The following is a 122,409-nucleotide window of genomic DNA, read 5'->3' on the forward strand; positions in this document are numbered from 1 at the left end:
TCATGAACCGTTTTACCGTGAGGCTATAATCCATCGTCTCGGAGCGCATGCTATGCCCTCCGACACCATGGACTAGAGATTTTCCCTTTCCTTGATTTTCACCTTTTTTTCAAATCCTCCGAAATCATAAAAAATGATGGACTATAGTGGACTATAATGGACAAAGTAAAAAGTTCCAGCATGTGTCTCCACAGTAAGCTGAATAATAAAAAGTGTGAATGTAGTTTCTAGGTGAAAGTGATTTTTTGACGTGCCAAAATCTGCCATTGAGCCCCATGTTAAAAGTCTCAAATTTGAAAGCACTATATTTCTAAAACTATGACACCTTTCAAAGATTCCTTTTCAGGCAAACATGTCCACCGTAAGATGAACCTAAGTAGGCTAGAATGGGGTTGGTAGGTTTAAGTATGTAGGACTAGTAGCATGCCAAAGTTTGTGCTATTGCCATAGAGAATGCATTGGGCGTTTAAGTTAAATAACTCAGAAACAGATGAAAAGATGAAAAACACATGCTGGAACTTTTTTACTTTGAAATGTTTTATAGTTTCTGAGTTATTTAACTTAAACGCCCAATGCATTCTCTATGGCAATAGCACAAACTTTGGCATGCTAGTAGTCCTACATACAAAATGATGAAAAACGAGGATAAATAATATTCAATGGGCTATAACCCATGTTTTTTTTTTTTTCCATTTTTTTCAAAACCTCAAAAATGATGAAAAACGGTGTGCTATAGTATGCCGTACGGTATGGGCTATAGCCCATGTTCAAAAATGATTAAAAACAAGGTTAATTTCTTTTTTTCAAAATTTCAAAAAAACGATGGGCTATAACCCATGTTTAGTTTTTTTTTTTCATTTTTTTCAAAACCTCAAAAATGATGAAAAACGGCGTGCTATAGTATGCCGTACGGTATGGGCTATAGCCCATGTTCAAAAATGATGAAAAACGAGGTTAAAAAAAATTCAAATTTTCAAAAAACGATGGGCTATAACCCATGTTTAGTTTTTTTTTCATTTTTTTAAAAACCTCAAAAATGATGAAAAACGGCGTGCTATAGTATGCCGTACGGTATGGGCTATAGCCCATGTTCAAAAATGATTAAAAACGAGGTAATTTCTTTTTTTCAAAATTTCTAAAAACGATGGGCTATAACCCATGTTTTTTTTTTTTTTTTTTTTTTTTCAAAACCTCAAAAATGATGAAAAACGGCGTGCTATAGTATGCCGTACGGTATGGGCTATAGCCCATGTTCAAAAATGATGAAAAACAAGGTTAAAAAAAAGAAAAGAAATCAAAAAACGATGGGCTATAACCCATGTTTTTTTTTTTTTTTTTTTTTTCAAAACCTCAAAAATGATGAAAAACGGCATGCTATAGTATGGCGTACGGTATGGGCTATAGCCCATGTTCAAAAATGATGAAAAACGAGGTTAATTTTTTTTATCAAAATTTCAAAAAACGATGGGCTATAGCCCATGTTTTGTTTGTTTTTTCATTTTTTTCAAAACCTCAAAAATGATGAAAAACGGCGTGCTATAGTATGCCGTACGGTATGGGCTATAGCCCATGTTAAAAAATTATGAAAAACGAGGTTAAAAAAAAAATCAAAATTTCAAAAAACGATGGGCTATAACCCATGTTTTTTTTTTTTTTCATTTTTTTCAAAACCTCAAAAATGATGAAAAACGGTGTGCTATAGTATGCCGTACGGTATGGGCTATAGCCCATGTTCAAAAATGATTAAAAACGAGGTAATTCTTTTTTTCAAATTTTCAAAAAACGATGGGCTATAACCCTTTTTTTTTTTTTTTTTTTTTTTTTTCAAAACCTCAAAAATGATGAAAAACGGCGTGCTATAGTATGCCGTACGGTATGGGCTATAGCCAATGTTCAAAAATGATTAAAAACAAGGTAATTATTTTTTTCAAATTTTCAAAAAACGATGGGCTATAACCCATGTTTTTTTTTTGGTTTTTTTTTCTCCCAAAACCTCAAAAATGATGAAAAACGGCGTGCTATAGTATGCCGTACAGTATGGGCTATAGCCCATGTTCAAAAATGATGAAAAACGAGGTTAATTTTTTTTTCAAATTTTCAAAAAACGATGGGCTATAACCCATGTTTTTTTTTTTTTTTTCATTTTTTTCAAAACCTCAAAAATGATGAAAAACGGCGTGCTATAGTATGCCGTACGGTATGGGCTATAGCCCATGTTCAAAAATGATTAAAAACGAGGTTAAAAAAAAAATCTAAATTTCAAAAAACGATGGGCTATAACCCATGTTTTTTTTTTTTTCATTTTTTTCAAAACCTCAAAAATGATGAAAAACGGTGTGCTATAGTATGCCGTACGGTATGGGCTATAGCCCATGTTCAAAAATGATTAAAAACGAGGTAATTTTTTTTTTCAAATTTTCAAAAAACGATGGGCTATAACCCATGTTTTTTTTTTTTTTTCATTTTTTTCAAAACCTCAAAAATGATGAAAAACGGCGTGCTATAGTATGCCGTACGGTATGGGCTATAGCCCATGTTCAAAAATGATTAAAAACGAGGTAATTTTTTTTTCCAAAATTTCAAAAAACGATGGGCTATAACCCATGTTTTTTTTGTTGTTTTTTTTTTCAAAACCTCAAAAATGATGAAAAACGGCGTGCTATAGTATGCCGTACGGTATGGGCTATAGCCCATGTTCAAAAATGATTAAAAACAAGGTAATTCTTTTTTTCAAAATTTCAAAAAACGATGGGCTATAACCCATGTTTTTTTTTTTTGTTTTTTTTTTTTCAAAACCTCAAAAATGTGGAAAAACGGCGTGCTATAGTATGCCGTACGGTATGGGCTATAGCCCATGTTCAAAAATGATTAAAAACTAGGTAATTTTTTTTTCAAAATTTCAAAAAACGATGGGCTATAACCCATGTTCTTTTTTTTTTTTTTTTTTTTCAAAACCTCAAAAATGATGAAAAACGGCGTGCTATAGTATGCCGTACGGTATGGGCTATAGCCCATGTTCAAAAATGATTAAAAACAAGGTAATTTTTATTTTCAAAATTTCAAAAAACGATGGGCTATAACCCATGTTTTTTTTTTTTTTTTTTTTTTTTCAAAACCTCAAAAATGATGAAAAACGGCGTGCTATAGTATGCCGTACAGTATGGGCTATAGCCCATGTTCAAAAATGATTAAAAACAAGGTAATTATTTTTTTCAAATTTTCAAAAAACGATGGGCTATAACCCATGTTTTTTTTGTTTTTTTTAATTTTCAAAACCTCAAAAATGATGAAAAACGGCGTGCTATAGTATGCCGTACAGTATGGGCTATAGCCCATGTTCAAAAATGATGAAAAACGAGGTTAATTTTTTTTTCAAATTTTCAAAAAACGATGGGCTATAACCCATGTTTTTTTTTTTTTTTTTTTTTCAAAACCTCAAAAATGATGAAAAACTGCGTGCTATAGTATGCCGTACGGTATGGGCTATAGCCCATGTTCAAAAATGATTAAAAACAAGGTAATTCTTTTTTTCAAAATTTCAAAAAACGATGGGCTATAACCCATGTTTTTTTTTTTTTTTTTTTTTTTCAAAACCTCAAAAATGATGAAAAACGGCGTGCTATAGTATGCCGTACAGTATGGGCTATAGCCCATGTTCAAAAATGATGAAAAACGAGGTTAATTTTTTTTTCAAATTTTCAAAAAACGATGGGCTATAACCCATGTTTTTTTTCTTTTTTCATTTTTTTCAAAACCTCAAAAATGATGAAAAGCGGCGTGCTATAGTATGCCGTACGGTATGGGCTATAGCCCATGTTCAAAAATGATTAAAAACAAGGTATTTTTTTTTTCAAAATTTCAAAAAACGATGGGCTATAACCCATGTTTTTTTTTTTTTTTTTTTCAAAACCTCAAAAATGATGAAAAACGACGTGCTATAGTATGCCGTACAGTATGGGCTATAGCCCATGTTCAAAAATGATTAAAAACAAGGTAATTCTTTTTTTCAAAATTTCAAAAAACGATGGGCTATAACCCATGTTTTTTTTTTTTTTTTTTTTTTTCAAAACCTCAAAAATGATGAAAAACGGCGTGCTATAGTATGCCGTACAGTATGGGCTATAGCCCATGTTCAAAAATGATGAAAAACGAGGTAAATTTCTTTTTCAAATTTTCAAAAAACGATGGGCTATAACCCATGTTTTTTTTTTTTTTTCATTTTTTTCAAAACCTCAAAAATGATGAAAAGCGGCGTGCTATAGTATGCCGTACGGTATGGGCTATAGCCCATGTTCAAAAATGATTAAAAACGAGGTAAATATTTTTTTTCAAATTTTAAAAAAACGATGGGCTATAACCCATGTTTTTTATTTCTTTTCATTTTTTTCAAAACCTCAAAAATGTGGAAAAACGGCGTGCTATAGTATGCCGTACGGTATGGGCTATAGCCCATGTTCAAAAATGATTAAAAACAAGGTAATTCTTTTTTTCAAATTTTCAAAAAACGATGGGCTATAACCCATGTTTTTTTTTTTTTTTTTTTTTTTCAAAACCTCAAAAATGTAGAAAAACGGCGTGCTATAGTATGCCGTACAGTATGGGCTATAGCCCATGTTCAAAAATGATGAAAAACGAGGTTAATTCTTTTTTCAAATTTTCAAAAAACGATGGGCTATAACCCATGTTTTTTTTTTGTTTTTGTTTTTTTCAAAACCTCAAAAATGATGAAAAGCGGCGTGCTATAGTATGCCGTACGGTATGGGCTATAGCCCATGTTCAAAAATGATTAAAAACGAGGTAAATATTTTTTTTCAAATTTAAAAAAAACGATGGGCTATAACCCATGTTTTTTATTTCTTTTCATTTTTTTCAAAACCTCAAAAATGTGGAAAAACGGCGTGCTATAGTATGCCGTACGGTATGGGCTATAGCCCATGTTCAAAAATGATTAAAAACAAGGTAATTCTTTTTTTCAAATTTTCAAAAAACGATGGGCTATAACCCATGTTTTTTTTTTTTTTTTTTTTTTTCAAAACCTCAAAAATGATGAAAAACGGCGTGCTATAGTATGCCGTACAGTATGGGCTATAGCCCATGTTCAAAAATGATGAAAAACGAGGTTAATTCTTTTTTCAAATTTTCAAAAAACGATGGGCTATAACCCATGTTTTTTTTTTTTTTTTTTTTTTTTCAAAACCTCAAAAATGATGAAAAGCGGCGTGCTATAGTATGCCGTACGGTATGGGCTATAGCCCATGTTCAAAAATGATTAAAAACAAGGTAATACCTTTTTTCAAAATTTCAAAAAACGATGGGCTATAACCCATGTTTTTTTTTTTTTTTTTTTTTTTCAAAACCTCAAAAATGATGAAAAACGGCGTGCTATAGTATGCCGTACAGTATGGGCTATAGCCCATGTTCAAAAATGATGAAAAACGAGGTTATTTTTTTTTTTCAAATTTTCAAAAAACGATGGGCTATAACCCATGTTTTTTTTTTTTTTTTTTTTTTTCAAAACCTCAAAAATGATGAAAAACGGCGTGCTATAGTATGCCGTACGGTATGGGCTATAGCCCATGTTCAAAAATGATTAAAAACAAGGTAATTCTTTTTTTCAAAATTTCAAAAAACGATGGGCTATAACCCATGTTTTTTTTTTTTTTTTTTTTTTTCAAAACCTCAAAAATGATGAAAAACGGCGTGCTATAGTATGCCGTACAGTATGGGCTATAGCCCATGTTCAAAAATGATGAAAAACGAGGTTAATTTTTTTTTCAAATTTTCAAAAAACGATGGGCTATAACCCATGTTTTTTTTCTTTTTTCATTTTTTTCAAAACCTCAAAAATGATGAAAAGCGGCGTGCTATAGTATGCCGTACGGTATGGGCTATAGCCCATGTTCAAAAATGATTAAAAACAAGGTATTTTTTTTTTCAAAATTTCAAAAAACGATGGGCTATAACCCATGTTTTTTTTTTTTCTTTTTTTCAAAACCTCAAAAATGATGAAAAACGACGTGCTATAGTATGCCGTACAGTATGGGCTATAGCCCATGTTCAAAAATGATTAAAAACAAGGTAATTCTTTTTTTCAAAATTTCAAAAAACGATGGGCTATAACCCATGTTTTTTTTTGTTTTTTTTTTTTTCAAAACCTCAAAAATGATGAAAAACGGCGTGCTATAGTATGCCGTACAGTATGGGCTATAGCCCATGTTCAAAAATGATGAAAAACGAGGTAAATTTCTTTTTCAAATTTTCAAAAAACGATGGGCTATAACCCATGTTTTTTTTTTTTTTTCATTTTTTTCAAAACCTCAAAAATGATGAAAAGCGGCGTGCTATAGTATGCCGTACGGTATGGGCTATAGCCCATGTTCAAAAATGATTAAAAACGAGGTAAATATTTTTTTTCAAATTTAAAAAAAACGATGGGCTATAACCCATGTTTTTTATTTCTTTTCATTTTTTTCAAAACCTCAAAAATGTGGAAAAACGGCGTGCTATAGTATGCCGTACGGTATGGGCTATAGCCCATGTTCAAAAATGATTAAAAACAAGGTAATTCTTTTTTTCAAATTTTCAAAAAACGATGGGCTATAACCCATGTTTTTTTTTTTTTTTTTTTTTTTCAAAACCTCAAAAATGATGAAAAACGGCGTGCTATAGTATGCCGTACAGTATGGGCTATAGCCCATGTTCAAAAATGATGAAAAACGAGGTTAATTCTTTTTTCAAATTTTCAAAAAACGATGGGCTATAACCCATGTTTTTTTTTTTTTTTTTTTTTTTTTCAAAACCTCAAAAATGATGAAAAGCGGCGTGCTATAGTATGCCGTACGGTATGGGCTATAGCCCATGTTCAAAAATGATTAAAAACAAGGTAATACCTTTTTTCAAAATTTCAAAAAACGATGGGCTATAACCCATGTTTTTTTTTTTTTTTTTTTTTTTCAAAACCTCAAAAATGATGAAAAACTGCGTGCTATAGTATGCCGTACAGTATGGGCTATAGCCCATGTTCAAAAATGATGAAAAACGAGGTTAATTCTTTTTTCAAATTTTCAAAAAACGATGGGCTATAACCCATGTTTTTTTTTTTTTTTTTTTTTTTTCAAAACCTCAAAAATGATGAAAAGCGGCGTGCTATAGTATGCCGTACGGTATGGGCTATAGCCCATGTTCAAAAATGATTAAAAACAAGGTAATACCTTTTTTCAAAATTTCAAAAAACGATGGGCTATAACCCATGTTTTTTTTTTTTTTTTTTTTTTTCAAAACCTCAAAAATGATGAAAAACGGCGTGCTATAGTATGCCGTACAGTATGGGCTATAGCCCATGTTCAAAAATGATGAAAAACGAGGTTATTTTTTTTTTTCAAATTTTCAAAAAACGATGGGCTATAACCCATGTTTTTTTTTTTTTTTTTTTTTTTCAAAACCTCAAAAATGATGAAAAACGGCGTGCTATAGTATGCCGTACGGTATGGGCTATAGCCCATGTTCAAAAATGATTAAAAACAAGGTAATTCTTTTTTTCAAAATTTCAAAAAACGATGGGCTATAACCCATGTTTTTTTTTTTTTTTTTTTTTTTCAAAACCTCAAAAATGATGAAAAACGGCGTGCTATAGTATGCCGTACAGTATGGGCTATAGCCCATGTTCAAAAATGATGAAAAACGAGGTTAATTTTTTTTTCAAATTTTCAAAAAACGATGGGCTATAACCCATGTTTTTTTTCTTTTTTCATTTTTTTCAAAACCTCAAAAATGATGAAAAGCGGCGTGCTATAGTATGCCGTACGGTATGGGCTATAGCCCATGTTCAAAAATGATTAAAAACAAGGTATTTTTTTTTTCAAAATTTCAAAAAACGATGGGCTATAACCCATGTTTTTTTTTTTTCTTTTTTTCAAAACCTCAAAAATGATGAAAAACGACGTGCTATAGTATGCCGTACAGTATGGGCTATAGCCCATGTTCAAAAATGATTAAAAACAAGGTAATTCTTTTTTTCAAAATTTCAAAAAACGATGGGCTATAACCCATGTTTTTTTTTTTTTTTTTTTTTTTCAAAACCTCAAAAATGATGAAAAACGGCGTGCTATAGTATGCCGTACAGTATGGGCTATAGCCCATGTTCAAAAATGATGAAAAACGAGGTAAATTTCTTTTTCAAATTTTCAAAAAACGATGGGCTATAACCCATGTTTTTTTTTTTTTTTCATTTTTTTCAAAACCTCAAAAATGATGAAAAGCGGCGTGCTATAGTATGCCGTACGGTATGGGCTATAGCCCATGTTCAAAAATGATTAAAAACGAGGTAAATATTTTTTTTCAAATTTAAAAAAAACGATGGGCTATAACCCATGTTTTTTATTTCTTTTCATTTTTTTCAAAACCTCAAAAATGTGGAAAAACGGCGTGCTATAGTATGCCGTACGGTATGGGCTATAGCCCATGTTCAAAAATGATTAAAAACAAGGTAATTCTTTTTTTCAAATTTTCAAAAAACGATGGGCTATAACCCATGTTTTTTTTTTTTTTTTTTTTTTTCAAAACCTCAAAAATGATGAAAAACGGCGTGCTATAGTATGCCGTACAGTATGGGCTATAGCCCATGTTCAAAAATGATGAAAAACGAGGTTAATTCTTTTTTCAAATTTTCAAAAAACGATGGGCTATAACCCATGTTTTTTTTTTTTTTTTTTTTTTTTCAAAACCTCAAAAATGATGAAAAGCGGCGTGCTATAGTATGCCGTACGGTATGGGCTATAGCCCATGTTCAAAAATGATTAAAAACAAGGTAATACCTTTTTTCAAAATTTCAAAAAACGATGGGCTATAACCCATGTTTTTTTTTTTTTTTTTTTTTTTCAAAACCTCAAAAATGATGAAAAACGGCGTGCTATAGTATGCCGTACAGTATGGGCTATAGCCCATGTTCAAAAATGATGAAAAACGAGGTTATTTTTTTTTTTCAAATTTTAAAAAAACCATGGGCTATAACCCATGTTTTTTTTTTTTTTTTCATTTTTCTTCAAAACCTCAAAAATGTGGAAAAACGGCGTGCTATAGTATGCCGTACGGTATGGGCTATAGCCCATGTTCAAAAATGATTAAAAACAAGGTAATTCTTTTTTTCAAAATTTCAAAAAACGATGGGCTATACCCCATGTTTTTTTTTTTTTTTTTTTTTTTCAAAACCTCAAAAATGATGAAAAACGGCGTGCTATAGTATGCCGTACGGTATGGGCTATAGCCCATGTTCAAAAATGATTAAAAACAAGGTAATTTTTATTTTCAAAATTTCAAAAAACGATGGGCTATAACCCATGTTTTTTTTTTTTTTTTTTTTTTTTCAAAACCTCAAAAATGATGAAAAACGGCGTGCTATAGTATGCCGTACAGTATGGGCTATAGCCCATGTTCAAAAATGATTAAAAACAAGGTAATTCTTTTTTTCAAATTTTCAAAAAACGATGGGCTATAACCCATGTTTTTTTTGTTTTTTTTAATTTTCAAAACCTCAAAAATGATGAAAAACGGCGTGCTATAGTATGCCGTACAGTATGGGCTATAGCCCATGTTCAAAAATGATGAAAAACGAGGTTAATTTTTTTTTCAAATTTTCAAAAAACGATGGGCTATAACCCATGTTTTTTTTTTTTTTTCAAAACCTCAAAAATTATGAAAAACTGCGTGCTATAGTATGCCGTACGGTATGGGCTATAGCCCATGTTCAAAAATGATTAAAAACAAGGTAATTTTTTTTTCCAAAATTTCAAAAAACGATGGGCTATAACCCATGTTTTTTTTTTTTTGTTTTTTTTTCCAAAACCTCAAAAATGATGAAAAACGGCGTGCTATAGTATGCCGTACAGTATGGGCTATAGCCCATGTTCAAAAATGATGAAAAACAAGGTAATTCTTTTTTTCAAAATTTCAAAAAACGATGGGCTATAACCCATGTTTTTTTTTTTTTTTTTTTTTTCAAAACCTCAAAAATGATGAAAAACGGCGTGCTATAGTATGCCGTACAGTATGGGCTATAGCCCATGTTCAAAAATGATGAAAAACGAGGTTAATTTTTTTTTCAAAATTTCAAAAAACGATGGGCTATAACCCATGTTTTTTGTTTTTTTTTCATTTTTTTCAAAACCTCAAAAATGATGAAAAGCGGCGTGCTATAGTATGCCGTACGGTATGGGCTATAGCCCATGTTCAAAAATGATTAAAAACGAGGTAATTTTTTTTCTTCTAAATTTCAAAAAACGATGGGCTATAACCCATGTTTTTTTTTTTTTTTTTTTTTTTTTTAAACCTCAAAAATGATGAAAAACGGCGTGCTATAGTATGCCGTACGGTATGGGCTATAGCCCATGTTCAAAAATGATTAAAAACGAGGTAATTTTTTTTCTCCAAAATTTCAAAAAACGATGGGCTATAACCCATGTTTTTTTTTTTTTTTTTTTTTTTCAAAACCTCAAAAATGATGAAAAACGGCGTGCTATAGTATGCCGTACGGTATGGGCTATAGCCCATGTTCAAAAATGATTAAAAACAAGGTAATTCTTTTTTTCAAAATTTCAAAAAACGATGGGCTATAACCCATGTTTTTTTTTTTTTTTTTTTTTTTCAAAACCTCAAAAATGATGAAAAACGGCGTGCTATAGTATGCCGTACAGTATGGGCTATAGCCCATGTTCAAAAATGATGAAAAACGAGGTTAATTCTTTTTTCAAATTTTCAAAAAACGATGGGCTATAACCCATGTTTTTTTTTTGTTTTTGTTTTTTTCAAAACCTCAAAAATGATGAAAAGCGGCGTGCTATAGTATGCCGTACGGTATGGGCTATAGCCCATGTTCAAAAATGATTAAAAACGAGGTAAATATTTTTTTTCAAATTTTAAAAAAACGATGGGCTATAACCCATGTTTTTTATTTCTTTTCATTTTTTTCAAAACCTCAAAAATGTGGAAAAACGGCGTGCTATAGTATGCCGTACGGTATGGGCTATAGCCCATGTTCAAAAATGATTAAAAACAAGGTAATTCTTTTTTTCAAATTTTCAAAAAACGATGGGCTATAACCCATGTTTTTTTTTTTTTTTTCAAAAGCTCAAAAATGATGAAAAACGGCGTGCTATAGTATGCCGTACAGTATGGGCTATAGCCCATGTTCAAAAATGATGAAAAACGAGGTTATTTTTTTTTTTCAAATTTTCAAAAAACGATGGGCTATAACCCATGTTTTTTTTTTTTTTTCATTTTTTTCAAAACCTCAAAAATGATGAAAAGCGGCGTGCTATAGTATGCCGTACGGTATGGGCTATAGCCCATGTTCAAAAATGATTAAAAACGAGGTAAATATTTTTTTTCAAATTTAAAAAAAACCATGGGCTATAACCCATGTTTTTTTTTTTTTTTTCATTTTTTTCAAAACCTCAAAAATGTGGAAAAACGGCGTGCTATAGTATGCCGTACGGTATGGGCTATAGCCCATGTTCAAAAATGATTAAAAACAAGGTAATTCTTTTTTTCAAATTTTCAAAAAACGATGGGCTATAACCCATGTTTTTTTTTGTTTTTTTTTTTTTCAAAACCTCAAAAATGTAGAAAAACGGCGTGCTATAGTATGCCGTACAGTATGGGCTATAGCCCATGTTCAAAAATGATGAAAAACGAGGTTAATTCTTTTTTCAAATTTTCAAAAAACGATGGGCTATAACCCATGTTTTTTTTTTGTTTTTGTTTTTTTCAAAACCTCAAAAATGATGAAAAGCGGCGTGCTATAGTATGCCGTACGGTATGGGCTATAGCCCATGTTCAAAAATGATTAAAAACGAGGTAAATATTTTTTTTCAAATTTTAAAAAAACGATGGGCTATAACCCATGTTTTTTATTTCTTTTCATTTTTTTCAAAACCTCAAAAATGTGGAAAAACGGCGTGCTATAGTATGCCGTACGGTATGGGCTATAGCCCATGTTCAAAAATGATTAAAAACAAGGTAATTCTTTTTTTCAAATTTTCAAAAAACGATGGGCTATAACCCATGTTTTTTTTTTTTTTTTTTTTTTTCAAAACCTCAAAAATGATGAAAAACGGCGTGCTATAGTATGCCGTACAGTATGGGCTATAGCCCATGTTCAAAAATGATGAAAAACGAGGTTAATTCTTTTTTCAAATTTTCAAAAAACGATGGGCTATAACCCATGTTTTTTTTTTTTTTTTTTTTTTTCAAAACCTCAAAAATGATGAAAAGCGGCGTGCTATAGTATGCCGTACGGTATGGGCTATAGCCCATGTTCAAAAATGATTAAAAACAAGGTAATACCTTTTTTCAAAAATTCAAAAAACGATGGGCTATAACCCATGTTTTTTTTTTGTTTTTTTTTTTTCAAAAGCTCAAAAATGATGAAAAACGGCGTGCTATAGTATGCCGTACAGTATGGGCTATAGCCCATGTTCAAAAATGATGAAAAACGAGGTTATTTTTTTTTTTCAAATTTTCAAAAAACGATGGGCTATAACCCATGTTTTTTTTTTTTTTTCATTTTTTTCAAAACCTCAAAAATGATGAAAAGCGGCGTGCTATAGTATGCCGTACGGTATGGGCTATAGCCCATGTTCAAAAATGATTAAAAACGAGGTAATTATTTTTTTCAAAATTTCAAAAAACGATGGGCTATAACCCATGTTTTTTTTTTTCTTTTTTTTTTCAAAACCTCAAAAATGATGAAAAACGGCGTGCTATAGTATGCCGTACAGTATGGGCTATAGCCCATGTTCAAAAATGATGAAAAACGAGGTTATTTTTTTTTTTCAAATTTTCAAAAAACGATGGGCTATAACCCATGTTTTTTTTTTTTTTTTTTTTTTTTTAAACCTCAAAAATGATGAAAAGCGGCGTGCTATAGTATGCCGTACGGTATGGGCTATAGCCCATGTTAAAAAATGATTAAAAACGAGGTAAATATTTTTTTTCAAATTTTAAAAAAACCATGGGCTATAACCCATGTTTTGTTTTTTTTTTCATTTTTTTCAAAACCTCAAAAATGTGGAAAAACGGCGTGCTATAGTATGCCGTACGGTATGGGCTATAGCCCATGTTCAAAAATGATTAAAAACAAGGTAATTCTTTTTTTCAAAATTTCAAAAAACGATGGGCTATAACCCATGTTTTTTTTTTTTTTTTTTTTCAAAACCTCAAAAATGATGAAAAACGGCGTGCTATAGTATGCCGTACAGTATGGGCTATAGCCCATGTTCAAAAATGATGAAAAACGAGGTTAATTTTTTTTTCAAATTTTCAAAAAACGATGGGCTATAACCCATGTTTTTTTTTTTTTTTCATTTTTTTCAAAACCTCAAAAATGATGAAAAGCGGCGTGCTATAGTATGCCGTACGGTATGGGCTATAGCCCATGTTCAAAAATGATTAAAAACAAGGTAATTTTTTTTTTCAAAATTTCAAAAAACGATGGGCTATAACCCATGTTTTTTTTTTTTTTTTTTTTTTTTCAAAACCTCAAAAATGATGAAAAACGGCGTGCTATAGTATGCCGTACAGTATGGACTATAGCCCATGTTCAAAAATGATGAAAAACAAGGTAATTATTTTTTTCAAAATTTAAAAAAACGATGGGCTATAACCCATGTTTTTTTTTGTTTTGTTTTTTTTTCAAAACCTCAAAAATGTGGAAAAACGGCGTGCTATAGTATGCCGTACAGTATGGGCTATAGCCCATGTTCAAAAATGATTAAAAACAAGGTAATTCTTTTTTTCAAAATTTCAAAAAACGATGGGCTATAACCCATGTTTTTTTTTTTTTTCATTTTTTTCAAAACCTCAAAAATGATGAAAAACGGCGTGCTATAGTATGCCGTACGGTATGGGCTATAGCCCATGTTCAAAAATGATTAAAAACAAGGTATTTTTTTTTTCAAAATTTCAAAAAACGATGGGCTATAACCCATGTTTTTTTGTTTTTGTTTTTTTTTCAAAACCTCAAAAATGATGAAAAACGGCGTGCTATAGTATGCCGTACAGTATGGGCTATAGCCCATGTTCAAGAATGATGAAAAACAAGGTAATTCTTTTTTTCAAAATTTCAAAAAACGATGGGCTATAACCCATGTTTTTTTTTTTGTTTTTTTTTTCAAAACCTCAAAAATGATGAAAAACGGCGTGCTATAGTATGCCGTACAGTATGGGCTATAGCCCATGTTCAAAAATGATGAAAAACGAGGTTAATTTTTTTTTCAAAATTTCAAAAAACGATGGGCTATAACCCATGTTTTTTGTTTTTTTTTCATTTTTTTCAAAACCTCAAAAATGATGAAAAGCGGCGTGCTATAGTATGCCGTACGGTATGGGCTATAGCCCATGTTCAAAAATGATTAAAAACTAGGTAATTTTTTTTTTCAAAATTTCAAAAAACGATGGGCTATAACCCATGTTTTTTTTTTTTTTTTTTTTTTTCAAAACCTCAAAAATGATGAAAAACGGCGTGCTATAGTATGCCGTACGGTATGGGCTATAGCCCATGTTCAAAAATGATTAAAAACAAGGTATTTTTTTTTTCCCAAATTTCAAAAAACGATGGGCTATAACCCATGTTTTTTTTTTTTTTTAATTTTTTTCAAAACCTCAAAAATGTGGAAAAACGGCGTGCTATAGTATGCCGTACGGTATGGGCTATAGCCCATGTTCAAAAATGATTAAAAACGAGGTAATTTTTTTTCTTCAAATTTTCAAAAAACGATGGGCTATAACCCATGTTTTTTTTTTTGTTTTTTTTTTTCAAAACCTCAAAAATGATGAAAAACGGCGTGCTATAGTATGCCGTACGGTATGGGCTATAGCCCATGTTCAAAAATGATTAAAAACAAGGTATTTTTTTTTTTCCAAATTTCAAAAAACGATGGGCTATAACCCATGTTTGTTTTTTTTTCTTTTTTTTTCAAAACCTCAAAAATGATGAAAAACGGCGTGCTATAGTATGCCGTACAGTATGGGCTATAGCCCATGTTCAAAAATGATTAAAAACAAGGTAATTATTTTTTTCAAAATTTCAAAAAACGATGGGCTATAACCCATGTTTTTTTTTTTTTTTTTTTTTTTCAAAACCTCAAAAATGATGAAAAACGGCGTGCTATAGTATGCCGTACAGTATGGGCTATAGCCCATGTTCAAAAATGATGAAAAACGAGGTTATTTTTTTTTTTCAAATTTTCAAAAAACGATGGGCTATAACCCATGTTTTTTTTTTTTTTTTTTTTTTTTTTAAACCTCAAAAATGATGAAAAGCGGCGTGCTATAGTATGCCGTACGGTATGGGCTATAGCCCATGTTCAAAAATGATTAAAAACGAGGTAAATATTTTTTTTCAAATTTTAAAAAAACCATGGGCTATAACCCATGTTTTTTTTTTTTTTTCATTTTTTTCAAAACCTCAAAAATGTGGAAAAACGGCGTGCTATAGTATGCCGTACGGTATGGGCTATAGCCCATGTTCAAAAATGATTAAAAACAAGGTAATTCTTTTTTTCAAAATTTCAAAAAACGATGGGCTATAACCCATGTTTTTTTTTTTTTTTTTTTTTTTCAAAACCTCAAAAATGATGAAAAACGGCGTGCTATAGTATGCCGTACAGTATGGGCTATAGCCCATGTTCAAAAATGATGAAAAACGAGGTTAATTTTTTTTTCAAATTTTCAAAAAACGATGGGCTATAACCCATGTTTTTTTTTTTTTTTCATTTTTTTCAAAACCTCAAAAATGATGAAAAGCGGCGTGCTATAGTATGCCGTACGGTATGGGCTATAGCCCATGTTCAAAAATGATTAAAAACAAGGTAATTTTGTTTTTCAAAATTTCAAAAAACGATGGGCTATAACCCATGTTTTTTTTTTTTTTTTTTTTTTTTCAAAACCTCAAAAATGATGAAAAACGGCGTGCTATAGTATGCCGTACAGTATGGGCTATAGCCCATGTTCAAAAATGATGAAAAACAAGGTAATTATTTTTTTCAAAATTTAAAAAAACGATGGGCTATAACCCATGTTTTTTTTTTTTTTTTTTTTTTTTTAAAACCTCAAAAATGTGGAAAAACGGCGTGCTATAGTATGCCGTACAGTATGGGCTATAGCCCATGTTCAAAAATGATTAAAAACAAGGTAATTCTTTTTTTCAAAATTTCAAAAAACGATGGGCTATAACCCATGTTTTTTTTTTTTTTCATTTTTTTCAAAACCTCAAAAATGATGAAAAACGGCGTGCTATAGTATGCCGTACGGTATGGGCTATAGCCCATGTTCAAAAATGATTAAAAACAAGGTATTTTTTTTTTTCAAAATTTCAAAAAACGATGGGCTATAACCCATGTTTTTTTGTTTTTGTTTTTTTTTCAAAACCTCAAAAATGATGAAAAACGGCGTGCTATAGTATGCCGTACAGTATGGGCTATAGCCCATGTTCAAAAATGATGAAAAACAAGGTAATTCTTTTTTTCAAAATTTCAAAAAACGATGGGCTATAACCCATGTTTTTTTTTTTGTTTTTTTTTTCAAAACCTCAAAAATGATGAAAAACGGCGTGCTATAGTATGCCGTACAGTATGGGCTATAGCCCATGTTCAAAAATGATGAAAAACGAGGTTAATTTTTTTTTCAAAATTTCAAAAAACGATGGGCTATAACCCATGTTTTTTGTTTTTTTTTCATTTTTTTCAAAACCTCAAAAATGATGAAAAGCGGCGTGCTATAGTATGCCGTACGGTATGGGCTATAGCCCATGTTCAAAAATGATTAAAAACTAGGTAATTTTTTTTTTCAAAATTTCAAAAAACGATGGGCTATAACCCATGTTTTTTTTTTTTTTTTTTTTTTCAAAACCTCAAAAATGATGAAAAACGGCGTGCTATAGTATGCCGTACGGTATGGGCTATAGTCCATGTTCAAAAATGATTAAAAACAAGGTATTTTTTTTTTCCAAATTTCAAAAAACGATGGGCTATAACCCATGTTTTTTTTTTTTTTCATTTTTTTCAAAACCTCAAAAATGATGAAAAACGGCGTGCTATAGTATGCCGTACGGTATGGGCTATAGCCCATGTTCAAAAATGATTAAAAACAAGGTATTTTTTTTTTCAAAATTTCAAAAAACGATGGGCTATAACCCATGTTTTTTTTTTTTTTTTTTTTTTTCAAAACCTCAAAAATGATGAAAAACGGCGTGCTATAGTATGCCGTACAGTATGGGCTATAGCCCATGTTGAAAAATGATGAAAAACAAGGTAATTCTTTTTTTCAAAATTTCAAAAAACGATGGGCTATAACCCATGTTTTTTTTTTTGTTTTTTTTTTCAAAACCTCAAAAATGATGAAAAACGGCGTGCTATAGTATGCCGTACAGTATGGGCTATAGCCCATGTTCAAAAATGATGAAAAACGAGGTTAATTTTTTTTTCAAAATTTCAAAAAACGATGGGCTATAACCCATGTTTTTTGTTTTTTTTTCATTTTTTTCAAAACCTCAAAAATGATGAAAAGCGGCGTGCTATAGTATGCCGTACGGTATGGGCTATAGCCCATGTTCAAAAATGATAAAAAACTAGGTAATTTTTTTTTTCAAAATTTCAAAAAACGATGGGCTATAACCCATGTTTTTTTTTGTTTTGTTTTTTTTTCAAAACCTCAAAAATGTGGAAAAACGGCGTGCTATAGTATGCCGTACAGTATGGGCTATAGCCCATGTTCAAAAATGATTAAAAACAAGGTAATTCTTTTTTTCAAAATTTCAAAAAACGATGGGCTATAACCCATGTTTTTTTTTTTTTTCATTTTTTTCAAAACCTCAAAAATGATGAAAAACGGCGTGCTATAGTATGCCGTACGGTATGGGCTATAGCCCATGTTCAAAAATGATTAAAAACAAGGTATTTTTTTTTTCAAAATTTCAAAAAACGATGGGCTATAACCCATGTTTTTTTGTTTTTGTTTTTTTTTCAAAACCTCAAAAATGATGAAAAACGGCGTGCTATAGTATGCCGTACAGTATGGGCTATAGCCCATGTTCAAGAATGATGAAAAACAAGGTAATTCTTTTTTTCAAAATTTCAAAAAACGATGGGCTATAACCCATGTTTTTTTTTTTGTTTTTTTTTTCAAAACCTCAAAAATGATGAAAAACGGCGTGCTATAGTATGCCGTACAGTATGGGCTATAGCCCATGTTCAAAAATGATGAAAAACGAGGTTAATTTTTTTTTCAAAATTTCAAAAAACGATGGGCTATAACCCATGTTTTTTGTTTTTTTTTCATTTTTTTCAAAACCTCAAAAATGATGAAAAGCGGCGTGCTATAGTATGCCGTACGGTATGGGCTATAGCCCATGTTCAAAAATGATTAAAAACTAGGTAATTTTTTTTTTCAAAATTTCAAAAAACGATGGGCTATAACCCATGTTTTTTTTTTTTTTTTTTTTTTTCAAAACCTCAAAAATGATGAAAAACGGCGTGCTATAGTATGCCGTACGGTATGGGCTATAGCCCATGTTCAAAAATGATTAAAAACAAGGTATTTTTTTTTTCCAAATTTCAAAAAACGATGGGCTATAACCCATGTTTTTTTTTTTTTTTAATTTTTTTCAAAACCTCAAAAATGTGGAAAAACGGCGTGCTATAGTATGCCGTACGGTATGGGCTATAGCCCATGTTCAAAAATGATTAAAAACGAGGTAATTTTTTTTCTTCAAATTTTCAAAAAACGATGGGCTATAACCCATGTTTTTTTTGTTTGTTTTTTTTTTCAAAACCTCAAAAATGATGAAAAACGGCGTGCTATAGTATGCCGTACGGTATGGGCTATAGCCCATGTTCAAAAATGATTAAAAACAAGGTATTTTTTTTTTCCAAATTTCAAAAAACGATGGGCTATAACCCATGTTTGTTTTTTTTTCTTTTTTTTTCAAAACCTCAAAAATGATGAAAAACGGCGTGCTATAGTATGCCGTACAGTATGGGCTATAGCCCATGTTCAAAAATGATTAAAAACAAGGTAATTATTTTTTTCAAAATTTCAAAAAACGATGGGCTATAACCCATGTTTTTTTTTTTTTTTTTTTTTTTCAAAACCTCAAAAATGATGAAAAACGGCGTGCTATAGTATGCCGTACAGTATGGGCTATAGCCCATGTTCAAAAATGATGAAAAACGAGGTTATTTTTTTTTTTCAAATTTTCAAAAAACGATGGGCTATAACCCATGTTTTTTTTTTTTTTTTTTTTTTTTTAAAACCTCAAAAATGATGAAAAGCGGCGTGCTATAGTATGCCGTACGGTATGGGCTATAGCCCATGTTCAAAAATGATTAAAAACGAGGTAAATATTTTTTTTCAAATTTTAAAAAAACCATGGGCTATAACCCATGTTTTGTTTTTTTTTTCATTTTTTTCAAAACCTCAAAAATGTGGAAAAACGGCGTGCTATAGTATGCCGTACGGTATGGGCTATAGCCCATGTTCAAAAATGATTAAAAACAAGGTAATTCTTTTTTTCAAAATTTCAAAAAACGATGGGCTATAACCCATGTTTTTTTTTTTTTTTTTTTTTTTCAAAACCTCAAAAATGATGAAAAACGGCGTGCTATAGTATGCCATACAGTATGGGCTATAGCCCATGTTCAAAAATGATGAAAAACGAGGTTAATTTTTTTTTCAAATTTTCAAAAAACGATGGGCTATAACCCATGTTTTTTTTTTTTTTTCATTTTTTTCAAAACCTCAAAAATGATGAAAAGCGGCGTGCTATAGTATGCCGTACGGTATGGGCTATAGCCCATGTTCAAAAATGATTAAAAACAAGGTAATTTTTTTTTTCAAAATTTCAAAAAACGATGGGCTATAACCCATGTTTTTTTTTTTTTCTTTTTTTTTTTCAAAACCTCAAAAATGATGAAAAACGGCGTGCTATAGTATGCCGTACAGTATGGGCTATAGCCCATGTTCAAAAATGATGAAAAACAAGGTAATTATTTTTTTCAAAATTTAAAAAAACGATGGGCTATAACCCATGTTTTTTTTTGTTTTTTGTTTTTTTCAAAACCTCAAAAATGTGGAAAAACGGCGTGCTATAGTATGCCGTACAGTATGGGCTATAGCCCATGTTCAAAAATGATTAAAAACAAGGTAATTCTTTTTTTCAAAATTTCAAAAAACGATGGGCTATAACCCATGTTTTTTTTTTTTTTCATTTTTTTCAAAACCTCAAAAATGATGAAAAACGGCGTGCTATAGTATGCCGTACGGTATGGGCTATAGCCCATGTTCAAAAATGATTAAAAACAAGGTATTTTTTTTTTCAAAATTTCAAAAAACGATGGGCTATAACCCATGTTTTTTTGTTTTTGTTTTTTTTTCAAAACCTCAAAAATGATGAAAAACGGCGTGCTATAGTATGCCGTACAGTATGGGCTATAGCCCATGTTCAAAAATGATGAAAAACAAGGTAATTCTTTTTTTCAAAATTTCAAAAAACGATGGGCTATAACCCATGTTTTTTTTTTTGTTTTTTTTTTCAAAACCTCAAAAATGATGAAAAACGGCGTGCTATAGTATGCCGTACAGTATGGGCTATAGCCCATGTTCAAAAATGATGAAAAACGAGGTTAATTTTTTTTTCAAAATTTCAAAAAACGATGGGCTATAACCCATGTTTTTTGTTTTTTTTTCATTTTTTTCAAAACCTCAAAAATGATGAAAAGCGGCGTGCTATAGTATGCCGTACGGTATGGGCTATAGCCCATGTTCAAAAATGATTAAAAACTAGGTAATTTTTTTTTTTCAAAATTTCAAAAAACGATGGGCTATAACCCATGTTTTTTTTTTTTTTTTTTTTTTTCAAAACCTCAAAAATGATGAAAAACGGCGTGCTATAGTATGCCGTACGGTATGGGCTATAGCCCATGTTCAAAAATGATTAAAAACAAGGTATTTTTTTTTTCCAAATTTCAAAAAACGATGGGCTATAACCCATGTTTTTTTTTTTTTTCATTTTTTTCAAAACCTCAAAAATGATGAAAAACGGCGTGCTATAGTATGCCGTACGGTATGGGCTATAGCCCATGTTCAAAAATGATTAAAAACAAGGTATTTTTTTTTTCAAAATTTCAAAAAACGATGGGCTATAACCCATGTTTTTTTTTTTTTTTTTTTTTTTCAAAACCTCAAAAATGATGAAAAACGGCGTGCTATAGTATGCCGTACAGTATGGGCTATAGCCCATGTTGAAAAATGATGAAAAACAAGGTAATTCTTTTTTTCAAAATTTCAAAAAACGATGGGCTATAACCCATGTTTTTTTTTTTGTTTTTTTTTTCAAAACCTCAAAAATGATGAAAAACGGCGTGCTATAGTATGCCGTACAGTATGGGCTATAGCCCATGTTCAAAAATGATGAAAAACGAGGTTAATTTTTTTTTCAAAATTTCAAAAAACGATGGGCTATAACCCATGTTTTTTGTTTTTTTTTCATTTTTTTCAAAACCTCAAAAATGATGAAAAGCGGCGTGCTATAGTATGCCGTACGGTATGGGCTATAGCCCATGTTCAAAAATGATTAAAAACTAGGTAATTCTTTTTTTCAAAATTTCAAAAAACGATGGGCTATAACCCATGTTTTTTTTTTTTTTTTTTTTTTTCAAAACCTCAAAAATGATGAAAAACGGCGTGCTATAGTATGCCGTACGGTATGGGCTATAGCCCATGTTCAAAAATGATTAAAAACAAGGTATTTTTTTTTTTCCAAATTTCAAAAAACGATGGGCTATAACCCATGTTTGTTTTTTTTTGTTTTTTTTTCAAAACCTCAAAAATGATGAAAAACGGCGTGCTATAGTATGCCGTACAGTATGGGCTATAGCCCATGTTCAAAAATGATTAAAAACAAGGTAATTATTTTTTTCAAAATTTCAAAAAACGATGGGCTATAACCCATGTTTTTTTTTTTTTTTTTTTTTTTCAAAACCTCAAAAATGATGAAAAACGGCGTGCTATAGTATGCCGTACAGTATGGGCTATAGCCCATGTTCAAAAATGATGAAAAACGAGGTTATTTTTTTTTTTCAAATTTTCAAAAAACGATGGGCTATAATCCATGTTTTTTTTTTTTTTTTTTTTTTTTCAAAACCTCAAAAATGATGAAAAGCGGCGTTCTATAGTATGCCGTACGGTATGGGCTATAGCCCATGTTCAAAAATGATTAAAAACGAGGTAAATATTTTTTTTCAAATTTAAAAAAAACCATGGGCTATAACCCATGTTTTTTTTTTTTTTTCATTTTTTTCAAAACCTCAAAAATGTGGAAAAACGGCGTGCTATAGTATGCCGTACGGTATGGGCTATAGCCCATGTTCAAAAATGATTAAAAACAAGGTAATTCTTTTTTTCAAAATTTCAAAAAACGATGGGCTATAACCCATGTTTTTTTTTTTTTTTTTTTTTTTTCAAAACCTCAAAAATGATGAAAAACGGCGTGCTATAGTATGCCGTACAGTATGGGCTATAGCCCATGTTCAAAAATGATGAAAAACGAGGTTAATTTTTTTTTCAAATTTTCAAAAAACGATGGGCTATAACCCATGTTTTTTTTTTTTTTTCATTTTTTTCAAATCTCAAAAATGATGAAAAGCGGCGTGCTATAGTATGCCGTACGGTATGGGCTATAGCCCATGTTCAAAAATGATTAAAAACAAGGTAATTTTTTTTTTCAAAATTTCAAAAAACGATGGGCTATAACCCATGTTTTTTTTTTTTTTTTTTTTTTTTCAAAACCTCAAAAATGATGAAAAACGGCGTGCTATAGTATGCCGTACAGTATGGGCTATAGCCCATGTTCAAAAATGATGAAAAACAAGGTAATTATTTTTTTCAAAATTTCAAAAAACGATGGGCTATAACCCATGTTTTTTTTTGTTTTGTTTTTTTTTCAAAACCTCAAAAATGTGGAAAAACGGCGTGCTATAGTATGCCGTACAGTATGGGCTATAGCCCATGTTCAAAAATGATTAAAAACAAGGTAATTCTTTTTTTCAAAATTTCAAAAAACGATGGGCTATAACCCATGTTTTTTTTTTTTTTCATTTTTTTCAAAACCTCAAAAATGATGAAAAACGGCGTGCTATAGTATGCCGTACGGTATGGGCTATAGCCCATGTTCAAAAATGATTAAAAACAAGGTATTTTTTTTTTCAAAATTTCAAAAAACGATGGGCTATAACCCATGTTTTTTTTTTTTTTTTTTTTTTTTTAAAACCTCAAAAATGATGAAAAACGGCGTGCTATAGTATGCCGTACAGTATGGGCTATAGCCCATGTTCAAAAATGATGAAAAACAAGGTAATTCTTTTTTTCAAAATTTCAAAAAACGATGGGCTATAACCCATGTTTTTTTTTTTGTTTTTTTTTTTTTTAAACCTCAAAAATGATGAAAAACGGCGTGCTATAGTATGCCGTACGGTATGGGCTATAGCCCATGTTCAAAAATGATTAAAAACGAGGTAATTTTTTTTCTCCAAAATTTCAAAAAACGATGGGCTATAACCCATGTTTTTTTTTTTTTTTTTTTTTTTTAAACCTCAAAAATGATGAAAAACGGCGTGCTATAGTATGCCGTACGGTATGGGCTATAGCCCATGTTCAAAAATGATTAAAAACAAGGTAATTCTTTTTTTCAAAATTTCAAAAAACGATGGGCTATAACCCATGTTTGTTTTTTTGTTTTTTTTTTTCAAAACCTCAAAAATGATGAAAAACGGCGTGCTATAGTATGCCGTACAGTATGGGCTATAGCCCATGTTCAAAAATGATGAAAAACGAGGTTAATTTTTTTTTCAAATTTTCAAAAAACGATGGGCTATAACCCATGTTTTTTTTCTTTTTTCATTTTTTTCAAAACCTCAAAAATGATGAAAAGCGGCGTGCTATAGTATGCCGTACGGTATGGGCTATAGCCCATGTTCAAAAATGATTAAAAACGAGGTAAATATTTTTTTTCAAATTTAAAAAAAACCATGGGCTATAACCCATGTTTTTTTTTTTTTTTCATTTTTTTCAAAACCTCAAAAATGTGGAAAAACGGCGTGCTATAGTATGCCGTACGGTATGGGCTATAGCCCATGTTCAAAAATGATTAAAAACAAGGTAATTCTTTTTTTCAAAATTTCAAAAAACGATGGGCTATAACCCATGTTTTTTTTTTTTTTTTTCTTTTTTCAAAACCTCAAAAATGATGAAAAACGGCGTGCTATAGTATGCCGTACAGTATGGGCTATAGCCCATGTTCAAAAATGATGAAAAACGAGGTTAATTTTTTTTTCAAATTTTCAAAAAACGATGGGCTATAACCCATGTTTTTTTTTTTTTTTCATTTTTTTCAAAACCTCAAAAATGATGAAAAGCGGCGTGCTATAGTATGCCGTACGGTATGGGCTATAGCCCATGTTCAAAAATGATTAAAAACAAGGTAATTTTTTTTTTCAAAATTTCAAAAAACGATGGGCTATAACCCATGTTTTTTTTTTTTTTTTTTTTTTTTCAAAACCTCAAAAATGATGAAAAACGGCGTGCTATAGTATGCCGTACAGTATGGGCTATAGCCCATGTTCAAAAATGATGAAAAACAAGGTAATTATTTTTTTCAAAATTTAAAAAAACGATGGGCTATAACCCATGTTTTTTTTTGTTTTGTTTTTTTTTCAAAACCTCAAAAATGTGGAAAAACGGCGTGCTATAGTATGCCGTACAGTATGGGCTATAGCCCATGTTCAAAAATGATTAAAAACAAGGTAATTCTTTTTTTCAAAATTTCAAAAAACGATGGGCTATAACCCATGTTTTTTTTTTTTTCATTTTTTTCAAAACCTCAAAAATGATGAAAAACGGCGTGCTATAGTATGCCGTACGGTATGGGCTATAGCCCATGTTCAAAAATGATTAAAAACAAGGTATTTTTTTTTTCAAAATTTCAAAAAACGATGGGCTATAACCCATGTTTTTTTGTTTTTGTTTTTTTTTCAAAACCTCAAAAATGATGAAAAACGGCGTGCTATAGTATGCCGTACAGTATGGGCTATAGCCCATGTTCAAAAATGATGAAAAACAAGGTAATTCTTTTTTTCAAAATTTCAAAAAACGATGGGCTATAACCCATGTTTTTTTTTTTTTTTTTTTTTTCAAAACCTCAAAAATGATGAAAAACGGCGTGCTATAGTATGCCGTACAGTATGGGCTATAGCCCATGTTCAAAAATGATGAAAAACGAGGTTAATTTTTTTTTCAAAATTTCAAAAAACGATGGGCTATAACCCATGTTTTTTGTTTTTTTTTCATTTTTTTCAAAACCTCAAAAATGATGAAAAGCGGCGTGCTATAGTATGCCGTACGGTATGGGCTATAGCCCATGTTCAAAAATGATTAAAAACTAGGTAATTTTTTTTTTCAAAATTTCAAAAAACGATGGGCTATAACCCATGTTTTTTTTTTTTTTTTTTTTTTTCAAAACCTCAAAAATGATGAAAAACGGCGTGCTATAGTATGCCGTACGGTATGGGCTATAGCCCATGTTCAAAAATGATTAAAAACAAGGTATTTTTTTTTTTCCAAATTTCAAAAAACGATGGGCTATAACCCATGTTTTTTTTTTTTTTTAATTTTTTTCAAAACCTCAAAAATGTGGAAAAACGGCGTGCTATAGTATGCCGTACGGTATGGGCTATAGCCCATGTTCAAAAATGATTAAAAACGAGGTAATTTTTTTTTTCAAATTTTCAAAAAACGATGGGCTATAACCCATGTTTTTTTTTTTTTTTTTTTTTTTCAAAACCTCAAAAATGATGAAAAACGGCGTGCTATAGTATGCCGTACGGTATGGGCTATAGCCCATGTTCAAAAATGATTAAAAACAAGGTATTTTTTTTTTTCCAAATTTCAAAAAACGATGGGCTATAACCCATGTTTGTTTTTTTTTCTTTTTTTTTCAAAACCTCAAAAATGATGAAAAACGGCGTGCTATAGTATGCCGTACAGTATGGGCTATAGCCCATGTTCAAAAATGATTAAAAACAAGGTAATTATTTTTTTCAAAATTTCAAAAAACGATGGGCTGTAACCCATGTTTTTTTTTTTTTTTTTTTTTTTCAAAACCTCAAAAATGATGAAAAACGGCGTGCTATAGTATGCCGTACAGTATGGGCTATAGCCCATGTTCAAAAATGATGAAAAACGAGGTTATTTTTTTTTTTCAAATTTTCAAAAAACGATGGGCTATAACCCATGTTTTTTTTTTTTTTTTTTTTTTTTTAAAACCTCAAAAATGATGAAAAGCGGCGTGCTATAGTATGCCGTACGGTATGGGCTATAGCCCATGTTCAAAAATGATTAAAAACGAGGTAAATATTTTTTTTCAAATTTTAAAAAAACCATGGGCTATAACCCATGTTTTTTTTTTTTTTTCATTTTTTTCAAAACCTCAAAAATGTGGAAAAACGGCGTGCTATAGTATGCCGTACGGTATGGGCTATAGCCCATGTTCAAAAATGATTAAAAACAAGGTAATTCTTTTTTTCAAAATTTCAAAAAACGATGGGCTATAACCCATGTTTTTTTTTTTTTTTTTTTTTTTCAAAACCTCAAAAATGATGAAAAACGGCGTGCTATAGTATGCCGTACAGTATGGGCTATAGCCCATGTTCAAAAATGATGAAAAACGAGGTTAATTTTTTTTTCAAATTTTCAAAAAACGATGGGCTATAACCCATGTTTTTTTTTTTTTTTCATTTTTTTCAAAACCTCAAAAATGATGAAAAGCGGCGTGCTATAGTATGCCGTACGGTATGGGCTATAGCCCATGTTCAAAAATGATTAAAAACAAGGTAATTTTTTTTTTCAAAATTTCAAAAAACGATGGGCTATAACCCATGTTTTTTTTTTTTTTTTTTTTTTTCAAAACCTCAAAAATGATGAAAAACGGCGTGCTATAGTATGCCGTACAGTATGGGCTATAGCCCATGTTCAAAAATGATGAAAAACAAGGTAATTATTTTTTTCAAAATTTAAAAAAACGATGGGCTATAACCCATGTTTTTTTTTGTTTTGTTTTTTTTTCAAAACCTCAAAAATGTGGAAAAACGGCGTGCTATAGTATGCCGTACAGTATGGGCTATAGCCCATGTTCAAAAATGATTAAAAACAAGGTAATTCTTTTTTTCAAAATTTCAAAAAACGATGGGCTATAACCCATGTTTTTTTTTTTTTTCATTTTTTTCAAAACCTCAAAAATGATGAAAAACGGCGTGCTATAGTATGCCGTACGGTATGGGCTATAGCCCATGTTCAAAAATGATTAAAAACAAGGTATTTTTTTTTTCAAAATTTCAAAAAACGATGGGCTATAACCCATGTTTTTTTGTTTTTGTTTTTTTTTCAAAACCTCAAAAATGATGAAAAACGGCGTGCTATAGTATGCCGTACAGTATGGGCTATAGCCCATGTTCAAAAATGATGAAAAACAAGGTAATTCTTTTTTTCAAAATTTCAAAAAACGATGGGCTATAACCCATGTTTTTTTTTTTTTTTTTTTTTTCAAAACCTCAAAAATGATGAAAAACGGCGTGCTATAGTATGCCGTACAGTATGGGCTATAGCCCATGTTCAAAAATGATGAAAAACGAGGTTAATTTTTTTTTCAAAATTTCAAAAAACGATGGGCTATAACCCATGTTTTTTGTTTTTTTTTCATTTTTTTCAAAACCTCAAAAATGATGAAAAGCGGCGTGCTATAGTATGCCGTACGGTATGGGCTATAGCCCATGTTCAAAAATGATTAAAAACTAGGTAATTTTTTTTTTCAAAATTTCAAAAAACGATGGGCTATAACCCATGTTTTTTTTTTTTTTTTTTTTTTTCAAAACCTCAAAAATGATGAAAAACGGCGTGCTATAGTATGCCGTACGGTATGGGCTATAGCCCATGTTCAAAAATGATTAAAAACAAGGTATTTTTTTTTTTCCAAATTTCAAAAAACGATGGGCTATAACCCATGTTTTTTTTTTTTTTTAATTTTTTTCAAAACCTCAAAAATGTGGAAAAACGGCGTGCTATAGTATGCCGTACGGTATGGGCTATAGCCCATGTTCAAAAATGATTAAAAACGAGGTAATTTTTTTTTTCAAATTTTCAAAAAACGATGGGCTATAACCCATGTTTTTTTTTTTTTTTTTTTTTTTCAAAACCTCAAAAATGATGAAAAACGGCGTGCTATAGTATGCCGTACGGTATGGGCTATAGCCCATGTTCAAAAATGATTAAAAACAAGGTATTTTTTTTTTTCCAAATTTCAAAAAACGATGGGCTATAACCCATGTTTGTTTTTTTTTCTTTTTTTTTCAAAACCTCAAAAATGATGAAAAACGGCGTGCTATAGTATGCCGTACAGTATGGGCTATAGCCCATGTTCAAAAATGATTAAAAACAAGGTAATTATTTTTTTCAAAATTTCAAAAAACGATGGGCTATAACCCATGTTTTTTTTTTTTTTTTTTTTTTTCAAAACCTCAAAAATGATGAAAAACGGCGTGCTATAGTATGCCGTACAGTATGGGCTATAGCCCATGTTCAAAAATGATGAAAAACGAGGTTATTTTTTTTTTTCAAATTTTCAAAAAACGATGGGCTATAACCCATGTTTTTTTTTTTTTTTTTTTTTTTTTAAAACCTCAAAAATGATGAAAAGCGGCGTGCTATAGTATGCCGTACGGTATGGGCTATAGCCCATGTTCAAAAATGATTAAAAACGAGGTAAATATTTTTTTTCAAATTTTAAAAAAACCATGGGCTATAACCCATGTTTTTTTTTTTTTTTCATTTTTTTCAAAACCTCAAAAATGTGGAAAAACGGCGTGCTATAGTATGCCGTACGGTATGGGCTATAGCCCATGTTCAAAAATGATTAAAAACAAGGTAATTCTTTTTTTCAAAATTTCAAAAAACGATGGGCTATAACCCATGTTTTTTTTTTTTTTTTTTTTTTTCAAAACCTCAAAAATGATGAAAAACGGCGTGCTATAGTATGCCGTACAGTATGGGCTATAGCCCATGTTCAAAAATGATGAAAAACGAGGTTAATTTTTTTTTCAAATTTTCAAAAAACGATGGGCTATAACCCATGTTTTTTTTTTTTTTTCATTTTTTTCAAAACCTCAAAAATGATGAAAAGCGGCGTGCTATAGTATGCCGTACGGTATGGGCTATAGCCCATGTTCAAAAATGATTAAAAACAAGGTAATTTTTTTTTTCAAAATTTCAAAAAACGATGGGCTATAACCCATGTTTTTTTTTTTTTTTTTTTTTTTTCAAAACCTCAAAAATGATGAAAAACGGCGTGCTATAGTATGCCGTACAGTATGGGCTATAGCCCATGTTCAAAAATGATGAAAAACAAGGTAATTATTTTTTTCAAAATTTAAAAAAACGATGGGCTATAACCCATGTTTTTTTTTGTTTTGTTTTTTTTTCAAAACCTCAAAAATGTGGAAAAACGGCGTGCTATAGTATGCCGTACAGTATGGGCTATAGCCCATGTTCAAAAATGATTAAAAACAAGGTAATTCTTTTTTTCAAAATTTCAAAAAACGATGGGCTATAACCCATGTTTTTTTTTTTTTTCATTTTTTTCAAAACCTCAAAAATGATGAAAAACGGCGTGCTATAGTATGCCGTACGGTATGGGCTATAGCCCATGTTCAAAAATGATTAAAAACAAGGTATTTTTTTTTTCAAAATTTCAAAAAACGATGGGCTATAACCCATGTTTTTTTGTTTTTGTTTTTTTTTCAAAACCTCAAAAATGATGAAAAACGGCGTGCTATAGTATGCCGTACAGTATGGGCTATAGCCCATGTTCAAAAATGATGAAAAACAAGGTAATTCTTTTTTTCAAAATTTCAAAAAACGATGGGCTATAACCCATGTTTTTTTTTTTGTTTTTTTTTTCAAAACCTCAAAAATGATGAAAAACGGCGTGCTATAGTATGCCGTACAGTATGGGCTATAGCCCATGTTCAAAAATGATGAAAAACGAGGTTAATTTTTTTTTCAAAATTTCAAAAAACGATGGGCTATAACCCATGTTTTTTGTTTTTTTTTCATTTTTTTCAAAACCTCAAAAATGATGAAAAGCGGCGTGCTATAGTATGCCGTACGGTATGGGCTATAGCCCATGTTCAAAAATGATTAAAAACTAGGTAATTTTTTTTTTCAAAATTTCAAAAAACGATGGGCTATAACCCATGTTTTTTTTTTTTTTTTTTTTTTTCAAAACCTCAAAAATGATGAAAAACGGCGTGCTATAGTATGCCGTACGGTATGGGCTATAGCCCATGTTCAAAAATGATTAAAAACAAGGTATTTTTTTTTTTCCAAATTTCAAAAAACGATGGGCTATAACCCATGTTTTTTTTTTTTTTCATTTTTTTCAAAACCTCAAAAATGATGAAAAACGGCGTGCTATAGTATGCCGTACGGTATGGGCTATAGCCCATGTTCAAAAATGATTAAAAACAAGGTATTTTTTTTTTCAAAATTTCAAAAAACGATGGGCTATAACCCATGTTTTTTTTTTTTTTTTTTTTTTTCAAAACCTCAAAAATGATGAAAAACGGCGTGCTATAGTATGCCGTACAGTATGGGCTATAGCCCATGTTGAAAAATGATGAAAAACAAGGTAATTCTTTTTTTCAAAATTTCAAAAAACGATGGGCTATAACCCATGTTTTTTTTTTTTTTTTTTTTTCAAAACCTCAAAAATGATGAAAAACGGCGTGCTATAGTATGCCGTACAGTATGGGCTATAGCCCATGTTCAAAAATGATGAAAAACGAGGTTAATTTTTTTTTCAAAATTTCAAAAAACGATGGGCTATAACCCATGTTTTTTGTTTTTTTTTCATTTTTTTCAAAACCTCAAAAATGATGAAAAGCGGCGTGCTATAGTATGCCGTACGGTATGGGCTATAGCCCATGTTCAAAAATGATTAAAAACTAGGTAATTTTTTTTTTCAAAATTTCAAAAAACGATGGGCTATAACCCATGTTTTTTTTTTTTTTTTTTTTTTTCAAAACCTCAAAAATGATGAAAAACGGCGTGCTATAGTATGCCGTACGGTATGGGCTATAGCCCATGTTCAAAAATGATTAAAAACAAGGTATTTTTTTTTTTCCAAATTTCAAAAAACGATGGGCTATAACCCATGTTTGTTTTTTTTTGTTTTTTTTTCAAAACCTCAAAAATGATGAAAAACGGCGTGCTATAGTATGCCGTACAGTATGGGCTATAGCCCATGTTCAAAAATGATTAAAAACAAGGTAATTATTTTTTTCAAAATTTCAAAAAACGATGGGCTATAACCCATGTTTTTTTTTTTTTTTTTTTTTTTCAAAACCTCAAAAATGATGAAAAACGGCGTGCTATAGTATGCCGTACAGTATGGGCTATAGCCCATGTTCAAAAATGATGAAAAACGAGGTTATTTTTTTTTTTCAAATTTTCAAAAAACGATGGGCTATAATCCATGTTTTTTTTTTTTTGTTTTTTTTTTCAAAACCTCAAAAATGATGAAAAGCGGCGTGCTATAGTATGCCGTACGGTATGGGCTATAGCCCATGTTCAAAAATGATTAAAAACGAGGTAAATATTTTTTTTCAAATTTTAAAAAAACCATGGGCTATAACCCATGTTTTTTTTTTTTTTTCATTTTTTTCAAAACCTCAAAAATGTGGAAAAACGGCGTGCTATAGTATGCCGTACGGTATGGGCTATAGCCCATGTTCAAAAATGATTAAAAACAAGGTAATTCTTTTTTTCAAAATTTCAAAAAACGATGGGCTATAACCCATGTTTTTTTTTTTTTTTTTTTTTTTTCAAAACCTTAAAAATGATGAAAAACGGCGTGCTATAGTATGCCGTACAGTATGGGCTATAGCCCATGTTCAAAAATGATGAAAAACGAGGTTAATTTTTTTTTCAAATTTTCAAAAAACGATGGGCTATAACCCATGTTTTTTTTTTTTTTTCATTTTTTTCAAAACCTCAAAAATGATGAAAAGCGGCGTGCTATAGTATGCCGTACGGTATGGGCTATAGCCCATGTTCAAAAATGATTAAAAACAAGGTAATTTTTTTTTTCAAAATTTCAAAAAACGATGGGCTATAACCCATGTTTTTTTTTTTTTTTTTTTTTTTTCAAAACCTCAAAAATGATGAAAAACGGCGTGCTATAGTATGCCGTACAGTATGGGCTATAGCCCATGTTCAAAAATGATGAAAAACAAGGTAATTATTTTTTTCAAAATTTCAAAAAACGATGGGCTATAACCCATGTTTTTTTTTGTTTTGTTTTTTTTTCAAAACCTCAAAAATGTGGAAAAACGGCGTGCTATAGTATGCCGTACAGTATGGGCTATAGCCCATGTTCAAAAATGATTAAAAACAAGGTAATTCTTTTTTTCAAAATTTCAAAAAACGATGGGCTATAACCCATGTTTTTTTTTTTTTTCATTTTTTTCAAAACCTCAAAAATGATGAAAAACGGCGTGCTATAGTATGCCGTACGGTATGGGCTATAGCCCATGTTCAAAAATGATTAAAAACAAGGTATTTTTTTTTTCAAAATTTCAAAAAACGATGGGCTATAACCCATGTTTTTTTTTTTTTTTTTTTTTTTCAAAACCTCAAAAATGATGAAAAACGGCGTGCTATAGTATGCCGTACAGTATGGGCTATAGCCCATGTTCAAAAATGATGAAAAACAAGGTAATTCTTTTTTTCAAAATTTCAAAAAACGATGGGTTATAACCCATGTTTTTTTTTTTGTTTTTTTTTTCAAAACCTCAAAAATGATGAAAAACGGCGTGCTATAGTATGCCGTACAGTATGGGCTATAGCCCATGTTCAAAAATGATGAAAAACGAGGTTAATTCTTTTTTCAAAATTTCAAAAAACGATGGGCTATAACCCATGTTTTTTGTTTTTTTTTCATTTTTTTCAAAACCTCAAAAATGATGAAAAGCGGCGTGCTATAGTATGCCGTACGGTATGGGCTATAGCCCATGTTCAAAAATGATTAAAAACGAGGTAATTTTTTTTTTCAAAATTTCAAAAAACGATGGGCTATAACCCATGTTTTTTTTTTTTTTTTTTTTTTTTTTTAACCTCAAAAATGATGAAAAACGGCGTGCTATAGTATGCCGTACGGTATGGGCTATAGCCCATGTTCAAAAATGATTAAAAACGAGGTAATTTTTTTTCTCCAAAATTTCAAAAAACGATGGGCTATAACCCATGTTTTTTTTTTTTTTTTTTTTTTTTAAACCTCAAAAATGATGAAAAACGGCGTGCTATAGTATGCCGTACGGTATGGGCTATAGCCCATGTTCAAAAATGATTAAAAACAAGGTAATTCTTTTTTTCAAAATTTCAAAAAACGATGGGCTATAACCCATGTTTTTTTTTTTTTTTTTTTTTTCAAAACCTCAAAAATGATGAAAAACTGCGTGCTATAGTATGCCGTACAGTATGGGCTATAGCCCATGTTCAAAAATGATGAAAAACGAGGTTAATTTTTTTTTCAAATTTTCAAAAAACGATGGGCTATAACCCATGTTTTTTTTCTTTTTTCATTTTTTTCAAAACCTCAAAAATGATGAAAAGCGGCGTGCTAAAGTATGCCGTACGGTATGGGCTATAGCCCATGTTCAAAAATGATTAAAAACAAGGTATTTTTTTTTTCAAAATTTCAAAAAACGATGGGCTATAACCCATGTTTTTTTTTTTTTTTTTTTCAAAACCTCAAAAATGATGAAAAACGACGTGCTATAGTATGCCGTACAGTATGGGCTATAGCCCATGTTCAAAAATGATTAAAAACAAGGTAATTCTTTTTTTCAAAATTTCAAAAAACGATGGGCTATAACCCATGTTTTTTTTTTGTTTTTGTTTTTTCAAAACCTCAAAAATGATGAAAAACGGCGTGCTATAGTATGCCGTACAGTATGGGCTATAGCCCATGTTCAAAAATGATGAAAAACGAGGTTAATTCTTTTTTCAAATTTTCAAAAAACGATGGGCTATAACCCATGTTTTTTTTTTTTTTTTTTTTTTTTCAAAACCTCAAAAATGATGAAAAGCGGCGTGCTATAGTATGCCGTACGGTATGGGCTATAGCCCATGTTCAAAAATGATTAAAAACGAGGTAAATATTTTTTTTCAAATTTTAAAAAAACGATGGGCTATAACCCATGTTTTTTATTTCTTTTCATTTTTTTCAAAACCTCAAAAATGTGGAAAAACGGCGTGCTATAGTATGCCGTACGGTATGGGCTATAGCCCATGTTCAAAAATGATTAAAAACAAGGTAATTCTTTTTTTCAAATTTTCAAAAAACGATGGGCTATAACCCATGTTTTTTTTTTTTTTTTTTTTTTTCAAAACCTCAAAAATGATGAAAAACGGCGTGCTATAGTATGCCGTACAGTATGGGCTATAGCCCATGTTCAAAAATGATGAAAAACGAGGTTAATTCTTTTTTCAAATTTTCAAAAAACGATGGGCTATAACCCATGTTTTTTTTTTTTTTTTTTTTTTTTCAAAACCTCAAAAATGATGAAAAGCGGCGTGCTATAGTATGCCGTACGGTATGGGCTATAGCCCATGTTCAAAAATGATTAAAAACAAGGTAATACCTTTTTTCAAAATTTCAAAAAACGATGGGCTATAACCCATGTTTTTTTTTTTTTTTTTTTTTCAAAACCTCAAAAATGATGAAAAACGGCGTGCTATAGTATGCCGTACAGTATGGGCTATAGCCCATGTTCAAAAATGATGAAAAACGAGGTTATTTTTTTTTTTCAAATTTTCAAAAAACGATGGGCTATAACCCATGTTTTTTTTTTTTTTTCATTTTTTTCAAAACCTCAAAAATGATGAAAAGCGGCGTGCTATAGTATGCCGTACGGTATGGGCTATAGCCCATGTTCAAAAATGATTAAAAACGAGGTAAATATTTTTTTTCAAATTTAAAAAAAACCATGGGCTATAACCCATGTTTTTTTTTTTTTTTTCATTTTTTTCAAAACCTCAAAAATGTGGAAAAACGGCGTGCTATAGTATGCCGTACGGTATGGGCTATAGCCCATGTTCAAAAATGATTAAAAACAAGGTAATTCTTTTTTTCAAAATTAAAAAAACGATGGGCTATAACCCATGTTTTTTTTTTTGTTTTTGTTTTTTCAAAACCTCAAAAATGATGAAAAACGGCGTGCTATAGTATGCCGTACAGTATGGGCTATAGCCCATGTTCAAAAATGATGAAAAACGAGGTTAATTCTTTTTTCAAATTTTCAAAAAACGATGGGCTATAACCCATGTTTTTTTTTTTTTTTCATTTTTTTCAAAACCTCAAAAATGATGAAAAGCGGCGTGCTATAGTATGCCGTACGGTATGGGCTATAGCCCATGTTCAAAAATGATTAAAAACAAGGTAATTCTTTTTTTCAAAATTTCAAAAAACGATGGGCTATAACCCATGTTTTTTTTTTTTTTTTTTTTTTTCAAAACCTCAAAAATGATGAAAAACGGCGTGCTATAGTATGCCGTACAGTATGGGCTATAGCCCATGTTCAAAAATGATGAAAAACGAGGTTAATTCTTTTTTCAAATTTTCAAAAAACGATGGGCTATAACCCATGTTTTTTTTTTTTTTTAATTTTTTCAAAACCTCAAAAATGTGGAAAAACGGCGTGCTATAGTATGCCGTACGGTATGGGCTATAGCCCATGTTCAAAAATGATTAAAAACGAGGTAATTTTTTTTCAAATTTTCAAAAAACGATGGGCTATAACCCATGTTTTTTTGTTTTTTTTTTTTTTTTTTAAACCTCAAAAATGATGAAAAGCGGCGTGCTATAGTATGCCGTACGGTATGGGCTATAGCCCATGTTCAAAAATGATAAAAACAAGGTAATACCTTTTTTCAAAATTTCAAAAAACGATGGCTATAACCCATGTTTTTTTTTTTTTTTTTTTTTTCAAAACCTCAAAAATGATGAAAAACGGCGTGCTATAGTATGCCGTACAGTATGGGCTATAGCCCATGTTCAAAAATGATGAAAAAACGAGGTAATTTTTTTTTTTCAAATTTTCAAAAAACGATGGGCTATAACCCATGTTTTTTTTTTTTTTTCATTTTTTTCAAAACCTCAAAAATGATGAAAAGCGGCGTGCTATAGTATGCCGTACGGTATGGGCTATAGCCCATGTTCAAAAATGATTAAAAACGAGGTAAATATTTTTTTTCAAATTTAAAAAAAAACCATGGGCTATAAACCCATGTTTTTTTTTTTTTTTTCATTTTTTTCAAAACCTCAAAAATGTGGAAAAACGGCGTGCTATAGTATGCCGTACGGTATGGGCTATAGCCCATGTTCAAAAATGATTAAAAACAAGGTAATTCTTTTTTTCAAAATTTCAAAAAACGATGGGCTATAACCCATGTTTTTTTTTTTTTTTTTTTTTTTCAAACCTCAAAAATGATGAAAAACGGCGTGTTATAGTATGCCGTACAGTATGGGCTATAGCCCATGTTCAAAAATGATGAAAAACGAGGTTAATTCTTTTTTCAAATTTTCAAAAAACGATGGGCTATAACCCATGTTTTTTTTTTTTTTTCATTTTTTTCAAAACCTCAAAAATGATGAAAAGCGGCGTGCTATAGTATGCCGTACGGTATGGGCTATAGCCCATGTTCAAAAATGATTAAAAACAAGGTAATTCTTTTTTTCAAAATTTCAAAAAACGATGGGCTATAACCCATGTTTTTTTTTTTTTTTTTTTTTTCAAAACCTCAAAAATGATGAAAAACGGCGTGCTATAGTATGCCGTACAGTATGGGCTATAGCCCATGTTCAAAAATGATGAAAAACGAGGTTAATTCTTTTTTCAAATTTTCAAACAACGATGGGCTATAACCCATGTTTTTTTTTTTTTTTAATTTTTTTCAAAACCTCAAAAATGTGGAAAAACGGCGTGCTATAGTATGCCGTACGGTATGGGCTATAGCCCATGTTCAAAAATGATTAAAAACGAGGTAATTTTTTTTTTCAAAATTTCAAAAAACGATGGGCTATAACCCATGTTTTTTTTTTTTTTTTTTTTTTTCAAAACCTCAAAAATGATGAAAAACGGCGTGCTATAGTATGCCGTACGGTATGGGCTATAGCCCATGTTCAAAAATGATTAAAAACAAGGTATTTTTTTTTTTCCAAATTTCAAAAAACGATGGGCTATAACCCATGTTTTTTTTTTTTCTTTTTTTTTCAAAACCTCAAAAATGATGAAAAACGGCGTGCTATAGTATGCCGTACAGTATGGGCTATAGCCCATGTTCAAAAATGATTAAAAACAAGGTAATTATTTTTTTCAAAATTTCAAAAAACGATGGGGTATAACCCATGTTTTTTTTTTTTTTTTTTTTTTCAAAACCTCAAAAATGATGAAAAACGGCGTGCTATAGTATGCCGTACAGTATGGGCTATAGCCCATGTTCAAAAATGATGAAAAACGAGGTTATTTTTTTTTTTCAAATTTTCAAAAAACGATGGGCTATAACCCATGTTTTTTTTTTTTTTTTTTTTTTTTCAAAACCTCAAAAATGATGAAAAGCGGCGTGCTATAGTATGCCGTACGGTATGGGCTATAGCCCATGTTCAAAAATGATTAAAAACGAGGTAAATATTTTTTTTCAAATTTTAAAAAAAACCATGGGCTATAACCCATGTTTTTTTTTTTTTTTCATTTTTTTCAAAACCTCAAAAATGTGGAAAAACGGCGTGCTATAGTATGCCGTACGGTATGGGCTATAGCCCATGTTCAAAAATGATTAAAAACAAGGTAATTCTTTTTTTCAAAATTTCAAAAAACGATGGGCTATAACCCATGTTTTTTTTTTCTTTTTTTTTTTTCAAAACCTCAAAAATGATGAAAAACGGCGTGCTATAGTATGCCGTACAGTATGGGCTATAGCCCATGTTCAAAAATGATGAAAAACGAGGTTAATTCTTTTTTCAAATTTTCAAAAAACGATGGGCTATAACCCATGTTTTTTTTTTTTTTTCATTTTTTTCAAAACCTCAAAAATGATGAAAAGCGGCGTGCTATAGTATGCCGTACGGTATGGGCTATAGCCCATGTTCAAAAATGATTAAAAACAAGGTAATTCTTTTTTTCAAAATTTCAAAAAACGATGGGCTATAACCCATGTTTTTTTTTTTTTTTTTTTTTTTCAAAACCTCAAAAATGATGAAAAACGGCGTGCTATAGTATGCCGTACAGTATGGGCTATAGCCCATGTTCAAAAATGATGAAAAACGAGGTTAATTCTTTTTTCAAATTTTCAAAAAACGATGGGCTATAACCCATGTTTTTTTTTTTTTTTTTTTTTTTTCAAAACCTCAAAAATGATGAAAAGCGGCGTGCTATAGTATGCCGTACGGTATGGGCTATAGCCCATGTTCAAAAATGATTAAAAACGAGGTAAATATTTTTTTTTCAAATTTAAAAAAAACGATGGGCTATAACCCATGTTTTTTATTTCTTTTCATTTTTTTCAAAACCTCAAAAATGTGGAAAAACGGCGTGCTATAGTATGCCGTACGGTATGGGCTATAGCCCATGTTCAAAAATGATTAAAAACAAGGTAATTCTTTTTTTCAAAATTTCAAAAAACGATGGGCTATAACCCATGTTTTTTTTTTCTTTTTTTTTTTCAAAACCTCAAAAATGATGAAAAACGGCGTGCTATAGTATGCCGTACAGTATGGGCTATAGCCCATGTTCAAAAATGATGAAAAACGAGGTTAATTCTTTTTTCAAATTTTCAAAAAACGATGGGCTATAACCCATGTTTTTTTTTTTTTTTCATTTTTTTCAAAACCTCAAAAATGATGAAAAGCGGCGTGCTATAGTATGCCGTACGGTATGGGCTATAGCCCATGTTCAAAAATGATTAAAAACAAGGTAATTCTTTTTTTCAAAATTTCAAAAAACGATGGGCTATAACCCATGTTTTTTTTTTGTTTTTTTTTTTTCAAAACCTCAAAAATGATGAAAAACGGCGTGCTATAGTATGCCGTACAGTATGGGCTATAGCCCATGTTCAAAAATGATGAAAAACGAGGTTAATTCTTTTTTCAAATTTTCAAAAAACGATGGGCTATAACCCATGTTTTTTTTTTTTTTTTTTTTTTTCAAAACCTCAAAAATGATGAAAAGCGGCGTGCTATAGTATGCCGTACGGTATGGGCTATAGCCCATGTTCAAAAATGATTAAAAACGAGGTAAATATTTTTTTTCAAATTTAAAAAAAACGATGGGCTATAACCCATGTTTTTTATTTCTTTTCATTTTTTTCAAAACCTCAAAAATGTGGAAAAACGGCGTGCTATAGTATGCCGTACGGTATGGGCTATAGCCCATGTTCAAAAATGATTAAAAACAAGGTAATTCTTTTTTTCAAAATTTCAAAAAACGATGGGCTATAACCCATGTTTTTTTGTTTTTTTTTTTTTTTCAAAACCTCAAAAATGATGAAAAACGGCGTGCTATAGTATGCCGTACAGTATGGGCTATAGCCCATGTTCAAAAATGATGAAAAACGAGGTTAATTCTTTTTTCAAATTTTCAAAAAACGATGGGCTATAACCCACGTTTTTTTTTTTTTTTTTTTTTTTTTTTCAAAACCTCAAAAATGATGAAAAGCGGCGTGCTATAGTATGCCGTACGGTATGGGCTATAGCCCATGTTCAAAAATGATTAAAAACGAGGTAAATATTTTTTTTCAAATTTTAAAAAAACGATGGGCTATAACCCATGTTTTTTATTTCTTTTCATTTTTTTCAAAACCTCAAAAATGTGGAAAAACGGCGTGCTATAGTATGCCGTACGGTATGGGCTATAGCCCATGTTCAAAAATGATTAAAAACAAGGTAATTCTTTTTTTCAAATTTTCAAAAAACGATGGGCTATAACCCATGTTTTTTTTTTTTTTTTTTTTTTTCAAAACCTCAAAAATGATGAAAAACGGCGTGCTATAGTATGCCGTACAGTATGGGCTATAGCCCATGTTCAAAAATGATGAAAAACGAGGTTAATTCTTTTTTCAAATTTTCAAAAAACGATGGGCTATAACCCATGTTTTTTTTTTGTTTGTTTTTTTTTCAAAACCTCAAAAATGATGAAAAGCGGCGTGCTATAGTATGCCGTACGGTATGGGCTATAGCCCATGTTCAAAAATGATTAAAAACGAGGTAAATATTTTTTTTCAAATTTTAAAAAAACGATGGGCTATAACCCATGTTTTTTATTTCTTTTCATTTTTTTCAAAACCTCAAAAATGTGGAAAAACGGCGTGCTATAGTATGCCGTACGGTATGGGCTATAGCCCATGTTCAAAAATGATTAAAAACAAGGTAATTCTTTTTTTCAAATTTTCAAAAAACGATGGGCTATAACCCATGTTTTTTTGTTTTTTTTTTTTTTTTTTAACCTCAAAAATGATGAAAAACGGCGTGCTATAGTATGCCGTACAGTATGGGCTATAGCCCATGTTCAAAAATGATGAAAAACGAGGTTAATTCTTTTTTCAAATTTTCAAAAAACGATGGGCTATAACCCATGTTTTTTTTTTGTTTTTTTTTTTTTCAAAACCTCAAAAATGATGAAAAGCGGCGTGCTATAGTATGCCGTACGGTATGGGCTATAGCCCATGTTCAAAAATGATTAAAAACAAGGTAATACCTTTTTTCAAAATTTCAAAAAACGATGGGCTATAACCCATGTTTTTTTTTTTTTTTTTTTTTTTCAAAACCTCAAAAATGATGAAAAACGGCGTGCTATAGTATGCCGTACAGTATGGGCTATAGCCCATGTTCAAAAATGATGAAAAACGAGGTTATTTTTTTTTTTCAAATTTTCAAAAAACGATGGGCTATAACCCATGTTTTTTTTTTTTTTTCATTTTTTTCAAAACCTCAAAAATTATGAAAAGCGGCGTGCTATAGTATGCCGTACGGTATGGGCTATAGCCCATGTTCAAAAATGATTAAAAACAAGGTAATTCTTTTTTTCAAAATTTCAAAAAACGATGGGCTATAACCCATGTTTTTTATTTCTTTTCATTTTTTTCAAAACCTCAAAAATGTGGAAAAACGGCGTGCTATAGTATGCCGTACGGTATGGGCTATAGCCCATGTTCAAAAATGATTAAAAACAAGGTAATTCTTTTTTTCAAATTTTCAAAAAACGATGGGCTATAACCCATGTTTTTTTTTTTTTTTTTTTTTTTCAAAACCTCAAAAATGATGAAAAACGGCGTGCTATAGTATGCCGTACAGTATGGGCTATAGCCCATGTTCAAAAATGATGAAAAACGAGGTTAATTCTTTTTTCAAATTTTCAAAAAACGATGGGCTATAACCCATGTTTTTTTTTTTTTTTTTTTTTTTTCAAAACCTCAAAAATGATGAAAAGCGGCGTGCTATAGTATGCCGTACGGTATGGGCTATAGCCCATGTTCAAAAATGATTAAAAACGAGGTAAATATTTTTTTTCAAATTTAAAAAAAACGATGGGCTATAACCCATGTTTTTTATTTCTTTTCATTTTTTTCAAAACCTCAAAAATGTGGAAAAACGGCGTGCTATAGTATGCCGTACGGTATGGGCTATAGCCCATGTTCAAAAATGATTAAAAACAAGGTAATTCTTTTTTTCAAATTTTCAAAAAACGATGGGCTATAACCCATGTTTTTTTTTTTTTTTTTTTTTTTTTAAACCTCAAAAATGATGAAAAACGGCGTGCTATAGTATGCCGTACAGTATGGGCTATAGCCCATGTTCAAAAATGATGAAAAACGAGGTTAATTCTTTTTTCAAATTTTCAAAAAACGATGGGCTATAACCCATGTTTTTTTTTTGTTTGTTTTTTTTTCAAAACCTCAAAAATGATGAAAAGCGGCGTGCTATAGTATGCCGTACGGTATGGGCTATAGCCCATGTTCAAAAATGATTAAAAACAAGGTAATACCTTTTTTCAAAATTTCAAAAAACGATGGGCTATAACCCATGTTTTTTTTTTTTTTTTTTTTTTTCAAAACCTCAAAAATGATGAAAAACGGCGTGCTATAGTATGCCGTACAGTATGGGCTATAGCCCATGTTCAAAAATGATGAAAAACGAGGTTATTTTTTTTTTTCAAATTTTCAAAAAACGATGGGCTATAACCCATGTTTTTTTTTTTTTTTCATTTTTTTCAAAACCTCAAAAATGATGAAAAGCGGCGTGCTATAGTATGCCGTACGGTATGGGCTATAGCCCATGTTCAAAAATGATTAAAAACGAGGTAAATATTTTTTTTCAAATTTAAAAAAAACCATGGGCTATAACCCATGTTTTTTTTTTTTTTTTCATTTTTTTCAAAACCTCAAAAATGTGGAAAAACGGCGTGCTATAGTATGCCGTACGGTATGGGCTATAGCCCATGTTCAAAAATGATTAAAAACAAGGTAATTCTTTTTTTCAAAATTTCAAAAAACGATGGGCTATAACCCATGTTTTTTTTTTTTTTTTTTTTTTTCAAAACCTCAAAAATGATGAAAAACGGCGTGCTATAGTATGCCGTACAGTATGGGCTATAGCCCATGTTCAAAAATGATGAAAAACGAGGTTAATTCTTTTTTCAAATTTTCAAAAAACGATGGGCTATAACCCATGTTTTTTTTTTTTTTTCATTTTTTTCAAAACCTCAAAAATGATGAAAAGCGGCGTGCTATAGTATGCCGTACGGTATGGGCTATAGCCCATGTTCAAAAATGATTAAAAACAAGGTAATTCTTTTTTTCAAAATTTCAAAAAACGATGGGCTATAACCCATGTTTTTTTTTTTTTTTTTTTTTTTCAAAACCTCAAAAATGATGAAAAACGGCGTGCTATAGTATGCCGTACAGTATGGGCTATAGCCCATGTTCAAAAATGATGAAAAACGAGGTTAATTCTTTTTTCAAATTTTCAAAAAACGATGGGCTATAACCCATGTTTTTTTTTTTTTTTAATTTTTTTCAAAACCTCAAAAATGTGGAAAAACGGCGTGCTATAGTATGCCGTACGGTATGGGCTATAGCCCATGTTCAAAAATGATTAAAAACGAGGTAATTTTTTTTTTCAAAATTTCAAAAAACGATGGGCTATAACCCATGTTTTTTTTTTTTTTTTTTTTTTTCAAAACCTCAAAAATGATGAAAAACGGCGTGCTATAGTATGCCGTACGGTATGGGCTATAGCCCATGTTCAAAAATGATTAAAAACGAGGTAATTTTTTTTTTCAAAATTTCAAAAAACGATGGGCTATAACCCATGTTTTTTTTTGTTTTTTTTTTGTCAAAACCTCAAAAATGATGAAAAACGGCGTGCTATAGTATGCCGTACGGTATGGGCTATAGCCCATGTTCAAAAATGATTAAAAACAAGGTAATTTTTTTTTTCAAAATTTTCAAAAAACGATGGGCTATAACCCATGTTTTTTTTTTTTTTTTTTTTTTTCAAAACCTCAAAAATGATGAAAAACGGCGTGCTATAGTATGCCGTACGGTATGGGCTATAGCCCATGTTCAAAAATGATTAAAAACGAGGTAATTTTTTTTTTCAAAATTTCAAAAAACGATGGGCTATAACCCATGTTTTTTTTTGTTTTTTTTTTGTCAAAACCTCAAAAATGATGAAAAACGGCGTGCTATAGTATGCCGTACGGTATGGGCTATAGCCCATGTTCAAAAATGATTAAAAACAAGGTAATTTTTTTTTTCAAAATTTCAAAAAACGATGGGCTATAACCCATGTTTTTTTTTTTTTTTCTTTTTTTTCAAAACCTCAAAAATGATGAAAAACGGCGTGCTATAGTATGCCGTACAGTATGGGCTATAGCCCATGTTCAAAAATGATTAAAAACAAGGTAATTCTTTTTTTCAAAATTTCAAAAAACGATGGGCTATATAACCCATGTTTTTTTTTTTTTCATTTTTTTCAAAACCTCAAAAATGATGAAAAACTGTGTGCTATAGTATGCCGTACGGTATGGGCTATAGCCCATGTTCAAAAATGATTAAAAACGAGGTAATTTTTTTTTCAAATTTTCAAAAAACGATGGGCTATAACCCATGTTTTTTTTTTTTTTTCATTTTTTTCAAAACCTAAAAAATGATGAAAAACGGCGTGCTATAGTATGCCGTACGGTATGGGCTATAGCCCATGTTCAAAAATGATTAAAAACGAGGTAATTTTTTTTTTCAAAATTTCAAAAAACGATGGGCTATAACCCATGTTTTTTTTTTTTTTTTTTTTTTCAAAACCTCAAAAATGATGAAAAACGGCGTGCTATAGTATGCCGTACAGTATGGGCTATAGCCCATGTTCAAAAATGATGAAAAACGAGGTTAATTCTTTTTTCAAATTTTCAAAAAACGATGGGCTATAACCCATGTTTTTTTTTTTTTTTCATTTTTTTCAAAACCTCAAAAATGATGAAAAGCGGCGTGCTATAGTATGCCGTACGGTATGGGCTATAGCCCATGTTCAAAAATGATTAAAAACAAGGTAATTCTTTTTTTCAAAATTTCAAAAAACGATGGGCTATAACCCATGTTTTTTTTTTTGTTTTTTTTTTTCAAAACCTCAAAAATGATGAAAAACGGCGTGCTATAGTATGCCGTACAGTATGGGCTATAGCCCATGTTCAAAAATGATGAAAAACGAGGTTAATTCTTTTTTCAAATTTTCAAAAAACGATGGGCTATAACCCATGTTTTTTTTTTTTTTTTTTTTTTTTCAAAACCTCAAAAATGTGGAAAAACGGCGTGCTATAGTATGCCGTACGGTATGGGCTATAGCCCATGTTCAAAAATGATTAAAAACGAGGTAATTTTTTTTTTCAAAATTTCAAAAAACGATGGGCTATAACCCATGTTTTTTTTTTTTTTTTTTTTTTTCAAAACCTCAAAAATGATGAAAAACGGCGTGCTATAGTATGCCGTACGGTATGGGCTATAGCCCATGTTCAAAAATGATTAAAAACGAGGTAATTTTTTTTTTCAAAATTTCAAAAAACGATGGGCTATAACCCATGTTTTTTTTTGTTTTTTTTTTGTCAAAACCTCAAAAATGATGAAAAACGGCGTGCTATAGTATGCCGTACGGTATGGGCTATAGCCCATGTTCAAAAATGATTAAAAACAAGGTAATTTTTTTTTTTCAAAATTTCAAAAAACGATGGGCTATAACCCATGTTTTTTTTTTTTTTTCTTTTTTTTCAAAACCTCAAAAATGATGAAAAACGGCGTGCTATAGTATGCCGTACAGTATGGGCTATAGCCCATGTTCAAAAATGATTAAAAACAAGGTAATTCTTTTTTTCAAAATTTCAAAAAACGATGGGCTATATAACCCATGTTTTTTTTTTTTTCATTTTTTTCAAAACCTCAAAAATGATGAAAAACTGTGTGCTATAGTATGCCGTACGGTATGGGCTATAGCCCATGTTCAAAAATGATTAAAAACGAGGTAATTTTTTTTTCAAATTTTCAAAAAACGATGGGCTATAACCCATGTTTTTTTTTTTTTTTCATTTTTTTCAAAACCTAAAAAATGATGAAAAACGGCGTGCTATAGTATGCCGTACGGTATGGGCTATAGCCCATGTTCAAAAATGATTAAAAACGAGGTAATTTTTTTTTCCAAAATTTCAAAAAACGATGGGCTATAACCCATGTTTTTTTTTTTTGTTTTTTTTTCAAAACCTCAAAAATGATGAAAAGCGGCGTGCTATAGTATGCCGTACGGTATGGGCTATAGCCCATGTTCAAAAATGATTAAAAACGAGGTAAATATTTTTTTTCAAATTTTCAAAAAACGATGGGCTATAACCCATGTTTTTTTTTTTTCTTCATTTTTTTCAAAACCTAAAAAATGATGAAAAACGGCGTGCTATAGTATGCCGTTGGGTATGGGCTATAGCCCATGTTCAAAAATGATTAAAAACAAGGTAATTCTTTTTTTCAAATTTTCAAAAAACGATGGGCTATAACCCATGTTTTGTTTTTTTTTTCATTTTTTTCAAAACCTCAAAAATGATGAAAAGCGGCGTGCTATAGTATGCCGTACGGTATGGGCTATAGCCCATGTTCAAAAATGATTAAAAACGAGGTAAATATTTTTTTTCAAATTTAAAAAAAACGATGGGCTATAACCCATGTTTTTTTTTTTTTTTTTTTTTTCAAAACCTCAAAAATGATGAAAAACTGTGTGCTATAGTATGCCGTACGGTATGGGCTATAGCCCATGTTCAAAAATGATTAAAAACGAGGTAATTTTTTTTTCAAATTTTCAAAAAACGATGGGCTATAACCCATGTTTTTTTTTTTTTTTCATTTTTTTCAAAACCTAAAAAATGATGAAAAACGGCGTGCTATAGTATGCCGTACGGTATGGGCTATAGCCCATGTTCAAAAATGATTAAAAACGAGGTAATTTTTTTTTCCAAAATTTCAAAAAACGATGGGCTATAACCCATGTTTTTTTTTTTTGTTTTTTTTTCAAAACCTCAAAAATGATGAAAAGCGGCGTGCTATAGTATGCCGTACGGTATGGGCTATAGCCCATGTTCAAAAATGATTAAAAACGAGGTAAATATTTTTTTTCAAATTTTCAAAAAACGATGGGCTATAACCCATGTTTTTTTTTTTTCTTCATTTTTTTCAAAACCTAAAAAATGATGAAAAACGGCGTGCTATAGTATGCCGTTGGGTATGGGCTATAGCCCATGTTCAAAAATGATTAAAAACAAGGTAATTCTTTTTTTCAAATTTTCAAAAAACGATGGGCTATAACCCATGTTTTGTTTTTTTTTTCATTTTTTTCAAAACCTCAAAAATGATGAAAAGCGGCGTGCTATAGTATGCCGTACGGTATGGGCTATAGCCCATGTTCAAAAATGATTAAAAACGAGGTAAATATTTTTTTTCAAATTTAAAAAAAACGATGGGCTATAACCCATGTTTTTTTTTTTTTTTTTTTTTTCAAAACCTCAAAAATGTGGAAAAACGGCGTGCTATAGTATGCCGTACGGTATGGGCTATAGCCCATGTTCAAAAATGATTAAAAACGAGGTATTTTTTTTTTTCAAAATTTCAAAAAACGATGGGCTATAACCCATGTTTTTTTTTTTTTTTTTTTTGTCAAAACCTCAAAAATGATGAAAAACGGCGTGCTATAGTATGCCGTACGGTATGGGCTATAGCCCATGTTCAAAAATGATTAAAAACAAGGTAATTATTTTTTTCAAAATTTCAAAAAACGATGGGCTATATAACCCATGTTTTTTTTTTTTTCATTTTTTTCAAAACCTCAAAAATGATGAAAAACTGTGTGCTATAGTATGCCGTACGGTATGGGCTATAGCCCATGTTCAAAAATGATTAAAAACAAGGTAATTCTTTTTTTCAAATTTTCAAAAAACGATGGGCTATAACCCATGTTTTTTTTTTTTTTTTCATTTTTTTCAAAACCTCAAAAATGATGAAAAGCGGCGTGCTATAGTATGCCGTACGGTATGGGCTATAGCCCATGTTCAAAAATGATTAAAAACGAGGTAAATATTTTTTTTCAAATTTAAAAAAAACGATGGGCTATAACCCATGTTTTTTTTTTTTTTTCATTTTTTTCAAAACCTCAAAAATGTGGAAAAACGGCGTGCTATAGTATGCCGTACGGTATGGGCTATAGCCCATGTTCAAAAATGATTAAAAACGAGGTATTTTTTTTTTCAAAATTTCAAAAAACGATGGGCTATATAACCCATGTTTTTTTTTTTTTCATTTTTTTCAAAACCTCAAAAATGATGAAAAACTGTGTGCTATAGTATGCCGTACGGTATGGGCTATAGCCCATGTTCAAAAATGATTAAAAACGAGGTAATTTTTTTTTCAAATTTTCAAAAAACGATGGGCTATAACCCATGTTTTTTTTTTTGTTTTTTTTTTTTCAAAACCTAAAAAATGATGAAAAACGGCGTGCTATAGTATGCCGTACGGTATGGGCTATAGCCCATGTTCAAAAATGATTAAAAACAAGGTAATTTTTTTTTTCAAAATTTCAAAAAACGATGGGCTATAACCCATGTTTTTTTTTTTTTTTTTTTGTTTTTTAAACCTCAAAAATGATGAAAAACGGCGTGCTATAGTATGCCGTACAGTATGGGCTATAGCCCATGTTCAAAAATGATGAAAAACGAGGTTAATTTTTTTTTTCAAATTTTCAAAAAACGATGGGCTATAACCCATGTTTTGTTTTTTTTTCCATTTTTTTCAAAACCTCAAAAATGATGAAAAGCGGCGTGCTATAGTATGCCGTACGGTATGGGCTATAGCCCATGTTAAAAAATGATTAAAAACGAGGTAATTTTTTTTTTCAAAATTTCAAAAATGATGAAAAACGGCGTGCTATAGTATGCCGTACGGTATGGGCTATAGCCCATGTTCAAAAATGATTAAAAACGAGGTAATTTTTTTTTCCAAAATTTCAAAAAACGATGGGCTATAACCCATGTTTTTTTTTTCATTTTTTTTTTCAAAACCTCAAAAATGATGAAAAACGGCGTGCTATAGTATGCCGTACGGTATGGGCTATAGCCCATGTTCAAAAATGATTCAAAACAAGGTAATTCTTTTTTTCAAATTTTCAAAAAACGATGGGCTATAACCCATGTTTTTTTTTTTTTTTCATTTTTTTCAAAACCTAAAAAATGATGAAAAGCGGCGTGCTATAGTATGCCGTACGGTATGGGCTATAGCCCATGTTCAAAAATGATTAAAAACGAGGTAAATATTTTTTTTCAAATTAAAAAAAAACGATGGGCTATAACCCATGTATTTTTTTTTTTTTTTTCATTTTTTTCAAAACCTCAAAAATGTGGAAAAACGGCGTGCTATAGTATGCCGTACGGTATGGGCTATAGCCCATGTTCAAAAATGATTAAAAACGAGGTAATTTTTTTTTCCAAAATTTCAAAAAACGATGGGCTATAACCCATGTTTTTTTTAGTTTTTTTGTTTTTTTAAAACCTCAAAAATGATGAAAAACGGCGTGCTATAGTATGCCGTACAGTATGGGCTATAGCCCATGTTCAAAAATGATGAAAAACGAGGTAATTTTTTTTTTCAAATTTTCAAAAAACGATGGGCTATAACCCATGTTTTGTTTTTTTTTCCATTTTTTTCAAAACCTCAAAAATGATGAAAAGCGGCGTGCTATAGTATGCCGTACGGTATGGGCTATAGCCCATGTTAAAAAATGATTAAAAACGAGGTAATTTTTTTTTTCAAAATTTCAAAAATGATGAAAAACGGCGTGCTATAGTATGCCGTACGGTATGGGCTATAGCCCATGTTCAAAAATGATTAAAAACGAGGTAATTTTTTTTTCCAAAATTTCAAAAAACGATGGGCTATAACCCATGTTTTTTTTTTCATTTTTTTTTTCAAAACCTCAAAAATGATGAAAAACGGCGTGCTATAGTATGCCGTACGGTATGGGCTATAGCCCATGTTCAAAAATGATTAAAAACAAGGTAATTCTTTTTTTCAAATTTTCAAAAAACGATGGGCTATAACCCATGTTTTTTTTTTTTTTTCATTTTTTTCAAAACCTAAAAAATGATGAAAAGCGGCGTGCTATAGTATGCCGTACGGTATGGGCTATAGCCCATGTTCAAAAATGATTAAAAACGAGGTAAATATTTTTTTTCAAATTAAAAAAAAACGATGGGCTATAACCCATGTATTTTTTTTTTTTTTCATTTTTTTCAAAACCTCAAAAATGTGGAAAAACGGCGTGCTATAGTATGCCGTACGGTATGGGCTATAGCCCATGTTCAAAAATGATTAAAAACGAGGTAATTTTTTTTTCAAATTTTCAAAAAACGATGGGCTATAACCCATGTTTTGTTTTTTTTTCCATTTTTTTCAAAACCTCAAAAATGATGAAAAGCGGCGTGCTATAGTATGCCGTACGGTATGGGCTATAGCCCATGTTAAAAAATGATTAAAAACGAGGTAATTTTTTTTTTTAAATTTCAAAAAACGATGGGCTATAACCCATGTTTTTTTTTTTTTTTTTTTTTTCAAAACCTCAAAAATGATGAAAAACGGCGTGCTATAGTATGCCGTACGGTATGGGCTATAGCCCATGTTCAAAAATGATGAAAAACGCGGTTAAAAAAAAATTCAAAATTTCAAAAAACGATGGGCTATAACCCATGTTTTGTTTTTTTTCCATTTTTTTCAAAACCTCAAAAATGATGAAAAGCGGCGTGCTATAGTATGCCGTACGGTATGGGCTATAGCCCATGTTAAAAAATGATTAAAAACGAGGTAATTTTTTTTTTCAAAATTTCAAAAAGAAATGGGCTATAACCCATGTTCTTTTTTTTTTTTTTTTTTTTCAAAACCTCAAAAATGATGAAAAACGGCGTGCTATAGTATGCCGTACGGTATGGGCTATAGCCCATGTTCAAAAATGATTAAAAACAAGGTAAAATTTTTTTTCAAAATTTAAAAAAACGATGGGCTATAACCCATGTTTTTCTTTTTTTTTTTTTTTTTTCAAAACCTCAAAAATGATGAAAAACGGCGTGCTATAGTATGCCGTACAGTATGGGCTATAGCCCATGTTCAAAAATGATGAAAAACAAGGTAATTCTTTTTTTCAAAATTTCAAAAAACGATGGGCTATAACCCATGTTTTTTTTTGTTTTTTTTTTTCAAAACCTCAAAAATGATGAAAAACGGCGTGCTATAGTATGCCGTACGGTATGGGCTATAGCCCATGTTCAAAAATGATTAAAAACAAGGTAATTTTTTTTTTCAAAATTTCAAAAAACGATAGGATATAACCCATGTTTTTTTTTTTTTTTTTTTTTTTTTTAAACCTCAAAAATGATGAAAAACGGCGTGCTATAGTATGCCGTACAGTATGGGCTATAGCCCATGTTCAAAAATGATGAAAAACAAGGTAATTCTTTTTTTCAAAATTTCAAAAAACGATGGGCTATAACCCATGTTTTTTTTTTTTTTTTTTTTTTCAAAACCTCAAAAATGATGAAAAACGGCGTGCTATAGTATGCCGTACAGTATGGGCTATAGCCCATGTTAAAAAATGATGAAAAACGAGGATAATTTTTTTTTCAAATTTTCAAAAAACGATGGGCTATAACCCATGTTTTTTTTTGTTTTTTTTTTTTTCAAAACCTCAAAAATGATGAAAAACGGCGTGCTATAGTATGCTGTACGGTATGGGCTATAGCCCATGTTCAAAAATGATGAAAAACGCGGTTAAAAAAAATTCAAAATTTCAAAAAACGATGGGCTATAACCCATGTTTTGTTTTTTTTCCATTTTTTTCAAAACCTCAAAAATGATGAAAAGCGGCGTGCTATAGTATGCCGTACGGTATGGGCTATAGCCCATGTTAAAAAATGATTGAAAACGAGGTAATTTTTTTTTTCAAAATTTCAAAAAAAAATGGGCTATAACCCATGTTTTATTTTTATTTATTTTTTTCAAAACCTCAAAAATGATGAAAAACGGCGTGCTATAGTATGCCGTACGGTATGGGCTATAGCCCATGTTCAAAAATGATTAAAAACAAGGTAATTTTCTTTCAAATTTTCAAAAAACGATGGGCTATAACCCATGTTTTTTTTTTTTCTTTTTTTTTTTCAAAACCTCAAAAATGATGAAAAACGGCGTGCTATAGTATGCCGTACAGTATGGGCTATAGCCCATGTTCAAAAATTATGAAAAACAAGGTAATTCTTCTTTTCAAAATTTCAAAAAACGATGGGCTATAACCCATGTTTTTTTTTGTTTTTTTTTTTCAAAACCTCAAAAATGATGAAAAACGGCGTGCTATAGTATGCCGTACAGTATGGGCTATAGCCCATGTTCAAAAATGATGAAAAACAAGGTAATTCTTTTTTTCAAAATTTCAAAAAACGATGGGCTATAACCCATGTATTTTTTTTCAAAACCTCAAAAATGATGAAAAACGGCGTGCTATAGTATGCCGTACAGTATGGGCTATAGCCCATGTTCAAAAATGATTAAAAACGAGGTAAAAAAAAAATCAAATTTTCAAAAAACGATGGGCTATAACCCATGTTTTTCTTTTTTCATTTTTTTCAAAACCTCAAAAATGATGAAAAACGGCGTGCTATAGTATGCCGTACGGTATGGGCTATAGCCCATGTTCAAAAATGATTAAAAACAAGGTTAATTTTTTTTCAAATTTTCAAAAACGATGGGCTATAACCCATGTTTTGTTTTTTTTTTCATTTTTTTCAAAACCTCAAAAATGATGAAAAACGGCGTGCGATAGTATGCCGTACGGTATGGGCTATAGCCCATGTTCAAAAATGATTAAAAACGAGGTTAATTTTTTTTTCAAAATTTCAAAAAACGATGGGCTATAACCCATGTTTTTTTTTTTTTTCAATTTTTTCCAAAACCTCAAAAATGATGAAAAACGGCGTGCTATAGTATGCCGTACGGTATGGGCTATAGCCCATGTTCAAAAATGATTAAAAACGAGGTAATGTTTTTTTTCAAAATTTCAAAAATGATGAAAAACGGCGTGCTATAGTATGCCGTACGGTATGGGCTATAGACCATGTTCAAAAATGATTAAAAACGAGGTAATTTTTTTTTCCAAAATTTCAAAAAACGATGGGCTATAACCCATGTTTTTTTTTTCATTTTTTTTTTCAAAACCTCAAAAATGATGAAAAACGGCGTGCTATAGTATGCCGTACGGTATGGGCTATAGCCCATGTTCAAAAATGATTAAAAACAAGGTAATTCTTTTTTTCAAATTTTCAAAAAACGATGGGCTATAACCCATGTTTTTTTTTTTTTTTTCATTTTTTTCAAAACCTAAAAAATGATGAAAAGCGGCGTGCTATAGTATGCCGTACGGTATGGGCTATAGCCCATGTTCAAAAATGATTAAAAACGAGGTAAATATTTTTTTTCAAATTAAAAAAAAACGATGGGCTATAACCCATGTATTTTTTTTTTTTTTTCATTTTTTTCAAAACCTCAAAAATGTGGAAAAACGGCGTGCTATAGTATGCCGTACGGTATGGGCTATAGCCCATGTTCAAAAATGATTAAAAACGAGGTAATTTTTTTTTCCAAAATTTCAAAAAACGATGGGCTATAACCCATGTTTTTTTTAGTTTTTTTGTTTTTTTAAAACCTCAAAAATGATGAAAAACGGCGTGCTATAGTATGCCGTACAGTATGGGCTATAGCCCATGTTCAAAAATGATGAAAAACGAGGTAAATTTTTTTTTCAAATTTTCAAAAAACGATGGGCTATAACCCATGTTTTGTTTTTTTTTCCATTTTTTTCAAAACCTCAAAAATGATGAAAAGCGGCGTGCTATAGTATGCCGTACGGTATGGGCTATAGCCCATGTTAAAAAATGATTAAAAACGAGGTAATTTTTTTTTTCAAAATTTCAAAAATGATGAAAAACGGCGTGCTATAGTATGCCGTACGGTATGGGCTATAGCCCATGTTCAAAAATGATTAAAAACGAGGTAATTTTTTTTTCCAAAATTTCAAAAAACGATGGGCTATAACCCATGTTTTTTTTTTCATTTTTTTTTTCAAAACCTCAAAAATGATGAAAAACGGCGTGCTATAGTATGCCGTACGGTATGGGCTATAGCCCATGTTCAAAAATGATTAAAAACAAGGTAATTCTTTTTTTCAAATTTTCAAAAAACGATGGGCTATAACCCATGTTTTTTTTTTTTTTTCATTTTTTTCAAAACCTAAAAAATGATGAAAAGCGGCGTGCTATAGTATGCCGTACGGTATGGGCTATAGCCCATGTTCAAAAATGATTAAAAACGAGGTAAATATTTTTTTTCAAATTAAAAAAAAACGATGGGCTATAACCCATGTATTTTTTTTTTTTTTCATTTTTTTCAAAACCTCAAAAATGTGGAAAAACGGCGTGCTATAGTATGCCGTACGGTATGGGCTATAGCCCATGTTCAAAAATGATTAAAAACGAGGTAATTTTTTTTTCAAATTTTCAAAAAACGATGGGCTATAACCCATGTTTTTTTTTTTTTTTTTTTTTTCAAAACCTCAAAAATGATGAAAAACGGCGTGCTATAGTATGCCGTACGGTATGGGCTATAGCCCATGTTCAAAAATGATGAAAAACGCGGTTAAAAAAAAATTCAAATTTTCAAAAAACGATGGGCTATAACCCATGTTTTGGTTTTTTTCCATTTTTTTCAAAACCTCAAAAATGATGAAAAGCGGCGTGCTATAGTATGCCGTACGGTATGGGCTATAGCCCATGTTAAAAAATGATTAAAAACGAGGTAATTTTTTTTTTCAAAATTTCAAAAAGAAATGGGCTATAACCCATGTTCTTTTTTTTTTTTTTTTTTTTCAAAACCTCAAAAATGATGAAAAACGGCGTGCTATAGTATGCCGTACGGTATGGGCTATAGCCCATGTTCAAAAATGATTAAAAACAAGGTAAAAATTTTTTTCAAAATTTAAAAAAACGATGGGCTATAACCCATGTTTTTCTTTTTTTTTTTTTTTTTTCAAAACCTCAAAAATGATGAAAAACGGCGTGCTATAGTATGCCGTACAGTATGGGCTATAGCCCATGTTCAAAAATGATGAAAAACAAGGTAATTCTTTTTTTCAAAATTTCAAAAAACGATGGGCTATAACCCATGTTTTTTTTTGTTTTTTTTTTTCAAAACCTCAAAAATGATGAAAAACGGCGTGCTATAGTATGCCGTACGGTATGGGCTATAGCCCATGTTCAAAAATGATTAAAAACAAGGTAATTTTTTTTTTCAAAATTTCAAAAAACGATAGGATATAACCCATGTTTTTTTTTTTTTTTTTTTTTTTTTAAACCTCAAAAATGATGAAAAACGGCGTGCTATAGTATGCCGTACAGTATGGGCTATAGCCCATGTTCAAAAATGATGAAAAACAAGGTAATTCTTTTTTTCAAAATTTCAAAAAACGATGGGCTATAACCCATGTTTTTTTTTTTTTTTTTTTTTTCAAAACCTCAAAAATGATGAAAAACGGCGTGCTATAGTATGCCGTACAGTATGGGCTATAGCCCATGTTAAAAAATGATGAAAAACGAGGATAATTTTTTTTTCAAATTTTCAAAAAACGATGGGCTATAACCCATGTTTTTTTTTTTTTTTTTTTTTTTTTTCAAAACCTCAAAAATGATGAAAAACGGCGTGCTATAGTATGCTGTACGGTATGGGCTATAGCCCATGTTCAAAAATGATGAAAAACGCGGTTAAAAGAAATTCAAAATTTCAAAAAACGATGGGCTATAACCCATGTTTTGTTTTTTTTCCATTTTTTTCAAAACCTCAAAAATGATGAAAAGCGGCGTGCTATAGTATGCCGTACGGTATGGGCTATAGCCCATGTTAAAAAATGATTGAAAACGAGGTAATTTTTTTTTTCAAAATTTCAAAAAAAAATGGGCTATAACCCATGTTTTATTTTTATTTATTTTTTTCAAAACCTCAAAAATGATGAAAAACGGCGTGCTATAGTATGCCGTACGGTATGGGCTATAGCCCATGTTCAAAAATGATTAAAAACAAGGTAATTTTCTTTCAAATTTTCAAAAAACGATGGGCTATAACCCATGTTTTTTTTTTTTCTTTTTTTTTTTCAAAACCTCAAAAATGATGAAAAACGGCGTGCTATAGTATGCCGTACAGTATGGGCTATAGCCCATGTTCAAAAATTATGAAAAACAAGGTAATTCTTCTTTTCAAAATTTCAAAAAACGATGGGCTATAACCCATGTTTTTTTTTGTTTTTTTTTTTCAAAACCTCAAAAATGATGAAAAACGGCGTGCTATAGTATGCCGTACAGTATGGGCTATAGCCCATGTTCAAAAATGATGAAAAACAAGGTAATTCTTTTTTTCAAAATTTCAAAAAACGATGGGCTATAACCCATGTATTTTTTTTCAAAACCTCAAAAATGATGAAAAACGGCGTGCTATAGTATGCCGTACAGTATGGGCTATAGCCCATGTTCAAAAATGATTAAAAACGAGGTAAAAAAAAAATCAAATTTTCAAAAAACGATGGGCTATAACCCATGTTTTTCTTTTTTCATTTTTTTCAAAACCTCAAAAATGATGAAAAACGGCGTGCTATAGTATGCCGTACGGTATGGGCTATAGCCCATGTTCAAAAATGATTAAAAACAAGGTTAATTTTTTTTCAAATTTTCAAAAACGATGGGCTATAACCCATGTTTTGTTTTTTTTTTCATTTTTTTCAAAACCTCAAAAATGATGAAAAACGGCGTGCGATAGTATGCCGTACGGTATGGGCTATAGCCCATGTTCAAAAATGATTAAAAACGAGGTTAATTTTTTTTTCAAAATTTCAAAAAACGATGGGCTATAACCCATGTTTTGTTTTTTTTTCAATTTTTTCCAAAACCTCAAAAATGATGAAAAACGGCGTGCTATAGTATGCCGTACGGTATGGGCTATAGCCCATGTTCAAAAATGATGAAAAACAAGGTTAAAAAAAAAATCAAATTTTCAAAAAACGATGGGCTATAACCCATGTTTTTTTTTTTTTCTTCATTTTTTTCAAAACCTCAAAAATGATGAAAAACGGCGTGCTATAGTATGCCGTTGGGTATGGGCTATAGCCCATGTTCAAAAATGATTAAAAACGAGGTATTTTTTTTTTTCAATTTTTCAAAAAACGATGGGCTATAACCAGGGCTGCACACAACTTTTTTGGTCTAGTACTCAGAGGAGCACCTGGAGAAGTTACTTGGTGCTCCTAAAATGCGGCGACCCGTCTCGCCGTCTCGCCGGATGGATAAAAGAGGGATGCATGAATAACTTATAGCAAAACGATATTTATTGGATAAGTGGGGACTGGGGAGTCAATGGAGAGTATTGCAACTCTAGATTCATCCCATTATTTAAAAAAATCCAGAGTTGCAAATTGCAGCTATAGGTCCATGTCTATTCCAGCCCGGCTATATGCATATTCTAATACAAACTTCTTAATACTTCCTTTGATTGATTGAAATATGTATTAACAGTTTGCAGAATTACAGTACATTTCAAGCACAAACTCATATTATCCTAAGGATAATATGAGCATCAAAGCAATATTTAGATACTTTAAAAAATTTTTAATTTAAATAGCCGATCTACTAGCTCACAACTTGAGCTTGCTGATCAACTATTTGTTTAACATACGACATGTCGTACGGCGAAGCATACGTCAGGCTTCCCTTTTAGCCGAGGCGAGACACCGTCAACACAGTCAGACAGTCAGACACGCATGGCTCCTCGGTGCAAAATAAATAATGTACAATACCCGACTTTACAATAAAAGCTGGGTGACTGAAATTCTTTGTCCCTGTATAAAAGGTGCAGTTTTTATCGGGCCAGATTGGGATGCTCACGACATATTTTGCACCACATCTCGCTGCGCTCAGCATTAGTTTGGAGCCAGCCGACATCATCTAACCACTTTTCCGCAAACACACGTTTTCTGTGCGGTTCAGGTGGTGGTTCCGTTTGGCGTCTCTTTGGAGGTGGTGGTGCTGGAACACCAAAATAGTTACTTAATGGCGCTTGCTTCTTGGACATTTTGACGAGAGTTTGGCTGTAATACTGTAAGAATAATGTGTCAGATAACTTTTTCTCAGAGTCCGTAGTAAACTCCTGTCCTCCTCCCAGTAGCAAGCAGGAAGCAGCACGCATGGATTTGGAATCCTCCCTCGTTTGAGTAAGGACGCGCTGTGATTGGCCAGTAGCCACTTTGAGTGGCAGTCGGTGGGAAATGCTCTCGCCACAGAATTTAGTGGGTATTCTGGCCATAATAATCATTCTGGGTGGCCCCAGCTGTTGGTACGCAGAAGCGCTTCCCGGCGCTTGATTGACAGCGCATTTTTTATTTTGACGACGCATGCGCACTGGCGCACCACTTATGTGCAGCCCTGGCTATAACCCATGTTTTTTTTTTGTTTTTGTTTTTTTCAAAACCTCAAAAATGATGAAAAACGGCGTGCTATAGTATGCCGTATGGTATGGGCTATAGCCCATGTTCAAAAATGATTAAAAACGAGGTAATTTTTTTTTTTCAAAATTTCAAAAAACGATGGGCTATAACCCATGTTTTGTTTTTGTTTTAATTTTAAAACCTCAAAAATTATGAAAAACGGCGTGCTATAGTATGCCGTACGGTATGGGCTATAGCCCATGTTCAAAAATGATGAAAAACGAGGTTAAAAAAAAAAATCAAAATTTCAAAAAATGATGGGCTATAACCCATGTTTTTTTTGTTTTTGTTTTTTTTCAAAACCTCAAAAATGATGAAAAACTGCGTGCTATAGTATACCGTACGGTATGGGCTATAGCCCATGTTCAAAAATGATGAAAAACAAGGTAAATTTTTTTTTTCAAAATTTCAAAAAACGATGGGCTATAACCCATGTTTTGTTTTTGTTTTAATTTCAAAACCTCAAAAATGATGAAAAACGGCGTGCTATAGTATGCCGTACGGTATGGGCTATAGCCCATGTTCAAAAATGATTAAAAACGAGGTTAAAAAGAAATTCAAATTTTCAAAAAACGATGGGCTATAACCCATGTTTTTTTTTCTTCTTTTTTTTCAAAACCTCAAAAATGATGAAAAACGGCGTGCTATAGTATGCCGTACGGTATGGGCTATAGCCCATGTTCAAAAATGATTAAAAACGAGGTAAATCTTTTTTTTCAAAAATTCAAAAAACGATGGGCTATAACCCATGTTTTTTTTTTTCTCATTTTTTTCAAAACCTCAAAAATGATGAAAAACGGCGTGCTATAGTATGCCGTACGGTATGGGCTATAGCCCATGTTCAAAAATGATTAAAAACGAGGTTAATTCTTTTTTTCAAAATTTCAAAAAACGATGGGCTATAACCCATGTTTTTTTTTGTTTTTTTTTTTCAAAACCTCTAAAATGATGAAAAACGGCGTGCTATAGTATGCCGTACGGTATGGGCTATAGCCCATGTTCAAAAATGATTAAAAACGAGGTAATTTTTTTTTTCAAAATTTCAAAAAACGATGGGCTATAACCCATGTTTTGTTTTTTTTCATTTTTTTCAAAACCTCAAAAATTATGAAAAACGGCGTGCTATAGTATGCCGTACGGTATGGGCTATAGCCCATGTTCAAAAATGATGAAAAACGAGGTTAAAAAAAAAAAATCTAAATTAAAAAAAATGATGGGCTATAACCCATGTTTTTTTTTTTTTTTTTTCAAAACCTCAAAAATGATGAAAAACGGCGTGCTATAGTATGCCGTACGGTATGGGCTATAGCCCATGTTCAAAAATGATGAAAAACGAGGTTAATTCTTTTTTTCAAAATTTCAAAAAACGATGGGCTATAACCCATGTTTTTTTTTTTTTTTTTTTTTCAAAACCTCAAAAATGATGAAAAACGGCGTGCTATAGTATGCCGTACGGTATGGGCTATAGCCCATGGTCCAAAATGATGACGTTCTCTACCGCAACATACTTAAAAGTATAACGGTGTATGAGAATGGGTGTTGCGGAGGATGAGAAACTGTTTCTCATCCTCCGCAACACCCATGATGATGTTTTGCTAACAACATAGAAGCCTACATTCTTACACCTAGCAACCCCATTCTAGCCTACTTAGGTTCATCTTACGGTGGACATGTTTGCCTGAAAAGGAATATTTGAAATGTTTCATAGTTTTAGAAATATAGTGCTTTTAAATTTACAATGGGGCTCAATGGCAGACATTGGCACGTCAAAAATCACTTTCACCTAGAAACTCCATTCACACTTTTTATAATTCAGAAATGATGAAAAACGGCGTGCTATAGTATACCGTACGGTATGGGCTATAGCCCATGTTCAAAAATGATTAAAAACGAGGTTAAAAAAAAATCTAATTTTCAATAAACGATGGGCTATAACCCATGTGATTAAAAACGAGGATAAATAAAATTCAAAAAACGATGGGCTATAACCCATGTTTTTTGAATTTTTCATTTTTTTCAAATCCTCAAAAATGATGAAAAACGGCGTGCTATAGTATGCCTATGGTATGGGCTATAGCCCATGTTCAAAAATGATGAAAAACAAGGTTAAAAAAAAATCTAAATTTAGTAAAATTTAGAAAGTAATTTTTTACGTGCCAATGTCTGCCATTGAGCCCCATTGTAAATTTGAAAGCACTATATTTCTAAAACTATGAAACATTTCAAAGATTCCTTTTCAGGCAAACATGTCCACCGTAAGATTAACCTAAGTATAGGCTAGAATGGGGTTGGTAGTAGCCTGCCAAAGTTTGTGCTATTGCCATAGAGAATGTATCGAGCGTTTAAGTTAAATAACTCAGAAACTATAAATCCTCAACAATGATGAAAAATCGCGCAGAATATAAAAATTAACCATGTAAATACATTTACAGGTCCATTCGTTGAAATCAATCAATATAAATAAAAATGAACCATGTAAATACAACAAATTGAGCAGAGAACTGCAGGGAGTTGAACCCCGTTCCGGTAAACCAGAAGTACGACACCAGTGCCTTCGTTTTTGTGTTGTTGTCATTTACAGGTCCATTCGTTGAAACGTAAAATTTACATTTCAACAGTAAAGTAATATATAAAGAAGATAAACATAGGACAAAACTAACATTTTCAAATTATCGGTATTTGCTATGATTTTTTTTTAACTTTCTCTTGCCGACCTCTCACATTTCATTCGATGATTAACAAAAAAAACAGTGTTGGACCTGTAAGGGTCCATTTAGTTACACGTGCGCGTGTATGTGTGTGTGCGTGTGTGCACGCCTCGATAACCAGTGTTGGACCTGCCCATTTTGTTTCATCTGTACACTCAGATGAAAGTTACACTCTCAGAGTTACATTTTGGTCAGCATGTGCGTGCACGGCGTCTGTATACTGACTGCAATGAAAGCCAGAGACAAAAAATGCTCTGAACTTCTTAAATGCAAGTCCAAGCTAGCCAAGTGCTTCGACAGTGATCTCCAAACCCAACTGGGCATCCTAAAAACCCAACGTAACAAGCTAAGAAACAGTGTAACTGCCATGACCAAATCAGCCAAAAGAAACTTTATCAATGATAAAGCCGAGAAAAAACAAAAAACAATCCTCGGGAGCTCTGGAAGCTACTAAACAACCAACTAGGCTGTGGTCAGAAACTAAAAACTAGGTTTACAAACATAAACATCAAATCGAATGACACCCTCATCACTGACAAGCTTGATGTAGCCAACTACTTAAACATCTTCTTTACAAACTGCAACAACGCTGGTTAACAAACTGCCCTCCCACTCTGGGCGTTTTGGTGTAGAGCACATCAAAGCCTTCTACAAAAACCTAGGTGTTTGTAAATATGATTTTAAAATGGCAATGGTAACAACTGAGGAGGTACTTAAAAAACTGAGTGCCCTCCAACCTCACAAGGTCACTGGCCATGACAATATTCCCTCCAAAGTTCTCAGAGCTCCAATCATCACCCACATAGTAAACCTCTCCATCAAACAGGGACAGGTCCCCCAAGATTTTAAACTGGCCAAAGTAACCCCCCTGCAAGAAAGGGAGTAAATTAGAACCCGGCAACTACCGCCCTATTTCTATTCTAAGTGGCGTTCCACAAGGAAGCATACTAGGGCCTTTACTGTTCCTAATATATGTAAACGAGATGACATCAGCTTGTGACTGCAACTTGTTCCTGTTCGCAGATGGCTCAGCACTGCTGGTCTCGGACAGGAACAAGCTGCAGGTTGAAAAGACCCTCAGCTCTGAACTCGGTAGAATCTGCACCTGGCTCACTGATAACAAACTATCCTTACACCTGGGAAAAACTGAATCCATTCTCTTCGAGTCTTCGGATCAAATAGTAATCTCAGCAAGGCAATCAAAGAACAATCTCCTCACTGGTCAACAAAAACACCTTGAAGACCTCGTACAAGGTTTCTTTGACTATGCATGCACCTCTTGGTACCACAGCACCTCAAATTAAAACAAGGCTCCAGACCTCCCAAAACAAACTGGTCAGACTTGGCTTCAACCCCCGAACCCACCTCACCACTGCCCACTCTGACAGGCTGTAATGGCTTAAGGTCGACGACAGAGTACAGCATCTTGCAATGGGTCCGCAAGATTCGATACACCACAAAGATATCCATGTACCTGTCTAAATACTTCCTTAATGTTAACGAATTGTAAACAAGTGTAATGCTTTATTGGGTCGTCCACTCACAGTTAACAGTCTTTTGTATTGAGTTGTGCTTGAAATGTACTGTAATTCTGTAAACTGTTAATTAATATTTCAAACAATCAATCAATCAATTTAAAACCTTGTTTGTGCCGAATCTGGATTGGACATGGTTTGTTGAACTTTGTTTGTTGAACTCCCCCCAATGCATTTTCCCATAGACATTTCAAAAAGTATCTATTTAAAGACCTTTTAAGCGTCGTACAAAGCCAACTCGAGTCGTGACAAACAAACACAATATTTTGGACCAAACAAATAATTACAAAGAAGAAAAACAACAAAAAAAGTACTTACTAATTCTTTGTTTGGCCCAAAACATTGTGTTTATTGTCATGATTTGTCACGACAAGAGTTGGCTTTGTCCGCGGCGTAAACGTCTTTAAATAAATACTTTCTGAAAAGTCTATGAGGAAAATGAACGGGGATTTATTTTCCGGGTCTCTCGGGGGGGCGGGACTGCGACGCTCCCCGATCAACTTATTTAAATAGCCAACCCGGAAGAGGAAGCCCTGACTGACCAACCTTGAGAAGAAAACACATTACATGTGCTTGCGGTGTATTTTCCTTTCTTTAAATTCTTTAAATTAAAACAAATCAGAAATCAGTTACAGACAGTTGATCACGTCGACCAAGTTGGTGACGACCAGAGACGTGCTATGACATCATCTTGTAACCGGCATGTGAAATGAATGACTGGATTAAAACGGTGCTCATTTAACAGCCAAGCGATGAGGACTCCAGGTCTTTGCATCATCATCAAGCAACTCAAGATTTTACAGAGATTGCAGACGTGTGCATTCTTTTCACCGATGAGATGCATTAGCAGTGACACACGCCCGACGAGAAGAAATGGAAGCAGCCATTATTACTACATCACCACTCCTATCTTTTATGTCAACGCGTCCCCTCATATAGGACATCTGTATTCAGCTGTGACGGCTGACTGCTTACATAGGTATAAACTACTGAAGGGCTTCGACTCCAAGTTTGCCACAGGTAAATATTTGTTTATTTTATTTTGTTCATGCAAATGGTATGTTTGCCACATTGGAATAATCTTGATCTTTGCACTCCTTAAGTATTACTTTGACGTTTCGTGCCTTGTGCATCTAAAGTTGGTGACCATTAGACCTTGGATCAAATCATATGTAGCCTATATTTTATCGATTTTTATATAGATATGAGAATATAAAAATTGATCAAATACATCTATGATAGATTGATAGTCTTAATCCAAGGCTAGTGACTAATAATCTATTAGATTATTAATATATTCTTTAAAATAATATTCTACTCTACTCTACGCTGTTTGGAAATGTTTCAGGTACAGATGAACACGGCCTGAAAATCCAGCAAGCAGCTGATGCTGCAGGGGAAGACCCCCTGAGCTTCTGCACAGATGTCTCAGAGAGATTCAAACACCTGTTCAGGTGTTGTGACATCCAGTACACAGACTACATACGGACTACAGAGCAGAGGCACCGGCGTGCCGTGGAGCACTTTTGGTCGCTGCTGAAGAGCAAAGGATTAATCTACAAGGGGAGCTATGAAGGCTGGTACTCCACGCAGGATGAGAGCTTCCTCACGACGCTGCAGGTTGGAGACACTTTGGACTCGTCAGGAGAAAAGATCAAGATATCCCTGGAGAGCGGACACAAGGTAAATACCGTAATGTCAGATTCCAGGAATGGTTGTGATATTATTTTGAGACTAATGAATGTGATGCAGGCGTAGATAATGAGCCAGACTTCACACGAGACTTGTGGCATGTGCCATTCATTATTTCTCGCTAAGATTATATCGCCCAGCCCCAGTGTTAACAAAACTTAGACCTATATACCATCCAATCAGACTTCTACTTTGTTACAGGTGGAGTGGATGCAGGAGGAGAACTATATGTTTCGTCTGTCTGATTTCCGCTCCCAGCTGCTAAACTGGCTGAATGGGAACCCCCGTGCCGTGCAACCTGAACGCTTCCACCGCACAGTCGTCCAGTGGCTACAGGAGGACCTTCCTGACCTGTCGGTGTCCCGCCAGAGAGACCGTCTACAGTGGGGTATCCCGGTCCCGGGCGACCCGGATCACACCATCTATGTGTGGCTGGATGCTTTGGTCAATTACCTCACAGTAGCTGGTTTTCCAGACCAATATGAACAGTGGTGGAACGCTGCCCACCATGTTGTAGGAAAGGACATCCTAAAATTCCATGCCATTTACTGGCCAGCATTCCTTCTTGGTGCTGGTCTGCCGCTGCCACAAACTATATATGTGCACTCCCATTGGACAGTAGGGGGCAAGAAGATGTCTAAAAGTGTGGGGAATGTTGTAGACCCCCTTGAAAGGTCACAGAGATTCACAACTGATGGAATCAGGTATTTTCTTCTTCGTCAGGGTGTCCCAGACTCGGACTGTGACTATTACGATGACAAAGTGGTCAAGCTGCTCAATGCAGAGCTCGCGGACTCTCTGGGTGGTCTTCTGAACCGCTGCACGTCTCCCTTTCTCAACCCAGCTCAGCTTTACCCCCCCTTCTGCTCTGATGCGTTCCCCAGTCAACAGTACACCGGAGCCACATGCAGGGCTGTGGCAGAGGACTACAACATGCTTGATGCTGTGAAGGCTCTCCCAGCTGTCGTGGAGCAGTACTATGAAAGCATGCACGTGTACAAAGCTCTGGAGGCAATCAGTAGCTGCGTGAGGCTGACCCATGGCTTCATTCAGCGCCACACACCATGGAGGTTGGACAGAGACAAGAGCGAAGACCAGCGTTGGTTGGACACCGTCATCCACGTAACCTACGAGTGCTTGCGGATGTACGGTGTTCTCCTGCAGCCCACAGTGCCCAAGACTGCCAACAAGCTGCTGTCCAGACTAGGCGTAGGAACGGAAGAGAGGAGCTGGGCGACTCTGAACTTTCTGCCAAAATATCGCAGTATGGACTGTCCCTTTGAAGGGAGACCATTAGGTCCTGACACAGGAGTGTTGTTTAGGCGATTGGAGAGACCACACAAAGAAAAAGAGAAATCTAAGAAAAGCTAATAAGGCTGCAAAACCATTTTAAAGTGTTATGACTAATTTGACTATACTATTTAGAGTATGGGGTTTACATTCAGCCAGTTTAGCAGCTGGGAGAGGAAATCAGACAGACAAAACATAGTTCTCCTCCTGCATCCACTCCACCTAAGAAAGTAGAAGTCTAGGTATAAATCATGATACTGGTGTATATATCATAACATGATATCACAACCATTGTGTTAAATCATAAATTCTGATGTAGGCTATTACTACTTTTTAGATCTGAGGCCGATTCTAAGAATGGCTTCTAAATCCTGACCTAAGTTTTCTGGGGAAAAAAAATATCAAAGAAAATAAATCATGTTACCATGATAGCTTTATGAATCATGTTTCTGTTCCATTGTTATCATTGTCATGTCAGTGTGAACTTCAGTTGGATAGAAGGTTGAAACCCTGTGCTCTGTGTAGCAGCCATTTCAGATAGTGCTGTATGTTTTGTAAGCCCTGAAACATCTAGTATTTCCCTCTGGAAGCAATTCGTTTTGGTTAGTTCATCCTTGCACCTGCAGACCAGTCTCAGCTGGTCTGCCTCAAGAAATTATTTCATGCTGTATAATTATGTAATGTAATCTGCCATGTATGAAGCTTGAGGGTTTTTAGTTTGTTATTCATTTGAACATTGTTTATGTAAAATAAAAGTAAAGTGTCCTGTAAGTCCATATGGGCTGGGCTTTCTTCCTTAAACAATATTGTGTCCTTGGAAGCACAGACAAACTGAATACGTAAACATATGCAAATCCAACAATAACCACATTATAAAAACACTTAAATTATATATATCTCTTTCCTTCCCAAAAGGACTTTCAAACTAGGAAGGGTATGGCCTGGTCAGCCTGCAATGACATCAGGCTGACCAGACAGATCTGGTCATCCCAGTTTAGTAAGATGTTAAAAGTAAAAATATTTAGGACGACCGTTGAGCCGATTCTACTCTATGGCTCCGAGACATGGACACTTTCAAAGAGAATCGATTGGATGGCACTTACACCTGCCTTCTAATGAGGGCGCAAAATCTGTCTTGGCCACGCATCGACTAATCTAATATACGGCAACCTTCCCCGTGTTTCTTCACTGGTCCAATCCAGAAGAGCGCAGTTTGCCGGCCACTGCTACAGAGCTGACAATGAGGTTATATCTTCCCTTCTCTGGAGTCCTGCCATTACTGTCATGGAGCAGTTGGCTTTCTTAGTTCAAATGCCCTCTGGTGTTTAATCAGATACAGTGAGTAACTTCTTATAAAATGTAACATTTAAATATTAAATCCAAATGAGGGAACAAAAAAATACAGACTGGAGTCAGAGTATCACATACAAGTGATAGAAGCAAATATCCCACTAATCCTAGGCTTCGAGTTTTGAATGCATTTATCCTCAGTGAGAATTTCAACCTGTCATTTTAACAATATATAAATGCAGCCGACATAAAAACTGACATGATTTTTTTTAATGAGAAATACACGAAACTGAAAAAATTGTACAAATTGAAATAAAATAAAAAATTGCATTCTTATAATTTCTGTTACTTTTTTACATAAACTTTTCAATTCATTTCACATCCACTGATCCGTATATTTCACAGCTCAATCCCTCCTTGGATTCTCCATAATTATGCAACAAAGTTGAGATTTCATTTTAAACATGTTGCCTCTGTGGTCAAGATGGGTGGTTTCTCCCATCTGGTTGCCCACAATGCGTCTTCAACAGTCTTCCCCTTCTAGGAGCCTACACCTCTACAAACAGGGCCTGCGTGGCATTGGACACAACCATTTGCCAATCTACAGACTGGGGAACACTGCCACACATTGAGGGACTCTAGTGTCTCTGCACACTACTATGAACAAGCACTATCCGAAATACGAATTGGTGTTCTGTCCAGGCTGTGTATCTGGAGAAAGAGAGGAGGGGAGATGGGGGGCGTCGGGGGAAGTAACAAGTTCAATTCACCTTGAAACAATGATGGCAGAATACACAAATACACTTCTAAATTAATTGAAAATTAAAAAGGGTTTGTGGTCTTACTTGAAAGTTGCTGTTGCAGCTGCCGGACCAAAGCAGCAGTCTGCTGCTGCTGTTGAGTCTGTTGCATGCCCTGGCGAGGGAACTGAAACAATGAATGACACACACATACAATATTAGCCATTATTATAGTCATTTAAAAGTGAACTAGTGGGTGCCAAAGCTTTACAAGACAATCCAATAACGACATGGCCTCCCTGTGTGGCCTTTATTATCAATGTTAAGTTACTTTGTGCAGTTTATGAACAAAGCCACAGTGCAGTCAGTCAGAGTTCAGTGACAAAGCCACAATATACATGTGTGTATACATGTCCTCGTGTGGTGACAGTCTACGCCCAACATAGCCTAATCGGAAGTTTAATCTTCTCTCCTACTTCTGTTCAAGCTTCGTAGCCAAAGCTGGTTCCATGGTACTTTTGGTTTTGAGGGGCCACTTGGCTTATGGCCATACAACAGTTTCTTTTTTCTCTCTCCACCATTTCTCATGTACTGTACATACAGTTTTTGCCTTGAGCTGTGCTACATTAGAGCTGCAACAGTTAATTGAACTTATTGATTATAAAAAATAACATTATTTTCATTCTATTTTATGGTGAAGGTTACAGGAGTGCATACATTGTGTGATAAAACATTTAAGCTTATCATATCAACACAATCATTGCTTGGTTAACATCACTGGCTTCTAGAGAAGCAACATGTTTAGTTGCTTGTGTACTGTATATACACACACAATAGACAGGCATAAAATACATCCTAAGTTGTTTGTACTAGTCCTTACCAGTTATGGTATATATATATACCATATATATGAACACCAAATTATGTACTGTGTGGGTAGATTTAATAGATCATATTATTGATGTAGCCTATATATTTTGAGGTATACAGAGTCTGGTCTCAGAGGCACTTGCCCATCGGGCAAGTAGTACAGGTCATGTTGTACTTGCCCTCAGGTCATGGTCACTTCATTTCTAAAGTTCTTATCAGGATGGGACGTACCATGGGTTGCTGTGGAGGCAGTGGCTGCATGCCCAGGGCCTGGTTCTGAGCCTGGGCTGGAGGCTGGGCCGACGCTACCTGCTGCTGCTGCTGCTGAACCTGTTGTTGCTGTGGGACCTGCTGCTGCTGTTGCTGTTGCTGCTGTTGCTGCTGCTGTTGTTGTTGTTGCTGCTGCTGCTGCTGCTGCTGCTGTTGCTGCTGCTGCTGTTGTTGGACTTGCTGGGCCTGCTGTTGTTGCTTGAAAAACAAATGGAAAATAAATAAATTGTGAATAAATATATATATAGCCACACAATTGGCACACAACTCTGTGCACCGTTAGCCAAAGAGATGACACACAATGTGGAGATGGCATCCAAACAGTTTGATGCCACTTTCAAATGACACCGTTTCGCACAGAATAGGAGCCCACTGATGATGTTAATGCTATTTCGCTCTGTTGTGTTGTTTATTAGCAATTTAAGAAATAAAATCAACGCGAACAGCAGTGATTTGGTCGGCGTAGGCATACCTACCGGATCTTCTTTCTACACAAATTAGTCAAAACAAGACAAAAGTTAATTAAAAATAAAACCGCATGAGTTTTCCTGATGTCATAATCTGTCATAATCGGCTTTTGTTGCATTGGTTTATGTGCTAAAAGAGTGGCTTTGAGAGCCGTTTCCCCATTACAATGAGCGACCTTTTTATTTTTATTTTTTATTTCTTAAATTGCTAATAAACAACACAACGGAGCGAAATAACTCATGGAATGGTGTGCCCATAATGGTAAGAAAACCACCCAAACCTCTTAAAAACACTAATTGACCTCAATAAAGGTTGACGCAATTAACCCATTGCCCAAATAGCTACTTTCCCCTTAAGACTGGCTGCCGCGGCAGGGTTACGTTTATCTCTGAAGCCGGGAATGCATGCACATCTGCTTGTAGTTTTTACGGTATTCAATTTAATTCTGTGAATTTTCTCAGAAAGACTTCAGGTTGTAGGGTGTCTTTCATAAAAATGCCATAGGTTTTAGAAGACCTTTTCGAAATTGGCCTCAGATCTAAATGGGTTAATACATCCAACTAGGCACGACTATTGATTTTACAGATGATTGATGTCCTTGTTTGTGTCAGAAGGCTTGTCTTCAGTTGCACGGCTTATGTAAATTGTCAAATCACCATTATGCTGGCCAACGTACACAACCGTGTGAAGTGGGGTGCTCTTATCATCGTGTGTGTGTGTGTGTGTGTGTGTGTGGTGTTGCCTGAGAGTTGTGCAGAAGAGTTAAAGTGCCAGTTCCAGTGCTACCATTTTGTAGCATGACTTTGTGGCCGACAACTATCAACAATAATTCATGGGGATAAACTGCCTCCTAGGTGAACTGTGCATAGTTGAATAGGAATAGAAGAGGGTTAAGTGGTTAAATAATAACAAGTAAGACGCGCAAACGTGGGAAGCGAACGCAGCTCGTAAATGGCAATAACAACAATTAGAATAAATTACATACTTTTTTAAGGTTTTCTTTTTAAAGTTCTCTTTTTTGTGTTTTTTTAAGATTTTATTTTTAAGTTAAGTTTTTTGAAGTTACCGTAATTTCCGGACTATAAGCCGCGGCTTTTTACCCATGATTTGAACCCTGTGGCTTATACAACGGTGCGGCTAATCTATGGATTTTTACAGCTAACGCAGAGCCATCTCAGGCTCTGAGCTAACGTAGCTGCGGCTTATAGTCCGGTGCGGCTTGTATATGGGATTTTCCCTAAATGTGGCTGGTGCGGCTTATATTCAGGTGCGGCTTATAGTCCGGAAATTACGGGTAAGTGTTTTTAAAGTTTTTTTTTAAGTTACGTTTTTTGAAGTTAAGTGTTTTTAAAGTTTTTTTTTAAAAGTTAAGCTTTTTCATTTTAAGTTAAGTTTTTTTTAAGTTAAGTTGTGTGTGAGTGCGTGCGCGTGTGTGTGTTTTGTGTGATACAGCTGTGCCCTCTGGTGGCGGGCAGGTGGTGTCACAGCGGGACAGACACACACATTTGCAATAATGCTGTAGCCTACTCTGAGTGCTTGTTGTCTGAGGTACTGCTGCTGCTGCTGTTGCTGCTGCTGCTGCTGCTGTTGTGCTTGTTGCTGCTGTTCTGCCAGTAGCTGGTTGGGCCTCATGCCTGGGTGCACCCCCTGGCCCCCCATGTGACTCAGACCATGCATGATAGGGTTCTGCTGGATAGGCTGGTGGGCAAACCTGGTGATCCAGGAATAGAGGAAGGGGGGACAGGGTGGGGACGGACACAGAAGATGACAGACAGCAATGGAATGAATTATATATCATTGCAGAAACCTCCTATATCCACATTAACCTTTCTGTACATGAATCTGCCCTACTTCATCATACTACAGTCAAGTGTCGCACAAAAGCAGCAGATCCACAAGCTTGAATTGTGGCGCAAAGATTTGCCTTGTGCAATTGTTGTTTACAAAGCCTAAAATGCAAACAGGTAAGGCAAAATAATAATAATCATATGTTCAATGTCAAAAACACAATTAAATCATTAATCGCAACGTATAATAATTAATAGTAAACTTTTAATCGCGACAGACCAAATTGAGACGCTATCAGGATTGGTTTTCAAAGCTTTGTTAGCGGCAACACTGCTCTTGCACATTACGAGCCAAACAAAATGCACGAGGAATGGGTTGCTTTGCAGTGCTGCTGACCTCTGTGTGTTCTGCATGCTGTGTACGTATCCTGGAGCCTGCTGGTGGACATAGCCACTGGGCCTCTGCTGCATCTGCCTCAGAGGGTCCACCACGGCCGGGCTGGCTCCCGGATGGGATCCCTGGAAGTTCTGGTTCCCATAGGACGAAGGGACTATACCGCCTCCTTGGGAGGGGTGCTGCTGCATGCCCATGTGGGAGGCATATGTGGTATAGCCCTGAGATATGTTCTGAAGGAATTGAGAGAGAGAGAGAGAGATGATGAGATACAAATGTAGAAGCAGATCATACATGGGAAAATGTATGGCACTTTGAAAGGTTGATTTGAATTCAAACAAGAACTTGGCGCTTGCCTGAGATGGCTGCATGGGAGTATATGGCTGGTTGGGTGTCATCTGCCTCATCTGCTGTCCCATCATGCTCTGGTTCTGTAAAACAGAAACATCACAAGTCAGTATTACATGTTCGATTGATTCACTGCCCTCCCTAGGAATGGGAAAGACATTTTAAAATGAAGCACTGCCGTCCTTGCCTGCAAACACAGGGGTTCCCGAAACTGTCCATGCCAAGAACCAGACCCCAAACAGCCATAGACTCAGGCCCCCATTGCAAAATAAGTATAAGCAAAAAAAAACTATTCTATAAGCTCAAACAAGGTTGTGAGCTTGTAGAACAGCTATTTTTGCTACTATGTTTTGAAAGATATTGACAATGACATGGATGTCAGTTTGAAAGTGGTTAAACCGACTCAATAATTGTATGAATTTAACATTTATTTAAATATTTTATTATGCATGTTATCGTCTCCTTCATTTGTGTCTCCTTTCTAATTGGTCCCCCAGGCTGCCCAGTAGTGGCCCTCAGTTTGGAAAACAGTGTGCTAAGAATCACAAGCCAGGATGTCACCTCAAAACAGGTGAGGTGCTCATGCAGATTTCAGACTAGCTAGCACTCCATATGGTCAAGTCTACTCGGTGCAGACTGACTCACCAGTCTGACCTGTAGCTGCTGGCGCAATATCTGGCCCTGTGGTATGCTAGGCTGGGGCTTGTAGCCCATTTGGTACTGCTTGTCCAGTCCCATCATGCCAGGCATGCCAGGCATCATGGCTGGGTAGGTGGGCCGCGTGGGCATCATCTTGTTCATCTGTGGGTTCCGGTTGGGTCTGTAAGGAGCTTCTAACCCGGGACCTCCTGATGAAGGAGAAGAGTGTAAATAAAATGTTTTTATCAAATTTAAACAAAGGAGATGATGATACAATGTTGCATCTTTAGGACAATTGTGTGATATTGTTCGTGATGATGTGTATATCCTATGAAAGCTGACCTGGAGGCAGTGGCTGGTTCTGTGCGTACATGCCGATTGGCTGTTGGCCGTAGGGCACCCTCCCGTATGCGTGGTTCTGCTGCCCCATCATCAGGTCAGGCGGCATTCCTGGTCCACCATAGCCCACTCCACTTGGCGTACGGTTTACGTAGTCCTAATTATAAACAGAGACACAGAGTCATTTAACGATTGATTCATTGTTCAAGGCAGGAGCTCGAGTCCTATTAAGAAGGCCACTCCTGGTCAATTACAAAGCATAACTTGTGGATACCATGAACTGACCTCGGTCTTGCTGGCAGACTGGGCTTTCTTCTTCTTGTTGGACTTCTTCTTGCTGGAGTCTGTGGGCCCCGCGGTCACGTTCTTCTCCGGCTTCACCGCCTCCACCATCTTCTTCTCGGGCTCCTGGGAGACAGGCGTCGGGGGCTCCTCCTCCTCCGGTGGGAGGGGCAGGGGCTCCAGGTAGTAGCTGCGAGGCTTGGGCTTCAGGTGGGTGTGGTACAGCAGGAAGCGTTGCTGCTCCTCGAACTTGGTGACTTTGCGGTCTACGCGCACCGTCCCGAACCAACCCCAGGAGAGAGGGGCAGAGTGCTTCAGACCCTCAAACACGTCCCAGGGAGAGATCTTCTGCTTGGTGGACACTTGGAGGCCCTGACAGGAGACAAAGAGAGACAGAGTGTTTATTAACCGAACGGTATTGTGAACTGGAGCATCAAGGTGGTGCAGGGGTAAAGTTCCTCCGGACCACTGGGGAGCATTCCACTGCTCCTTGGTGTCTCCGGCTCAGCTGGGCGCTTCGATTAACCCAATTAAAACCAGGAAATCTGTCTAATTTTTAGATTTGAGCTAAAAAAGCATAATGTTATACATTTATACTCCAAAATAGCAGATATAAACTCTTAGTGCGTCACTTTGTGCCGCACCACAAGCTTGTAGATCTGTTATTTATTAAAAATCGTAAGAATGTGTGCAAATCAAAGCAAAGGTGTTTAACTCAAATCTTTGCTTCTTGGGGGTCCATGGAAGAAAATATTTTGAGATGGAGGTCGGCGGCCAAATGCATATCATTTTGAGTGTCCTTGACGTGAAAAGGTTTGAGCACCTTGACATAGCTAGTGCTACATAAGTTTTCAAAACTGTTAGAAAACATTTGTAGAATCGGCCTTAGGTCTTAATGGGTTAACACAATGTGTGTGTGTATAAGCTCTCACCTCCTTCTCAAAGCCAGCTATCTTGTTGCCCTTGGTGTCTATGAGTGAGCCCTGGGGTTCGCAGGTGATGACATCACGTGTCTGTTTGGGCAGTGGCAGTAGCTGTCGAACCTTCTCCAAGCTCTCAGACTGTCGGTCGCCCAGCTCTTTCTGTGAAGCGCAAAATGACCCAAAAAATGACCCATAAATGGAGATCCCTGATGTCATGTCAATATATGTCCATATATTGAAATGCAAATATATGGGCCCTAGTTACTTGCGCAAGCAGAGCGTGCAAGTACTAGTTTCGCCCAGGACGATATTCGATGCGTATGCACCGTCCCAGCAAATGACGTAATGACTTGTGCCTGATACGGCAGTGGTGCCAGATTACATGCATGTATACCGTACATAGGAGCATTACCTTTATTCCTCCCGACACTAAAACATATGGTCATTACGTCACCATCAAAAACCAATTACACTCTGGCATTAGGTCCTTTAATCCACATATTTATTACGTCATCATTGAGAGCTAGTTATACCAGTTATACCCTGACGTCATATGCTGGGACGGTGCATACGCATCAAAAGTGGCGCAAAGTAACCACAGTATACCGCTAATCAACTTACAAATTACATATACACAGAGGCATTTAGTATTAATATCACTATAGTCCAAGATTAAGTACATTTAAAGCAATTGACAACTTAAAATAAATAATTAAATAATTATACTGTATACGTGATATTTTATTTCAGTTTATATACGGTACCTTTGTTCTTCATTGGATATCGATGATTTATTTTTCTTTGAGAAACTAAAAAGTGTACTTGTACCATACTTCATAATACTACTTTTTTACATGCATAAAGTAGGTAGGTAGCAAATAGCTAAACCTAATAATTCAACATTTCAAACGTTCCTTCACAGAGAAGCTGAGATTTGACAGTTTGTAGCGGTCGACAGTACTTGTGTGGTTAACAATTAAACTTGGGTGGAATATTAATGAAAATATAAACTGAATGTTAGAAGTGCACAGGGGTAGCTTCAAAGCTTACAATTAGGAGTTCCTACTGTAATATATGTTGTAACAGACAAGACATTGTTGAGTTCTTACCCTAAGCTTCTTGACCAGGTTCATGTAGGCCTTTTTATTCTCCTCCATGCTGCCCTGAGAGATGCTGGACATGTCAGCAGCCAGTGTGCCATTAATCAACACACTCAGCATGTCCAGTACTGTGGTAAAGAGCTCACTGACAGACACACACAACCAGAAAAGGGCAAATTAGCATTAAACAAAAGTCAAGGACCACCATGCCACGTGATGAACAGACAATCTAGAGCTTGACACTATTACTCTAGTCTACGGATCCAATCTGTTGAGAAGACAATCCAACCAAATCAGAACGCTATTTATATAATCTAGAAACAAGACAGCCAATCCAAGAACCAGAAGCAAACACATCCGATTTGCACCCACAGTTATATGCTAGATTAAAATGACACAGACCACAGATTAAAACAAACTCATTTTGGTATCAAATTGAACACATTGATGGATTCCAAAATGTCAATTGGGCCAAGTGAGAAAATTTAACTTTTCTTGATGACATTTGTGGCGACTGTCAGCGAATGGTTACATTACAGATTTGGCTTTTAATGTACTCATCTTCTATCCTACTGTATATTAACAGGGCAAAATAAAACCCAGAAAAAAATCAATTTCTCTTGTTTTAACCCTCTTATTGCTAGATTTAATAACATCTTATTGTGCATTGGGCCAGATCTGGCAACTTTTTGAATGACAATAGAATAATGTGCGATATGACCACAATGTCACGAAATATCTCATTTTAAAGCTGCACGTCTCTAGTTTACACTGAACCGCTGTTCCTAGCATGTTCCATCGTTTACTTATAAGCATTTTAGTACACCTTGGTTTGACTTATCACTGAAACCAAGGTCTACTGAAAAGCTTATAAGTAAACGATGGAACAAGCTATAATCATAATTATTTTTTCATTGTAAAGTAGTGACTTGGAGCTATAAAATGAGACATTTCGTGACATTGTGGTCATATCTCACATTTTTCGATTGCCATTCAAAAAGTCGCCAAATCTGGCCAATGCCCCATTTCTTAATTCGTCATTTTAATGCAATAAGAGGGATCAGCGATCTAAATAAAATACATCACGTTTTACTTTCACTTTCAAACTAATACTCAGAATTGCCACCAGATGGCGGGAACGTACCATTATTCTGATTTTGGCAAAAGTGTCAAATCTGGCTAAATCACTTCCTGTCAAACGGAGGTAAACAAAGGAGGCTAGTATGACCCCTAGCACATAGCTTGGCTGTCCGGATTGCTAAGCTAACATTAGCTTTTTCATAACTTAGTCAAATTAAGCTTAAAAACGGCCAGGAACATCCCAAAATATCACATTTTTTGCCGCGGATCACATAGAGACGGCGCGCGTGCACGATAGTGCACGATCGCGCGGGTTTCGGCCGGTTTTTGGTAGATTACATAACAAACAAAAAAAAAGTCAAAAAATTCCATTATTTTGTTATAATAAGACGTACTGACAGGGCAGTACATCTACTACGCAGATAACGTCATTGGCCACGAGGGATTTGTTGATTTAACACGCAGATAACGTCATTGGCCACTAGGGGGTTAAGAACAAATGACACGTACTTATTGGACTGCATGTCCACTGTGCCGCTGCTGATGATGTCAAGGAGCAGAACGGCCCATTCAGTGGTCTGCTGGGTGCTGCGCTGCACAGTGTCAAACATCCCACCCACCTGGATAACACACAATGTATATGTGAGAAGAGAACGCCATGCAATGTAACACAGGCCTCCCACCATGAAGCGGGAGAACGCCATGCAATGTAACACAGGCCTCCCACCATGAAGAGGGAGAACGCCATGCAATGTAACACAGGCCTCCCACCATGAAGAGGGAGAACGCCATGCAATGTAACACAGGCCTCCCACCATGAAGAGGGAGAACGCCATGCAATGTAACACAGGCCTCCCACCATGAAGAGGGAGAACGCCATGCAATGTAACACAGGCCTCCCACCATGAAGAGGGAGAACGCCATGCAATGCAACACAGGCCTCCCACCATGAAGAGGGAGAACGCCATGCAATGTAACACAGGCCAGACAATAACAGGGGGATGGTGCTGCCCTCTTGTGGTCGACACATTATCCAGTCATCCAACTGGAGGCTCCTTACCAGTGTTGCCAGATTTTGTGAGAGAAATAATAACCGGGTATATGAAAACAAGCCCAAAAGAAGCGACTACAGGCCACATGAGCACTTTAAACCTATATGTTTATAGTCTATATACCGCATGCTTTGACTATTTAAAAATAGCCGATCTACAGCTAAGCTTGTAGATCTGCCATTTTCATAAATATCATGTAAAATGGGAGAAAAGTGAAAAATAACCAATCTGGTACACGGGTCCCTCACCCCTGGCACAAAATACTTTTAGATGGGGCCATGGACAAATACATGAGGGTCCTTCATGCCGTCATGGACGATAATTCATTCGAGTCACAAATGTCAAAGAAAAAACAAGACCCAAAGTCGCTTATAATAAGCAGACTGTCGTTACCAGATTGAGTCTCAGCTTGAGAGCCTCGTGCATCATCTGCTTGGCCTTGCAGTCGTCCTGGTACTGGTCCTCGCGCCAGTTGGTGACAATCTGCTGCACTTGGCTGTAGAGCGAAGTGAGGAGGCCCTCCCTCTGCTCGTCCTGGCCCTTCAGACACGTCAGCACCAGGGACAGGAACGGCTGCTGGCTCAGCAGAGACATACTGAGGGGACGGGGAGAGAGCACATGATGAGCACACACACAGACATAGGGAACATTATGTGACCTGAAGGATGAATGAATGGTCACAGCATATGCTTAGTAAATTGAGGGGCGCTCTTATCAATATACAATTATACATCATCTCATGAACAACTGAATTTATGTGATTGGTTAGCCGATTTGCTCGTCTACATATGACGTAAAGTTTCCTTTCATTGTCAATGGCATTTAATGTTTGTGTTATTTCTGTCATATTTCAGGCACATATGACAAATTCTCCTTTCAATGTCAATGGCAAATGTGAGACGTGACGGGACGAAAAGCTGTATATAGGATGAATATATGAAGTCAAAATATATAATTGGGAGCATTTGTGTGAGTGAAAATAATCTAACTTTAACTGCAGGTGACAGAACAGAACAGAACGCATGTCAAGTTGTAAACGCTGGTGTAGCAAGAACATTACAGGTTGTTTTCTTGACTTTTCCTCTTGGTAGAGACGAGAAGAGTCAGAGGAATGCACAGCTGGCAAACAGTGCGGCAAATGTGTATTGAACAGTTTAAAATATCCGGAATCAATACATATTTATCAACAGTAAACCTGATGTGATGGATGCATACATTACAAGCCATGGCCACTGTAAAAGGCATAATATACAGTATACACCGTCCAGTAAACCACTGGTAGTGATAGCATGACATTAACACAAATAAAAAGGTGCACCCTATGACAGAGTTGGCCAAGATCTACTTATACCTAGCCATCAATCTAGCTAGACTGCTGTACTATAGCGGTAAATACTAGTATGTGAATATGTTTGACTTTGCATTTCCTGAATTCCACAGTTCAAGATGATTCCGGCCTCTTGAACATCTTGAGTCCCATTAACAAGGTGATAAACACATGCAGTATTACATAATTTGTCGCTCTGCGCCCTTTCATATTATGGAAGCCGTGCTGAACGCACACAAATATGGCATACCACGTTCCTGCATATTTTAGCATTGGGGGAGTGTCCATATGTTCATTATATTCGCTTTGCGCAATTTGCTATTAAGCCCCTTGACCTAAAAAGACACAGATTAGACCTGGGTCTGACCACCTCTTAAATGCAAAAAGCAAGGTTTGATTTTACACAAGAGCGATCTCTGCGCTGCTCAGCAGTGTTGCCATGTCTGTTTATTATAAGCGACTTTGGGCTTCTTTTTCTGTAAAGTTGCTTGTAAATATTGGTAGTTGTGCATGGTTGCTTCTCTTGTTTCTTATTTGGGCTTTTCTCCTATAGTCCATGGGCCCAGAACACAGTGACATTGCCATGTCAAGACCCCCAGATGATCCAACTAAGGACCCTAATCCAAAAATATTGTGGGCCAGCCCAGTGACCCCCATGACAGATTTGTGTTTTTAAATGTTTCAATAAAATGTTTCAAAAATATTCCACAATTGTCATTTCTTTCCAACATTCCTTTTGAAAATAGCAGATCTACCAGCTCACAATGCATCACATTGCGACGTGTTGTGATGCATGCATGCATCTGGAAGCAGCAAGTGAAAACAAGACGGAGATTAAATTGTATGCTGGCCATGGCTACCCATTAAAAAATTATAATAATACAAATAAAATATATATATTTTTTCTATTTTCAAATGGTTTATTGGCACTTCAGCATCTGTCATACCAACTGGCTTGTAGGCCAGTGGTTCCCAAAGTGGGGTCCGGGGACCCCTAGGGGTCCTTGAGGGAGTTACAGGGGATCCTCAGCTAAATGCTGTTAGGAACCAAATGGACCCTTATGGGTCTGTAACTCTGAGAGTGTACATACTATGGGTATACCAATTTCCCTGTACATTTGTACACTCTCAGAGTTAAATCAGCATTGATTTTGCAATATATATTCTATCTCTGGGTTCTAGAGATAGAAATGAGGGACGGTGGCCTAATTCAGGTAAAACTGGAGGTCCTTGAAATGAAAATCACATTCACTGCTAGAGCCGTAGAAATCTTCTTGTATGGGGGTCCCTGGCATATATTTTCAAATTGAGGTCTGCAGGCTAATGAGTGTCAATTCGGGGGTCCTTGACATGAAAAGGTTTGGAAACCACTGTTGTAGGCTACAAGTGTAATACCAATAAAGAATGTAAAAGACCGATTACATATTGGTGGTCTTTAAATTTTGGTGGGTGCTCCTAATTTTATTCTGGTGCTCCTTCATTCTGAAATTGGTAGCACCAGTGCTACCAAGTAAAAAAGTTAATTTAGAGCCCTGATTTATAATGATCATTATAACAATGTGCAAGAAAATATTTAAAAAGAAGGAAGAACTTTATATTTGTGGAGGCACAAAGGAGACAGCATGCAGTGCAATAGGAATAATTAACCCAAATGTGACAAAGTCATGTCATGTCTATGGTGCCTGCCTGCAGAAATGTAATACCACTCGCACGCTATTAAAGCAAAGCCGAATTTGCGCATATCGTACGTGGGATCAGCTGACTGTTAAAGGGAATGGCACCTGCCACGCTGATTGGCTGGAAGGAGGAGACGCCCTAAACACACCCATGACTAATTCAAGGCCGGTTTGCGCACGCCACGGGTGTCGGAGAGCGCATCTTACCGTGTTTATAATTGCAAAATGACATTGGCCACTCCTCCATCTCTTAAAATCTGTCATATCATATGACGTTCATAATGGGGCTCCAAGTCTATTATGGAAAATACAAACATGATATGATAAAACAAGGATGGGGTGGAAGACGCAACGCACCTCTTCTGTTTCTGCCGGTCCCTCTCCTTGCGTGTGGACGAACCCAGGTGTTGCCCCTTCTCCAGCTCCTCCCCGGCTGCCTTCAGCACATGGCCTTGCACCGAGGTGGGCAGTTTGGCTATCAGTGGAGCCACCAGCCACACACCAGAGCGCTCTGACGAACTGCACCACAAATGAAAAGTCTTACTAACGGCACAGTAGAAGCAAACCCAAGCAGACAGGATTTAAGTTAAGTTAGCCACTTTTAAGTTGACCCTATATAGTTAGTTGACCGGGTTACATGGGGTCTATACTTGGTGGTTCCCTCGTTTTTCCCCCCTCTACACCAAATCTTTTTGCTGGAAAAAAATACATCTAGAAGTAAATCTTGAAAATCTGTCTGCGAACGTTTGCACCAAGAGGCTATGTGGTTTAAGGAGTAGTTCACCCGAAAAATAACTTATTCATTATGCATTTGAGATTTGTTTGTTTTTGTGGCATTCCTGAACCAGTAATAATTTGATGACCGGGTCATCGGTCAATAGAGACTCAATATGATGACCGGGTCATCAGTCAATAGGAGACTCAGTATGATGACCGTGTCATCAGTCAATAGGAGACTCAGTATGATGACCGTGTCATCAGTCAATAGGAGACTCAGTATGATGACCGTGTCATCAGTCAATAGGAGACTCAGTATGATGATCGGGTCATCGGTCAATAGAGACTCAGTATGATGACCGGGTCATCAGTCAATAGGAGACTCAGTATGATGACCGGGTCATCGGTCAATAGAGACTCAGTATGATGATCGGGTCATCGGTCAATAGAGACTCAGTATGCCGCAAACAAAAACTAAAAAACAATCTCCATGAATTCATGGGCTTCATGGGATGTGAAATGGATGGAAAATAAATCAATTTAAGATCCATAGTGACTTGAGACCGGTATAGAATGACACACAAGAAAGAAACAGACCTCAAGATAGGCTTCATCTTGGTTCCGTTATTGTTGGATGCGGAGCCGGCTGTGCCCGTGGCTCCGTTCCCTGAGGGGTTGCTGGAGTTCATCTCAGCTGATTTCTGGAACACCTCGATGGTGGCCTTGGCTATGTTCTCTAGAAGAGAGTACAGCTCCTGTCCAAGGAAACAATTGTGCATACACACAACAATGATCATATTACAATTAGGGCCGGGACTAATTGCGATTAATTTAGATTAATTAACTACAGAAAAATTAATCGCGATTAACTACAGATAAATTAATCGCACCTTTTTTTTCACCGCGGAACGTTTCTCACTGGGCGCTTTTCTATAGTACTGAAAACTGGAAATAATAAAAAGTCACCCCATTTTGTGTTGCCTAGAACTGGAGGTCTGACAAAAAACAGTAACAATATGAAGTAAGTACAGCTTTGTGATGTCACTGAGATGTACTTGTTACTGTTACTAAAAAAAATTCAGACCTCCAGTTCTAGGCATCACAGAATGGGGTGACTTTTTATTATTATTTCCACAACAGGTATATTAATGACAGTAAAATGTTGAAAATGAGTGGTATCCTGTAGTCACTATTCATTGATTCACTGGGATACCAAAAAACATTAAAAAAAAAGGTTTCTCGCTGTTCTCGGGTTGAATATTGATATGCGATTAAAATGCGATTAATCTAGATTAATTAATCGCAAAGCCTCTGATTAATTAGATTAATTTTTTTAATCGAGTCCCAGCTCTAATTACAATCACACAGTATTCCATTCATGTCTTTGCACTCCTTGTAGGTTTGTATTTGTAAATTCAGCCATTTTGGCCAGAAATTGTTCGAAAAAGAGATCCTTGGACTCAAGTGACACCAATCAAACAACATCTTTTACCAAATATCTACAGTGTATAAATACAGTGTATTGCAGTTCAAAAAGACAACACCGTTATATATATACAGCCTTAAATTCATACACAAAATACATTATGGTTAGATACATGACAGGTAGGTTGGGACTTACATTGGTAGTGCTCTGCTTGATCATCAGCTGCAGCTCTAGGGACGACTGTCTCATCGTCCATTGGTCCATGTTCTACAGCAAGGAAACGGAGGATTAACGTTAGACTCATAATCTCTCGTGCTGCTTTTTTCAAGGAATGCCTTGATTTATAGAAGCCGTAAAATAAGCAAAGGTTTTGTACAGTCTGCACACCGCAGCTATCAACAACACTGCTGTGTCCCCACCAGAAGAGGGCAGCAGTACTTCACAAGTCCATACAATCGACAAAGACATTTCAATAACCATGACAGAATGCATGTGTGGGTTGTCGCTTGATGAGAGTGTGATGAGTTGCCTGGTGACTCAGCGAGTTAGTTAACAGAACATATGCTCCTAGTGAGCTCTCCATCTCTCGCTCTACAGCAGGGGTCCCCAAACTTTTTCCTGTGAGGGCCACATAACTTTTCCCTTCTCTGATGGGGGCCGGGGTCAGTTTGTAACAGAAAAAGTGTGACGATCACAGGGGTGCCTAAACGTAAACATTTTTTTTTCTTCCAGAAAGCCACACATAACCAAATATTAATAACCAGTGCACGTACTGTACATGCAGCACTACAGGGCTGCATAGTGCATGTACTGTACATGGAGCAGTGCCAGGGTTTCCTGCACAATGTTGTTGGCATGGCGCTGTGCCATGCTTGAAATAAATCGCGCCATGCCAAGCTGTTTTTTTTAGGGGCCTAGTGAATCATGGTGTGTGAGATATGAAATGTCCAGTACCTCCCCAGTGTCTCCCCAGTGTCTCCCAGTGTCCCCCCAGTGCCTCCCAGTGTCCCCCTGAGTGCCTCCCCAGTGTCCCCCTGAGTGTCTCCCCAGTGCCTCCCAGTGTCCCCCTGAGTGCCTCCCCAGTGCCTCCCCAGTGTCCCCCCCGAGTGCCTCCCCAGTGCCTCCCCAGTGCCCCCCTGAGTGTCTCCCCAGTGCCTCCCAGTGTCCCCCTGAGTGCCTCCCCAGTGCCTCCCAGTGTCCCTCTGAGTGCCTCCCCAGTGCCTCCCTGAGTGTCTCCCCAGTGCCTCCCCAGTGTCCCCCTGAGTGCCTCCCCAGTGTCTCCCCAGTGCCTGCCCAGTGTCCCCCCAGTGCCTCCCCAGTGTCCCCCTGAGTGCCTCCCCAGTGTCTCCCCAGTGCCCCCCAGTGTCCCCCCAGTGTCTCCAATAGCAATACAAGAGCAATAATAGGAATTAATCTTAATTTATTATTTGCTCTCATCCAGTGCTAATGAAAAAAAAAAAAATCCTATATTTTGGCTATTAAAAAAAAAGGAAAAAACTTATTTTTATTTTTTTGCTTGAGGCAGGCGGGCCACATAAAATGACATGGCGGACCGTATACGGCCCGCGGGCCGTAGTTTGGGGACCCCTGCTCTACAGTCTCCTGTGTGAAAAATAATACTATAAAAAAAGAGATAGATCATGATGGGAAATGGTCAAAGCATGACAATCTTTACTGAACTTTACAGGTCCTAGTCTATTCCTTTTCCACCTGGTATCCCTATTTTGGGCATGTCATTATAGGGCGAGGAAAAGACCCAATTCTCAAGCCTAAACAGACCATTTAGCATAGTAGCATTAACATCAAAGAAAGGATTCAAGAAAATTAAACATAATTTTGACTACAGCAAACCATGTTTCATTTTTGAGGGGCGCTACAGTAGCTATGCCCAGCTTTGAGTGGTTGTGTAAACACAAACATTGAAGACAAAAGTGTGTAAACAAAACATTGAAGACAAAAGTTGACCGGTGTGATTGGGTGGGAGATGAGCCATTGATTGAGAATGAGATGATGCATGATGACGTAGGATTATAAGAGCGCCCCTCACTTTTTTTTTTAATATATTTTTTATCCCACGATTTTGTAACCCATTTTTCACCCCTGTGTCAATCATCTAATGTGATCCTGGGCTCTACACACCCTCCGCCAACCTGGGGAGAGCAACATGCTTCCTTCATGCTTGAGTGTCCAAGTTGCTCCTTTACACCTGACAGGGGGGAGTTTTCCTGGTTGGACGTAGCGCATGGAAGGAACATGTTATTCCAACCAGTTCCTTTCCCCTCCATCAGGCGCCCCGGCTGGCCAGGGGGAGGCAGTTTAGAGACCAGGATTACTGCATGTTTTTGTGAGGGTACCTACCCTAGGGGACACGGGGAGAACATGCAAACGGTGTGATTTCTTATTCTATATACTGTACATAGTTTCCCTTATTTTCTAACCATGTATATAATGATTTACTTTTTTGCATAGAAGTGTATATCTGTATGTCTTTAATGGAGGACCCTGATGTCCTTAGTGCTTTTTCTGGGTCAGCACATCCTCTTAGCAGACTTTGTATTGACCTGTACTTTCGTTGAATTGTACCCATTCTACAAACTGGTCAATCACAAATGGTCTCCTAAGTGGCCGTGGTTTGCTTCTCCCCCGACAGATGTCTGAGGGGCGCTAGCCCCTCCTATGTCCAGCTTTTGGTGTGTGCCCACAAACTTTGTCCTACAAACATTAAAATGCCATTGACTGGACAATTTTGAGTGTTTGTGTAAACACAAATATTGCTTAACACAAACATTGATGACAAAGGTGAGGACGCAAATTGTAATTGGCTGGAATGAGATGATGTACGATGATAAGAGCGCCCCTCACTTATATATATATTTAATTACAAGTGAAAAAGTGGACAGTGAGCGGCAGTCCTTTATTTTATACTGGTCCGTTTATGGTCTTCTCCAACACATCTGTCGACCAAGTCTTCCAAGTCTGTTTATTATTATTATTATTATAATAAGGGACTCCCCCCCCCCCCCCCAGTGGTGACTCTTCCTTCCCGCACCTGTAAGATGCGTTTGATGCGTTGCCTCTGAGGGTTGTCCCCGTCGTCGCTGTCCAGCTGGCGGTGCGGGTAGCAGATGAGCTGCAGCAGTCGCTGGGCCTGGATGTTGTTCAGCACGGGGTCCTGCAGGGCACTGCTGTCCTCGGCCAGGGACTTCAGACAGCGCTCACCCACCCACTCCTGGAGGAGGGAGGGAGGGAGGGAGGGAGACAGAGACAGAGAGAGAGAGAGGCATGGGTTAAAGTAAAATAAAATCTCACGGCAGAAAATGTGCGATTTGTGAATAAGTGTTGAAATGAGCCCCCAAACTATCCACTTAACCCTTGGCCTACAATTCACGGAAAAAACGGAATTAATCGAAAAATCTAAACCTCCCGTTAACGGAAAAAACGGAATGACAATCAATATCAGTTATCGCGGGGTCAAAAGAGCAAAAATTAATATTCTTTCGCTAATATCACTAATGTTGGATGTAATTTACCAAAAAACGGCCGAAATCCGCGTGATCGTGCGCTATCGTGCACGCGCGCCGTCTCTATGTGCGTCGCTGTAAAAAATGTGATATTTTGCGATCTTTTGGGGTTGATTTGAGGTTAATTTGACTTAGTTATGAAAAATATAGCATTAGCTTAGCAATCCGGACCAGCCAAGCTATTGACTAGGGTCAAAATACTACAGGTTGTTGTTGATCGTTGAACCGGAAGTGACTTAGGAAGATCGTCTATTTTAGCCAAAATCAGCATAATGATGCTTTCCCGCCATCTGGTGGCGAATCGAGAGAATACATTTGCAATGAATGGGAAAAAAAAAAGATCTCTTCAATCCACCAGATCTTTCTTGTATGTTAAAACGATGAATTAGAAATATGCCAATTTGTTACCCAAACAAAAAAATTGGGACTGGTAGTCCAAGGGTTAATACTTTCAGTGCCATTGGCGAAGACCTTTGTCAATTGAAGCCTAATTTTGATACTGACGCTTAGTGCCATTGGCGACGATCTAAGTCAATTGCGCTTTTATAGTGCATTCGATCGAGCGACCCATAATGCTACTCACGTTAGCCGGTTAGCTAGCTGTGTTAGCACAACACTGGATCGTCCATTCTAGATCGCCGTCGCCATAATAATCCATTCTATCCATTTCTTTCAAACGCCTGTATCTCCTATTCCTTGTCCCAGATGGCATTTTTGGTCAAAACAACGTTTCTTTGACGGCACAGATCCGACGATGTGGAGCTCCCCAGAGCTCCGGTCTGGATTCACATTGTCAATAAGGCCAGCCCAGCTCCGTGTAGATTCCAAGTTTAGGTCTACTGCTAACGGACCGGAAATGGCGGCTTTTCAAAATAAGAGCTCAAATTTAAAAAATGCTGGCGTGAATTAGATCCTAATTTTTCAATAAATGCTAGCAGGCAATGGTTAATTAACACAATATGTAAAATTATGTTTTTAGTAACAGTTCCTGCTGTTCCAACGAGGCTGTAATAGTTGCTTTAATATGAAACACACGAGATGATCTACAAGCTCATTGGGAGCTTGTAGATACAACATGCTTCCATAGACTACATACTGGCTTCTATGGAATCCAAATAAGTGAAATCAGTCATGGCAACTGAGAACTTTATGTAGAAAAGTGGGGAGGTGAGCAAGTAGTCAGTGAGTACAATTTCAGATTTGTTCCTGGCTCTAGGAACTGAGTTAAGGAATCTTATTTCATTTCATGCATCGCCGGCTCCCAAGTTAAGCCTGAGCCAAAGTATAATGAAAACTCGTGACTCATGCCAAACAAGCCAACCACAGTTGAGTTGTGATAAAAACAACACAGGCCAGGGGTGACTTGTGCCTCGCACAACAAATAGAACCTTGCATGCCTGCAGCGTGATATCACTGTAATACAGATCATGATTTTGCCACATCAGACCTCTAGGACATTTGCATGACTCTGGTGTTGGTACTAATCTGTACGTCACATCGTCAGTATCTGCCTTTATAAAATAATTGTATTGCTTGTCAAAACAACTTACAACTATTCCTTATTACATCCTCCAGTAAATCCAAAATGCCAGATAGCTAAAGCAGGCAAACTTAAGAAAACCTGCCGATTCACGAGTATGCTAGAGACTTAGGGCCGATTCATACTCCTATTTTACCGCTGTTTCGGCGCTGTAGTGCCGAAATGATTTCGGCTCGTCAGAAATTCAGTAGCACCGAAGAGCCGACTTTAGGACGGTACCCGCCCCCCCGAACCTCAAATGACGTCAAATTGTAGGCTCTACAGCGCCGAACCGACTTTTATTCAGCTCTAAAATAGGAGTATGAATCGGCCCTTAGTTGCATCCCAAAAACAAAGCAATATCCAACACTATGATGAAGCAAAAGTATATACGTGTATTAGTTAGCATTGATGCGCTTGTTTTCCTAAAAAGCTGTGAGCTGAGAAACGGGGCCTAGACTTAGATAAGTCTGGTATTCAAGGAGTATCCTGGCTATAGGGTCACTGCTGCAGGAGTAAGAGACAGCTTTTGTTTTGAGACTATGAGAAACTAGTTAATTATTTATTACAAGTGGACAGGCAGGGAAAGCCAGTCAGTCCATCTGTATGCTCTGCTGAAGTAACATGGATGTTGTGTGAATGTTACAGCGCTGTAAACAAATATTTACATTGTCATTTAATATTGCGTCTGAGTCAAGGTATTATCCGATCTTTTGAGAGTTTCAATTTCACTAGAATATTAGATTGAACTCCATAAAGTATTAGCAAGGATCAGGTACTATCTATCGAATCCCAATTTCCCAATGTATCCAGGTAGCTCAGTCGGTAGACCACAACGTCATGGATTCGATAACTCAGCATATGAGCAGCACGGCTTGGGATGATGTGGCAAGTCGTGTGGTTAAGTACTGGGAGCTGATGGTAGGTGTGGCGCTACACCTCAGGTTAAGTACTGGGAGCTGATGGTAGGTGTGGCGCTACACCTCAGGTTAAGTACTGGGAGCTGATGGTAGGTGTGGCTCTACACCTCAGCAATCTCCCAGAAGTGTAGGACATCGTAACAGGGATAGACTCCCGCGTTCTCGGCTGATACCGACAAAAGCCTGCCTGACCTACATCCATCCCAATAAAAATCCCACTAGGTGTGTGTGTGTATGTGTGTGTGTGTGTGTGTGTGTGTGGATATCCTCCTCACCTGCTGGCAGATGCTCTTCAGAACATACTTTGCATACACATCCAGGCTAGCCGTCTCTATGGAGACGGTGCGTCCTCCGGATATGTCATCGAGGCAAGCAGGATGAGACAGCCCTGATCCCCTCAGCTCTGCATCACCTACGACAATATGGAGAACACATGGAACGTCCTGTTCTGTATACCATGTGATGGAACAATATGGAGAACACATGGAACGTCCTGTTCTGTATACCATGTGATGGAACAATATGGAGAACACATGGAACGTCCTGTTCTGTATACCATGTGATGGAACATTATGCAGTGGTGGAAACTTAAGTACTCAGTGGCAATACTGTACTTAAAGACACCGAAAACAGGAAGTGGCCTAACCCAGTATGAGTGGGACTATATAATATTAAACAGTACTATGTATTCATTTGTTTGTCAAGACCACAGAGTTATAGAGTTATAAACTACCAGCCAAATTAGAATTGTCGTTGAACACTGGAACATAGGAATACAAATGACAATCCCGTTTTGTTTTGTTTGTTTTTAAGTTGCACAGGGCAATATGACAAATAACAAATATACAAAAAAGACTGAAATATATATATATATATATATATATATATATCACCCATTCTTGAGATAAGGGACAAAACTTTTTTCAAACTAGATTTTTTTTTTTTTTAAGTTACATTCAAATCAAATAGATGTATTTGTAGACACAGGTCTCAACTACCAATCTTGAGAAGGAACAGGTTTTTCGCATAACATTTCTTTCTAAAATGGGACATTTATGCACTTAATACCTGATTCATGTCAACTCCGTCAGACACACTAAAATCCCTTTTAATTGAATTTGATAATTTCAACACTAATATAAAGTCCTCAGTTATCTTATAATGGCTTTCAGTAATCAAGTTAAGTAATACAATTATTTTAATATTGTTTTGTTCCAATATCACACTATTATGAAATATCCAATTTCTCAAATCCGTCATTTCAACCTTTATTTTCAATATTATAACATGAAAACCATGTAAAAAAAAAAATCATCATTACGTATCATTTCAGTTGGTGTTTCAATACATAAGCACAAAATATTTAGTTTATATTTAATATCTAGACCACCTAGGATCTTGATTCTGGTGACTAATCCCACATTTTCAAGGATGAGGAATACAGTGGTACTATTTAGATTTGCCCTGTGACCATTTTTCAAAATGGCCGCCACCTGCTGTTATTTTACAATAACTCAAGTTCTACACCACCTAGGATCTTGATTCTGGTGACTAATCATACATTTTCAAGGATGTGGGATACAGTTGTACTATTTAGATTTGTCCTGTGACCATGGTAGAAATATTTCAAAATGGCCGCCAACTTTCTGTTATTTCCCCAATAACTCGAGTTCTACACCACCTAGGATCTTGATTCTGGTGACTAATCATACATTTTCAAGGATGAGGAATACAGTTGTACTATTTAGATTTATCCTGTGACCATGGTAGACATTTTCAAAAATGGTGGACCTGCTATTATTTTACCAATTTACCAATATTATCAGAATAATCAAATCTGTGAATACATTTCTTACCAAGAATGTTCTTCACCAATGTGTTTGTAACGGTGTCTACTAACATATCCCACATTAGTTGCTATTGAAACACCGTAGGGGCATTTTTGACAGCTGCATTTAACCAATATAAGGCTAAATGTTCTAAATTGCTTAAAATGCTGTAAGTAGCATGTGGCATGTCAAACTAGGGGCTTTTCATGATTCTGAATCCATCCCAAGCATTAGGTTTGCACAAAAAACACTATGTTGGCTAAAAACGGCCATAGCCATCATCACAAATGTGATGAGGTCAGCACATTTGGGCAAGTGGCTATGGACAAACTAGGGGGTCTATGGCCAAACTAGGGGTCAAACTCCTTGGGCTAAATTCGGTGAGGTGAACAGTGAGCGAAAGACTGAAGACAGAAGATCTGGCTTCAGGACTATGAGGCAGGATGTGCAGATACTGAAGGCATCAGTGTCTTTCTCTGTGTCCCCAGCATGTCAACCAAAGCAATGTTACCAAATCAAAGGAGCCTTCACCTCAAGTCACCTGGGGCTGGGTGAGCAATCATATCCTGTATCTAGCCTCACAACTAAATACAGACACTTGGCCAGACTGCCGTTTGAAAGGGTCAAACCCCTCATCCTGATTGGGGAAGACCACCCCACCTAATCACACCAACAGAACAAGTGAGGTTGGGGCCTCCAGGTGGGCCAGCAGCCATCTGCACAAGACTGGGCTGGACCCTGCAGGAAAGCAATCTCCAGCCAAGACAATGTAAGTTGACTATAACAGAGCCCCAGAACACAGAGCTCATGAGAAGGATGGAGAAACACTGGCAGGAGGCCACCAAGATACAACGCCCCAGAGTGTGCCACCGCTGGCAGTAAGGAGATCAACTGCTGCAGCAACGATGTCATGAAAGGCAAGTCTCCACCAAAAAAAACCCTGAACCTAATCGGGGTGTCAAGAGACCAAAGTTTCTCTCCAACAGTTCCCTGCAGTGGCCAGTGAAGTCAAACTGTGCATCTGTACCTGAAAGGGACAAGTCAAAGGCCAGAAAGCCCACCTCCTTTTAATGTCCTGTCAGTAGCAACTCAACCTGCACCTGAAGTAATCCCTGACCCCCCCCAGAGAAAGTTCATCCTTGAAAATGTAATGATTAGTCGCCAGAATCAAGATCCTTGGTGGTCTAAAACTTGAGTTATTGATAAAATAACAGCAGGTTGGTGGTCATTTTGAAAAACAATGGCTGCCATGGTCACAGGACAAATGTAAATAGTACCACTGTATTCCTCATCTTTTAAAATGTATGATTAGTCGCCAAAATCAAGATCCTAGGTGTTCTAAAACTTGAGTTATTGTAAAATAAGAGCAGGTGGCGGCCATTTTGAAAGATGGCTGCCATGATCACAGGGAAAATCTAAATTGTACCAATGCATCCTTCATCCTTGAAAATGTAGTCTTAGTCACCAGAATCAAGATCCTAGGTGGTGTAGAACTTGAGTTATTGTAAAATAACATCAGGTGGCGGACATTTTGTAAAATGGCTGCCATGGTCACCACGAAACAAATCTGTGATGGCCCTATAGCCAAAAATGTTCCTTAAGGAATGCTCTATCTGTGTGCCAAATTAGAATACTTCCCATTATTCAAAAACTATAATTTGACGGAGTTGACAAAATTGCATTTGTTTTCATCTTAACCCTCTGTAGTACAATGTAGCCATTTAGTTTTTTCTTCAGTTGTTAGCTAAACCTAACCCTAAACTAAAATACTAAACATTATTTTGGAATTCTTAACAAAGATCATAATAATGTCCTGACGGAGTTGACATGTAAAAGCTGTGACCACATTGATATCAACATTGTTTGTTTAAAATATCAAACAATGGAATGCTTGTCAGACCAGGTGCTCCACTGTTGCAACAAATATAAACAGGACTTGGAAAAGGAGTCTTCAGGCTAAATCTGTCGACAATATTTTCTGATTTATTTAAGACTTTTTAAAAACCTGACGGAGTTGACGGAGACGTGGGACACACATTTGATATGAGATATTTATAGGAAAATATAAATTAAAATGAACTGTGTATATTGTTTGCTATGTTGTTGACAATCTACTTTCATTTAGTATGTATATTTATGCGATTGTGACAGTATTAGACACTTTTTTGGCTGTTTGAAATTGTGACCACTTGCTGGGGACAGGCTAAATACAGGCATTTTTGGGTACAGAGCCTGCTTTTAACTAATTCAGATGGAATATGAAAATAATTATAATGAAATGAATGTCATAAGAATACACAACTGTATTACATATAACAAGTTCTTTTATTTTTATGAATTAATTTATTTTTAATAATAAGGCTTATGTGTGGGACATGTTTTTTCCACTTTTGTCCCTCATCTCAAGAATGAGTGACATATATATATATATATATATATTAACTTTAAACTAAAAAGTTTAAAAAAAAGCAAGCTTACAACACGTCGCGATGCGTTGTGAGCTTGTAGATCTGCTATTTCCACTATTTTTGTTTTATATATGATATTGTTCTACATGGGAACTAACGATTATGCAAAATAATTTGTGATTTGCTCAAGTAATTGTGACAATGTGACAGGCCTGATTCTGATTCCCACTTTTACCCAAGTAAACAAAGTAGTTCTTCCAGCTACATGCTCAATAATACAACAGTAGAAAAGAAGAGCCGTACCCAACATGAAGACAGCCTTGAGGACTGCAAACACTGCTCCCACAACGATGCTGTTCTGGGAGGCAGCCAGCAGGTGGCGATCACACGACGACCGGATGCCGACTGGAGATTTCTCTGCAACCGAAATCAGCCATGAATCAGCACAGCAGTGTGAAGGGGGCAAAATTACATGACACAGTTTTCTTCCAGGTGGCTACACAAACAAGTGGACATGTGGCGTATATCGCCGTTGCTGGCCAGGAAACCTTGTACAACGTCCAATCCCTGTTACTTTTAAGGACATGGAATAGAAAATATGTTCTGTGTTCCAAAGGCTCCAATGTAGTTGGTATTTAGCCACAAACTCGTTACTATTTTTCATTCGTTAAATGTTTATAAAACAAACAGACTTAACCACTTCCACTTACGGTAATTTATTTTTTATAGCAGATCTAGAACCTCACTGTGAGCTTGTAGATCAGCTATTTAACTAACTCTAACTTTTGTACAACACCGTTGTATGCCAAAGTATTAACCTATCAAAACTGGGAATATGTGTCATTTTTTATTTTAGCGTTGGCTGTTCATAAATAGCAGTTCTATTTCGTCCCTGCTGACCGCCAGAGGCGGTGCTTTAAGCACTGAATACGTCCCTTCGCGCATGCGCAGTCGAGTATTTTATACCAACAATGTCGGTTGACCCCGTGATGACCCGGAGTCGTCTATAACTTCCGGCAGTCATCCGGGGCTCAGTCCCTAATTTCTTCTCGCTTGCGCAAGTTGTACATAGCACAGAGTTCTACAGCAGAATTAAACTGCACGATAACAGAACTATTGCTTTGCTACTACTAAGTCGCCGGTAGTCCCGCGACCATTGTTGGTCGGAGCTGTGACGCGTGCGTTCGCCCTCCAGGGACTGCGACTTAATATTACTATTATTGTATCGTTTTCGAGTGGAGCTGGGCTTCACATCGTCTTCTTTCCCCGTGGGAACAAGGTAAGCAGACAACCCCTGTTCGCATAGGCTGCGTGCGCGCTGCTTCCCTGCAACACACACGGTTGCGTGCAGCGTGCTACAAACGGCGACCTGAGCGTCCCGTTTTAGCACCCGTCAAAGTTGAACGGATAGCTCGTTCTCTTTGACAGCTTACGCTGTCTCGTTTTCCCACGAAGGCTGCGCCGCAGTGCTGGTGACGGCAAGCGTTAGCACTACCCGCTCCCAGCACGTGAGTCGACGCTAGTATTAATTGTTTACTACTTACCTATACTACGTATACTTATACTACTTATACTTATAAGTGTACTTATCTACTGCTATATTACTCTGCCTCTCTGAGCGAGTCTTTGCTGGCACTGGCCAGCTATATAGCACCGCCGCGTGCTACAAACGGCGACCTGAGCGTCCCGTTTAGCACCCGTCAAAGTTGAACGGATAGCTCGTTCTCTTTGACAGCTTACGCTGTCTTGTTTTCCCACGAAGGCTGCGCCGCAGTGCTGGTGACGGCAAGCGTTAGCGCTACCCGCTCCCAGCACGTGAGTCGACGCTATTATTATTTGCTTACTACTTATACTTATACTACTTATACTTATACTACTTATAAGTGTACTTATTTACTGCTATATTACTCTGCCTCTCTGAATGAGTCTTTGCTGGCACTGGCCAGCTATATAGCACCACCGCGAGGTTACGTCAGTAACCCCGGTTATATGAATTGGCTTGACTGATTTAGTCACTTGTTCTCAAATAGTGTACTTTAATTTCGGCACAGAGCCATTGCCACTTTATAGGTTGGTTTTTCTGAAATTATATATAACTATATCATTATATATATATCATATATACTGGTCTCTGCTAGAGCACCCCTTACCTGGCATAGGCGGCGTGCGCGCCCCCTCCCTCCAGCTAAGCGGCCTTTAGCAGCTACAGTAGCCTCTACTGGCACAGGCAGCGTCCGCGCTCCCTTCCTACCAGTTTACGGCTCCACCCCTAGCGACCACTAGCGTCCGCGCTCTGGGCTACATCTGCGGGTTTCCAATGGACGAACCCCGCCACCACCTGTGCACCTCCTGCCAGGCTCCTCTGCGGCCAGAGGATGGGCATGACCTCTGCCCTGGGTGCCTTGGCCCCCAACATCTGAGGGAGGCACTCGGTGACAACCCATGTCACGTGGACGCAGGAGCGTCCAATCTCTCTCGCCGGTAATGAAGGCTAACAAAACCCTCCCCGGACAGAAGGTACGTTATCGTTTAAAGCGGCGCTATCCCCGCTAAACAGACGTTCATATGATATCATATACTTATCATGGCATAACCTCCTGTGTGTGGGTAAAGGCTGCGTTCGCGCCGCCTCCCTGCTCTGCATACGAGGTCTGTTCGACTGTGAACGCTAGCGCTTATTATAAGCGACTATAAGACTTGCCGAAGGATAAGAACACTGTCATATTACCTTCGTTTGTTAAACACGCTACTTTTTAAGCTTTGTTTAGCCCCTGCTGGTGATGGCAAGAGCCTTGCTGGCCAAAGCAGCATTCAAGCTTAACTGCTTTTGCGAATAGCTGTATTGTTGTTGTTATTATCAGCCCGGTACAGGAGCAGCTTCCTGCGTCCTCCCAGGGTATTGATGTTGCTACCAGTATAGTTTGTAGCAAAATAGTACTAACAGCTACTGGTGTACATAGCCTGTCTGGTTGTTAACCCAGCTGGCCCCCAGTAGTGGGCCTAGCTGAAGCTGCTACCAGTATGTCTGGAGCTCAAAGCTCCATTAACAGTTTTTTGCATATACAGTGGGTGCAACCTGGTTTGTTCCCACAGGTCGGATTAGTGCCCCTGGGTACCTGTAGGTCCTATTAGCCCAGCTGGTCCCCAGCACAAAGTATCTGGCGCTGCTGACAGCGTAGCTCACAGCTGCTACCAGTAGCTTAAAGTTAAAGCTGTGTATGAACAGGCTATAGCTTGTCTTGTTTTTTAGTAGCCTAGCTGGTCTCCAGCATAGCTCTCTAACTGGCGCTGCTACCTGTAGTTGTAGCCCAAGCGCTTATTATACTATTGAAGATAAAAAGCTATCTGTATATAGCTTGCCTTACTGTTTGTTGGCCCAGCTGGTACAGGGCAGGCAGCGTATGCGCTCCGCTCCTCCAGCATACGGCCAGCTTGATGTTACTTACTACTAATCGTTTGTTAGCTCAAGCATTTATTAACAGCTATTGGTGTATAGCTTGTTATGTTCATTAGCTGCAGCTGATACAGGCAGCGTACGCGCTCCCTTCCTTCAGCAGGTGGCCCCTATCGGTGGAGCTATCGGTTGTAGCCTTTTCTCCAAAACTAGCTTGTGTCGGTTTATTTAACCGAACCTGGCTGGGGTAGGCAGCGGTAGCGCTCCCTCCTCCCAGCATGAATGCGTAGTAGTGCACACGTGACTAGTGTATTGGAAGTGTCTTTTGTTTCGCTCTGGACTAGCAAACATAAATAATAATGCACTGGAGTTTGGATAAGCGTCATAGGAAACACTACAGCTGCTACATAGCAGCGTCCAAACCTTGACTGAAGGCTACTTTATTATCATAAATTATAAGTAAGCCTCCGCCGGGGGTACAGGTAGCGTAAAGCTCCCCTCCCCCACCGCGACCATGCAGGTCGCAAAGTCTATCTAACAGCAACGTTTGTGTGCTGTTTCTATGATGCACTTTACATCTGGTTGAATCTCAAAGTGCTGCAATGAGCATTTGCATAAACGTAAATGCATACTCGCATGCTGCGGCAGGTATAGCAGCATTCAGTTTTTCGATTAAGTCATTATATGCCGATCTAAGTTAAAGCCTCTGCTGGCACAGGCAGCGTACGCGCCCCCTCCCTGCAGCATATGGCCAACACCTAGCAAACCAGTAGCGTCCGCGCCCTGGGCTAGTTGGGACTGGTGTGCACCGGCCGGTCCAAAGGAACCGGTGCCACCACAACGGAGAGCACCCACTTTCGTACCTCGAAAGCCTCTGCTGGTACAGACAGCGTATGCGCTCCCTCAAGCATATGGCCAACACCTAGCAACCAGTAGCGTCCGCGCCCTGGGCTAGTTGGGACTTGTGTGCACCGGCCGGTCCAGAGTAACCGGTGCCACCACAATGGAGAGCTCCCACTTTTGTACCTCGTGTGAAGCTCTCCTTCAGCCGTGAGCCGACCTTGGTCCTGCCCCGTGTCCCAGGAGGAAAAGGTCTGACCGCTGACTACAGCAGATCCGAGAGGGCTCAGCTATCTGCAGAGTTGGCCCGCATGAGGGCCATGCTCACTTCAGATAACACCTAGGCACCTCGGAGGGTGCCGAAGCGCCTACCTCTCCGATGCCACAACTGACTCGAGGTTGATGTGCTCTCCCCGACAGCTTAAGCTACGCACTTCCATGACTATGAGGAAGATGCAGAAGGCGGTGCCTCCCAGGCATCAGAGCCGGCCTCCCACTTCTCAGCTCATGCGCATAGCCGTGGAACGCATACTAAAGCAGGCAGTCGGCTCCTCCAAGCGCCTTCTTCTTGCTGTCTTCGCCGTCCCCCACGCCTGTACCTGAGACAGCTACAGGCCTGCCGGGCGAACGAGCAGGGCCCTCTCCCATCTCTATACCGATGGTGAAATCCTGGCAGCCCTGCCCTGATTGGGAAAAGTGTCCTGAGACAACCCGTTGCGACGTGACACCTTAATAGATTTGAACGCACAAGGCGATAAGGGCTGGCCTGGGTTACATGCCAGCCACCAAGCCTGTCATTGCATCCCTCATTGTGTTCCCCAACGAGGCCCGGCGGCAGAACGCTAGGTGACCTCGACCCCAGTGCAGGAGCACAGACAACCTGCTCACTGGGGCCTCCCGTTCACACTTAATAGTGGCAACGTTAATACTGGCTCAGTCACCTTTGGTGTGTCACTGGAGGCATTGGCGTCATGTCCTCAGAGCGTGGGCGGCTGATGTCCATCGTATCTCTAGCCCGTCGCCAAGTCGGGTTTTCACAGTCAAGCTTGACTGATGAGCCTAGGCCAACTCTCCGTAGTCTCCCTGAGGAGCCAGGAGCACTAGGTGGTTCAGCCGGGCGAGAATCGCCGGAGCGAACCATCCAGGGGGGGCAGCTTGCAGGCCTACGACACATCCCGCCTCCCAAAGGGCCGAGCTCCAACATTGATGAAATCATCTTGACTGCCCTCGGAGCTCGCGTATCACCGCCGGCCCACACTAGAGGCCAGCGTGTTCCCTGGCGTCCCACGCAGGGACCTGACTGTGACTGTGACTTTCCGGGCTGTGCAGTGCCTTCTGACGCCAGCCCCCCATATCCGGCGGGTCAAAATGGCCATTATCAGCAACATGACGAGAGCCCTACTATCAGACCAGGAGTGATGTGTCCTCCTGCCCAAGGGCGCAACAGAGGCTGTATATCCTCAGTCACACTAAGGGAAGTCCGATCTACATACTTCCTCGTGACGCAAGACAGACGGGTGTCGACATGTCTTGAATCTGATGGGACCCAACAGGGTTATGAAGTTTATGCCAGTCTACTGGGCCGAACACGGCAATGTGCTGGAGCGGCAAGTGGTGCGCTCCGCTCTATAGCACACATTCTCATACTCATGGGACCTTAACCGGGTACTGGACGCCCTGTGGGCCTACCTTCGAACCCTTGGCACAGGCAGAGCTGAAGTGGGTGTCATGCAAGACAGCCCTTCTCCTGGCCATTACATCGGCAAAGCGCGTCAGTTAGATAGCATTTCTACCCTTAGATAGCATTTCTGTTGGATTATATAGCATTTGATACAGACTTATAGCATGTTATGTAGACAGCACTGTAATTGTATTGTATGTAGTCATAGCACGCCATAGTACACATATATAGCATAGTAGTAAAGATGTATAGTTTATATGTATAGTGTATGTATAGTTTCACTATATAAATATTCCACTGTTACTTTCTTAGCTTACGCATGTTTCATGATAAATGCTTTTTATGTGATGTATTCCCATGCTTTGTTCTTGCTTAAATGTAAGTCGCTCTGGATTAAGAGCGTCTGCTAAATGCCTAAATTGTAAATTGTCAGTGAACTGCACGCTCTGTCAGTCAGCGAATCATGTCTGAGGTGGAACGCAGACGGCTCGGGGGTCACGCTGTGGCCAAACATAGCATTCCTCCCGAAGGTGCTGTCGCAGGCTCACCTCAACCGGCCTATCAGGCTGGCTCGATTCAACCCCCCACCTGGGGAGCTGACAGACAAACTGGAGCTGTTGTGCCCAGTCCGGGCCCTGAGAGCCTACATTGAAGCTACTGCACGCATCAGGCGAGCAGAGCAGCTGTTCTTTTGCCATAGTGGTGTGAACAAAGGCGGCGCTCCCTCCAAGCAGCGCCTGTCCCACTGGATTGTAGACACAATCAGCCACGCCTATGAGGCAAGTAACCTCCCCGTACCATCAGGGGTACGGTGCCACTCTACAAGGAGCATTTCCACATCATGGGCTGCCATGAGAGGGGTGCCCTTGGAGGACATTTGTGCCGCCGCCTCATGGGCTTCGGCAGGCACTTTCTCAAGGTACTACAGGGTGAATGTTGCCACTCCCCACCCAGTGGACGTGGCCCTCTTCCCCGAATCCTCCGGTTCTACCCTTTGAGGTCTGTAATCAGGATTCCTCGTGACTTGGCTGGTATAAGTCATTCAGTGCTTAAAGCACCGCCTCTGGCGGTCAGCAGGGACGAAATAGAACGATAGTTACGTATGTAACTACGGTTCTATGAGTCCTGAATGACCGCCAGAGGCACTCTTGTCACTCAGAATCCTCGTGTTCTCGCGAGAAGATTCTGTAGGGACTGAGCCCCGGATGACTGCCGGAAGTTATAGACGACTCCGGGTCATCACGGGGTCAACCGACATTGTTGGTATAAAATACTCGACTGCGCATGCGCGAAGGGACGTATTCAGTGCTTAAAGCACCGCCTCTGGCGGTCATTCAGGACTCATAGAACCGTAGTTACATACGTAACTATCGATTTACAAGCTGGCAGCACGGAACGGTAAATCTGCTATTCTTTTTTTTTTTTACATTTTTGAAAAATCGTGAAGGTGCGAGAATCGTCCTTGAGTCATAAAAAGTTTAAATATTGAGATACAAGGTTTCTTCCCGACCGACAGCGATGGTTATGTGTGCAAATGTGCACAACAACAGGTTGTGTTTTGCTACCTGACTTGGCACCGTCTTGGGGGACTGGGTTGCGCTGGGGCGTCTTGAAAAGGTGCAGCAAGATCCTGCAGGTGAGCCTGGCTCCTGGCTCAGAGTCCTGTTCACTGCAGGCTGCATGGGGGTGACATAGCACATAAACAAACAGACATTAGAGTTTTGAGTGTCGTCAGTGCACACGGCCCAAATTCACCTTTTTCCTCCTCCTTTCTCAAGCAGGCAAGGCAAATCGAATAGCTAAATTTAGACCAAAACCAAGTGGCATTTTTCACAGAACCAATATGAAAGCCATAACAAAAGCATCTGCCATATAACAGCACTTGTGACATTTGGTATGCGGTAATGGCGCAATAAAATCAGGCAGACCTCAACCAAACAGCGTGGCTGAATCGGGGCTTTGTCTCCAAGCTGGGAAACGCTACAGTAATGGTGGGTGGGGAGAGAGGAGGGGGGAGAAAGGCAGGTTTGTGGCCAGCACACACAGTGTACACATAGTCACCGTGGACCCACATCAAACAGGGTTGTGTTTACTCTCTTCTCATATGAAGGTAATGCATTACATAGCCTGGTATTCCTTCAAAGGGCTAGCAGACAGGCTGTGGCAGACTGTTAACTCATTTATAACATGACTGGGAAAGTATAAATATAGATGTTGTGAAGTTAACTGACTAAGTCAAAACTGTAATGCGGTGTTACTGTGGACTGTTTAGCTACTAAAGCACACCGCGAATAGCAACAATAGCTGATGAAGCTCGCAATGCGCCACGACGAGTAGCTAGAAACACATTCCTTTAGAATGCATCACTAGAAACAGGTGGTCAGCCAAATCATTGTTTTGTTTTCCTAGTGCTCTCCTCCCTTGTGGCTTGTCTTTAAAGTGTTTTATAGACACACATGAAAGTGTCAACATTTTCAGCGTGGAATTGTACCACCAGTCAGTGCTTTAACCAAGAGTGCCAAGTACAGCGGTAGCGCTGCAACAACAACACAGCCCCTGTTTGCCAAGGGCTTTCTGAAGAGTCTGCTCCTGTAGCGACACCTCGCTGTGATCGTCCCTCAAGACGGGAGCAGCAGCACAAAGCTCTCTCATTATTACTCAACTTGTTTTGTTGACTCATAATGGAGACCCGAGAGACCCTGCGACTTACCGGCATTCAGCAGGGAGGGGATAGCTACACACCGAACCAAGTCCTCCAGGAGCAGGCACTGTCTAGCGATGAGGATGGCGACGAAGGTTGCCAGCGAGTCATGGAAGGACAGATCACTCACCTTCAGAACGGCAGGAAGACAACAGATCAGCTTTTTCAAAATGCCTTGTATGTAGTTTGGTGCATAACCCACAGTGTTTATGTTGTCCACAAATTAACAAACATCGGAAGAACTCAAATAGAGACGGACGGCTAAGCTAGTGAGCTGCACGGCAAAGACTTAATTTAAAACAAAAGGGATTTAGTTTATCCAAAATTATATTATATGATGGTAGATATGCTCTATAAACATTAAATTCAACCAATAAGGAGTGACCCAGCCACTCAAAACGGAAAATGTAAAAGAAAACATAATAATAATACGCCCAAGTACAAGTCCTCCATAATAATTATACACATAACGTGAGCCAGGTATAAGGTGTAAGGTTTTCTTTTGTATTTCTCTAGGGCACACTTACATCTACATTACACAGTAAGTCGTTGAAGCCACAGTTTCCGTTGTTGGAGGAACAGCAGAGGGCTTTGAGGATTCCCAGCCACTCGGCACTGAGAGAGCGACAGTAAGCTGTCAGCTCTGCACACAGGATCCCAATGTCGTTCACTCTGGAGACACAAAGCCAAATCAGTCTGTGGTGTTGTATGACATGAAACTAAAAGGGACCATTTTGTTTGGATTAGAGTTTCATTGGCATGGCCCTGAAGACTTAGTGAGAGTAAAATCACACTTGCAAAGTGTTAACGATAAACTAACTGGACAAATTTTAAATAAGGAAAATGCTATTAACTTATTAGACATTTTTGTAAAATAATATGAAATACAGATTATTGTTTTACTTAAATCCCAGACAACTACACCTAAAGCCCTAACCACACCAAAGGGTCAAGACGGTTTTAGCGTTGTCCCTGCGGTGTGATGTCTTGTTGCACGTTGACCCTAGTGATTCAACGCATGGAATTTAATGGCCCAAAACACACCAAACGGTCAAGACGGTTTTAGCCTTAACTGAAACTCCTTGCAACCATTTGAACCCAAGGAGCTGCATGGTGACCCTTTGGTGTGGTTAGGGCTTTTTAGGGTTAGGTTTATTTATTTAGCATGTAGTACAAAAAATAGACAATAACATATCAAAGAAACAAAAATACAATGCAAGGAAAGGAAGAAGCCAGAAGGCTTATATGGAATCCTTTCCTGAAGGAAGAGGTCATTGGTTTAAAAGATTAAAAGTTCATAAAGAACAGTACATAAATCTACAAGTTGGCAAAGGGGGGCAACTGTGCAGTAAAGAAATAAAAACACAGACTGCACAAAAAACAGAAATAAACAATACAACAACAAACAGACAAAAGAAAATATAACGCATCAAGGTAAAACATGTAATCTACAGAGAGGAAAAAATAAGATATTTCTTTAGATGTTTTTTGAATATTGGCATGGATAATGAGGATTTAAGTGAAGCATCTAGGGAGTTCCATAGATGAGGGGCTCTAAATTTGATGAAAGATTGATGTTTGGACGTGCGACAATAGGGTAATTCAAAATTATCTCTTTGCCTTGTGGGGTAGGGCTTAAAACAATGTTAGGTATTTAGGTTCCAAGCCGGTGATGCTTCACTTTAAAGTAACTATAAGTCATTTTGACTTTGAGTTGTGCATTAAACGCTCTCCAAAAACAAATTGTCTCTGTGACACAAAAAACAATACCGACGCACCTTTCAGGGTCTCGGTGGTCCACGCACACATCCATGAGCACGTTGCAGACAAAACTGTAGCGGTTGGCGGGGCTGTCGTTGAGGATCTTGCCCACCATGGAGTGGTTGAAGTTGTGTGCCGAGGGGTTGGCGATGGCCTCCATCATGAACCCAGGGTCCCACAGCATGTTGGAGTCCGATGGGTCGATGTTGCAGTAAATGGAGTTCTTTACCTTGGAGCAGAACTCACTGGGGACGGCACAAGGGGAGGACACTTAGAACCCGTTACAGGACCACACACAATTATGTGGATTACTGAAGTGTTTTTTGGTTTTAACTTTTATTCTCTCTCTACCTGAAGATTTCTCCGAACTTGCTCTTGAGGTGACTGCAGGAGGTGTAGAGGTCATACAAGTAGGCCAAGATGCAGCGCTCTGCTGAGGAACAGTCTGCCGGGTTCACGCCTGACTTCACCACGATACGCAGCCTGAGAAAACATTCAACAATGCTCATGGATTCCACACGGCATGCGCCATCCGTAACCACTTCAACCTTGATACTCGAGAACACCAGAAACCTCTTGAAAGTGGTTAAAGTCTGCAGGTTTCATAAATATTTAACCAATGGAAAGCATAAGAGCTTGCGACTAAATCAGGGGTCGGAAAACCTTTTGACATCAAAATGCCATGTTTTTATTTTCTTCATAGTCAGTGTGCCATACGACCATTACATTTACTTATCAATTTCAACAAAATAAAAATGATTTCCAAAAGATTTAGATTGCCCATATACATACAGCCTCATTTGTTTCTTTTGAATTATTTTCTTTTACATCAGGACATTGTAACTGTAATTCCAGGAGGTCCACAGCAAAAGTAATCTGAGTTCCCAGAAGTTTTATTTTTCGCCACTAGGGGGGGCGAGAAAGACAGCAAAAGTAGTTAACATAGCATCACAATTACTTTAACCACTACATGCACTTATATGTTGGCTATTCCAATACAGCAGATTGGAGGTCTTTGACACGAAAAGGTTTGAGAACCACCGATATAAAATGTTGGGAGGGTTGTGCTGGACGTACGTACCCGTCAAACACCTGTGCCGTCTGCTCAGGGTTGAGGATGAGGCAGGAGTGGTACCTCCGCAGCACGGCCACGATGCACAGACACAGGCCAGTGGTGTAGCTGCCCACCAGGCTGGACGACTTCAGCAGCAGCTCCGCCTCTACCAGGCTCAGCTCGTTCAGCAGCTAACAAACACACACAACACATCATGGATTGAAGCAAAAATAAAATCTCATGACTGAAATCTTTTTGCATGGCCAAGTCCTAATGTGCGATTTGTGTGTTGAAAGGAGACCCCCGCACACCCACACTTAGAAAAAACAGGTCCCTTTCCAGTCCTGGAAGAGTGGTGCACCGATGCGTGTTTATACCTGAATGGCAAAGTCGATGAGGCCACTAATGTTGAGGGAGTATTCCATGAGGTCAAAGATGAACTGTATGTGCTGGACAAGGGGCAGGTGATAGGACATCCCTAAGGCAAAGCTGGTGATCTGTTCCAGCACGTTCCTGGACACCTGCACAAACATGATGATCACAAAATAAACACACTTGACCGTGTACAAAAAAGGTCCTTGGCATCAAAACACTTTTTATAGCATGTTAATAGAAGGATTATTGCATGTCATGGTTGTTACTGGATGGATATCCTTTTCTTAAATATAAAATGTTAAAACTGGATTTATTTTCTGACATCTGAGACCCTTAAACCACTTTCCACTTTCAACCTGGTGTCCCTGTTTTGGGAATGTCATTAAAAGATTTCCAAAACTTATTATCTTCACTATTCACCACTTTTAGCCAAATTGTGGCTAATTAAAATCATTTTAACTGCCATTTACACAATGGCATCATCAGTTAAATATCGTCCAGTATTCAGTGCATCTTGCTAAGACAATTTAATTCCGTTTATATGGTCACAGGACTACATTTAAATGCTGCAGTCAGCAATACGATCCCATTTATATTCAAATGGTTTAATTCGTTTAGTGACTCGGACTACAGATGTCTGGTCTTACCTGAGAGGTGACTTGGTGCTGGTCAAAGTGGACTACAGATGTCTGGTCTTACCTGAGAGGTGACTTGGTGCTGGTCAAAGTGGGAGAGATGCTGGAATTTGGAGAAGATATCCTCTGCAGTGGGAAAGGCTTCGGGCTTACTCCTCTTCCTCTTCTGCCCTTCTTCGCCTCCTAAAAAAGTAGTAAGGAAGACGGAGAGGCAAGAAAAAGATGGTGAATTGTTTAAGGTTGTTTTTTCTTTCAGTCTGTCAAATGAGCCATCTTTAAAATTGAGTTTAATATGCCAATTTATGACCAGTATATTATTTCCATACACCCTGGCTACTGTGGAGCTTCATCTGAAAGGGATGGCATTAAAAAGAATCAGAAAAGGAAACGTGGTCAAGTGTTACTGTGCCTAAAGGTCATCGGCTCACATAGGGAATGTGCTACAGCGACACCAGAGCACTTAAATCTACGCAACTATAACTTAGTTGGAAAATCTTAAATCACCGTAATAAGGTCACACGCATCCTAGATAAAATGCCTGCAAGCCAGATGACATTAGCATAGAAATGGGATGGGATGAATATTGAACGATGCATCCTCCCCAGAGGGGGTTGATGAAGTAGAGAATGGAAGCGTGTGAGGAAGTAAGAGGGGGAAAAAAATATATATGTTAAAAAGGGGAAAAGGAAACGTATTTTAATGAAGACTAATGAGTACGTAACTTTGGAGTTATCATCAGATCACAGGTGGACCAGCAGTCAAAGTGGGATAGCAAGTGGTTTCTTCACATCAGAGCAGGGGATTACGCACAAAAGCATGGCAGGGCTGCAGCTATCGAATATTTTCTTAGTGGTAATTATATAGATTACCAAAAAATTTGAGAAGCCCTTTGTTTTTTATATTTTTGATATATATAAATAAACAAATCGACGCAACACAGAAAAGGTCATGTGAGAGACAAGTGGCGACAATTGCAATTACCCGTCTCTGCCGTGCTCTTGCGATTGAGCACCTTCAGGATGTCTTTGGTGATTTTCTTGATGGCATGTCTCGCCTCATCTCGCTGCTTGCCGACGCCATAGAGCACCACCAGGCGCTGGTTGCACTCATGGCTGGCGCTCTCCTCCTGGGTAGAGAGAGATTAGAACGCAATCCGCATAAGCCGGATGCACTCGATAAGCATGCCGCTGCGATGAGACAACACTGATAAGACAGTCTATGCGATACATAAAGCTCAGCCAACCCCAACCTCATTACCCGCTGGCGCTGACTGATCTCAACAGGGGTTTGTAAACAGCGTCTATCATCTCAAAAAAGCTAACATTTTCTGTTTGTTTTGTGTAATGAGTTCAGAGTTTGCAGGAAAGGAGATACAATCCGAGGACAACATGGAATTAGACAGCCTGACATGGTAGAAAGGTAGAAATCATACTGACGGCCACTCTTCTGTGCCAATATAAATTAAAACATCCAATATTGTGATGTTTATGTTGTTAAATTGCATAGTGTGAAAACTGTGAATGAATGAGATGCTGAGCGAATCAATATCAGAGACAACACACAAAAACCTGCCCGTGAGTGACTGTGCTTACCTGAGGTATTGGGAAGTGGGTGGCGTACTGAATGTGGCGTGGCTGCTCGTACACCTGTGGGAAGGCAGGGTCCATGCCCTTGTCTTTACAGGCGGCCTTGCTGTCCTGATCTGGGGTGGGCTTCTCGGGCGAGGGGCTTCCCTTTGACTCACAGTGCATAGGCGGAGAAAACATCTGCAAGGAGAAAGGTGGCTCAAATGATGCAAAGGGCACAAGAACACATAACTTTTTTATTTTCCTGGGAGGAGCTTCCTTGACTTAAACCCTCAAACAGCTGATCTCCAAAGCATGTTGCCACTTGTGAGCTTGTAGATCAAATACTTTTGCCTATTTTCTGAATGTTCACCTATGACGACATGGCCAGGGCAGGGACGCAGGACGTGGTTAAAGGGATATTTCACCTTTTTTTATTTAATAAAACTTTATCGTCTACTCAGGCTTTTGTGAACACCCCGGACAGTTTTTAAGTTGCTTGATTCAGTATTTAGACTTTTTATATACATTTTAGCTGCCCCGCCCCCTTCCTATACAAACCCATTGTAACTTCAACATCCATTTTAACGAAAACCTTTTTTCTGGTGACTGATACTGCCCTCCTAATATGTGAAGTGCCCATGTTTTTTCTTTACTACTTTTTTCATTTATTCATTATATTTATTATTTCCCTGATGCTCAGGCTGCTGATCCCCATTTTACAATTTATTTTAAAAACATATATGGGCATATCTGTCAGAACACACACAAAATGGCACAGATGCTTTCCCAATTTTAATGGGTTAACTAAATTGGAGTCCAGGCGACATTAGTGTTACACATGTTAAAATTTGCAGAAAACACTGAACGCTGTGCCTACCTCGTCAAAGTTACTAAGCCGAAAACACTGAACGCTGTGCCTACCTCGTCAAAGTTACTAAGCAGAAAACACTGAACGCTGTGCCTACCTCGTCAAAGTTAATAAGCAGAAAACACTGAACGCTGTGCCTACCTCGTCAAAGTTACTAAGCCGAAAACACTGAACGCTGTGCCTACCTCGTCAAAGTTACTAAGCCGAAAACACTGAACGCTGTGCCTACCTCGTCAAAGTTAATAAGCAGAAAACACTGAACGCTGTGCCTACCTCGTCAAAGTTAATAAGCAGAAAACACTGAACGCTGTGCCTACCTCGTCAAAGTTAATAAGCAGAAAACACTGAACGCTGTGCCTACCTCGTCAAAGTTGGCGCTGGAGTTGTGATCGATCTCCATAGACTCCGACAGCCCAGTGTCCTGTTGCATAAACACAGAGAGCTCACGTTATTCTCCCACATCCAGCGGGTTCCCACAGTGTACAAACACCCCTTCACAATGACTCATCACACAACACATAAAAAACAAAACGGGGTGCTTCCGACGTGCCTCCATCTTGACACCGCTGCCCGTGTCCTGCTCCTTGCGCTCCGATTCGTCAGAGGGCTCGTCACTGGGGGAACGGGGGCGGGGGAAGTGGGCGTCGGAGGCCAGGTCGCCGCGGGAGATGAGCGTGCACATGTAGATGTTGTGGGAGAAGACGTCGTGACGGATCAGCTCGCAGAACAGCAGCACCAGGTTGGAGAACTCCACCCGCTCACTCTCATTTCCTGGCTCGGCTAAAAGGACACAGACACACACACACACACACACACACACACACACACACACACACATTGTTTACAGCCTCATCTTCACCCCTTTAACACTCCTCCCACACACACTGCTACTAGCATGTGTTGAAGAGAAATGCAACAAAGTTTGACCCTAACCGTGGCATTGTTTTCCGGAGAGACTGACATTAACAGAATAAGCTCAAATTACTACAATGACAACATTACAGGACTTTACAGTGGAAGGTTCAAATGCCAAGGAAATCACAAATAATCCTTCATAAACCTTTCAAAATAGGAGCTCGGGGTGCCGAGCCGATATGGCAGCTTTTACTCTGAATTCCCCCCCCCCCCCCCCCCCCCCATTCCGTTCCATACAAAAACCGGGAGGCATAATGTTGCTTGCTTACCTTACAATGATTACGATAAAGTCTCTCTAGAAGCGTTAATATTTTAAACGAGAGGCATGTTGAAGTCAGAAACGAAGACCAAAGTATAGCCATCTGGTCAAATAGTGTGAACCTCAACAGTGCCACTTTGTCACCTGTTGGTACCCCACACACACACACACACACACACTCTCTCTCTGGAGTGGCTGCACCACTCAAAAAGAGATGAAAACTCACTGAGTGTGGGGGCCTGAGTATCCAGAAACTGCAGCAGAACATCCTGAAACACTGGTAGCGTAGCTGCTGATAGTGAGCCTGAAGACACTGAGCCCTTCTCATCCACTACCTCCGACTCACCACACCTCTGCAAATGCAAACACACACACACACAAAACAAACCATAGGTGAGAACATGTCATGGCTGCGTGTCTTACCTGAATTTGGTTTTACTACTAGGGCGCAGAAGCCACAAAGGTAGAGCTTATAAATGAGAGATGTTTCTACCTACATGTGGTAGCAGCCCTTGTTAAGAGTCATTACAAGCGGGGAGCACAATGGCTCATTAAGAGCAGAACAGCAGTGGTAGTCATTAATCCCAGAAAAAACAGAAAACTGTGCAAGGGATGAGATTGTGTATGTGTGTGTTGGGGCTGTATGAGCAGGAGATAGGGCAGTCAGTTTGCAGAGGGGGCTGCTAAACCGTCTATCTCAGTCAGTATGTCTGTGTAACGTATAAATCTTGGTTGTGCACACCGAAAACCGCTAGATATACAAGCTCACAAAGCGAGGCGACACACTGTGAGCTTGTAGCGAGCCGGCGTGGACGGATGGATGCGACAGGGGCTGACTCACCTCTGCCTCTATCTCTGCCTGTCTCTTCTCTAGCAGCTTGGCCACCACCATGGCCCTGTGTCTGCCCGAGCGCTTACAGCACACCGCCCACTCACACAGCAGGGTCACCACAGCATCGTCATCTGGGGACATCTGGACACACACACACAAAGCAAAGGAAAATTTCACGGCTGAAAATATTTTTAATGTGCAATTTGTGAGACAGTATGCATGAATTACGTGATGGATGCCTCATGCAAAACCATAGTGTCTAAGTTCTCACGATGACCAATGTACAGCTATTGATAGTGGAAACTTCAAACTAATTCTACTCTGTATGGATAAGAAGAGTGCTAAAAGAGAGCTAAAAGAAAACGGCAAACAAACAGTGGAAGCAAAGTTCAAAAGATAAAACAGAGATCTTACAATTCACTATATATTCATCACAAAGCTGATGCTTTCAGAAAGAAAATAAAAATCTGAAGATGAGAACTAAAAAGTAATCTTTGTAATGCAATAAATTGTGAACACTTCATGTTCTCTTCCTGGGCTATATTGCTATTGTCAACTGGCGGATGATTTTTGTTAAGATTCATTTTATATTCCAAATATCTGTACTAGGGCTGCTATTGATCATTTATTAGTTTGTTTATTTTTTAGCAATTATTCAATTGATTACTTTTTCTATTTAATTGAGAAGTGTTTTTATACATTTATATGAATTATTTTGTATCAATGGATTTATGCAAACACCACACACACGTGTGTGTGTGTGTGTGTGTGTGTGTGTGTGTGTGTGTGTGTGTGTGTGTGTGTGTGTGTCTGAGTGCAAGTGTGTGTGTATATAAATAATCAGCTAAATTGACTAGTCTTTTTCTTTATCCCAAGCGTTTGCAACACATTATTTCACCCAGTGTCTATTATCTAATGGGGGGGGGGGGGGGGGGGGGGGGGGAGTTCCCCCGGCCGGACGTAGCACGTGGAAGGAACACGTTTTCAGACCAGTTCCTTTCCCCTCCATCAGGCGCCCCGGCTGGCTAAACCCCATTTTATACACATGTTGGTACAACAGTGTTGTGCTTTCAGGCCGCTCTCTTGCCCCTGTCCCTATCCCCGTCTGTAGCCAGCTGCTGGCAGCTTGATGCGTGTACTTAGACAAACGATAAGAAGTCAATTACCCACCCTCTGTGCATGAATGTCAACCTTCAGTCGGTCCAGTGTCTCGACCAGGTGCTTAATGTTTATGCAGGGCTGCAACAAATGTGCGACTGAATACTAGCAGGGTCTTTCATATTAAAATAAATTGGAGGGAAGTGCAACAGGAGCAAGCCAGCTAATGTCTTGAACAGGGACAAGGGAAAGAATGGATTTTCAGAATCATTTTCAAGTGTTGTTTCTCGATATGCAGGTGAAGAAGTAATGCTATAAATATTCACAGCTTTGAGTAATGGTTACGCATAATGACAGTGTGATGTCAGAGACCTGAGCCGATGTGGAATGGTTTCCAAGTCTTCACTGAGAGAAAAACTAACTGTGCAATCATCAGTATGATGGCTTATAGCTGAAACGTGTACCGTGCCCACAATAGATGAGGGATCCGTGAGTGCTGGTGGTCTGTTTGTTTTGTTACTTATTATTGTCACAACCTCGTTCATTTGGGAGCTGTGTGAGCTAGCTCTTCTACTCTTTATCTTAATAAAGATGTAATTGTTTAGCCTACATTTACTTATTTGTTCATTAGTTCTATATTTCTGTCTGCTAATGTTCGATTTCAAATGGTTTATTAATGGAAAGGGTGGGGCTACCTAAAAAACCCAAATAGCATATTTGCAATCTCTCATATATCATCACAATTGCCTTGTAGGCCACAGCTGTATATGAATACCAATTATAAAAAGGTAATGCTTGCTAGGTAATGTTCTTCATAAGAAACAAAAAAAGAAAAGAAAAGACTGAGACACGGACATGCAAGTGATCCGATGGTAATTCTGACGGAGCATTAGTCCAACATGCGGGAACACCGGTCAGACTAGCACTCGAACATGAGCTGCTCCCATGCTTGCGGTTATGGTTTGAGGTAGGTTGTCGGCCTAATGACTGTCGGACCAATAATAGTGTCGGAACTAAAGCCTGTACTCCATGCAAGCAGGTTGACAAAGAAAAGGGCAATGCACAACTAGCCCAGCCCACATGAAGTCACATTTTGCCCAATCTTGCTTGTGACCTAAAATGAGTTTCACACCCCTGTTATATAACGAATAATGAAAAGGGTGTCTTCAACATTGATGGTGTGTATTTGCTTTTGGTGGTCTTTTGTGCACATGTAGCATGTCTTTATCCTATCCAGTTGAAATGCACATTTTCCAGCTATGACACAGAGAATGCTTTTATTGACCCTTACCTCGTGGCCATCTTTACTCTGGCCAGAGCCAAATATCCGGTTGTAGAGAGAGTCCAGTGAGTTGCTGAAGTCAGACTTCTCAAAGCTGTGGTTGTCTAGAACCTCCAGGGTGTGGAGAACCCTCCCAATAGTGAAACCTGAGGACAGGTCAGGGGGAAAAACGGTTTAAAAATGCAATGTAATAATAGTACACACATTTCATCTGAAAGGGCTGCAATCATTTGGTGACATCTCGAGGGTGGCTGTGGAGGGAATTGTTTTCTTACCCGCTGAGGTCTCCTGGCACTTATCAAAGGACCACCTGAACTCCACCGCCTGTCCTCGCTCCTTTATCTGCTCTTCAATTTCTCGCACCTTGGCACGGACCTACGGTGTGTAAGAGGAATTTGTTATTGCAAAACAAACTCAAAAATGATTCAGCAATCAATTTTATAATAACATTCTGAAAGGAGTGACATCAAGATTGAGGGCGACGCTACCTGCTGTGTGAAGGTGGTGTTGCCCCCTGGCATAGGCAGGTTGGAGGGGGCGATGGGTAGAAGGTCCAGAGGCGAGCCAGTCTTGATCCTGCTGTCTGTGAGAGAGTAGTGCCACACCAAAGCACTGGGGCAGCACAGCACTATGCTCTGCAGGAAAAAACAGCAAAGAAAAAACAGATAGAATTGGTTTCTATTATAATACTGTCTGTTTGGACAATCCTACTGTTAAACAGAGCAGGCCTAACAATATAAAGCAAGTATCTGTCCGTGTGTGTGTGTGTGTGTATCTCTGTATGTCCTAGCCCCCCTGCTCCCCTTCACTTGCAGTTCATCTGCATTTTGCACACAGACATCGACCATCATGTTATGCAGGGCACCACAAAGCCCTTTTTCCAAATTAACAAACTGAACGCTGTTTATTTGCGTTCATTAGCATTTTCCCAGTTACACCCTTACTGCGCCTGCATGGTTTATACCACAGCTTCACCCTTACTGTGCATGTGTGGTTTATACCACAGCTTCACCCTTACTGCGCCTGCATGGTTTATACCACAGCTTCACCCTTACTGCGCCTGCATGGTTTATACCACAGCTTCACCCTTACTGCGCCTGCATGGTTTATACCACAGCTTCACCCTTACTGCGCCTGCATGGTTTATACCACAGCTTCACCCTTACTGCGCCTGCATGGTTTATACCACAGCTTCACCCTTACTGTGCATGTGTGGTTTATACCACAGCTTCACCCTTACTGCGCCTGCATGGTTTATACCACAGCTTCACCCTTACTGCGCCTGCATGGTTTATACCACAGCTTCACCCTTACTGTGCATGTGTGGTTTATACCACAGCTTCACCCTTACTGCGCCTGCATGGTTTATACCACAGCTTCACCCTTACTGCGCCTGCATGGTTTATACCACAGCTTCACCCTTACTGCGCCTGCATGGTTTATACCACAGCTTCACCCTTACTGTGCATGTGTGGTTTATACCACAGCTTCACCCTTACTGTGCATGTGTGGTTTATACCACAGCTTCACCCTTACTGTGCATGTGTGGTTGCTTTACTGGGCCGCTGGACACTCCAAGCCTCATAACATTAACAACACTGCCTCACAGCCGTATGTTATTGGATGCCTACGTCTACATTGCTCCATTAACCATTTCACCCCAAAAAAAGAACGACGGACTCTCCTGTACTGACCACGATGAAGCATCTGCACACACATTGCCTCTGTGTAGAGTATATATAATAAAGATGTCACCGAGAGGAAACACTGAAGCACGAAAGACATGGTGGCCGAAAGTGGTATTACACTATGGGCCATGGCACTATGGGCCATAATGTGAACACGTACAATGCTATGAACGGCCCAGCGCGTTCATGTATGGAATCCCAGAATACACTGGTTCCAACCCAGAAGAACGCCTCATGCGCTGGCCTGGGTGAGCAACTCAATACAATGGATGGGAGGAGAAATCCGGTGACGTCTCCATTATATATAACTCTATATGTGTACTTTGTAACCTCATCGTGTCTATTGGCTAGGACCGCTCACATGGCAAATACGTTAAGAATACGCACACGTACAAAATAATCATGCAGTGCATGCCGTTGGAATTCCTAACCTGCCTGCTACGCTCCACCACAGATACCTTCTATAAAATATGGGACCCATATTTGAGATTTGTTGGCCCTCAGTTAGCTACCACCTTGACCATAGGGTTCCTGGACAGAAGCGATGCCACTAACCTTGATTGATAAAGTTATGAATATTATTATGTATGTATGTATGTATATGCATATCTTTTATTTTATTTTCTCTTGTTGTTAACCCATCTAGGCTTTCAAGCACCAAACTGCAAATGTGTCCATATTTGTATATTATTTTTGTAGCTGAGCTGAGCTGTCTGTTTTTGTTTGTTTGTTTTGTTTTTCTTGTCTTTGTCAGTCATAAAATGTAAAAATCTATAAAAATCTTATTGAAAAAAAAAAAAAAAAAAAGAATACGCACACGTGGCGGATACGTCAAGCATAGCCACACGTCGGCCCGGAAGAGAAAGTAGCCAAAATAGCTAATGAGTTAATACGTTTTGCACTTATCTGTTCGCAGTCACCTAATGTCCATACTCCATTGCTTTACGAGCTGAATCGCATTAATATTTCCATAATTTCCGGAAGTCAGACAGACGAACCGTTCGACTACAGACACCTGCATTATCAGTAAGTCTTGTTTACATATTAAACCCCAAGGACGTCTCAAGCAGGAGTCATACCTGTAACATGCAGCTGAGTCCAAACACCAGAGGCCTGTGCTGGGGGCAGATGTAGAAGTCAGTGAATGGAGTCTGGGGCTGGTTCCCTCCCGCTGGCTGGGAGGTTGGAGTGGGCGGGAGGGCATTCCCCGGCTGTGCCAAGATGCCGTGGGTCGGGTGTCCTCCCGTGCCAGGGCCCATGCTCCCATCGCTCAGCAGCAGGTTGAGACGGCGTGTGCAGAAGTACGCCAGCCTCCTGGACAGGTAGGCCGACTGAACAAACTCTCCCGAGTACTGTGGAATGGGAGACAGTCACAAGGCTATCCGTTTTAGTCTTTTAGTCGATCTACTAGCTCACAATGTGGCTGCCACACCAGGAATTTGTAGATCTGACATTTTTGGGTGAGCAACACTGTTACTGTTGCGATAAAGTATGAATCAGGCTTCGGTCTCCATGTATCCAGACTGAGACACAACTTTAGAAATCAGATTTGAATCGCATTTCAATGTGGTTCACATCCGAGTCCCCAAAATCGGTTTCCATGTTTTTTTTTGCTGTACAAACTGTATATACCTAATCAGATTCCAATGTGGAAAGCCCAAAGATTTGATTTGGGTGGCCAGTCTGAACTTATGGTGGGAACCCAACAAAGATTGTGCACAGAGGTTTGTGCCCGACTGTTCTTGCCAAACCTGGCCACAGCGGACATGTGATCAATGTGTTTCAATTCCTTAACATGGGGGTGTATAGTGCCCCCTGCGCACTGGTGCACCCTGTGGGTTTCAAGCGTTACAGCCCATTAGTATCAGGTTGTTTCACAGCAAATGTGATCATCATGATGGACTACGGGGCCAACCCCAATGCCATGACAGTGACTTTCCTTCCTTGTTCAATTGCCTTCATGGTTTGCTCAGCACTGCCTTTGAGCAAGGCAGCTCAGGCAGCCAAAGGATGAAGTTGCTGAGCCAACATTCCCTGGATAGAAAAATGCTGGCACATACTATGTGAGCAGTTGAGGAGGTGATGGATGGATGAATGGATTTGTATACCTGTAACAGGAGTGGCAGTAGCAACCTGAGAAGTTCATCTTCGCCAGGTCGGACCTTCTCAAAACACTCCAAGACCCATGTCAGGAATTCATGTCTGTCTAGCATACCATCCTGGTAACAACAAAGCCAAATAAATGAAAATAAATCACAACAAGTTAATATTATGTTATGGCTACTACACACTGCAAGATATTTGGTCCGATTATGCTGTCGGGGGGCCTTTTTTTGCGCTCGCCGACCAAACCCCCGATCTGACACAAGATCAAACTTTGCTTGTCAAGGTTTCGATTTAATGCGAGAAGATCCGGCCGTGACAATAGCGGTCGGTGATGCCTTCCCGAGCGTTTCTACTTACTAGATATCTAGCAGATTTGACATTTGTGGCCGACTCGGCAAGTATGAATGGGCTTGCAATCACTTCCTCAAGCAAATCTGTGCTACAGCCATTGAGAACACAGCAGGTGGCGAGGGGAGGGTCGCTGGACATGACCGTCTCTCCTGCCCACAACAAAAACATATCTTGCCATTTAGTCCCACATAGTAGGCTACCCCAATATTACCGTACAGTCCTGTATAAGCCTGCATTATTTTCATTGAGATCCACAAATAAAATTAGAAAACCGAATGAGAGTGTGATTGAGTGATTTGAGAGGAATTGGACATAGAAATAGTTTGTCTTTATGCTGCGCTGTACACGTGGAGCACACACGAGAGATGGAGAGGGGGGAGAGAAAGACAGTCACAAGGCTAATAGGCTATATGCTACCGTGTATGCTGTATGCTACCCTATTTAAATACCGGCCGCGCCCCCAAGATTTGCATTGTTACCTGTGGGTACAACGCGGTACCCCGCTGCCACTGCAGGGCTCTATTTTTAGCGATGAGTCTTGTGAAATATCTTGCAGTGTGTGATCACTTGTCGGTGATCAATCATATAGTGTGAAAACCACCGCGATATTATGACTACCGATTTCAAGAAAGAGACTTTTGTGAAATGCTTAACGTTCGGATGACTCCCTGACCACTTTAAAAGTGGTAAAGTGTGTAGCGCCCTTAGGCTTTGGGAAATAACTGTTAAATACAGTTGGTCAGCTGCATATTTTGCCTGCAGTGTTTACTACTGGACCACCTGTTGTTTCCTGTAACAACAAATGTAAACAAGATAAGCTCTCTTTTAAAAGACACACAGTAGCTCTGAAACCTGTAGGCGTGGGAGAGTTTTAGGGATAATAAAGCTACACCAGTAAACAGATAATAACTCAGGAGAGACTCAACAGACCTGAAACATAAACATTGCGAGCTTCTCGTTGTATTCCCACTGCTTCATGGCCGTCTCCACCTCAGCAGGGGTGGCTGGCAACGGGGAGCCGCAGCCCTGGCTGGGAGACTGCCTGTAGAAATCAGCCACTTTCTGGAGCTGCTCCCACAGGTACTTAGTAATGATCTGGGTCCATTCTGTGGACAGACACCATGCACGCATGCGAACACACACACAAAATGTATTTTGGAAGCGTAGAGTATATAGGACTTTAGCGCATGGCTGCACAGCGCACACAGTGTAGTTAATCTTATCTCTCCCCCCATTGCAGTGAACACAGCCCAAGTGTTTTACAATGGCTCATTATTAACCAAGGTAGCTGGGAGTACATGACAGACAAACTGATCCAAGGTTTCCTTAAAAACAGTAGTACCAATAACTGTGGTTGCTTACCTATACAGGGATCTATCACATGTCTTTTCTTGACTTTTGTTTCCGTAATGGCAGCATGATAGGCACAGGTCATCTTGATCATCCAGGCTGAGCGCATCACAGGAACAATGTACTTGGCCAAGTAGCCAAACACTTCCTCCTTTTTACTGAAAATCGGCACCTTCATAAAGATAGATTTCAATGGCAATGATTAACGTTAATCAATGAATGACCCAATGTACTGTATATACCGTATACACAGCGTCAAAATTAATGATTATTATTTTCATGGACAGCGTAAAACAATAGAAAGCATCATTCAAAAGCTGCGTTGTACACAGCATACCCACATGATCTTGTTTCCTGTATTCTAATCTATAAGATAGTGCATGTGGACAGAAGCCAAGCCACATGATTGGTAAATAGGGGCTGGGGGCCTTACCTTTTTTGCCAATTGTGTCAGGGGTTTAGTCCCAGCCAGGTCTGTGAACCAGTTGTTGATGGAACTCTGTGACCTTGCAGTGACGAGCCAGAAGTTATCCTTTTGGTTGACCTGTGGCTTTCGTTTCCCTGTGTCTGGGAATGTGTTGTAGCGCAGCTTTTCCGCAATGATGCTGCTGAAATTCGAACTGATCTGTGGAACAATGTGAGTAAACAATGCGATGTATTAGGGGCAAAATAAAACCAGAGGCCACGCAAAGAGAACATGCAATGGAACATGTATGACTGCACAGCACTGCTTACCTTTGAAGGGTTGAAGTTGACATTTTTTGCACTGCCATGTTCATCTCCAGATACAGCCGGTTGATTGTTGAATCCTTGCTTCACGTTCAAAGCAGTCAATTCATCCTGGAACAAGAGTCACTGGTTTATAGCACCGTTTCCCAAACACTGGGCTGGGACCCATTTGTGGGATCCATTTTCATGGGATGTTCAATTTCCTACATTTTACCATTAATTTATATTTTAAAAGTTGTTCTAAAGATTTCCTCAAAACTTTCATGAGTTAAAAAAAGAATGTAATGAATAAAATAAAGAACAAATTCCCTAAGCAGTAGTGGAAATAGCATATCAGCAAGCTTGCAATGTGTTGTGACTGTGAGCTTCTGCTATTTTCACTAGTAAACATCCCATTTCTCTTCTGGGTCTTATTAGCTAAAAGGTTTGGGAACCACTGGTTTGTAGAACGGATGCCCATGAAGCCAGTAAGCCATGCATGACGACAACGCACCAACACAAACAAGCCATTTCCAAACAAAGAAAGTCAGAATTAAAGTTGTGTTGTTATAACACAAGTTTGTTTGACAAAGCCAAGTGGTTGTCTTATTTGTTATGCTTAAATGACTGAATGCTCTGTGTACTACCACAGTACCAGTACCAGCGCCAGTATGGACAGGGACAACAATATTGATCTAACAACACACAACCCCTGTGTGTGGTTCTTTAGAGGTTTTCTACTGGTTCTTCAGGTTAGTTTGGGCAAATGAAATGAAGCTGTAATAGCAACTATTTCTGTTTTGGATCTTCGATCTTTCCAGTGGCTATTTATGACAGAGTATCGCTCCAAATGGCAAATGACTACGTGGTAGCAACCACATTTACATATATGCTAATAGAAAAAAAATCGCCAACTCTCAGTATCAAAGGTTGTTAAGTTCAAGTTGGGTATTAAATGTTTTCATTTTTTCCCCCCACTGTGACTAGACTAGAGGGACACTTGCGTCCATTCTCTAATCTAGATGATTCCATTAAGCTAGTTAACATCAGGGTTAACATGAGAGCACGAAGATCCCTTTAAACCTGTGGCAGAGAATCCAGAGATAGTTCACTAATAGCATCTTCCTTTTACAGATCAAACTACTCTTAGTTAGTCACGCACCACTAAACAACACGGCACAGCTAAAAGCCCAAGCGCCCAGGTCGATAGATAGACCTAGCAAAGACAGCAAACAAACAGCTAGCCAAGTGGTTGTTTTGGAAGTGATGTCGCGATGCTAATAGTACGCTACACACCGACTGACAAGCAGCCTGTGCTGCTCATTGTTGTTGTAATGCAGGCTAGCTTAGCAATTTAATGCTAGCTCTTCCTCTGTGCACGGCCTCTCGCTACGCAGCCCCAGCCTGCCTGAGTGCCACACAGACAGTCGATGTGTTCTGTCGCTAAATAACTCGCTTTCCAGGCCCTTTTTAGGCGACACGTTCTGTACATTCTGACCTCTTTCTGCTTCGGGTCCTGAGGATAGACGTCCGGAGGACCGAGACGGGGCCGCTTGAGAGGCCGGTGCTCGTAACTTAGGATCCCGAAAGCAGCCATCATCCAGCGGCATCACAGCCGAGCAGCTTATACACTACTACTACCAGAAAGCAAAGCAGGAGCTACTGCAACACATCCAGCTTCCGCTCCGGACAGGACGCCGACGTTTGATCCCCTTCTGTTCAAAATAAGAGCTTTAAACAGTCTACTTTACACACTGCTACAGAGTACACTACAGACAGCCACATTGAACCTCGGTTGCTTGCCAAAAATCTGTTATTTTTTTGGTGTCGTTTAGGAACAATTTAGCAAAAGCTTGACAGATTGATAATTGATAATTGATCATTCAAGCGTGGCCTAGCTATAGAGCTGCAATGTTGATGAGTTTAACGACGTCCTTTAATACAAGCAGATCGCAAAAGCAAATTGGATGAATTGGGAGTCAATGGAGGGTATTGCAACTCTAGATTCATCCCATTATTTAAAAAAATCACACCCGTGTGAACTGAGTGGTGCAATCCCCCCACACACCCCTCTCTCTCTCTCTCTCTCTCTCTCTCTCTCTCTCTCTCGCTCTCTCATTAGCAGGCAGAGCACTATCCCTCTGTTTCTGGCGCCCCCTACTGGTACTAATAAGTCATATACTCGTGCCAATGATCACTGCCAAATGCCAATGCCATATAGGATGTGATGGCGGCGCTTGTACACAGCCCTGCGTCTCCCCACTTGACTACTGCTCAGCCCATTCTACTGTTACTACTGTACTACTGTAACTAATGTATCCTCCTTACTGACATGTTTGCACCATTGGTGAGATGCGAAAATACTTTTCGCTGTGCTGTACTTGTACAGTACATTGACAATAAATTTAATCTCATCTCATCAAGACAGAAGTTCTCATAATCGGTTCTAGTGAACAGAAAGAATCAATATTAAGCAGACTTGGCAACCTGACTGTAGAAAGTAACAGTACAGTAAAGAACCTGGGGGTTATTATTGATTCTGAATTGAATTTTAATTCACACATTAATCATGTTACCAAGATTGCCTTTTTTCACCTTAGAAATATTGCACGAATCAGAGCCTATGTGTCCTTGGACGATGCAAAAACGCTAATCCACGCCTTTTTCTCGGCTTGATTACTGCAATGCACTTTTTTCAGGACTGCCTAAGAAAACAACTGACAGATTACAACTTGTCCAAAATGCAGCAGCCAGAGTTTTAACTAGAACTAAGATGAGAGAACATATTACTCCAGTTTTGGCATCACTGCACTGGCTTCCGGTTGTTTTTAGGATTGATTTTAAAATTATTTTACTTGTCTATAAAGCTCTCAATGGTCTCGCACATTCCTACCTACATGACTGCCTGCCTAAATATGTCCCAAACCGCCCCTAAGGTCTTCCACTGCTGGCCTGCTCGCTTTGCCTAAAAAAATGGCAACAAAAAAATACGGGGAAGCAGCTTTTTGCTTCTACGGGCCGTCGGCATGGAACTCCCACTGTACCTTCGTCAGGCAGCCTCTGTAGACATTTTTAAAGCTCAGCTCAAGACCCACTTCTACAACATTGCTTTTAATTGATCTTTTATTTTATTTATTTTATTTTGTTATTCATGTCCTCACTGTATTGCATTACTGCTTGTTTTTTGTCATTGCCTTGCTTTTCTTTTATTCTCCATTGTTCTGTAAAGCACTTTGAGCTGCATTTCATGTCATGAAAGGTGCTATACAAATAAAGTTGTATTATTATTATTATTATTATCTTATAGGTGTACACGGACATTGCTGGTTGTAGGAGTGGTTGCACCACTCAAAAATCTAGAGTTTCGGCTAATGTTCCTAACGAACTCCCTAGGGACCACAGATCCCCTGTTGATTTTGAAGTCCCCTGATCTAGGAATAGGCCTACAGGTTATTCTGTGTTGTCTCTGAAGGTAAAGTCAGACTTGGCATAAACCTCACAGCCTAGGTTATTCGCTATGCTTTGAGAATTTGTCTAGATCTGTGCTATCTCAGGAGTCAGTCAGGACCCATCCCATGGGACATGTGCTACAAAATATGAGTGAATGAGCACAATGCTTTCATCAAGTTTCATAGCCATACAGGTTCAATCTTCACAAGGCAGGAACACGGGGTCATCATCCCTATGTTCCCCAGGTTCTATGTTCCCCACTTACCTTAGGGTATAGGGTTAGCGTTAGGTTTTATAGACGTCAGTGTTTTGTACCATACAATTGTGTATAAGTACAGAACAAAGAATGTTTGTTGAAGAAGAGTTGAGCAATTATGTTTTAGTTTATGCCAGTGTTATTTTTTTGTTGGCTAAGACTAGTTAGACTATGCAGGCCTAAAATTCAATGGATTGTTCAAAGACTGAGCTTAAATCTGAATGTGCTACTAAAAGTAAGACTATAGTTGCTCAAATACATTCTTACTAGAATTACTCAAATTACTAGGTTAGGTTTCTGGTTTAGGTTTATTCTAAGTGGGGAACAAAGAACCTTTTTTGTGGGGTGGGGGACATAGAACCTGGGGAACATAAGTACGCTCCCAGCAACACTTTTAGTCTTTCGTTTCTCAATATTGTGCTTGATCCATTCCACATCACAATGTCTTGCTGTTGGTTCTAAAATATACCTGTAGCCTATACTTAGTCAAGCTAATTGAGATGTGTTTATTTTTCTGAGAGCTGAGTTTCCATACCTGAAGTAAACAATATAGGCTACGGTAGTTGGAATCAGAATAAACTTTAATTGTCACATACAGACAGTGACAATAAGTTCAGAGTTCAGACTGAGATTTTTATTTTTTGGATGATGAAATGGTTTTGTTGGTGTTGCGGTAAGTACTAGCGTAGTGTTTCAAATAGTTTTAAATAGGCCTAAGTCCTTTGCAATATATTTTAAATTTGGTGGG

At 37.4% G+C, this 122,409-nt stretch overlaps 2 protein-coding genes across 3 annotated transcripts; one reads left to right on the forward strand and one right to left on the reverse strand.

Moving 5' to 3' along the window:
• Positions 1 to 63,148: 63,148 nt before the first annotated feature.
• Positions 63,149 to 65,985, forward strand: mars2 (methionyl-tRNA synthetase 2, mitochondrial). Its single transcript, XM_083786079.1, has 3 exons — positions 63,149 to 63,602; positions 63,931 to 64,265; positions 64,476 to 65,985. The coding sequence occupies exons 1-3, from the start codon at positions 63,296 to 63,298 to the stop codon at positions 65,643 to 65,645; spliced, it is 1,812 nt and encodes a 603-aa protein (XP_083642205.1). The 5' UTR covers positions 63,149 to 63,295; the 3' UTR covers positions 65,646 to 65,985.
• Positions 65,986 to 67,109: 1,124 nt separating this feature from the next.
• Positions 67,110 to 119,587, reverse strand: med12 (mediator complex subunit 12). Of its 2 annotated transcripts, none has more exons than XM_083786078.1 (43): positions 119,454 to 119,587; positions 117,983 to 118,087; positions 117,681 to 117,872; positions 117,260 to 117,419; positions 116,828 to 117,003; positions 115,549 to 115,659; positions 114,520 to 114,792; positions 112,241 to 112,387; positions 112,028 to 112,127; positions 111,762 to 111,898; positions 109,382 to 109,513; positions 108,767 to 108,893; positions 107,917 to 108,146; positions 107,728 to 107,787; positions 106,523 to 106,696; positions 105,912 to 106,056; positions 104,995 to 105,113; positions 104,298 to 104,441; positions 103,948 to 104,111; positions 103,218 to 103,349; positions 102,884 to 103,111; positions 101,633 to 101,777; positions 101,115 to 101,235; positions 99,970 to 100,080; positions 92,793 to 92,906; positions 88,528 to 88,664; positions 85,342 to 85,521; positions 82,488 to 82,559; positions 81,464 to 81,621; positions 80,507 to 80,668; positions 77,540 to 77,741; positions 76,605 to 76,714; positions 75,024 to 75,159; positions 73,924 to 74,073; positions 72,995 to 73,363; positions 72,713 to 72,866; positions 72,386 to 72,579; positions 71,740 to 71,814; positions 71,387 to 71,616; positions 70,730 to 70,913; positions 68,696 to 68,932; positions 67,700 to 67,781; positions 67,110 to 67,565 (listed from the first exon to the last, which is right to left on the reverse strand). In XM_083786078.1, the coding sequence occupies exons 1-43, from the start codon at positions 119,553 to 119,555 to the stop codon at positions 67,525 to 67,527; spliced, it is 6,522 nt and encodes a 2,173-aa protein (XP_083642204.1). In that variant the 5' UTR covers positions 119,556 to 119,587; the 3' UTR covers positions 67,110 to 67,524. The 2 variants fall into 2 exon arrangements, with proteins under 2 accessions (XP_083642204.1, XP_083642203.1); XM_083786077.1 differs by having other exon boundaries at positions 72,377 to 72,579.
• Between the last annotated feature and the right edge of the window lie 2,822 nt (positions 119,588 to 122,409).

This window comes from Protomyctophum parallelum (genome assembly GCF_964188405.1).
Source record: "Protomyctophum parallelum genome assembly, chromosome: 16".
Taxonomy (NCBI): Eukaryota; Metazoa; Chordata; class Actinopteri; order Myctophiformes; family Myctophidae; genus Protomyctophum; species Protomyctophum parallelum.

What these genes read in the sequence shown, in the direction of transcription:
- med12 (XM_083786077.1), bottom strand. Translation starts at nt 119,555, where the DNA reads ATGATGGCTGCTTTCGGGATCCTAAGTTACGAGCACCGGCCTCTCAAG. An exon ending in CCAGCGCCAACTTTGACGAG is followed by an intron (nt 106,697 to 107,727) that starts GTAGGCACAGCG and finishes TTCTCCTTGCAG; the next exon opens with ATGTTTTCTCCGCCTATGCA. An exon ending in AAGATGAAGCCTATCTTGAG is followed by an intron (nt 80,669 to 81,463) that starts GTCTGTTTCTTT and finishes TTTGTGGTGCAG; the next exon opens with TTCGTCAGAGCGCTCTGGTG.
- mars2 (XM_083786079.1), top strand. Translation starts at nt 63,296, where the DNA reads ATGACTGGATTAAAACGGTGCTCATTTAACAGCCAAGCGATGAGGACT. An exon ending in CGACTCCAAGTTTGCCACAG is followed by an intron (nt 63,603 to 63,930) that starts GTAAATATTTGT and finishes GAAATGTTTCAG; the next exon opens with GTACAGATGAACACGGCCTG. An exon ending in CCCTGGAGAGCGGACACAAG is followed by an intron (nt 64,266 to 64,475) that starts GTAAATACCGTA and finishes ACTTTGTTACAG; the next exon opens with GTGGAGTGGATGCAGGAGGA.